Genomic DNA, 144,179 nt, shown 5'->3' with positions numbered 1-144,179 from the left:
GGGCTATGGGCGCGTGCACGAAAAAAAAAAAGTGTGTGTGCGCCAGATCGTCCGTCTGGTCTGTTGGAGTGTACAAAGGATGCAGAGCGACTCACGGTACGTTTGAGTGACTCTGCTCGGTTCATCTCTCCGTGAATGTTTTTTTTTTTTATTACAGGTTTAATTTTCTGTGCTGTCTGCAGAGTCCCCTGGCAAGCAAGCAACAAAAAAAACAAAACAGAAACAGAAACAAACACAGACAGCAATTAAATCTGCTACCTTCCCAGCCTCTTTACATCAATGTTCCTGCAGGAGAAACAAGTGGCTTTAACCCTTCCCATGCACACCTCAGCTGTTATCTTTTTATAGCCTGAGTTAAAACTAGAGGTTATTTCACAGGAGAAGATGTCGGTATTTGTTTCCTCTGAGCTTTTCTCACGTTCTCGCTGTACAGGGGAGAAAAAAAAGTAAAAATAAAAAACACCAACAAGAATTTAACAACAAAAGAAACAACCTGAATCTGGTGGCAGCTGTTAGATTGTTTGGTTACCAGGGAAACACCACGGTCAATTAAAAACCAATCAAACTCATGCCCACACAATCTTACATAAGCGTTCGACAACATTTTACTTATCAACAATTTCATCTGTTAGTGAGAAGTAGCGCGCTGTAAGGCCCTGGCCTCAAGATGAAGCCAGAAAAAGTTGACTCTAACTAGCGCTAAATACAGCGCTAACGTCCAGAGTAGCTACGGTAACTGTTACATGAAAAACTGAACGAACACTGAATTCAAATTAAACTTGAGATGAGCTCATGATTACAATTATTACTAGAACACTGCTGCTAGGCAACTGTTGCCATGTAGAAGCCACTAGAAGAGGCTAACAGTTTAGCAAGCTAGCAATCGTCGAACTTAAACGCAAACACAAAACCAAATGGACAGGTCGTTGGGAATATCAACGTTTTCCAAAGTTAACTTTAGACCTAATTATCGGATCATCCAACCTCAGAGTCGGAAAAATATTCAGCCATGTTCCAAAAAACTATCAGTAGCAGATTACAGCTAAACAGGTAAAGAGATGGCATCATCCAGGTCAGAGGTTAGTAGGTCAATCTACAGACCCCAGATGATGATAACAGGTAACTCCGGACTCAACGGGGAATAGCACTAGCGTATGATAACAAAATATTGGTGAAATGAACGAGTTTCACGGCAGATAATGTGTTATTTAGAGGCTGTGTTTCGGTGCCCCAGTCACTCCCACTATATGGATATACGCTGATGACACCAAAGTTATATGGGTGAGTAAACGATCGTATTGTATGCCAGAAATAAGGTCCAGGTCGTAAAAAAACGGTAATTCTCCCTGAAAGCTCTGTAGCATAGACCAAACCTGCAAGGACGGGCTTTGTTTTTTACTTTTTTTATTTTTGTTTCATGTTGCCGGCTGGTGTGTGCGGGCGGGAGTGTGGGCCACATAAAACTTAAGTTCAATTTAAAGGTGCTACCTGCAATTTTCTGCTTATTAGAACTGTTTGAGTAGTATTTCCTACAGAGAGCTACAATTAAACTACAATTTTTTTCTATTATATTGTTTCTTGCACGCAGATATTTACTTTTGTTTACTTACTTTGTGTTTGTAATGATGTTTCAATGGGTATATTTAAGAATATGTCTTACTAAATTACTATCCTACTGGTGCAGGGTACACAACACAAATAGCACTTGACCTAAAAATAATATCTCAACATTTAGAGTTCAGTACAGTATGAACCTTATGGTGGTTTTTATTTGGTCAAACTTCAAGGTTCAAAAATAAAAGCAAAGCTACGTCACATTGGCAAAACAACATGGATTCTTTTATTAGAGGGAGGCTCTAATTCCCACGTACAGTACAAACATGGCGACGGGATGTCAACATGCTCACAGGCGCAAAGACCAACGTCTCCACAGACTCTAGTCTCAATAGACTTGAGTGAACGACAGGTTGTGTTTTGATTTATGAGTCTGACTTTCATTATAATCCCAAACGCTGAATTGAAGCGCAGCTGTCCTCCACGACAGCGGAAAAGAATCTGAGAAACAGCAGAAAATGCTGCAGCAGACAAGCCAAGCTGAAAGAAAATTCAGAGAAAGCGGGTTTTTCTTTCGCACAAACAAAGGCCCTCTCGAGACGTCAGCCGTTCAGTCGAAGGGGGGACGGATCAGCGTTAGAAATGGATTTAATATTCCACCCAGAGGTCAGACGCTTCCACCTGTTTAATTACATTAATGAGGTGAGAGAGAGCGAAGGTCGCGTGGAGGATAATGTGATGCTGCCGGACGTCAGCGCTTCCAATTACAGAGGCTGCCCGGCACACATTTCTGCACACAGTCAGCGAGCAGGAGACACAACTGTTTATCCACCACATCCTTTTGTCAGAGGGGGGGCAATCCGTTACTTCCTTCCTCTCGAATGCAACTATAACACTTCAGCTGGAATGTGTGTGTTTTTTATATATATTTAAGTGAGTTTTGATTGAGATTGCTCCTGAAATGCTCGGGGTATTTTTCAGTGATTCACTGGCCTCCCACGAGCAATTAAGTAACACCAATTACCAGGAGAGCTTTTCACCCGGGGGGTTTGTTGATTTTTTTTTTTCTCTCTCTACGACTCTCTCTGCGCGCTTCTGAACATCTGCAGTCAGAACCCCCAAGTGTATGTGGAGTAAACCGCCCGACATCAGTGCTCAGCCACAAAATCTAATTACACCTCCTGTGGTATTACTGTTTGCATTTCAACAAATCTGAGCGAACGAGCGAGCGAGCGTCGCTTCGGCGTGTCACAATTACACGGATTTCTTTGGAGTTCAACACGGATTGGTGCAGTTGTTGGTTTTTCTTTTTTTTTTTTTTTGTGAAGCAGACCTTTGTTAGCTGCAGCTGAGTGCCTTTTCTGACAAGGTGGAAGATGAACAGCACTCCTGGTTCAGGGCTGATGCTGCTGCAGTGTGCAGGTCTTAGAAGCAGCGCTAAACAGAAACGGCGGGTCAGAGATCTTACAGAAAAGAATAGGTTTACGCTTTAGAAACTCATCGTATATGCATACTTCTAACTTAAACGACAGATTCACATTAGTCCAAGTCTATCCAAACACAATGCTAGCACCAACACACTCTCTCCATTAACCCCATAAGCCAGAGGTGTCAAACTCATTTTAGTTCGTGGGCCACATGCAGGCCAATTTGATCTCAAGTGATCCAGACTGGTAAGATAACAGCAAAAGTAACAACTCCAGAGTTTTTCCATTTGTTTTAGTGCAAAGAAGAACAGTTAAATTAGGAGAACGTTTACATTTAATAAAAAATCTTAAGAAAAATAAGTGTAATTTGGGCACGTTGCTGTCTGCTGTTTAGTCCCGAGTCTCAGTGTTGTGTTCTGTTCACTTCTCTGATTAAAACAGTGGACAAATTAGAGATAGCAACTATTTTCATTCAAAAATTTTGCAAATTCATGCTGCGGGCCAGATTGGACCATCTGGCGGGCCGCTTTTTGGCCCGCGGGCCGTATGTTTGACACCCGTGCCGTGAGCCCTTGGCTGTTATTGTTATATCCTCCTGACTAACAGGAAACAAATATATAATGTTCCCTAATGTTTTAAGGGAACTAGAATAATGAAAAGTTTTTATTTTTAAGATATAACATAACTGATGGACGACATTTTCCTTAATGAGAAAGAGAAAGGTACCAAAGCCCCACCCCTTTACATTTGATATCATGGAAAAGCCCTAAATGTCCTCTGTAGATAGCAAAAGGAGTCAATTCAGTAGTATGCAGTGGGTGGGTCCTCCACAGAGGACAAATTTGAACTACTGCTATTCATGAGGATAAGTCCACTTGAGCGAAATTGAACCATTCAAGTGCCTCAGCCTGCAGAGGACGAAGAGGAGAGATGTCAGCATTTAACCTCGGCCCAATCAAAACTGTGCATCAATGACCGATCCTCATCTGCAGCTCTGCTAGATTTCATGCAAACAGCAAAAACAAAGCGCAACAACGCTGCACCCGGTTTAAGAAACAGCAGTGAGTAGTTTTCTAGCATTTTATTAACAGATACAGCTGAGGTTTTGTGTTTCCTGATCCGTTTCCATTAAAGAGAGATGGTGGACTAAACCCTGTTTATGACTGCAGGTTAATATCTAGCTGCAGTTCAAGTTTCCCCTCCTCGTGTTTGTTGACAGTGGATGGATAAGACAAGACAACGAGGGAAGTTTAAAAAGACCTTGACATGAGAAAACTCACAACCCACTCTTTTATTTGAACGAGGAAGCTTTGGCTCAGCAGCATCTGGTGAACCTGCTGCTGTGAGTCAGATTCATGCAAGCTCACTCTGCTGGAGATCACTTTGAGCGCTCTGTTTCTACCCTTTCTCTCACAACCGTCGCAAAACAAAAGGTAAAAATAATTGGCACCGGGAAAGCTTTGCAGAGTCAGAAAACACCGTCTCGGAGTTTTAGAGAACTCACACTGATCAGTGTTTCGGTATCTGATAAGCCTCCAGTCTCATGGATCTGCTAGAAAGGTCTCATAAATCCTCATATTTAGATTTATAATGCATATCTGTAGTTTCTGATTTTGTGGATTGTTATAGTGGATTGTGAGGATCTTTGTTTTTCTTGAATGAAAATAAAAGGACAATTAAAGCAAATCTCTCATGTCAACTTTGGAGTTTTAAGGGTAAAGACAGCAGGATAAGCTGTTAGAAATTCAAAAATCATTAAAGCTTCCGATCACAGGACACCACTGTCAGGGATTTCCGAGTCCTTCCCTCTAGTCCCGTCCATAAATTCAGCTGAGCACCTCTAAATCCTCCTCAGCCCCTGACAGATGCGAGCAGGATTCACGCGTGGGACTGGAGCCTCCTCTCAAACTGATCGATCCGTACAACTTGGCCGCGTGTTTGGAATAGGCGAAGGCTTTCCTCCTCATCATCTCCCCCTTCCACATGGAGACCATGAGCAGCGTGGAGAGCAGCACGCCCCCGAGGGTGAGCAGGCACAGTCCCGCTATGACACAGCGGTCCAGATGGGCGCCCACTCTGGCTTTCTCCCTCTCCAGACGCTCCATCTCCCGGGCGGACACGGTGTCCGGGTCCACGCGGACGTCCCTGGGGACCGTGTAGGATATGGCGACGAGGGAGATGCCGGTGACCAGGCAGGTCACGGCGATGATGAAGCCGTAATCCACGGACTTCCCCGAGCCGTCGGAGGAGGAGAGATCGTCGTCGGACAGCAAGTAAAGTTCCGGCATGTCCTCCTCTTCCTCCATCACCTCCTCCTCCTCCTCCTCTTCATACAGTTCACTGGAGGAGCTCTGACTCAGCCGGTAGGCGTGCGTCCCTATCAGCTGGACATCATCATCATCATCATCATCTCCCCTGTCTTCATCGTGTTGCTTCCCGCAGGTGAAAGACGTTTCTGTTTCCTCCTCCGGCCGCGCACCTCTCCGGGTCTCTGTCCGCGGTGCTGGAGCGTCTCCCCCGCTGGGACCGGTTGACTTTCCGCCGCCGCCGCTTCCGCCGCCTCCGCCTCCGCTCTCGGGGACACTTTGACCCCCATCTAAAAGCAGGGAGGCGCCTCTGGGATCGGACTGATGATCAAAGTGAAACAGTTCGAGATCAGCCATCTGAGCATGGGCTGGGTCCCCCGTGTAGTCAAGCCCATGCGCCCTTCTCTGCCAGCGGAGCAGCGCACAAAGCAGAAACAGTCACTGAGAGGACAAGTTTAATTCTTGTGGTCTGCACGAGCTCCTCTCTCCTGGGTGCACTGTAAGCATTTAAAAGTGAAGCCCCGGCAAGTCATGACTCATATAATAATAATAATAAAAAAAAGGAGAATATTTCCACTGCTCAGCAACACTTTTGTTTCCCCGGCGTCTGCGAGCTCTCAAACAACAAAACACTTAGTAACCATGCGACACGCTAATAAATCTAATTTCCCATAATGTGTTCCAGTAATAGGCTATGAAGTAACTACATGCGGTTTCTCTGAGTACCTCTCTCTCTCTCTCTCTCCGTCTGTGGCTGCTCGCTTCCCCGACTGCTTCTGCTCCCCCGGTCAATTAGAGGGAAAAGGTTTGGCAAGACCCCTCCCACAGACCGGGCTCCGGCGGACCGCCTCGCAACGCTCATTAACCGAGCCCAGCTCCAGTGTTTCCCCGGCTCATGCTCAGTAATCAGGCGAGAGGCGGGAGGCTGCTGCTGCTGCGGCGACGGCGAGAGAGAGAGAGAGAGAGAGAGAGAGAGAAAGGGGGGGGACGTTTCATATTAAGGCACCGCTTTCTCGTAAGGGGTTTCTCATTAAAGTTATTACGGTTGTTCCTCCGGGGAGCAGGAATGCAACCGGGAGCGAGTTAAAGCGTCCGAACTGTCGTCAGCTGGCGAAAAAACACACGTGTCAAGATAAGGTGGCGCAAGAGAGGGGAGTGGGTAGGGTTCATCCGCAGGGGATCATGAATGGTTGCACCGCATTTAATTCTAATCCGTTCAATTTAAACATTCTTGCGCAATATATTTAATTTTGAGTGCAAATTGGAGAGTTTTTTTGTGTGTGTGTGCACGGATCAGCCACAACATTATGACCACTGACAGGAGAAGTAAATAACATTGACCATCTTGTGACAATTCAATGTTCTGCTGGGAAACTTTTGGACCTGGCATTGGTGTGGATGTTACTTAGACATGTAGCACCCACCTAGACCAGACCAGACACCCCCACCCCATAGCAATGACACTCCTTGGTGGCAGCAGCCATCCCCAGCACGATGCAGCCTGACACAGGCACACATACAAAAACGCTTTAGGAACAACTAAAAAAAAAACATGAAGAACAGCACAAGGTGTTGACCTGGCCTCTAAATTCACAAGAAACTGATCATGTATCTGTGGGATGATCCACCAGGACACCCTCAGAAGGTCCATGTCCATTCTCTGATGAGTCCCAACTGTTTTGGAGGCACAAGAGAGACCTACACAATTTTTGGAAGGGTGGTCATAATGTTATGCCTGATTGGTGTATGTGTGTTGAAGCAACTGGTCCATCTACACCAGAAGGACGAGAAACACTCCCTTGTGGACACGTTTTGGTCCAGAGAAGATGGATGGTTTGAGAGAGAGGTAAAGGAAACTCCTCTCTGAACATGACGAGGTCACCATTAGCGACTCAGGATGCAATCATTCCCCCAAAACAGTTTCACACATTGAACGTGGATAGTTTCTTGAAAATAATTTGTTCAACAACTACTTATTGTGGAAAAAAAGAGGACACCAGCCAGGTTCATCTGAACAACTTCCTCCAGTTACAGGTGAGTATCTTGCCCTAGCTAGGGGAGTTTTAAGTGGACACCAGCCACAGATGTTCCTCATAAAAACCTAAACTATCGCAGCAGTCAGTTAGGAAGGAAGACTTGGATGAAATATCCAAAGACAAAGCTGAAAGCCGCAGGGCAGATGGACTTGTTGGGTTTCTTGAAGAGGTTTCATCTGAATAGCTTCTTCAGTTCTAAACAACTGGTGATTAGTTTACGTGGAGAAGACCTTCTAGATCTCCAAGGGGAAATTCAGTGGTTACATATACCATGACCTGGATGACCACAGACACACAAACCACAAATTATTGATACTTGGCTTTAAAGGCCATTCATCAGATCTGCAGTAAACTGATTGCGGTTCAGATGCCCTGTAGATATATTCCATGAGGTCGGAGGTCAAACAGAGCAATGGAAGGATCCATTAAAGAGCTCTGCTGGAGAATGAAGCAAACTCTGAATTAGCTGCTAATGATGGCTCGTGACGGATTTGAGGGGAGGGGCCTCTGTGGATCATCCCACAGATACTTGATCAGTTTGGGATCTCGTGAATTTGGAGGCCAGGTCAACACCTTGTGCTGTTTTTCGTGTTTTTTTAGTTGTTCCTAAAGCGTTTTTGTGTGTGTGTCTGTGTCAGGCTGCATCCTGCTGGGGATGACTGCTGCCATCAAGGAGTGTCATTGCTATGGGGTGGGGGGGTGCCTGGTCTGGTCTGGTCCAGGTCCAAAAATTTCCCAGCAAAACGTTGAATTGTCACAAGATGGTATTAACCCTTCCTGTCAGTGGTTTTAATGTTGCGGCTGATCGGTGTATAGCACAGAAGTCACTCCACCCCAGTTTACTCTATCCGAATACTTTAAATTAAGATAAATACTTCCTATGACGTGATCTCCGTGTCCTCTGTGGTAGCTACAGTCGGCCTCATTAATCTCTGCAGCGTCCCTCCTCCTGGGAACGTAACATCATTATCTGTATAATATGCATTCACACAATATGACTGTGACAAAGAGACGCGATGTATGTGAGCCGGAGTGATTTTTATCCTTTCAAATGAGCACTGTGCAAATCACCTCCCCGACTGTCTCCCTTTTCAGAGGAGGAGCGACATGCAGCCGGAAAGAAAACCTGACTTTGATATTTAATCTAAAGTCAAATCCCTTCCAGTCAACGCCAGCTCAGGAGCTTTTCAGGAACCAGCAGAAAGCACGAGCTACACCACCACGTCCAACCCACCATCTCTCAGCTGCATTTAAAAGACTAAAGACGGCCACATTATTCAGGAATGAGCATATTCTGCTGTGGGAGTCTCTTATAGAAATCCTCCTGGAAGCACCGCAGGGTTTTCTGTGTCTGTGCAGAGTGCTGGAGCATATGTAGGCTGTACTATAGGTAGCCAAAGGTCGCGATTAGAAAACGCTCCAGTGAAGTTGATTTCTTCTGTTTACCAAGATCAAGCACACGGATGCTCGTGGGCTCTCAACGCATGCAGCACGCTCCGCTCGCTGTACATTTAGCGGTCAAGACCTTCATCATAGGAATGGAAGCGAAAGCGACATGCTTCGGGCTGGGCTTAACATTTCTGACATAGAAAGGGAGACGCATTTAAAGCGAGCAATTTCACGGTTACACAACGAGGCGTGTATATAGAGAGAGAGAGAGAGAGACGAAGCATTCATGAGGCTCGGCGTCTGAATTTTCTTTTTTATCTTTAACTGCCGCTGGTTGCCTTGCTTGACTGATCGCTCAATCGACTAAATTACTGTGACACTTTTAATCTTCAATTCCCTTTCAAATGTTTGCTTTCAAGCAAACATCACAGAGGCATCAAACGGACTCATCAGCGGCTAAAACGTGCACACCTCGAAACAAACTAACGGGAAATGATAGAAAGTCATCTCACAAATAACAAACAGGCAGAAAATATTATGAGGAATTAACTGCGACGGTTCGTATTTGCTCATCGGAAAGTTGCAGCTACATGAAATAGACCTCGTGGTTCTTTACACTGAAGAAAAAATCTAAAATCTAAAAAACTTTTCTGCAGCGCTAACAGTGAGAACGAGCAGAAAGGCCCAAAATGACAGAGGAATATTAATAAAACGACTTTAGCAAAGCAAAATTAACTATGGAGAAAAGTACACCTGTTCATATACACCGATCAGCCACAACATTAAAACCACTGACAGAAGATGTAAACAACATTGACCATTTTGTGACAATTCAATGTTCTGCTGGGAAACTTTTGGACCTGGCATTCATTCATCAGTGTGGATATTACTTAGCCATGTAGCACCCACCTAGACCAGACCAGGCACCCCCACCCCATAGCAATGACACTCCTTGATGGCAGCAGCCATCCCCAGCAGGATGCAGCCTGACACAGACACAAGAAGAACAGCACAAGGTGTTGACCTGGCCTCCAAATTCACTAGATCCCAAACTGATCAAGTATCTGTGGGATGATCCACAGAGGCCCCTCCCCTCAAATCCCCTCCTACACCCCCCCCCCCCCCCAACCAGACACCACAGGACACCCTCAGAAGGCCCATGTCCATTCTCTGATGAGTCACAACTGTTTTGGAGGCACAGGGGAGACTTAGACCTGTGTATACGTAAGGCTGTTTTTCATGCTTCGTGCCATAACAGTCTCTAAAGGTAACCCTTAATGCTACAGAAGTTAATTCATGCTGACTAGGCTGTTATAGTTCCATATTAATCCAGTGTTGCATTAATTTTTCACCTAGATCTTCTGTTTCACCTAGAACTCTGTGGTGGCCAATCCATGTGTGAAAATGATGTCTCATGATCCCTGAACCACTCTTTCACAATTTGAGCCTCATGAATCCTGGTATTGTAATCTTGGAATATGCCCGTGAACATCAGGAAGGCCCATGTCCATTCTCTGATGTTTTGGAGGCACAAGGGAGACCTACACTTGTGTATACGTGAGGCTGTTTTCATGCTTCGTGCCATAAGAGTCTCTAAAGGTAACCCTTAATGCTACAGAAGTTAATTCATGCTGACAGCCGTGGTTTAGATACCAGACGTTCAGCAATCACACGGGCGTAATCTTCACGTGTCCACATACTTTTGATCATGGTTAGAAAGTGACATTTACTCAAGTTCTGCTCTTAAATTCATTTTTCTACTTTGATTTGCAATGCATGCTGTGGAGAAAGAAAAGGAGAAAGTTTCCCCTTCAAACTCCAGAGGCAGTTTCATTTAAGTAGCTCTTCAACATTCAGACCACTCTAATGTTTTAGGGAAAAGCAGCGATTGTGGAAAAGTCAATTACAGGACGTTAAATGATCTCGTGACCTCCCGGCTTTATCTCGTGACACTTTAATGGGATTTACGCAGCGCAGTCACAAATTGCAGGTCTTCATCCGCTGCCATATTTGCTACGGGTCCTTTCAGCGTGCCGGTAGGTGGGGGAGTGTACGATCACAGCTGCCCCTTGCATTCGTGCCTCTTCAGCGGGACAGGGGCGACGACTGCTGCTAACTATTTTCTGATACTGTTAAAGTTTCTCTCTGTCCTCCACAAGCACCCCACTGTCCAGTCAGTCTTTGCATCTTTTGTGTTTTTGTACAGCAAAAACAGTTTTGTGTGTTTGTGTCTTGAGGGCAGGAAAGTTTTCTGCATACAGAAAAGAGTACTGCAATGCTGAAAGTGTGAAGTACATAAATATAATTTTGTTGCACATGCACTGTCATGGTGTTGCGTTTCGTATATTTTCCGCCACCCTGTTTGCTTTTTTCTTGTCTTTTTATATAATCCTACTTTTCCCTTTATCCTTCTTCGAGTCGTCTGTGTTATCCCTGTTGTTGTTTCCTGGTGCTTCCCTGTGTCCTGAGTCTTGTCTAGCTTTTGGTTTTTGGTTTTCCCTTTCTGCCCTGCAGCGCTTCTTGTTCCAGATTTAGTAAGTTTTCATTAAACTTATTTTGCTTCCCTGCTCCTGCCATCTTAAAGGGGAACTACCGTTTTTTACAACTTGGACCTTATTTCTGGCATAAAATATGATCGTTTACTCACCCATATAACTTTGGTGTCATTTGGAGTCGTTCGGAAGTTATTTAGATCCAGTGGAGAGCCGCGTATATCCATATAGTGGAAGTGAATGGGGCACCGAAACGCAGCCTCTAAATAACGCATTATCTGCGAAACTCGTTCATTTCACCAGTTTTTTGTTATGATACGCTAGTACTATTCCACGTTGAGTCCGGAGTTACCTGTTATCATCATCCGGGGTCTGACCCCTGACCTGGATGATGTCATCTCTAAGCGCCGCGCGCACCCGCAACAGTCGGCTTGTTTACCTGTAATTTGCTACTGCTAGTTTTTTGCAACATGGCTGAATATTTTTCCGATTCTGAGGCTGTGGACAACGACTTTGTTTATGATGGACGTCCTTACCGTTATGAGCCAGAGTATACGGGTGAGGAGCTCGTTGAAAGGAGGATGCGGAGGCAGAGAGAGGAACAGCTGGCCAAAGAACAACAAACTGCCGCACCTCCACGAATAGATAACAGGTAACTCCGGACTCAACGGGGAATAGCACTAGTGTATCATAACAAAATATTGGTGAAATGAATGAGTTTCGCGGCAGATAATGCGTTATTTAGAGGCTGCGTTTCGGTGCCCCATTCACTCCCACTATATGCATATACACGGATCTAAATATCATCCGAACGACTCCAAATGACACCAAAGTTATATGGGTGAGTAAACGATCGTATTTTATGCCAGAAATAAGGTCCAGGTTGTAAAAAAATGCTAATTTCCCTTTAACATACACTGCCTGGCCAAAAAAAAGTCAGTTTCTTTGGCCAGGCAGTGTATGAGCTCATCTTAGATATCTTTTAAACTTATTTTGTATCATTTGTTGCTTTGTTTATTGTATAAAGAGTAATATTCAGTCATTCATTCATTAATTTTCTGTAACTGCCCCAGTCGATCATAATGGATTAGAAGCCAGAACCTTCTAACTGTGAGGCATCATTGCTAACCACCACACCACTGTGCCGCCCTAAAGAGTACTATATGTATTCTAACTACTGTTCGGCGATGCCCATCAAGGGAATGATTTTGGAAATTAGCTTTGGTTATGAACACATAAACAGTACCCTGGATATCCTCAGTGTCTTTCTCTATTTATTGCTTATGAACAAATTAAAAATGCATCAGTTCTAAATTATTTGGTCGTTTGACTGTCCTTATCTTCCCTCACTGTCACGAAGGGGGTGTTAACGCAGCTTACACACAAATATATATATTACAGGTCTACAAGAACAACACAATGCTGCAACATTAATGCTCTCTACGGCGTCTCCTCCTGACCTGCCTGCAGCGGCCTGGAACACATCACCATGACTGCGCCGTGTCAGGAGGAGTCACGCACACTTTCATAACCAACGCGGGGAACCGAGAGGGAGGCTGGCGTCGGGCCAGAGAACACAGCACGGTCCACATCAGCTCTCTGGTCTGTGCAAGATTTTAGAAAGGAGATTTACATTTCTTCTTCTTCTTCTTCAGAATTTGCATATATTTATGCAGCGTTCAGAAGAAGACGAACAGGAAGTGAATCTGGAACTCCGACGCCTCTTCCTCCACCTGCGACGCCATCAGCGCCTTTAAACACAGCACCAAGCAGACACTTGCTCGGCTGCAGACTCTCGTTTTAGCCCCAGAGGTTTTAGTGTGTCTAACCTCATCTCCCCCTGCGACCGCATCCCCTCGGCGGTAAACAAAAGGAAAGGCCAGATTCATCCGTCTAACCGCGGCTTGAAGTGGAGCGCCACGGACGAAATTAACGCCAACCGCCGCGAGACGTATTGAGATGAGGCCCTGCAACCGTCCGGCTCGGCCTCAGTCGCAGAGAAAACCACCAGACCGCTCCCGTCACAGATTTCTCTGGCACCGCCGCTGCTCTGTTGTTTATGATCTGAAGTGATTTGTCATTTCCTCCAGAGATGCTCCCGACCGGCAGGCCCCCCATTTTATTTACGCCATCCGGTGAAGTGTGGCATTTTACGCTGACGGATCTGCTGTGAGGCCAGAGCGTAAGCACAGCTAAGAATAGCTGATGGGAAGCAAGCGGCGGAGAAGAGGCAAAGACGGCGGTTCCAAGGTTAGACTAGGACACGGGGAAGCAGGGGGAGACGGGCAGGACTGAGTCAGGCGGCCTTGCGGCGGGGCAGAGAGGACGGCTTGGACCGGACACACATACTGTATGTGCTGGAGGAGGAGAGCTGAGTCAAGCTGCGATTTAAAGCTGAGCTCTCTCTCTCTCTCTCTCTCTCTCTGCTCGCACTCAGCACTACTTCAATTATATTCTGGACGAGGTTCAAAGAGGTAAATCATCATAATAACCAAAAATAAATAAATCCCACAGATGTCGAGCCAGCATTCGCCCTGAGATCAGGAACGCAGCTGAACTGAAGGAAGCAGCGCACGAGCAAAGACTGACAGCCTCTTTTCATCTAGTCGTCCTCTCATCCCTTCTTCCTTTACAGACTGATCAACAAACAAAGTGTTTACATGTCCGTTAGTGGTCATCTGAGTGAAGGAGGGAGCAGAAAACAGTGAATTGAAAAGGGAAAATAGAGAGGAAGGAAAGGAGGGAGGAAGGAAGAGAGAACAGAAGAGAAGAATGAAGAGAGGAAGAGAGAGAGGAAAGAGAGGAAGAGCAAAAGGAAGGAAGAAAAGGAGGAAGGAAATAAGAGAAAAGAAAAGGGAACAGAATGAAGGAAGAGATAAAGGAATCAAGGAAGGAAGAGACAAAGAAAGAGAAAGGAAGGAAGAAAGGACGGCAGGAAGGAAGGAAGGAAGAAGAGATAAAGAAAGGAAGGAAGGAGAGAAAGACAGAGAAGAGAGGAAGAAAGAGGGAAAGAGGGGACATAAGAAAGGAAGGAAAGAATGGAAGAACACAAAAAGAAAGGGGAAGGGAGAAAGGAAGGAAAAGAGAAATGAGTGAAGGAAGAAAGAAAGAGAGGAAGAGCAAAAGGAAGGAAGAAAAGGAGGAGGGAAATAAGAGAAAAGGAAGGGGAACAGAAGGAAGGAAGGGAGGAAGGAAGGAAGGAAAGAACAAAGAAATTAATCAAGGAAGGAAGAGATAAAGAAAGAGAACAGGAGGCAAAAAGGTAGGAAGAAAGGAAAGAAGGAGAGAAAGGAACAGAGATAGAGAAGAGAGGAAGAAAGAGGGAAAAGAGAGGACATAAGAAAGGAAGGAAAGAATGGAAGTACACAAAAAGAAAGGGGAAGGAAGGAAGGGGAGACAAATGGGTGAAGGAAGAAAGGGAATGGAAGAGAAAAGAGAGAAAGAGAGAGAGGAAAGAGAGGAAGAGCAAAAGGAAGGACGAAAAGGAGGAAGGAAATAGGAGAAAAGAAAGGGGAAGAGAAGGAAGGAAGAGATAAAGAAAGGAAGGAAGGAAGAAAAGAAGACAGGAAGGAAGGAGAAAAAGGAAGAGAGAAGGACAGGGAGAAGAGAGGACGAAATGGGAAAAAGAGAGGACATAAGACAGGAAGGAAAGAATGGAAGAACACAAAAACAAAGGGGAAGGAAGGAAGGGGAGATAAAGAAAGATAGAAAGGAAGACAGTGATACAGATGAAAGAGAGGAAGAAAGAGCAGATAGAAGAAAGGAAGGAAGGAGGGAAGGACACCACCAAGAGAGAATGAAAGAATAGAAAAAGAAAAGGGAGATAAGGAAGGAAGGAAGGAAGGAAGGAAAAGGAAGAGATAAGGAAAGAAGGATGGGATAAAGACAGAGAGAAGAGAGGGAGAAAGAGCAAGGAAGAAAGGAAGAGAAAAGGAAAGAGGAAGGAAGGAAGAGATAAAGAGAAAGAAGAGAGGAAGAAAGAGGAAAGAAGATAGGAAGGAAGGAATGGAAGAACACAAGAAGAAAGGGGAATGAAAACTTTTCTGAGTGAACATAGAAACTAGATCCTCTGAGCTGAGGGACAGTAATAAAATATGAGTCAAACTCTCTTTACACTAAGATTCATCTCGACTCTGACGTCATGATCAATGATAAGAAACAAGTCGTCACCAGAGACAGAAAATGTTTCAGAGCTGAGATTATAAACCAAGCAGGACCAGAAGGACTCTGGAAGCTCAGAAGATACTAAATGAACCTTTACAGACGTCAGCCATGAGTTCTCTACCACGTACAGTAGCTCACTAATTACTGAAGACACAAGAAGATGAATGGCTGGGATCTGTCCTCCTCCCCAGAGAGTCAAACAGTCTGTTTGCTAAAAGTTAAATCAGAGGAAATCTGTTTCCCTCTGGTTCTGTTTCTCCTTCAGGACGAAGGAACACAACAAAACACACACTGAAGATGTGGGAGGCATTCAGTCAGCTGGTGATTAATTATCAGATTAAAATATATAAAGAAGAAGAAGAAGAAGAAGAGTCTGCAGGCAGAAGAAGTGATGCACCCATCATGCCTAGTGTCTACTGTACAAGCCTGTGGGGGCAGTGCTATGATCTGGGGTTGCTGCAGTTGCTCAGGTCTAGGTTCAGCAACATTATGTTGCCCAAAGAATGAGGTCAGCTGACTACCTGAATATACTGAAAGACCAGGTTATTCCACCAATGGATCATATTCCAAGATGACAATGTCAGGATTCATGGGGCTCAGATTGTGAAAGAGTGGTTCAGGGAGCATGAGACATCATTGTCACACATGGATTGTCCACCACAGAGTCCAGACCTTAACCCCATTGAGAATCTTTGGGTTGTGCTGGAGAAGGCTTTGTGCAGTGGTCAGACTCTCCCATCATCAATACAAGATCTTGGTGAAAGATTAACGCAACACTGGATGGAAATAAATCTTGAGACACTGAAGAAGCTTCTTGAAGCAACGCCACCTTTTTCCCCCTTTTTCTGTGGCGACTATGGAGCATCAGTAAGTTTTGGAAGACAAAATATGGCAACCAGTGAAGTTACCAGGATACATCATTTGGTTGCCATGGTTATCTAGCTGGAAATCAGTTTAAAATATTCAATCTTTGTGAAAGACTTCTCTCCAGGATGTGTCCATGAACTTTAAAACTGCACTTAAAACATTATTATTATTTTTTATTTTTTTACGACCTTGAGTTACATTTCAATTCTGGAATTATGATTTGTATTTTGTTTTGTTTTCCACACCCACTGTCGAGCCTCGCCCCGTATTCACGACCTCCGCCGGGCCTCCCTGATACGCCGCAGCTGTACACGGGACCCTACAGTCTTAGCGTTGATGGGGAGGTGGGGGGGGGGGGGGGGGGTGTCAGGGTCGGAGCAGGGAGCAGTGTTTATGACTAACCTCCAGTTAACGGCTCCACCGTAGAGGTCTGAGCCTCCTGGGACTGATTCCCTTTTCAAACGACCTGCCGCCGCCGCCGCCGCCGCCGCCTCTGTAAATCAGGAGAGGTCAAAGGTCGTTTTTTTTTTTTTTTTTTTTTTTAAAGCTCTGTTATGGCTCTCGGTCGATTTCTGTGCGCTGTGAATCGCTATAGCAACCATTCATTCCACCAGTTGTATTTTCTTTCTTTATTTACTGTACTCTATAGGGCCGAGCTCAGACGCAGCGGCTGCTACATAACTCAGGAGGGAATTGCCTCGTTTTCCGGTTTATGGCTCTTTGAGGAACAGATCCGGTGAGATACTACAGCAGATGAACAGTCAGACGCCACAGTAAAACATCAACAGACTCCCTTCATCCATATTCATAAGGAACCTGCAGAGGAACATAATCTTTCTCCCCTGGCGTCTTTCATGGTGTTTTTGTCAGAGCTAAGAGAAGCACACAGGAAGTAACGTGGAAGCTACTGGTTTGGTGGCTCAGACACCACCACCACCTCCACCACCTCCACCTCCACCTCCATCATCTAGTTCCTCCAGCTCAGATTAATCTGTTGAGTTCCTTCAGATTTGTCTCCTTTTGGCTTTCTAAATATAAATCCGACTGAAACTAAAGGAGCTTCCACCTTTTCCTCCTGTTCTCTCACGGCTCTAACAACCTACAGCCAGAGAAACCATGACTCTCTGCTTTACTCGTCTCAACGTTTCAAGATCGTTTTTGCTCGTCTTCATTTTGGCGTGGAAGAGATTCAAGAGAAAACAGTTTCACGTCGGAGTATGAACTTCATTTAAATGAAATGTTTTAAGGAGTGTTGCTCTTTATTTAATAATGAGGCTCAGTGTCTTAATAAAGTGTTGAGTACCTCTTTAAAACGGTTGATTTCCTTCTTTCCATCTTTATTTCCTTCTCTCCCTCCTTCACCCCTTCAGTTGTTTCTTTAATTTTTCCTTCTTTCCATCATCCATCCTTCCTTCCTCTACTCCTTCCTTCTATCCGTTCTTTCCTTATTTCCTTCCTCATCTCTCCTTTTCTATCTTTCTTTGTCCTCAACTCCTTTCCTTGATTTCTTTCTTTCCATCCTTCCTTCCTCTTCTCTCTTCCATAATTCTTTCCATCCTCCCTTCATTCCATCCCTTCTTTCTTATTTTGATCCTCATTTCCTTCATCCCTTTTTCTCAATTACTTCCTTCCTTCCTTCACACCTTCTTTAAATCCTTTTTCTTTTATTCTATCTTTCTTTCCCTCCTCCAGTCTTTTCATTTCTTTCTTGATTTCCTTCCTTCCTTCCTCCTTCCATTAATTCCATACTTTCTTTTCCTTTATTCTTTCTTTCATTCCTTCCTTCACTCCTTTTCATCATCATCATTTCTTTCCATCCTCCTTTCCTCGATTCCTTCCTTCCATCTGTCCTTCCTTTACTCCTTCTTCTCATCATTTCTTTCATTCTTTCTCATTTCCATCTTTCCTTCCTTCCTTCCTTTATCAAATATTTTATAGTTCGTTCTTTTCCTGGCTCCAACATCCATCCACAGATGTTCCAAATAATTTTTCCTTCTTTCCATCATCCATCCTTTCTTCATTCTCTCCATCCTTTCTTCCTTCCTCTACTCCTTCGTTCTATCCTTTCTTTATTTGTTTCCTTCCTCATCTCTCCTTTTCTCAGTTCCCTCCATCCTTCCATCTTTCTTTCTGTCTTCCACTCCTTTCAGTTTTTCCTTGATCTCTTTCTTTCTTTCTTTCCATCCTTCCTTCCTCTTCTCTGTTCCATAATTCTTCCCATCCTCCCTTCATTCCATCCTTTTTCTTTATTTTGATCCTCATTTCCTTCATCCCTTTTTTTGTTCTCAGTTACTTCCATCCTTCCTTTAGTCCCTATTTCTTTCCTTCCTTCACACCTTCTTTAAATCCTTTCTTTTTTATCCTATCTTTCTTTCCCTCCTCCAGTCATTTCATTTCTTTCTTGATTTCTCTTCCTTCTTTCTTCCTTTCCTTCCATACCGATGTCCTTTCCTTCTTTCATTCCTTTTTTCTTTCCGTTACTTCCATACTTCCTTCCTTCCTTTATTCTCTTTCATTCCTTCCTTCACTCCTTTTCATCATCATCATCATCATTTATTTCCATCCTCCTTTCCTCCGATTCCTTCCTTCACACCTTCTTTAAATCCTTTCTTTTTTATCCTCTTTCTTTCCCTCTTCCAGTCATTTCATTTCTTTCTTGATTTCCCTTCCTTCCTTCTTTCTTTACTTCCATGCCGATGTCCTTTCCTTCTTTCATCCCCTTTTCCTTTCCGTTACTTCCATACTTCCTTCCTTCCTTTATTCCATCTTTCATTCCTTCCTTCACTCATTGTTTTCATCATTTCTTTCCATCCTCCTTTCCTCCGATTCCTTCCTTCACACCTTCTTTAAATCCTTTCTTCTTTTTATTCTTTCTTTCCCTCCTCCAGTCCTTTCATTTCTTTCTTGATTTCCCTTCCTTCCTTCCTTCTTTACCTCCATGCCAATGTCCTTTCCTTCTTTCACTCCCTTTTTCCTTTTTTCCTTCTGTTACTTCCATACTTCCTTCTTTCCTTCCTTTAATTACTTCCTTCACTCCTTCTTTTCATCATCATCATCATCATCATTTATTTCCATCCTCCTTTCCTCGATTCCTTCCTTCCATCTGTCCTTCCTTTACTCCTTCTTCTCATCATTTCTTTCATTCTTTTTTAGTTCCATCTTTATTTCCTTCCTTTCTTTATCAAATCAAAAATCAAAAGTTCTTTTCCACTTGAATTAAATGTCTTCCAAATATAAAACTCTAGCAGCAGCAGCAGCGTATCATATATTAATTCCCCAAATTACCACATAACTGTTCTAATCAAATCTCAGTCACTGAAGCTTGAATGAAACGATCACTATTTGATTCAAGAGCTGAGATTCAACAGCTGATCACACAGCAGAAACACTGTAAACTGTGATCAACCGTTTCCTCTCGTCTCACGGTTGGTGCTGGTCAGATTTGTCCTTTAGGTGGCAGTAAGACTCTTCTCTACCAAATCATCCTCCTGCCTCCGGCTGCAGGGATCTGAATAATGTAATCAAGTGAAGACGCTTGAACAGGAACAGGACGCAGGACAATAACGTCTCCGTGACGATTAGCACTGATTTAACTATGAATATGGAAATACGGAGTTTGGAGCTGCTTGAGGGCCGTGGCACTGAGTGACACAAGGCTGTTTGTTTGACACTGCTTCACTGGTTGCCTCGTAGTTTTTAAAACCAAATTTGAATCTTTACAACCGACATGTTTCTGTCACTGAACAGCAGATTTACACCCACTACTGTCACACAAAAACAGATTCAAGAAACTGAGCTGAAATCAGGCGTTTCTCCACGGAGAGAAGGGGGGGGGGGCGTCGTCTTTACGTAATTCCCTGCCGTTCAGCTCCACCTGTTGCTCAGGATGGACGGCTGGCGGCCTCCGGGGGCCCCGAAAGCACAATGCATAAAGCGAGGGTTGGCGCGTTCGTCGCCGCTCTCAGCTCGGCGCCTGGAGAATATAGCACAGTTGGTGTGGAGGAGAGTTTCCCACCTCCACAGTGTTTGTGCGTGGAGAGAACAGGCAGCCACAGATTCCCATGTTGTCGTTGTTGGACAGCACGGCAGCTAGTGCAGGTCACTGCAGATCTGTGTTTTTGTGCATCTCACGCGTTGGCTTTACTGTACAGCACAAGTCCCTCATGCAATAATATTTACTGCATCAGCGAAAAAAACATCATGAGGTTGATGAATCACAAGGATTAGTCAAAAATAATGATACAGTTTCATGAATACACGTTTCAGCAGCAGATTTAACTGAATGTTAACAGCATATCTGGGTAGTTGTGTCATAAACAGTTAACTTAAATTGTGTTTTATCCACAAAAGAGCAAGTATGTTCTGCTAAAATTAATGAATCAGGTTGAAATTGGACAATAAACTGCTTAAATGGTGACACAAAGGACAGGATCTGTTTGTCAGACTTGAGAGATGATACTACTAGGCAAAGCAGGAAAGAAAAAGTCTTCCTTCGTTGTTGGGTTTATGTGTGTAAATAAAAAAAGAGAGAGATCTTGTTTCAATGGAGGGACAATCGAGAAAAACAGGCGAGGAAACAGCAGCAGCACGAGATCAATGAACACACAAAGAACATAACTCAATTCATAGAGCGGCACAGAGGGAGAGTTACGCAACAGAAACCACCCATAAGTTCAGACAATAAGAAAGCTACGGGATCAAATTAGCAAACGGAGGTGCAGAAGGACAGGGCGAGCGTCTAGATCTGATAAAAATGGATTATTCACGCGGCAGGGTAACGATCCTGAGCCCACAGGCGGCCCCGCTGAAAGAGTATTTCGCCTAAGAGGAAATCAAAGCGCTAGAGGAACCCTCCCAGTGTCCCCAAAGAGCACGGCTGTGATGGGGAGAACATTTTGGTGCGATAATGGCGGTGAAGCAGAAAGGGAAGGGGAGCAGCTTGGTGTATCTGGTGACGATGCCCTCTGGGGGCACGGCCAGCTGAGAGGAGACCTGGGGTCGACCCAGAATATGCGCCTGGCCTGGAATGTGCTGCTTTGAAGGGGAGGGGAGGGGAGAGGGGGGCGTCTGCTGCCACTGTGACCCGACCTCGGATTATCGGACGTAAATGGTTTAAATGGATGGAGGGAAACACTGTCAAACATGTCATAGAGATAAAGAGTGGAAAGCTAAACAGTAGAATATTAGAACTGGGATGTTTAGTGGAGCCACTGTCGAGCGTCTAAATACTTTTGGGCCTTTTATAATCAACATCTTGACAAATCTACACATGGAAAACCTCAATGTATAGCAGGTATTTCATTTTAAAGAATGATTCCTGTATTCTAGGCTCTTTTGAGCACTTTTCGAGCCAACTGAATTTTGTCCCGTCAAAGCAACCATTAGACCTCGGTGGAAGAATTAAAGTTTAAGAAAAATATAAATGTTTTTGACTCAAAGGAATGATCAGATGAAGGTTGGGAGAGCACTGGAGCTTGTTTTCTCAAAGGTTAGTCTTCCCTTGATCTGAGCAATTTGAGCAATGTCTAATAAATACACATTTGCATTTAACTATGTAGTTAAAGATGAATCAATATCACTTCTTTCTCCTAACGTATCAGGGGCAGTGTTTTTTCAGTGGCATCCTCCAAAAAGCTCTTCTTCTAAGTTAAATTAGCTGACTTTACATTTTGACTTGTCACAGTATGGAAAGTATTGATGGTGCCTCAGTTCCATTAAGTGTCCCACAACTAAGACACTGGTGAAAAGGGTCTGCCCCAAATGGAAACCGCACAATGCCCGGCTCCACCTAAAAGCGCGCAGCCATCGATCAGCCTCCATCTCACTGCTCATTCCATTATGCGGTCTTCCTTATCGAAGTGGCAGCCTGTTGAGCCGAGCTCGAACAGCACCTGAGAGCGCGCCTCCGCGTTTAGCTCGTCCCCACAGGCAGCAGCCCGTTTTGTCAGCGCCAGAATCTCAGAGCGAGAGAAACGCGATTGCGATGTTACATTCTGGCGCTCGACCAGCTGATTCCGTTGTTGACGGGGGTGGAGGTCCGCTTTCAGAAAATGTAATGATGGGCTAATCCTCTCGCATGCGTATGAGAGCTCTTGCCAAAGGGAAGGCTCAAAACCAAAGCGCCATCTGTCCGGGAGACACAGTTTGTTCTGACGAGAACAAGGCAGCGCCTCGACTTTTACGCACAGCGCGAACGCGGCTTTACACCGGAGTCCGAACTGCTCTTCGTCTCTTCGCGATGGTTTAATGTGCAGCACACGCCCGTGTTGCTTCTTTTTTTAGGTATTTAAGATCTGTAAAGACTTTTCTAAACCTGTTACGTTGCTAGACTTCTCGCTTTTGTCGCGCGTAAAATCCGCTTTTGGTGCGCTTGGATGAAAAACCACGCTAACCTGTTCTCATTCCTCGGATAACATCTGAGCTGATTAAAACAAGATGGAAAACTTCACATCGGCCCCTGAGCTGAACCAAACTTTGGGCCCTTGGCTGGACTACAGCATTCAGTACAAAGTGATAAGTAGTTTGCTGCTGTTTGTGATCTGCGCCACGGGGATCGTTGGCAACGTGATGGTGATCCTGGTGGTGCTCACCACCAAACACATGAGGACTCCCACCAACTGCTATCTGGTGAGTTTGGCCGTGGCTGATCTCATGGTGCTGACAGCTGCTGGCGTGCCGACTATCACGGACAGTATCTTTGCGTCCTGGGTGTTTGGCCACTACGGGTGCCTCTGCATCACCTACTTCCAGTACCTCGGGATCAACGCCTCCTCCTGCTCCATAACAGCCTTCACCATAGAGAGATACATCGCCATCTGCCACCCGATTAAAGCCCAGTTTCTGTGCACTTTGTCCAGAGCAAAGAAGATCATTTTGTTCGTTTGGGCTTTTACTTCTATTTACTGCTTGATGTGGTTCTACCTGTCGGACATCCAGGAGCTGGTCTACGACAACATCACCATCATCTCCTGCGGCTACAGAGTTTCCAGGAAGTTTTATTTACCCATTTACTTTTTCGACTTCGGCGTCTTCTTCGTGCTGCCGCTGCTGATCTCCGCCGTCGTGTACGGACTCATCGCCCGGATCCTGTTCCTCAACCCGCTGCCCTCCGACCCTAAAGACAAGAAGAAGAACGGACACAACAACCACGCGGTCAACAAGAGCACCAGCTGCAAGAACTCCCGGCACTCCAGCTCCACCGCGACCTCCCGCAGACAGGTGGGTGGGTGGGTGGAAGGGTGAACCAGGAGGGGACGACAACCAGGACGCATCTAGCTGCTCTAAATAATTAAAACCACATCATTTCTCTCTTTTGCAAGAGAATTAAACGGAGCTGGAATAAGCTTTAGAAATAAAGATTTTACACACAAAACATATAAATCCACTTTAGAATTAATTACCACTAGATTTCCATACAACTAAAATTTCCCAACTCCACGTGAATGCATCACAGAATAGCCAAAATATCTCTGTCGGTGCTTTTACATTTCTCTGATTTTAATTAAATTAAATTAAAAATAAAATAAATGATTGTACTTTACTCAAACAACAACTTCAATGTCAAAGGATTTCAATACTAAAGTTAAAAACTAACTAAATAAATATATGTGAAATGTTTTAAGAGAGAACAATTAAACCAAAAAGTAAAAAAAAAAAAAAAAAAAAAAAAAGATTTTAAAATCTCGAGTATTTTCCCACTAGTCTTAATTTAAATGAATATTTTGAGCTGAATTTCTCTACATAAGCACAAACTCCTGAAGTGATTTCCTTGAAAAAACTTATTCCTGGAAAATTTGTCTCTAACTGGCGGCTAGAGATTGTAAGGAAAAAAAAGTGATTAAGATTGTGTTTTAATACATGAATAATACATTTAAATAAAATGTATTATTCAGACAGCTGTCCAAAACCCAGAGATAGACTGGTAGTTAAATATATAACTGAATATTAAACAATAAATAAGATGAAATTGTCAAAATATTAATTGATTATCAAAATTGTTGTAGATGAATTTTCTGCCAATCAATTAGTAAATGAATAAATCTGATTTTCCACACTGAACGTTTTTAACGTGGACAAATTAAACTCCATGTGTTTGCTAGATACAGTACTTTCATCATTTAGGTGACCTGATCCTTAACTAGTGGCCAGAACTTTTGTCAGTGCCCTCGTTAAACCATCTCCACATCTTTGTTCCTCAGTGATGTAGCTGTTTTTATTTACTCAGTGGTGTTGACTTCTCCGATCCAGCTTCTCCTGAGAGCTGGATCAGAGAAATTGACGCAGAAGCTACGGTGTCGGCCCAGACCCCTATGTAGACCCTAACGCCGTAGCTGACGTGCACCTCCCCAGAAATTTAACTACAGGTCACGGCGACACAGACCACATGAACTGTGATTGGTCCGCTTGGTAGTAGTGTGTTTCCACTTTAGTATATCCAGCTGCTTCTCCATCGCCACAATTTTTGAATTGATTGTTTTGGATCAATTAAGATAGAAGTCATTGAGGAAAGGTTAACTGAGGGGGTTCGGAGGTATGAACATTTGTATGACTTGTATTCGGCGAAATTTTGGCTAAAGTTTCAGTTGCCATTGTTGAAAGTGAAGCAGGAAGTAAAACAAAAAGGAACCCGACTGGCAAAAAAGACACAGCGTCGACTAGCGCCTGCGTTTTTACAGAGTGGTCCAGACTGACGAGTGCACGAATATAAATGTCTCATACTAGCGTAGGCTACGTACGTATCTTACGGAGCCTTAAACATCAGTCCTCATATCACTCCTTGTTGCCCCCTGCAGGTGACCAAGATGCTGGCAGTGGTGGTGATCCTCTTCGCCGTGCTCTGGATGCCGTACCGCACCCTGGTGGTGGTCAACTCCTTCCTGGACCAGGCCTACCTGGACAACTGGTTCCTGCTCTTCTGCCGGGTCTGCATCTACCTCAACAGCGCCATCAACCCGGTCATCTACAACGCCATGTCGCAGAAGTTTCGCGCCGCCTTCCGGAAGATCTGCCGCTGCGGGAGGAAGGGCTCGGACAAACCCGCCACCTACAGCGTGGCCCTCACCTACAGCGCCGTGAAGGACACGTCCATGGTGGAGAGCACCGATCACTTCACAACGGAGCTGGAGGAGCTCACCGTCACGGACGACCTGCTGTCGGATCAGAAAATGATGTACCCAGACCCCTGCGTGTACAGGAAAGTGAACTACAGCGACGCCTGAGGGTTCTACGAGGCCGGCGAGACGGACCTGTGGGTCAATCAAGGATTAAAGACTTTGAAAATGTCACTTAATGGAGTCTGTTAAGTGGGAATATTCGTTTCCCGAGTGCCTGGTGACCTTTTCAAAGCCGGACTGCTGTAGCCAGAGATGTAAACACAGATCACAACCACTGATGCGTAATGACAGTCATTGAGGCGCACAGGGCAAACACGCTCTTCTCCACAGAGCGATCCTGGACCCTCTGAAACATCGACAGATCAGGACTCTCACATCTCGCAGCTCTTATCTCGGATCGTCCCACATCGTATGAGGTTTTATGAGTCAACAAAACACGAATGTGAACCATTTAAAACGGACTCATTTTTGATGTTTTAAAGCTGCAGCGTGGCACGTTGGCGGCTCCGAATGGCACCTAGAGGCAACTGAAACAACACAAACTGCCCTCAACACATTCACGTTTACCCACACGGTATACCAAAGACTCAACAGCACCAAAAAGATTACTGATATCAACTCTGGCTAAAAAATTATCTGATTCCCCGTTTTTTTTACATGTGTGGACTGATTTACTGCACTGTTTTTTCCTCAGCTTCATCCAGACTTTTGGGGCCAGGCCAAGAAGAAATGTGCATTTTCACACTTGAAATTGAAAAAAAATAAAACATAAAAATCCCCGCCCTTTGCAGCTTTAACGGCTGCACGCCGTCCTGCTTCCCTGATGCGTCCAGGGCAGGCGGTTCATTACGGAGTGAGTGAGTCACACAAGCGGACCTTCGGTGGCAGAACAGAAACTCTATTTTTTGCCGCGAAGGACGCGCGCGCGGCCTCGAATGAGGAAAACAACAAAGAAAAAAACCAAGACAGACTGAGCCGAGAGCGTTCTGGAGGCCAGGGTTACATCTCCACTGGCGAGGACGGACAGAGGGGCAACAGACGAACATGAAGCTTCTAAAAGTGCCATAATGAAGTTCATCGTGTGTTAACCTGTTTCCAATGAGACATAATTTATAAGGGTTTAAAGTGGTCTCTAGGCTGGTGTGTATACATCGAGGGGACATCTTGGCTATGCTATATTCTAAGCAGTTTTAGCTGATTTCCTCCTGCACAGATAGATCCCTGTAATTTTATCTCATCGTTATCACCCTGGGCCAATCAGAGCTTGGGATGTAGCACCAGAATGTGTGGAGAGAAGGAAGAAGAGGCCAACGTTGACTGATCTGAGAACTAAAATTAACATAAAGCCCCTCCGATGAGAAGCTCAACTAGTTTCCGTCCGGAAAATACATGCAACTTGCAACCAGACCAAGTGTTGCACCCCTACCTGCACCAACTTCGACGTCACGTTGCACCAACTCACCCTAAAGTGCACTGTTACGTCACAGAGACAAAGGTAAACCACTGGAGGTTGCCATGTTCCTGTTTTAAAGAAAGCAGTGCACCTTTATTTGTGAGTTTTTAATCTATTTTCAAGTCTCATTATTGTTAAGGAACCAGCTTTAGTTTCAACTCATAACCCCTTTCTAAATTATGCCTAATTAAACGCTCTTAAAGTATTATCCTACGATTTTTATCTTATTCTTTGAGCAGCAGCTGTGGTCGTGAAGCTCGTACGTGTAGCGTTGCAGAGATTTTTAGTGTGACATTTATTAGTGCGCTGATACAGCTCCGTCAGTGTTGGTGATTTCAAGCCGAGGCAAAGTAAATGTGGTGTTTGTTTTTTTTGTTTGTTTTTTTTTTTTGTTTCGTATCGTGTGAACAGTGGGTTTTAACAAACCACGGCTTCGCTCGTCTTGCTCTTTAGCTGTGAAAGCCGAGGCCCGGGCAAACAAGCGGACGGACAGACGGACGTGTGATGTTCGCTGCAGATGCGCCAATGCTGCGCGGCGCTCTCTGCCAGATCAGTGACTGTTTGGATGCATTTCTGAGCAGACTCTGCCACACCGGGGGGAAATATAATTGGTCTGCGACTCAGCGGAGGAAGATTTCTCTGAAACGGTTTCATTCATGGGGGAGATAACGGCTTGATTTTGCTTAATTGTACCAATAGTGCACATGCCTTGGAGTATCAGTGGATTCATGCGTTCCTGTGTTTATGTCCCCTGTGTAATCTCAAGTGGTTGTTATTTATGGTTTGTTTGTCTGGTGGAAAACAGAAATCACGCCTGCTTATTTGATTATTGCACATTAAAGACATTATTTCTGTGGTGTACTAATTGGAAGCTGCTGCTTTGGTCTGGCTTCTTAGATTGACGTGATCCTGTGAGTGTTTGATGGCTATCTATCTAGAAATCGTTTGTATATTTTGTGCTTATGTTGAAAATAAAGTTATTTCTTGAATTAGAGTAGGTGTATTCTTCTTTTTGAGCAGAGCAACATTTCTGTGTTTCATTATTTTTATTAATAATAATAATAATAATAAAAAAAAAAATCTTCCCTTTCTATCCAGTACACAACTCCTCGATAACCACCCACACTCTGCAGCACTGCGCTTTAGTCAGAGAGCCGGAAGGACAGTGTTCAAAAGGAAACACTTAATTACATCCTGAAACTTGAATGTGTGTTGTAGCAGCCGCCAAGGCCTTCTCCTTATGCTGCGTTCAATAAAGCAACTCAGAATTACATAATTTTCAACCCGACTGATGCGCAAGAGGAAAAAAAGACCAAATCTGTCTTCACGCTTGGTTTTCTCTATATGAACAACAAAAAAACGTATCATGTAGTTCACTTCACTGAAGAAACAAAAGAGTGAAAAGGAGAAAAAGGCACGGTGTCAAAGGTGTCGTAGGAAGAAGAAACATCTAATGGGTGGTTGAGAAACCTTACCGGAGTACTGGAGAGTTAGAAATCTGACTTCCAGTGCTGTTCTCTTTGATATTTCTAAGCAACAGCTGTCTTGTTTCTACGGAAGACCTAAAGTGAAGGAGAAAGCAGAAAGATAAAAGACTCATCTCAAGCTCTCGCTGTCCCCTCTTCATGAATATTATCTGTAAAAGTAAGATCTTCAAATGATAATGTTGAATTCATAAGAAATAAAACACAGCCTTGGTGTGTTATACCCTATACCACAGGTGTCAAACATATGGCCCGTGGGCCAAAAGCGGCCCGCCAGAGGGACCAATCTGGCCCGCGGGAAGAATTTGCAAAGTACATTGAAGACATTATCTACAATTTTCCAATAAAAGTAGCTGCTATTCCTAGGGTTCACACAGTTTTAGTAAGAGTCATGGACATAACACAGCATTTTATATTGTTAGCATAATTGCCTAAGTCATATTTTATATAATGTTTTCAGAAAACAATTTTTAGCAAGCACATTGGAATTTTTTATTAATATTGTGACCGTGGCCAAAAAATGACTTAGGCAATTATGCTATGAGGCTAATTATCTGTAATGTAAACATTTTTATGACATACTTGTACTTCTTTGCGCTAAAACAAAGAGTAACATTTGGAGTTGCCGTTATTTATAGGTTAATACGCTATTGTGTCACTGGTCCGGGCCCCCTTGAGATCAAACCGGGCTGTACGTGGCCCCTGAACTAAAATGACTTTGACATCCCTGCCCTACACCGCTACAGTGGCTAGTGTTAGCTGAAGAGCTTTCATCAAGTAGTGTTACTTGTGCCACCAGTGGCTGATGTTTTATATTAACAATACCTTAAACCGTTGAATGACTACCTCTGGTATGAAAAAGGACAGAAAATGAACACTTTCTCATCTGCTCCACGTCTTTTTTCCAAGTGCGTGGTGAACGTAAAGGTTTACGTAGCAGTTTAAGAGTCAAGCATGCTTTAGGAATTGGTGGAGACCAAATAAGAGATGTGATAATGGATGTATGTTCACAAGATGGCCGGAAAAACGACAAATCAAATGAATGCTAGGGTCGTTCATGGCATGAATTAATTCTACATTTTTAAAGTAATTTCTTGGATAGTCAACAGTGATGACAGACAGGAAGTAATGGGGCACAGACGACGTGGTCTTCGGCATGCTTCTGTAATTGTAGGCCCCTATATCCCACTCATTAGCACCAGTCTAAGTTGAATTTGGAGCAAGCAGAGCAACTTCCTGTTTGCTCTCTGGGCACAGGAATGAATTTAAACGTCACTGGACCAAAAACTTCAAATATTGATCCTGAGATATTTAGCAGATTTGTAACGTTTGACCTGTTCTTAGCGGTGAACATGTTAGTCTTAGTAATTTATTAAAATGTTGATCTGCACTGCCCCCCAGTGGCCACAAATCTCCTAATACTGCTTTAAAGAAAAATAAATATCTATTTTATTCATCAGCCTCTCTAGTGTAGCACTGGAGACTGTGAACATTTGCGTAATTCACTCTTTACAGATTTCATTGAGGCAGTAAATCATATTTATGTTTCGTTTTATATTCACAGATGGTTTCTCACTTAAACAAAACGAACATCTGCTGCTGATATGTGGACGTATCAAACCCCGGCTCGTACCCAATCCATCTCTGTACAGACATCATGGCAACACACCCACATTTGCATTTACATTGACGCCATTCCTACATGTGATTGACGTGAATAGCCTTCATGAGAGCATAAAACACAGCGTGCTTCTCCAAATAAATGTCAATTCTGACATAATACAGACCATCGCTTCATATAAAATGTCTGGGAGCAGTTTCCCTTAACTGATCATTTACCACCATCGCCAGGGATAAACTGCATGAGTGGAGTTTCTAAAAAGGCTCCATACAATTTCTCTGGAGTGTGAATAATGTTTTGACGAGAGCCCTTCCCTCCCGTGTGAAGAGGATCCGAATTAGCCAGCGGCTCCAGGCTCCGAGGTGAGAATGGCTATAAAACACCTTGGAAAGAAGAAGACAGACAATCCACAGAGAGATATTAACCCTTGGACAGCTCCTTCATGCCGATCTGTTACACAACCATGACATCATAATGAATGTGACCTCTGGTTACCTCTGTACATGTAGTGTCTCATTCATTAAAGAATAACTTTAGTCCATGCTGAGTCATTTAAAGGATTTGTTCACACAAATTACAATTAGTATCGGCCTACAGGTCCATCAGGGTTTCCCATAAAAAGTTAATACTACGGCAGCCTGGCATGGTCTCTTAACGAATTGGAAATATTTTTGCACGTTACTGCCACTTTTTAAAACCCTATTCTTCTAAACCTGTGATTTTTAAAGAGAGTAGGTCAAGACCCGAAGGAAACACCTCTAGACGTAACGTGAGCTAGCTAAACTTTACGAGCGCTAGCTGGTAAAGTTCGATTGAAAGTCAGCTACAAATTAGATTTATTCCCTGATTCTTTCTTTAATCTTCTGTACATTTCCCATCGAATACCATGTCTCAGCGGCATTTTGTTTAGTGTTCATGTAGATGAACTGCACAGACTTCTGCTATTTGTTGCTAAATCCAATATCCGCGTTACTATGGTAATTTAAAGACAGACTGATACAAAACTCATAATCATAAATTGCATCCCCTCCTTATAACCAACACTCTCTGTCCTACCGTCAAGTGTTTTAGTTTTGACGTACTGACACACTAAATGTTCCTTTAGAAAGGTTTTACTGTACTGGATTGCAGTTATTTGTAGCTAATTTCTAATATTAGCATGCTAACATGCTTGAGCAGGAATGCTAGTATGGATTAACACGGCGATGGTAAAAGTTAAGTTCTTGTAGCTTCCCATATTAGCTTATACCACATCAGCTTGTTAACTTGTAGCCCCATGATGGCGTACTTCACTGCTACATGCTAACATACTAAATATGCTACCAGCCCTGTGAGGTAGTAGCTACTTGACTGGGCATTTGACCTAAATGCTAACATCAGCAAGCTAACATACCCACAGCGGCAATACTAACATGCTACTATTAGCACTGATAGCGAGGGTGGAGTTTATCATGCTGACTGTTTAGTTCCGCATATTAGCTCATACCCTTGCAAATGGTTGCTAACATTTGCTAACTGTCACTAATAATATGCCTCATTTAAAGGGGCAATAACAGATATCATACTTACCGTTTAGCTCTGGTAGTACACAGTATGACAAAACAACATTCTGTGTTGATGATGACATGAGGGAAATAGGTCAGGGTGTCATTAAAGTTTTTATAATTTCTCCTCTGAGGATCTTGAATATCGGAAGCCAATTTGATCTAAAATATTTCACTTCACTCCAAAAATATCAACCTCATAATCAAGGGGGGAAAAAAACAATAGAGGCAATACAGTTGTGGACAGCAGTGACCTAAATGCTAATGGCACCATTAGCATTGCAGTTGCATTCAATTTAGCATATTAGCTCATATCCTATAATGGTTGCTGCCATGTGCTAACTGTCAATAAAGTTTGGCTGTAACAACAGCAACATTCTGTTCATCCTTCATTTAAAGAATCAGTTCACTCAAAAAAGAAAAAAAAATACACATTATATAGTTAACGTTAAACTTTGTCCTGATGATAGCGTGAGGTAAAAGGTCAGAGCATCATTAAAGAATTTCTCTTCTGGGGTATATCTGAACACTTACCATAAAGTTTGTTTGCTAAGGATTAGTTTATAGTCGAGCGTCACTTTATGGCGTAGGTAGGGCGCAGACAATGGCGTGCACCTTCCCATGAATATAACTACGTATGTCGGCAACGCTAACAGCAACAGCTATGACTGACCTGAAATGCATTTTCTCGTTCACGTGTCTCAGCGGCCAGACGAGCACAGAATGTTCTCCCTTGTTCAGCCTCCTACACGCCGTCTAATTTCAACTCCAACATGAGGCGCTCAGTTCCACTTCGCCGCTGTGGGAAGTACAGAGTGAACCTCAACGCCGCCTGGTCTTTTAGTGATGTAAATTACAGAACAGTGACGACACAGCAGCGCACAGGTAGAAATGCTTTCACTGGACCTTCAAGGACAGAACTGCAGGACATGAATAAGCTCCTGTGTGTGCAGACGTCAACTGAACTCAGAAAACTGAATTCAGCTTCAAACCCTCTCACCTCAGCTGCTGCACATCTGGAATCACTGACAGTGTGTTTTTCGAGCAGCTGTAACGCCACCTGTAATGATCTGACATGTTTTATGGGTCCGTGGCATCGATCAGCATCCTGAGTGGGGTTGAGAGAATCAGATTTCAATAGATTTTCTGAACAATGCATTAAAAAACAAAGGTTACTTAAAGGGGAATTACCGTTTTTTACAACCTGGACCTTATTTTCTGGCATAAAATACGATTGTTTACTCACCCATGTAACTTTGGTGTCATTTGGAGTTGTTCGGATGATATTTAGATCCAGTGGAGTGCCGTGTATATCCATATAGTGGGAGTGACTGGGGCACCGAAACGCAGCCTCTAAATAACGCATTATCTGCCGCGAAACTCGTTCATTTCACCAATATTTTATGCCAGAAATAAGGTAATTCCCCTTTAAGATTTACTTTTCTGAACCGATTCAGAAACAATCTCCCCTCAGAAGAAGAAAGAACGGAAGAAATGGACACCTGACTGAGCGCATACAGGTAAAATACCTTATGTTCTGCACTAAAACGACTACTGTAGAATTAATTTTCCTGACAAAGGTAAGAAGAGTATCTGAGCACCGCTCACATCTCTGTTTAGTGGTCTTGGCACACTAAGCCGCCGTCGGTGAGCATCTGTTGTCCTAGTTTTGCAGACGTGTCCCACACAGCTGGACTTCTGTCAGAGGCTTTTCAGACACATTCAGCGTGTTGAGTCGGCGGCAGAGTGAGAGATCTCTCTGACTGGCCAATGAGCTTATAAGAGAACCAAGCGCATAAGATATTCACGAGAAACAGAATAGACAAACCTTTGGGTCCTATGGGTTGAGGGGAGGGATCTAATCTGTGGATCATCCCACAGATACTTGATCAGTTTGGGATCTAGTGAATTTGGAGGCCAGGTCAACACCTTGTGCCGTTCTTCATGTTTTTTTGAGTTGTTCCCAAAGCATTTTGTTGGATGGTTGCTGCCATCAAGGAGTGTCAATTCTATGGGGTGGGGGTGTCTGGTCTGGTCTAGGTGGGTGCTGCATGTCTAAGTAACATCCACACCAATGAATGCCAGGTCCAAAAGTTTCCCAGCAGGACATTGTATTGTCACAAGATGGTCAATGTTATTTACTTCTCCTGTCAGTGGTCATAATGTTGTGGCTGATCGGTGTAGATCCATGCCATATGTAGCTCCATACCCTACGCTGCAGCCTGGCGTACACCTCCCTACACACCATGTTGACGCAGACCATTAACAGCTGTGACTGTCCACAAATACATTTCCCTTTTCCACGTCTATCAGCGGCCGGACAAGCGCAGAAAAAATAAATAAATAAATAATAAAAAAATTCTCCCTCCTTCTGCCTCCTACACAGCATCTACTCTGATGTCTTCTCTTTGCTCTGAATCGCAGTGAGCTCAGTAAAATCGGCTGCTAATCGACATTTATTTGCTCCGATGTGACGCTGTTTGGTTCCAGGCGCCGTTGTTTGAGGGAGAGAGAAACTGGTGGAAGAATAAACTGAACCTTTTAGTCGTGATGAGAGTTTAGAGTTTATTTTTGATTACTTCCACACAGGTTAAAAGACCAACAGAGGCAGGGATATAAGGGCATCTAAACCATCTTGTGTTTCATTCAGATGTGTGCTGAAGGTCATCCTCCACATTTCCTGTCCACCTCTCTGCTGCACCACTGTAGAGTAAAGGCAGAGATGTACATTCTTTTTTTATTTATATCCACGCCTGAGCTCTTTCAGTGAGTGCAGGTACGACCAATATTATAAATATGACAAAGAACGTGCTTAAATTCATGCAGGAACCAGTCATTTAATCATATCTGAGTTCAAATACAGGTTTTTATCATTACCCGGTGCAGCGGTGGCACATACGGGTGTTACTGTATCATCATAACTGAGGAGTGGCCTTGAGGAACACAACAACAATCGGTTTGTGATTAAATCCCAGCTCCTCGTGAGCAGACGGCTCCTCTGCGCAGGTGTAATTGACACCTTTTAAATGATTAAACAATTAAAGCAAACAAACCCACATGTTCCTCCGGTGGGTCCGTAGCGCGGGTAAATCGTTACCGAGCTGATTGCACATTCTTCGGTAATGAATAGCACTCGTCCCCCGACGTGAGCAGCACACCGAGGGGAAAGCAATTAGACAGTTGTGGATGTCATACCTGCACGGCAGCGTCTGGGCCCGGCCGAGGATGCCAACGACAAAGAGGGAAGCGTAGACGACGTGAAACGAGACAGATTGCTTTGTTTTTTACGGTGATTTTCATTGACGGACTTCTATTGTTTTTAGCGTTTACAGAAAACAAGGACGCCCCGGTCAGTTGAGAGAAAGTTTGCAACACATTAATGCTGAGTAGCTTTTTAGTTTTGCATAAAAGGAAAGCACAACTTGTCATTTTTGTACTTTCTACGCCTTGTTTTCTTGCACGAATTAGACAAACCCGTTACGGTGTCTGTTCTTAGCCTAGCACAGAGCCAGATTAGCTTTGTGCTAAGCTAGCGTCACATTTCACAAATATCATGGCTATTTTGACCTCTTGTCATCTAACTTTTGGCCAGTAAGCTTATTTACCAAAATGTAAAAGTGATCCTTTAAACTTTCGCTGAAAGAAAACAAAAAAACTTGTTTTAGAAAATCTGCTTTGACAGAAAGAAGCAGAAATGTGGTGAACTAGTCACTAAATAAAGTTAACTTACTTATTGACACGAGGAGCAATTTGTAGCTGCGGACCAGCCACAACATTATGACCACTGACAGGAGAAGTAAATAATATTGACCATCTTGTGACAATCCAACGTTCTGCTGGGGAACTTTTAGACCTGGCATTGATTCATGTGGATGTTACTTAGACATGTAGCACCCACCTAGACCAGACCAGGCACCCCCACCCCATAGCAATGACACTCCTTGATGGCAGCAGCCATCCCCAGCAGGATGCAGCTGGAACAACTTAAAAAAAACCTGAAGAACAGCACAAGGTGTTGACCTGGCCTCCAAATTCACGAGATCCCAAACTGATCAAGCATCTGTGGGATGATCCACAGAGGCCCCTCCCCTCAAAGGCCCCCCGATTAACAACATCCTGTTACCAGACACCACAGGACACCCTCAGAAGGCCCATGTCCATTCTCTGATGAGTCACAACTGTTTTGGAGGCACAAGGGAGACCTAGACAATATTAGGAAGGTGGTCATAATGTTATGCCTGATTGCTGTATGTGTCTGTTTAGTTGCTAAATGCTCCACTGTGTTCACCAACTGTAACTAAATGATGCTCTAAAAGCCCTGCAGACCTGAAAGTGGTAATTCTCTTTTAATTGTTAATATGAATTATTCAATAGCTAGACATGTCCTAATCCTACAAAGAGACAAAAAATAAATAAAAAACAGAAAAATGCAATAACAACTCCTGTCAACCCAAAGCCCTACAACCTAATACTTCAGCAGTTTATCCCTAGAAAAACCTGGAATTGTATTATTTTTATTTTGTTTGTTTATTTTGTTGGGGATTATTTTTATGCCGGTGGATTAACCTACATCTGAGACTGTGTCGCCTCAAAAAAGTGTCCATGTTCGTCGTGATACAGGTCGCTGTGTGTGGTTTCTCTGGCGCGGCGTATAAAAAAATCCAGACAGCCCCGGGTAAACCTGCAGGTTTTTGTGCTGTAACAAAAAAAAAAAAAAAGGAAAACAGAAATAAATCACGTCAGAACTTTTGTACCTTTATTTTACGTACGTTAAGGTTTGGATCAACTAATTGCAGATTCTTGTGAGACACTTCCAGACTTGTCCTTGAATAATTGCTGAAATAGTGTGATTCAGAAACTGTGATTTATTTATTTTTTGTCAGTCACTGTATGAAAAAAAGAAAAAAGAAAAAAGTGACTTCTCTCTGAACGCCCACTCGGCACACTGTGTTTTCTTTTCCACGTGTGATAATTATTCATAAAAGCTGAGGCTGCTCGATTGAAGCAGGAGAGCTGCAATTACGCCACCCCTTGTCTTTGTTGCGCTCTCCGTCCAGGGGTGTTATAATGGACGTTAGAGTCCCATTATCGTAGAACAACCTCTTTTTATTGTGCTGGAGCACGTTCACTTCAGAGTTAATGAGCCGGAAAGTTTCTCATCTCTGCATCCTCCTGCACCGAGCACGCGTCGTTTCATTTCATCCGACAGTGGCACGCCCCTCTTTGACTGTATTTCCAGTCTCCTTACTCTCCCTTCATTCATCGCTGCTTTGCACCTTTTGCCTGTTTTGACACCTGATTAAGTTAAATCCAGGCTGTGCACAGGTATTTAACCTAGCAGAGGGGCCAATGTGATTCTTCTAATTCACCGCCTGCATCCTGCTGGCTGTCTCATAATTATAGCCTGTCACACTAGGAAGATCATTTAAAGTGGTAATCTGCACTTTTTACTTTACTTTATCGTTGTTGCTAATGGATAATTGGCCCTCGGCTGCTCTGATCTGAAGCTCGCAGAAATCTGTCATCTGGTTTGCAAAATAGTTTCGGTGCCACTTTTTAAGGTAAAGTTAAGAACTCAAATATGACGCAATGTTGGCGTTATTATTGCAGCAATGTAAAGTATGAAAAAAAAGAGGCTAATACACCGATCAGCCACAACATTATGACCAAGAAGTGAATAACATTGACCATCTTGTGATGTTCTGCTGGGAAACTTCTGGACCTGGCATTCATTCATGTGGATGTTACTTAGACATGTAGCACCCACCTAGACCAGACCAGGCACCCCCACCCCATAGCAATGACACTCCTTGATGGCAGCAGGCACACACACAAAAATGCTTTAGGAACAACTAAAAAAAAACATGAAGAACAGCACAAGGTGTTGACCTGGCCTCCAAATTCACTAGATCCCAAACTGATCAAGTATCTGTGGGATGATCCACAGAGGCCCCTCCCCTCAAAGGCCCCCCCACTAACAACATCCTGTTACCAGACACATCAGGACACCCTCAGAAGGCCCATGTCCATTCTCTGATGAGTCCCAACTGTTTTGGACGCACAAGGGAGACCTACACAATGGCTGCTGCCATCATGGAGTGTCATTGCTATGGGGTGGGGGTGCCTGGTCTGGTCTAGGTGGGTGCTACATGTCTAAGTAACATCCACACCAATGAATGCCAGGTCCAAAAGTTTCCCAGCAGAACAATGAATTGTCACAAGATGGTCAATGTTATTCACTTCTCCTGTCAGTGGTTTTAATGTTGTGGCTGATCGGTGTGTACTGTTCTGAATGGTGCGTAGTCATTGTAATATTTGCCTATTTTGTCTCATCCATCCAAACTGCTCACATCAATTTAACGTGAAACTAAACCCAGAGAATCTGCTTTTAGTTTTGCATTATCTAGAACAACCTTCAGATCCACAAATCTCTCACAGCTCTGGTCTTTATAAATCTTCATTTCGAACATTTTAAAACACTCTGTCTTCACGGCTTGTTGTCAGATTTCTGTCTCTTGCTTCATCCTGCTGCTGAAAGGTGGTACCTGAATAGAGATGCAGCGGTGCGTATTGTCTTGCCGCTCTGTCCTTGGACTGTCGTCGTGACGTGGTGGCGCAGTGAACGTCTCAGTCACACATGGTTAAAAAAAAAAATGCTCTCTGCTTGCACGAACTCCTGATGAGAACAGCACTTCTGCACAGCTCCCTAAAAAGTCATTAATTCAACAAAACCTATTAAAGACTGCGATATGACCGAGCTGCATAATCTCTCATCTTTATTGTCTTTCTTAATTGATTAAGATTCATTAGTAGAAGTACTTGGATGTCTTTCTCTGACTATATGAGGCTGGATGTGAACCTGTACTGCAGTGCATCTGACAAAACAGACTCCTGTGGAGAAACATGAGCCAGCTGCATGATTTTAATTTAGAGCCCGATCCAGCTTCCTGACCTTGCAGCTAATAAAATTCTTCATTCAAGATGAGCCGATTAGATTTTCCTGCAGCTTCCGTTCTTGAAAACTTCTTATATATTTTTTACCTGAAAGCAGCCAATATGAAGGTTTGGGGAAATGCAGACGGAGAGGAGCGACTATTTTTCATTATCCAATCCTCCGCGGCCAGACGGCTTGACAGCATGTTGTTTTGTTTCTTTATTTTCTCCTCCTTTGTGTCTGAGTAAACACAGAACCCGTCCTCGGAGATATTAGCAGCTTTGACAGGCTGCCTTCAAGTAATCTAGGGAGGCTGGCGCAGCTAATAAAAACAAGCGGTGCGCTCTAATGCAATTGCACACCAGTAATTAAATAAGAACAGGATTTTCCTCGGTAAAAAGAAAGAAAAGAAGAAGAAGGGCCATTACCCGCAGCCCATTGAGGGGCTTAGCAGAGCAAAGAGAAACGAAAGCGGCGGGACTCTGGGGAGACGGGGACACAAATTGCTGATAGTCTTCACGAAATTGGCCGTTCCGATGAGGAGAACCGTGAGACTGTGTTATTTCGAACACCGTCAATTTCAAGCTTCATTAATAAATTGGTGCGAAAACCTGTGATTCCCGAGTATCTGCGAGTTTCACCGGACGGCAAACATTGTGTTTAAGGCTCTTGTCTTTTCTGGATTTAATCCCAGAGTCTTGTCTCTCTCTCTCTCTCTCTCTGTTTTTTCTTCTGTTACAATCAAAGAAGTGATCCGTCCCTTTTTCCTTTTACAGAAAAAGTCCATTAGTGTCTCCTCTGAGGAGGCTTCTTGAAATGGAAAAAGAAAAATGTCACTGCTGGGCAACAGAGGAAGAAATACTTGTTTACTGGCAAGATACAGGCCTTCGGTGTATCCTGGGATTGAAAGTCAACAAGTGAACTTCATTATCCGTCTCAAGTGTCTTACATACTCAAATGTTCCTCAGCAATAAAGAAAAAAAAAAGCAAAAGATATATGATTGAATTCTCCGTCTCAGATTTTTAGACCCTCCAAGACTCTGAGGCTGATGAGACAGAAGCCAGCGTGATGTGTGCAACCTGTTCATGGAAATTTATGGAAATGAGCCTGTTTCACATTTCCACGGAGATGATTGTAAAACGAGCCACGGAGAGGGAATCCCTGAGTGTGTCCACCTCCCCGCTGACCGTCCGACTCCACCGCCCGGACGTCAATTAATGAGTTATTCATAAAGATATGGTTACATACGGTTTCATTCATGCTTTGAGTGTAGTGTGTCGGTAATAATGCGGGGAATATGTGTGAGGTTCTTCAGGTGGGAAATACAGGAACAATACAGGCTGCTGTTAATCGTTTACGTCTTTGGAATGAATTTAGCGAGAAAATAAAATCGATTCCAGGAAACATTTATTTTCAGAATCAGTCTTTCTTAACATGGTTCTTCACTTCTTGATCATATAGACGTTTGAGGAGGGTTTCAACACAGACAGGTGAAGCACTACAGAAGCTCTTCAGTTTTAGCAGATCTTCAGTTTGGAATGACGTCGCTCTTGGAGAGAACTAACAAAGTCCCAAATCTAATTATTATTGACCTTTAGAACAAAGAGATTGCTGGAGGTCAGGATGTACAGTCTCTCATTGGTCGCTCTGAAGCCCAGGATCGGTTTATCCGAGTCCAGGCTCGCCACCTGTTGCTTGGCAACCTGTCCTACCTGACGGCCCTGCTTCCTGTTGAAGAGGACGGTCTCCACCGGCGACGGCTGCCGGTAAATGAACGCGCGGCGGAGGCACTCGCACAGCGAGGCGTAGGAGAAGTTAGGGGCGCAGGTGGCAAACTTCTTGTCCCGCTTGGACGCCTGGACATAACCTGTGGAAACAGAGGGACACATCAGAGACACGGGGACGATCTGGGACATTTACCGTTTCACTAAGAGGAGGCAATGAAACAGTTATTATTACAAGGAGTCATAACACAGGTAGAGGTGATGATCACTCCAGTACAGAGGCTGTTGAGCTCATGAAAACGGTCAAAACTATTCTCTCTGAGAGTCTTTGTGAGCTCGCCAACATCTGTAGCAGCTGTAATTCTTCACTGTTTGACGGCAGATTCAGTCTTCAGAGGGTTAAATTGACCTTCTAAAATAATTTTAGACCTGACAACCTCGAAAAGACACGTTAAACCTACTAACTTTAAAGGTATAAAGAACACATAATGTAACAGTCTGTTCTGTATGTGCACACATGATTACAATCTATAGATACCAAGCGAAAAAAAGATAGAGTAGGTTAGTAAATAGATAATATATTACATGTACCAACGCCTAGCTGGCACAGCAACTGGATTGTACCCTGCAGGTCACCACTGCTCCATATAAAGAACCGACTGAGCCAAGTGTGCAACAGGTTTGCATACATTTCCTGCACTAGGCCTCACACCTCAGGCATCTCTACTCAAAGCAGAAGAGATACCAACAGGATGCTTTCTCTCGCCTCAGGCACACGAGGAGAAAAGCAGTGAAAAGTTACCAAGGAGTAGCAGCGACAAACTATAAAAAAAACAAGGAACTACACAGGGAATCACAGCAAGTAAATTCCATAGACTGTATATAAAGATGGACCAAAACACTAAAGTACATGTTGAATATTTTTTTTCAAGGATACCCCCCCTAAGGCCGGACGGTTTGCCAGAACCTCTTCAGAGCTTCACCGAACTCCACCCATGTCAGACTTTTTGCCTCAGTGACTGCCCTGGTTGCGGACCACCTAGCCATCCGGTACCGGTCAGCTCGCTAGTGATGGGCAGTTCGGCTCGTTTCTGAGAGTCGACTCTTTTGCCACAGCTCCAAAAGAAGAGCCAGCTCTTTCGGCTCCCGAATGTCTCTTTACGTCTTTTATAGCCTAATATTTTAGCCCAGCACAACAAATACATATGGTTTGCGTGTCAATAGGCCCTTTTGCATTCGATGTTTTCTATGAGCAGCCTAATGATCGTCTCATTTTGAGCAGTTATTCTGTTACAAAAGCCTCCTTACTTTTGTTTAATATTTCAATGAAACTTTAATTGTGCAAACAAATGAAAGAAATGCTGCAATCAAATCCACACAAGCAAAAACAGAACCAAACTTGGTAAACAAACGTTATAAATGTCCTTGTGCAGTTTTGTGATGGAACCTGCTCCTAATATTATTTTCATTTCGAGACACTCTGCTCTGCCATCGCCAGCGTCTTTAAATTTCAGCCAGATGCTGCTTCGATTACGGGTGTCTCCCTCACCGCTGTCTGCTGTAACTCAGTCAGCCACAGCATCTGTCCTCCTCTCTGCTTCCACATAATGGTATGAGTTTAAGTCACCACGTGTGATTGGCCACATGGCGTGCCCATCAAAACAAAGTTCTACCCCGTCCTGACACGGGCAGAGATGAACGTGTGGGGAACCGGCTCTTACTCGATGGGAATCGGATCTTCTTATTCACTACCAGGCATCAGCTCTTTGCCCATGACACATCACTAATGCTCGGTGCTTGGACCACATGCCGAAGCGTCCTTGAGCTCCCAGCGCTTGGCACTGGTGTGTAGATGGGCCAGATGACCTGAGCTTTCAGACGTTGAGATTTCCCATCTGACAGCAAGGTGTTTCAAAAACAAAAGATGGTTTAACGTTTCTCGCAGCTCAACAACCTGGACTTGACTGTGATATATCATTTCCACAAAAAAAAAAAAACATTGTCGACTCTGATTTGATTTATTTGTTTCTTCGGTGCAGATTTATTTGCTCTATGAGATGCTGAAACATCCACTCAACACTAACGGCTGCTTTGGCTCAGTGATTTCTTGTGAATCTTAACAAGGTTGCCTTTGATGCTCAAACTTCTCATTTCTCACTTTGAGTTAATTTTCTCGCCTCGTCTTGATTCATTGGAGTAGTTTCTGTAAAAAAAACAAAAAAATTAAATCGCCAGGGATCCGTCTCTCAAATTGGATGATATATTCCAAACAGAAACGGGCAGACTGGTAAAACTCTGCCGCGTTAACCAGAGACAAATGAAGATGTCACCGCTGTCAGAGCGGAAAATTGAAATGAAACTTGCTCCAGATGCCGCCGCTGAGAAGACAGATATGAGGAGATAAATGAAATAAAGTAAGAGGCTGAAGGAGATGCGGCAGGGGAAATAGGTGACTCGCATATGAGCTAAGATTTATTCTCCAGAACTATTTCAATTGTTTACACGCAGAGCAGGGGATCGCTCCGTTAATGCTGATGTTTATTCACTGTTCGCATGTTTTTATTTTTTATTTTACTGCAGCCATAGAAAGCGTCTATCGACTGGAGGCGCAGCGGCAGCATGACGGCGGATGTAAACACAGTTTAAGAATGAATAATTCAGCTTAAGACGGCATGATTCATCAACAATAGACATAAAGATCGACTTCCACCGAGACGCAACTGTTTCCCCCGTAGAGCGACTAATAATTCACGCATCTAAAGAGGAACGCCAAACATTTTTCACAGTTTCTTGCTGGCATAAGGTGAGAAACATAGTGTGCTTAAAAACCTTTATTTGAAAAAAAAAGTACCTTCCATGTCCCTATCTCTATCCACCCTCGCCCTCTTCTCCCCTTCTGTCTCAACCAGATGGGTCGCCCCACATGAGCTGCTCACAGTTTCTTGCTGTTAAAAGAGATTTTTTTTTTTTCACGCCTTTCGTCACATTACATGTTCAACTCGGGCTACTTGGTCAGTTTTGATCCTTACTGATGCTATACTATACACACCGATCAGGCATAACATTATGACCACCTTTCTAATATTGTGTAGGTCTCCCTTGTGCCTCCAAAACAATCGTTAGTGGGGGGGCTTTCGGTCCTATGGGTGGAGGGGAGGGGCTTCTGTGGATCATCCATAGACTGTATGGAAGTGCAATGTATGGAGGGCAGAACTACTCTTTAAAAGTGAAGCCAAAACCAAGCAGAGCTCCCCCTGGTGTCTGGCTGCAGTATAGGTCATAAGCTCCACCTCCTCCATTTCAGTGGATGGGCCAAACTAAAACACTAAAAGCAGAGTACAGTATTAATTAAACAAAAACACGAGTTAGTCTGTGGTCTGAAGTGTGGGCGGGTCATCTATATCGTGGCTCCACGTGGCTCCGCTCTCGGATCGTACTGCCTAGACTCTGGCTCCAAAGTTGCAAGACGGTGCCGCCAGTATACTCGGGAAAATAGCGTCAGTTCGGTCAATGCAAGGAAGTGCATTAGTCCATTGTAACATCCCACAGATACTTGATCACTTTGGGGTCTAGCGAATTTATAGGCCAGGTCAACACCTTGTGCTGTTCTTTATGATTTTTTTTTTAGTTGTTCCTAAAGTGTTTTTGTGTGTGTGTCTGTGTCAGGCTGCATCCTGCTGGGGATGGCTGCTGTCATCAAGGAGTGTCATTGCTATGGGGTGGGGGTGCCTGGTCTGGTCTAGGTGGGTGCTACATGTCTAAATAACATCCACACCAATGAATGCCAGGTCGAACACCTCGCTAATACCAGGTCAGGCCTCCCTCTGTCCCTAAACAACCTCAGTTGTCAGTGTCACGGATTTCACAAGACACTGGAAACGCTCCTCTGAGATTCTGCTCCATGTTGACATGATTCATCATTTCTGCAGCTTTGTCAGATGCTCGCTCATGCAGCCAATCTCCGGTTCCACCGCGTCCCAAATATGTTCTATCTGATTCAGATCCAGTGATGGGCGGGAGGCCGATTAACTAATTGTCGGGGGAACCTGTTTGAGACGACACTTGCTTTGTGACGTGCTAGAAGCAGCCATCTATTGATGCACACGGTCAGCAGTAATAGGTGGATGGGATATAGAAGTAAAACCATGGCTGAATTCAGTTCTTGGCTGCAAATGCTACCATAACCTTCTGCTGTTATGGTCCATCCACCTCAACATTTCTGCTCACCACAGTCGCAAAGAGTTTTCATCTAAGTCACCACAGCTTTTCTATCAGCCTGACTATTTTCCTCTAATCTCTGTCATCAACAAAACATTTCTGTCTGCAAAACCACCTCTCATTGGATGTTTTATTTATTTTTTTCTTCTTGTCACCCTGAGTAAACTTGAGACTCTTGAAGTGAAAATCCCAGGAGATCAACAATCACACCGGTCTGTCTGCCACCGACATGTTTCCCCCCCCAGTTCTGATGTTTGATACAAACAGAAGAGTGAAACTTTTAAGATTTGTTTGATTGAAGCAGTTTCAGTTTGAGCTCTCACCCAAGGCGTTAAACGTGGCGACGTGCTCCCACATGTTCCCGGGTTGGTCGGGACGTGGCTGCCACACCAGAGCGTCCACATCGTGTCGGAGGCAGAGGCACGGCATTTGGGACGGGTCCACGTCGACTGTGAACAGGTACTGATGGCTCCCAAGATTCACCTGGAGAGAAAAACAAGAGGGAGGGAATCCGGTATGAGTCAGGAGTTGTACCGAGCAGCTGACTTCACTGCTGCGCCGTGACGCTTTGAGCAGGAAGTCGACTAGTCGCCTATCACGTGACAATAACAACACGGACGCCTCCGAGAAGACGGGTGAGGAGCCCGGTGGGTCGTTGCAGCAAACTAGCAGCGGTTCATCAAGTGTGTGGAAATACTTCACTAAAGATGAAGCCCATACTACCGTGACATGTCAGTCCTGAAATACAACAAAAGTACTACTGCAATACACACTCATCTGAAAAGGCATTCGCTAACGCTAGCAGAGGAATCTGTGGACAGCAGTCAATTGTGAATTTCTTTGCCTAAAGTTATGAGACCTTTAAATGCTTCGGACATATACCGTATTTTTTTTTTTTATCCCGGTGATGTCGTTGTACGAGTCGCCGTCGCCACTTTCACCACGTATTAGTCGACTTTAATAAATCAGAAGTGGTGCAACAACTAGTATGAATTAAGTCCAAGCAAATCTGTGTTTGATGCATAGATGTGAGGAAGTGTTGGCTGGTAGAGGGTAAGACAACAACAGTGATGGGCAATTTTGAATTTAAAACCTTTGACTTTACCTTTGACTTAAACTGAGATGGATTATAATCAATCAGTTGCTTGAAGGGGAACTACTGTTTTTTACAACCGACTGTTTTTTACAACCTGGACCTTATTTCTGGCATAAAATACGATCGTTGACTCACCCATAACTTTTGTGTAATTTGTAGTCCTTCGGAAGATAGTTAGATCCGCGTATATCCATATAGTGGGAGTGACTGGGGCACCGAAACTCAGCCTCTAAATAACACATTATCTGCTGCGAAATTCGTTCATTTCACCAATATTTTGTTATGCTACGCTAGTGCCATTCTCCGTTGAGTCCGGAGTTACCTGTTATCATCATCCAGGATGATGTCATCTCTGAACGCCGCATGAACCTGCGACAGTCGGCTAGTTTACCTGTAATTTGCTACTGCTAGTTTTCTGCAACATGGCTGAATTTTTTTTCCGATTCTGAGGTTGTGGATGAACCATAGCAGATAATAACAACAAAATATTGGTGAAATGAACGAGTTTCACGGCAGATAATGCGTTATTTAGAGGGTGCGTTTCGGTGCCCCAGTCACTCCCACTATATGGATATACGCAGATCTAAATACCTCCCGAAGGAATACAAATTACACAAAAGTTATATGGGTGAGTAAACGATCGTATTTTATGCCAGAAATAAGGTCCCGGTTGTAAAAAACAGAAGTTCCCCTTTAAAGACTGACTGGTCATACCATCATCCATTTTCCATCAATTTATGGATCGTATTTTATGCCAGAAATAAGGTCCAGGTTGTAAAAAAAACAGTAGTTCCCCTTTAAAGACTGACTGGTCATACCATCATCCATTTTCCATCGATTTATATATTTTATTTACTTACTTTCAAAGCAATGCATGACATTTTTACTGAACCATTGTTTGTTTCACATTATAAACACCACTAAAATTGAGCCTAAATAAAAATTTTCTCAGGCATTTTATTCCCATACTTGTGTTTCTTTTGTTGATGGCTTTAAAACATGTTCCTTCTCTGAGACATTAACAATATTGTGTATGGCAGATCTCCATCTTGAAATCAATCATGGGCCTTGTTGTAGCTGAATAGCATGTGATCTCCATAAAAGTCCACTTATTTGTCTTGCATTCACCTCCGTCTGATGAATGAATGTGCTTGACGTAATCCTCCGTGTGTGTGTTTTGCTGCTATTCTAGTCTGACTCCATTTGTTTTGGAAGCAAAGTGACCGTTGCTGTGATATAATCGCTCCTCGACATCTGACCACTCACACCGATCCCCCAGCTCGGGAGTCAACCCACATCCCCGAGGATGCGACTGCCAGCGCGTCTCGGAGGCTGTCAGGCGGCAACGTCCTCCGCATCTCAACACGCGTTTGACAGGCATTGAAGATTCAGCAGAAGACGAGCCCATTTGTTGGTGGCTGATGCGAAATGACAAGCCATTTAGCAAGCCATCAGTCCTCCTCTCTAAAACTCATTTTCTTGCCACTTGTGTTTGAATTGGAGAGCACGGCAGACTTTCACTCAGGCTTCAGTCGAGGCTGTGGTGCGCCGGTTGACTGACAATGATGCCACTGACCGCACGGATCAGGACTAAAAAAGACAAGGCAATGAAAATAACAACAAGGATGAACTAAATTACACTGACATACACCGATCAGCCACAACATTAAAAACACTGACAGGAGCAGTGAATAACATTGACCATCTTGTGACAATTCAATGTTCTGCTGGGAAACTTTTGGACCTGGCATTCATTCATTGGTGTGGATGCTACTTAGACATGTAACACCCACCTAGACCAGACCAGGCACCCCCACCCCATAGCAATGACACTCCTTGATGACAGCAGCCATCCCCAGCAGGATGCAGCCTGACACAGGCACACACACAAAAAGTGCTTTAGGAACAACAAAATAAAAACATGAAGAACAGCACAAGGTGTTGACCTGGCCTCCAAATTCACTAGATCCCAAACTGATCAAATATCTGTGGGATGATCCACAGAAGCCCCTCCCCTCAAAGACCCCCCACTAACAACATTCTGGTGCCAGACACCACAGGACACCCTCAGAAGGTCCATTTCCATTCTCTGATGAGTCACAACTGTTTTGGAGGCACAATGGAGACCTACACAATATTAGGAAGGTGGTCATAATGTTATGCCTGATCAGTGTAAATAAGAAGGCGGCCAAGGGATTAAACTCACAAAATTTCACAGATCAGTTGACCCTCTATTACGTGCTAACCAATCAGTGAAATCACCTGCTCCCTTGAATATTAAAACTCAACTTTTCTAATCGTCCTAAAGGCAAAAATGTTCTTGACAAAAGTTTAATATAAAAGCTTTCAGCTGCTTCAGATAAAGGCTGACAGAAGTCACGGTCAACTGTGTTTTCACGGGTGGAAAGTTCCAGTAAAATTTAAACTAAGTAAGAACTGGCAGAATAAAGTAAACTCTATGAGGTTGTAAGACATCTTCAGAACCAGAACCCTTTATTCCTACTCTGGGGGACCAGATAATGTTTCAAAACCTGATAATTCAATTAGCAGTAAAAGTAAAGTAAAAGTAAAGTGCTTTATTTTGTCATTATACAACATTGCATGGTCAGATGGAGGGTTAGTCCTGAGCCACTGCGACCACGCGCACCGCCACTGTGAGCCAACCTGACCCGGGCATCTAGCACCCATGTTTTGGGGATGGGAGGAAACCGGAGTGCCCGGAAAAAACCCATGCAAACACAGGGAGAACATGCAAACTCCACAAGAAAGGCCCTAAGAATCAAACCCTCTCCACCCCGGGGATTTGAACCGAGGACCTTCATGCTGTGAGGCATCAGCGCTACCCACTGTTCCACCGTGCCAAATTAAAGCGTTAACGCGGATTAATCCATCATCATGATTGATCTGACTCAAAATTTTAACACAATTAACCCATCTGCAGCGCAGAATGACTCATCTCTGGCAACGCATTTGGGGCAGTTTGTCCAAGTAGAGTTACCGTCGCGCATGCGCAAATGCGAAGTTGATCCGGTAGTGACGGGCAGCAGAACCAACCGATAAAGATGGAAGATGCTAAACAGCACGTCATTCTACAAGTTAATTTTGACAGCCCTAAATTCAATAAAATTCAAAAAAAGTGGTTTAATGACTTTACGCCAAGCGAAGGTAACGGTAACAACAACTGCAGTTCCTCAAATGACCACTTGAGGCTGGCTCCAAATGTGATTCAATTTACTACTTTAAATAACAGCCTGGTAGAAGAAACTGTCTCTCCATTCACGACAACTGTACAGGAGATAATTCCTTATATAACTGACCTGTTTACATTATATCAGGGCTTTCAGCTATACGTAAATAAGGGCAGGGCCACTTTGAGTGACAGGTGGGTGCCCTCATATGTCTCCCTCTGCATCTCCTGTTTGTCCCACTCATTCTCCACCTCTTAGACCATTTTTTGAAACAGCTACGTGGAGTCAGGCGCCGTCAACGTGCTGTTCAAACAGAGGCACCCTGTCCTTCTTGATACAGTACACACTGAGGATGTGTAGGGCTCAATTCGATTGGTTGCTGTTGCACATTATCATTACAGTTAAATAAAATAATATATGGACTGGAACCTAATCATTTAAATCATTAAATCAATTTCTGTGCCACCTTAGCTAATAATTACATAGGCTGGAAAAATAGAAACGGCTTCTGAAACACACCTGAGGCTTTAGATTTTCTTCTCACAGCCAGTGACTAAGCACTGTGTGACTAATATGTGGTTACACACGGGTCTCGTTGAGGTTTTCATAAGATGAAACCAGTAAAACAAACAACAACAAATCCTTTTATCTCATTATTTTTTACAGCAAAGCCTTTTTCCAGCTGACCTGCCTGTTGTGTTTGATTTGCACTGCGGGGGGGAGGTTCAGGTCTTACCTCGCACAACAAGCTGTGGCATTTAAAGCAGATATACAATATACACAAGAGAAATCACTGTTGTGCTTTGGTTTCCTCACAAAGCCGTTATTGAATGACGAGGATTTAAATGCCAGCAGCAGAGCAGAGCACTGGGTTATCCTTTTGAATCCAGAATCTAAATTCCTGCTAATTCCCGAGTTACCTGCAACACTAAGATATACGGCTTAGCCGAAACGTGTGGAAGGTGGGTTCAGTTCTGATGGGACAGAAGAAGTTTTTGTGGATGTCCTGTCTTTCAGTAGGAAGTATTCTACTATATATTTCAATACTTTAAAACCTATTTAATGCAACAACTGTATAAACTGTATATGGCATATTAAAGGGTTTAAATAAACCATTTAAACCATCAATATCACTGGAAGCTAATCAATTTGTTGTTGTGTGGCTGGGTAGGTGGGGGGGGTGTTTGTTTTATTTTGTGGTTTTCTGACCAGTGAAGTGGGCGGGGCTCCGTTTATAAAAAAAGAAAAGGGTGATGTCATGTATGTGAACCAATCAAGATCAAAAGAATGAGAACTTTTTTTTTTAACGAATTACAGCTAGGTAGGAATTTTCTGACCATCAAAAATCTGACTTCTGCTGAAAGACTTCTAAGTTGGACTAGTTGCAGTTCTGATTGCCAGTTAGTAAATTCTATTGTTCAATCTGGACGTCTCAACAAAGCGTCCAACACATAGACTGTATATAAATATGGACAAAGCGTCGCCACTTCCTTGCATTAGCCAAACTGACGTTATTTTCACTATTTTCGTATTTTTGACATTATCTTGCGAGTTACGTGTGTTTTAGTGTTTTAGTTCGGCCCAAGTCCCATCCACTAACATGGAGGGGGCGGAGCTTATGACATACACTGCAGCCAGTCACCAGGGGGAGCTCTACTTGCTTTGGCTTCACTTTTGAGGACCACGGGTACATTCATCTTTATGTACCCGTGGTCCGGCATCACATTACCCCAACGATACACTTTTCGTCTTCTCTCGTATTATGCGTTTCTAGTAGCTGTAGATCAACATTAACCAGCTGCAACTCCGACATAAGTTCAGTCGCCACTCTTCGAAGAGCACAGAGAAACTCCACACTGAGACTAGCAATCGTAATTACAGAACAATGCCAACACCACCAGCGGACGTCTATAAACGCTTTACAGTGGTGTAGCCAACTCTTGTGGAATATGACGCAGAAAAATAAAGTTTCAGGTATCTTCTCCTCTCTTGTGTTTATATGGCACCGTCACATCAGACGTAACAGTCTAGACTGCCTCCACTCTTTCCCCTTGTACCTTTCTCTAACTGGACCTTCAGTGTTGCTCAGGGTTTATTGTTTGTTGTAGCTCAACACTCATCTTTCCTCTCTAATCTCACCTTCACCCAACCTGAGTCTCCCGCTCACCCAGTTTTCACCCAGTTTTCACCCAGACTGTGGAGTACTGTGAAAATCTCAAGGGACAACTGTTAGGTTTCTTTCTCTTTAATATTCTCAGCTCAAATGTCCTGAGATGATATATTTGTCGCCTTAAAGACTTGACTTGATGAAAACATGTCTTTGAATCGGATCATGTTCACAGTGTCGCATGAGTAGAGTAACACATATCCCTCAAACATTTATTTTCTAAAACATTGTCGGACTCTAGACTCTAGACAAATAAACCCATCTGATAACAATATCCTCTTTCATTGATCAGATTTTCTCTTCTGTGGTCTTTCGCGACCTTCACTAAATAATTATTTTTTTACTGCACTGCCCTGTTAGCGGTGCACACTTGAAACTGAAAAATAAAATAAAATTACTACAAAATAAATGGTAAAAGTGAAGATCCCAATCTGAATAGAGATCAAATACAGCACTCTTTTGTTTTTATTCTTATAAGTTGATTAAAAACTCTCTTTTTACCAACTGGTTTATTTAATTATATAATTTTAAGACAGAAAATCGATCTCTCTTCATCTATTTGCCTAGCTTAAAAAAAACAAATGACAGTGGAAAGCAATTACGAGGTCTGAAAGCATGTTAAAAATATCCATTTAAAAACCTTGGAAATATCTCCAACTTCAGACTTCATCCAACTTAACGGGACAAATACACGTTTTTATAAGGCTGTTTTGCACACAGCAGCTTTGATAAAACAGTATAAATAATCTATATTGTCCTGAAGATCCTTTGTTGACCTTGAAAACAGCGGCTTGACAAAAAAACTGCAGCCTCAAAAGCTTCCAGCTACATCCCTGAGTTCAGTCGTCTGCTGTGACAATTGACGAAGGTCATGGGATGTGGTTGAAAGCCTCAAACAAGTCAGTCTCACCATACGTGGAGTTTTTTTATTCATCCAGATGCTTTACACTGTGTCGCATTGTTGTAGGTAGCTGCATAATTATCACAAACAGGAGGGGCTACAATGGCCGTCTGTACAGAAGAGTGTTCAATTACTTGTACCTGCTCTCTGTTTGAGAAAAAGCTTTTCAGTGAATATTCTTTTCTCTTTTTATCAAAGGGCTCACAGGCTTTGTAGACGGAGACAGGAAGTGAGAGGCTGGCGTTACGAAAGCAAAAACAAATGCATCTGTACACAGGGGCCAGATGTCTGTAATAACAGCTGAAATGCCAACTCTCTGTCATCATCGCTGCCGTCATGTTCCTGCAAACCTGCTGCCTTCCAGACGGAGGATGAAGCGTCGCTGGTTTAGTCTTTCCTGTCTGAGATGCGCGATTTCGTCTTTTAGAAAAGTGTTTTGTTTGTAAAGAAACAGCTGACAAACATAAAGGCCTTCGGTCTGCCTCTGTTCTTTAGTTCAAAGGGTAGAAAACTACATCACACTGACATTGAGATCTGACATCCTCTCTGCGCTGTGCTGTTGGCTGGCTTGTGAAATCACACCTGTCGTGTTTGAAAGTGCCAACACCTGAGAGGAAGCCAGTTTCACACCATGTTTGTGTCTTCACACACTCAAATCAACAGCAGCAGCACTATCACTGAGGCCGATTCAAACAGACATCTTTGCTGCATTTCAAGCATTTTATCAGTTACTTTACTAACAGAACTAAGGCTGGGATCAGACCAGCAGAGTTTTTGAATCCTACGCAGTTTTGAAATCAGCTTCTAAAGCAAAATAAATATCTGTAGCAATTTCACTGCAATAGCTTTTCATTCATATTTTTGTAGAATTTTCATTTTGGTAATAATTTAATCTATCATTTATAACGTGCATTGCTCAAATAATTCTGTTAAGTTTCTACGTGCAAAGAACCGACCGGTGTTCGGAGTGGAGGATAACCGGTCAGTGTCCGTCTCTGTTGATGTCAGCTATGTTTTTTTTAATCTTATTTGAATTTAGTAAAAAGTTGATTGTTTTTACGTTAGCTGTCATTCTTGAATGTTAGCTAAATAATGTTAATGATGCTTCTCGTGCAGTTTGCGAGTAAATTATACTACTACCCCCAGAGAGGATCAATAAAGGTACATCATATCATATCGCATCTTATCGCATCATATTGCATCATATTGCATCATATTGCATCGCATCATGTTGCATCACATCGTATCACATCTTATCGCATCTTATCACATCGTACTACATCTTATAGCATCACATCTTATAGCATCACATCGTAGCATACCGCATCGCATCACATTTTATTGCATCGTATCGTATCGTATCGCATCGCATCGCATCATATCTTATGGTATTGTATCGTGTCGTATCTTATCATGTCGTATCTTATCACATCGTATCGCATTGCATCGTTCCACATCTTATAGCATCGCATCGTATCGTATTGCATCTTATCGCATCATATCGTATCTTATTACATCATATCGTATCTTATACATCGTAGCGCATCTTAGTGCATCATATCGCACCGTATCGTATCGTATCGTATCGGATTTGTTAGTGACACTTAATTTCATTCTTGGCAAGCAGCTATTGTGGCTATAATTTCCAGAAAAAAATTATACTAAAAAAATCCTTTTTAAAATGATGAGCTCATCATCTCATATTAAGTTACAGCTTATTTTATAATTTAATTGTCAAAACACATTTGAAATGTTTTACATAAAAATACATATGTACATTTTCCAATAATCCCACACTTTCAAGTAACATCTTCAATTGGTGGTTTCCAATATAAAAACCCTCTATTATTAAATTGATTATTATATATTTTATATTGTGCTACCAATAAATAAATAACTCTTCTAAAGTTAACTAAATCTTTTTTTCTAAGGAAAGTGTGGATATCCAAACCCTCTTTACAGTTAGCCAATGTTCAGATATACTCCATTGTAAGAGGTATTACAGATACAACTAGTGGATATGACTCACAGCCTCCCCCCGGGGGAAAGAAAAAAGAAAAACATACGAAACCCATTTCTTTTCATCCGAGATTAGAACCAAAAGAGAAGTACGTCAACAAAGGTGTTAAATTAATAGGAGGAGCCAACATTTGGAGCTGAAAGGTTTTATAAAAAGGGTCAGCGTATATATATCCTAGTGGGCAGGCGAGCTCCTGGAGCATTAAGGTGCACACAATACGGGCTGGGAGGTGAACAATAGAAAGTTAAAGCTTCCTGGATGAGATGCCGCACATATGAGGACTGGTAAACCTCACATACACACACACTTCTGCACACTCACATGTTCACGCACATGTGCAACAAACAAACCCAACCGTCTTTCTAAAAGGCTGATGGACTGGGTAGAACTACAATCCACCTTATTTAAAGGGAGCAGCTTGCTTTGCTGCACTATTTACAGAGTAAATGGAGGGAGAAACATTAAAAGGCTTCTATTCACATTAAGCCCTTCATCAGAGCCTGGACAGAAACACTGTACTGTATATTCAATACTTATTATTAGCCTTTCATAGCATAAAGAAAGGGTTCATTTATGACGGTCATTTGAGTTTTTGTGAAGGAAAATTCTTCACTATAAACACAGAAAGTATTTTGTGCAAATGAGAAAAACTGAGAGAAATGGATGCATGCTAATGTTCTTAAATGAATAGAGCGTTGGCAATCTGCTATGTTTCCTGGTTTCGCTTATTATTCAGAACGTCCAAAATACAGAGGCGAGGTTGAAACGGTTTATAAATTTACTTACGTCATCGAGTTTATTAACTGGATTTTTCAGAGTATACCTGTCACATCCTTGAAAATGCAAATGGAAAACAAATATATAAATCATCATTTTCCTCGTCTTTATATCCTGTCCCCCCCCCAACCAAAAATAGATTTTCAAGAGAAATATGCATTACGTGACGTTTTATTTAACCTTGAGGCAATAATCGAAGAGAAGGACGCAGCAGCCAGTTTATTCCCCCCACCCCACATATCTCCCTTGAAAATAAATTGAAACGTGATAAATAACACAGAGCTGCATTCCAGACTAGATGTTTGCAAATCACCTTCACACTACTGTATTCGCTGGAGGCTACATCTGTAAATAACCATGAATGTTTATTATTCCAGTTTACATTCCCGTCATTTAATATGAAGAGTAAAGTCTCTACTTGGAGGATGCATCCCCATCTATAAAACTACAAAAAATAAAAGATTCTTCTTTAGATGTTTTGTACATTTTAGACTTGAATATTTCGACTACTCCTGAATGAATTGCCATGAACCTTCAACAAATACCTACAATGACCACAGAATGAAAGTTACTGACATTGATGATCCCTCTCACTTTCCTTGAGAGCCACGAGTTTATTGTTTGGGATTTGGATTGAATTTTAAGCTTTTACATTGGCCGTTATGAAATTTAAACATTCATTCCTGTCAAGAGGATGTATGCTGATCCCTTAACCTTTATATCAAACACCATAATGTGGGCGAAAATCTGGATCTGTCCAGTTGATAAAATGTGAATTTGTGAATTTCTTATCTAAAATATTGGGTTATCCAACAACCCTCTTCGTGTTTCATTATCGCGGCAAAGCACAACAACTTTAGGTACAGACACGCCAAACCGACAGCAATGAACTACTGGCATCCCAACTGTGCATCCCACAGATACTTGATCAGTTTGGGATCTAGTGAATTTGGAGGCCAGGTCAACACCTTGTGCTGTTCTTCATGTTTTTTTTTTTAGTTGTTCCTAAAGCGTTTTTGTGCGTGTGCCTGTGTCAGGCTGTATCCTGCTGGAGATGGCTGCTGCCATCAAGGAGTGTCATTGCTATACCAATACACCAATGTATTGGTCCCCCCAATGAATGTGTGTGGTCCAAGATGGTCAATGTTATTCACTTCTCCTGTCAGTTTTAATGTTGATGACTCATCGGGGTACAACTCTTCTGGGAAACTGGAAGTGCTACTATTTGCTGGGAGCCTAGGAAGCAAGGAAGAGCTACAAACTCTCATATAGAGCCGGCCTCTCCTGAATCATGCTCATGGTCTACAGTTTATTCATTCTAGACATTCCTGTATTTGAATTTTCAGAGGAGACGAAGATATAAAACAAGAAGAGTCTTGTTCTTTTGTTTACTATCATCACTTGACGTCTATAAGATCTGTCCAATGTTTCTCTAAGCCACCGGTTCAACAAGCTGAATCGCCTGAAAAGCCAGCGACAAAGGTCCAGGTAGTGCTAATGGTGCAGGACAATACACCATATAAATATGGACGCTGAACTGCTCCTCTAAAGTGAAGCCAGAGCAAGTAGAGCTCCCCCTGGTGTCTGGCTGCAGTATAGGTCATAAGCTCCGCCCCCTCCATGTTAGTGGATGGGACTTGAGCCAAACAAATTTTTTTTCAAGGATGGTTTCTGTCATTTTAGGTAGTTAACATAATCTTGATGAGTGTTCAAGTGTCAATTGTTTGGATAAGTTTCGTTTGAGTTAGTTATTTGACACTATCCAAGCAGGATCACGTCGTTCATATTTATATACAGTCTATGTGCAGGACACACTGCAAAAACTCGGGCCACAGATGTTCACTGACGCCCAAGCATCAAAGAAGTGCCGACCGTTGGCTTGGTGTGTCACGGCCTTTAGCATTTATGTAAAATCACTATTGTAAAGCTACTCTAAATGTAGCTTAGAGTTAACAAATCCTGTGACTTTTTACTTAACATTCTGGTGCCTTCTACAGCCAAATCATAAATTCCAGAGACCAGTCGTTTTCATTTCAAGCAGTTTCAAAGGTGCCATATTGACGAAGGCCATTTTTTATTCAGTGGAGAGATGCTATCAATCTTTTCTTCCACGCCTTCCTCCGCACAAAAGGAAAACGTCGATAAGATTCTGACTCGCACAGCATTCACAAAACGTGGATCAGCATGAAACACGGAGGCAAAGAGCACGGACCCGGACGTCAGAAAGCAAATCTGCACGTTGAATGCGTCATATGAGATCTGACCTGCAGCTTTTTCAATGATGTAGCGCCACTGCAGCCACTTGACCGCCCCGCCAAGCGGCAGGTAGCTCCTTTATGAATATATTCTCAGCATGGCCATTTATAAAAATAGCTGTCAGCTACGCCGCTACAGCTTCTTACAATTCAAGTCACGAGGACCGGTGATGAAGTAGCCTGTTCTTCTTTACTGGGCCTTTGCGGGGGCTCTCTGGTCAAGTGGCTTGTTAAAGGCCAATGACAGCACTGGCTTATCCACTGGGGGGCAAGGCTGAATAAAAATGCGCTCCTGTAGTGGTAGCAAGCGCCAGGTAGCCAACACTGTTCTCGGAGGGGATTACAAAGTGATAGAAAAGGAGTGAAAACGTTAAACATGAAGGCGCACACCTGAAGGGTTGGAGAATCAAAGTGTTTACCAGTGAAGGAGAGAGGTGTTACTCACCACCTGAGTGGGCTTAAGTGATTCTTCATCAAAGTGAGTGAGGCTGGAGCTGTCTTCTGGAAACCCATCACAGTCCTCCAGCTCCTGAGAGTTACAAGGGGGCTTGTCTCTGTCAGCGTTTCCATTCTGGACAGAAAAGGAGGAGCAGGAGAACACGACAGAGGCCACGGTTACACTTGTTTTGCATCTATTAACATGTAAAAAGGCTCGATCGGCACCGAGGGCCTCAAGTGGGCCCAGATGATACTAATGAAGGGTGAGGGAGGAAGTGGCTAAAAATGCTGGCAAACATGAGCCTGAGAGCGACGATGGTGTACAGGGGTGTAGAGGAGGAGGAGGAGGAGGAGGAGGAAGGCTCAGAGCAGCTGGAGAGAAACGACGGGAGAGGCCTCAGAGGAGGGAGAGATGCTGAAAGCTTGATGAGGTGTGACTTAAATAAGAAATGTATGCGAGGTCGTGAGAAAACCTCAGGAAAAACAAACAAGTGTAAGTTGTGTTTCGTGTTTTATGGCCGTGTAATATTTTCAAACACGTACTGTTGAGTGATTTAACACCAGAGTGATTCAGGCTGATGTTTGATAAGAGGATCTGGGCCATGTGATAATATACACCATGAAAGATTCATATTTTCACCCGTATTATTTGAATATATGAAATGTTTGTGGGTTCCTAGTGACAGGATTTGGTAACATTTAAATCCCAGAGTATAGAATTAAATAAGTTTGTACTAATTATCTGGAAAAGTGTTCACAGATTTTTAATATTGTGCAGGTCTCCCTTGTGCCTCCAAAACAGTTGTGACTCATCAGAGAATGGACATGGACCTTCAGAGAGTGTCCTGTGGTGTCTGGCAACTTTGGGTCCTACGGGTTTAGGGGAGGGGCCTCTGTGGATCATCCCACAGATGCTTGATCAGTTTGGGATCTAGTGAATTCGGAGGCGAGGTCAACACCTTGTTCTTCGTGTTGTTTTTAGTTGCTGCTGCCATCAAGGAGTATCATTGTTATGGGGTGGGGGTGTCTGGTCTGGTCTAGGTGGGTGGGACATGTCTAAGTAACATCCACACCAATGAATGCCAGGTCCTAGAGTTTCCCAGCAGAACACTGGATTGTCACAAGATGGTTACTGTTATTTACTTCTCTTGTCAGTGGTTTTAATGTTGTGGCTGATCGGTGTATGTAAATAATATGCCTCCTGGAGCTGGGTTTTGCTCAAGGTTTCTTCCTTTTAAAAATTAGTTAGCTTAGTGTTTACTCTGGGGGTCAGGTCCTGTGAAGCGTCTTGAGACACTTTATATTGTTACTGATGTTACATAAATAAAATTCAATTGAAAACTTAAACCTGTACAGTCTAATGTAAATACTACAATGATTCCATAAATTCCACTTTCTCAATGCCTAATAATGTAATAACGGTTTTTCATACTGCAGTTTAAATTTCCAATAATTCAAGTGCATGTTTTAGTATCGAGGTTATGGATTACTTATATTGAGATGTGTGTTTTATGTTAAGCCCTACTCGAATACAGAAAACAGGAAGGTCAACCATGATGATGTTGTTTCTGGAGTAATGTCATAAGGTCTGAAGGAGGAGTGAAGGAGAGACGCAAGAAAAGGGAAGAGCATGGAAATTTGATAAAGGGTTCATTGGATGTAAATTAAGTACACGCCCCTGAATGCAGTACTCTAAAACTCTAAAAATACTTCTGTCGTTGTTGGTTAAGTGTGGCACAAAGCAAATCATATGAAACAATGAATTTGATTTCATGGGCATAATTTAAATAATTAAAAACAAAAAATAAAAAGTAAAAAAATTATCTTTTTCAGTCTGTAAGAAAATGTACAGAAATTACTGTAAAAACATGATAAATGTGTTTTTAAAACACAAAATCCAAAGGAAAAATAATCCTAAAGGGGAACTACTGTTTTTTACAACCTGGACCTTATTTCTGGCATAAAATACGATCGTTTACTCACCCATATAACTTTGGTGTCATTTTTAGTCAGTCGGGAGATAATTAGATCAGCGTATATCCATATAGTGGGAGTGACTGGGGCACCGAAACGCAGCCTCTAAATAACGCATTATCTGCCTCGAAACTCTTGCTACTGCTGTGGTTCGTCTACAACCTGAGAATTGGAAAAATATTCTGCCATGTTGCAAAAAACCAGCAGTAGCAAATTACAGGTAAGCAAGCCGACCGTCGCAGGTGCGCGCAATGCTCGGAGACGACATCATCCAGGTCAGAAGACATCATTCGGGGTCTGTAGGTCAATCTACAGATCCCGGATGATGATAACAGGTAACTCCGGACTCAACGGGGAATAGCACTAGCGTACGATAACAAAATATTGGTGAAATGAACGGCTGCGTTTCGGTGCCCCAGTCACTCCCACTATATGGATATACGCAGATCTAAATATCTCCCAAACGAGATTCGGGAATGCAAATTACACAAAAGTTATATGGGTGAGTAAATGATCGTATTTTATGCCAGAAATAAGGTCCAGGTTGTAAAAAACAGTAGTTCCCCTTTAAGATAATGAAACTCTTAACTTTGTTAATATTCCCACAAATCCAATATGTAATCTACCTCAAGATACTGTGCCAGCAAACAGGAAATTAATTACCATCTTCCAATTGAAATTTGCTGCTGAAATATACCATTAATTCTATTTCTGAACTCTGCACAGAGTGTGACTTCTCCCTCTGGATATTAGTGGTAGAGATAAGAGACTGTCCATTACGTTTATTATTGGAGTTATTCGTATAATGTAAAGAGAAAGCCCTTACCAGGTCTTCAGAGGTGAGGTGGGTCAGTCTCTCATGGATGAGGGCAGCCTGCTCATCGTTCATCACGTATTCCCCTCTCCTGTCTCCCAACACCAGCTCCTGCCACATTGGTCCCTCGCTACGTTTCTGCAGGGTCACCTCCAGACTGAGGACACATTCACAAACAAACACATATACTTTCTCAGTCTGCTGATGGTGAAAGACTCATATATATGTTAATAATATCTCTTGAGTCGTGCAAAGATCACTCACTGGTTACATAAATTACACAAGTGGGGAGATGCTTCAAAGGCAAAAGCTTTGGTTCAACAATTTTCCGCCTGATTTTTTTGTGGCACTTAAGATGAGAATGATGCAATCAAGCCGTAAACATCCAATCAGGAGGAGTCTGGTGGGCTAAAATGCAGCCAGTGATGAGAGAGGTCAGAGGAGAACTTGAAGAGGCCGTGCAGGCTGGCAGAACTGGCGACAGTGTGTTTTCAACACAAATTATGTTCCTCAGCAGAAGCAGCGGCAATTGAGATGTGTTTGAAGATGTGTTGCGGAATAGATCGAGGAAGAAAGCGACAAAAAAGCAGAAATATTACCAGGTTGAATCTACGTATCTTACATACCTATAAGATCTATGGCACACCAAGCAGATGGTCGGCCAGTCCCCATGTGGGAGCGCCAGTGAGCGTCTGTCGAACTAGTTTTTAGTTTCCCGCACTAGTTAGACCCCTTTCATGGTCTTCCTACATTTCTGGGGAGGTGTACGTCCGTTACGCCGTTAGGGTCTACACAGGGTCTAGGCTGTAGTCATTGTAGCTATGACGTCAAATTGACGCAGAAGCCTAAACCGCCTACAAGGATGCAGGTGGGGACTAATGTTATTCAGACCGTCTACACTCATCTGGTCAACAGACGATACTTGAGGTTCACCATGAACTCAATATGACAGAACAGAAGGGCCTGTTTTTCTCTGTGTTGCTTTAAATGACGGTAATGAGGATGAGTCTTTATGAATGAATAAATCAGAATAAAATTACAATGGCATTATCTTCCTTGTTATACATACATTATGGATATGTGCATTTTTTCCCAGAGCGACGCAGTCTCACATTCTCTCATGGACGTCAGGGATGAAGCTCCACAGTCGCAGCTTTGTATTAGGCAAGGACACCAGGATGAATTATGTTGGTGTTTTGTCACGTTTCTTGGTACAGGATTCATAACGTGTTCTCTACTGCACTATGGTTCAGTGAATAGGGCTAAAAGGAGAACGCTCTAAATAGACCAGACCAGGCAAATAACAAATAGGCAGAAAATATTATAAGGAATAAAGTGGAAAGTTACCTGTTCCTCAAATTAGACCTCATGGTTCTTTACACTGAACAAAATTTCTAAAATATTATTTACATACACCTGATCAGCCACAACATTAAAACCACTGACAGGAGGAGTAAATAACATTGACCATCTTGTCTTTTGGACCTGGCATTCATTGGTGTGGATGTTACTTAGACATGTAGCACCCACCTAGACCAGACCAGGCACCCCCACCCCATAGCAATGACACTCCTTGATGGCAGCAGCCATCCCCAGCCAGGACACAAGCACATATACAAAAACGCTTTAGGAACAACTCAAAAAAGAACATGAAGAACAGCACAAGGTGTTGACCTGGCCTCCAAATTCACTAGATCCCAAACTGATCAAGTATCTGTGGGATGATCCACAGAGGCCCCTCCCCCCAAAGGCCCCCCCAATAACAACATCCTGTTGCCAGACACCACAGGACACCCTCAGAAGGCCCATGTCCATTCTCTAGTGAATGAAGGAACCAACCATTGTCTATTGGTAGGCTCCTTCACTCAGTGACATGGCATCAAAATGTGTCATTAGACATTAACAAACGATGATTGAAAAATAATTGCTTGTTTCAACCCTAGTATTGGCTCTAACCCTGGTCTGATCATAAATGAACATCATCAACATATTAGTCTCGGCACAAAAATAGTCACCCCCCTACGTCTGCTTTGAAATCTGCAGCTTTAACCTAAGCATTCAGACATCTCTCTTCAGAAGCCATTCTCCTGTTTTACTCCACTGACCAGATGGATGTTATAAAACGGCTCTATATTTGGGCATCGATGGTAAGATGTAAAAGACACACAAAGGGACAGCTTCTTAATTCACTTCCGGACACAGAGGAGCAGGATGATGCTCAGCTATGGGAAAAACATGTTGAGGACAAACAATGGGATTACAATGCTTTGCTTCAACCCCTCTCCTCTGTATTCACAATGTAAAAGGCCATCCAGATCCAGTCTGCAAACACACACAAATACAAACACACACGCTTTTTTACAAGCATAATGTGCTTTGTGCATCTATAGAAAAATACCCAGAAGAGAGGAGTGATTTCTGAGATATTTATACGACATAAAAGCACCCATAAAGACCAAGAGAAGACATCCCTGATGGTAGAACGCATCTCTGATAGATAAGGAGAAATCGGCTCAAAGAATAAAAACAGAAATACGCATGTCCACGTCACAGCTCTTCAATCAAAGCAATATTCAGACGCAGTAACACACAGAGAGGCAGGTACACTCAGGAAGCTTTAAACTTATAAAGGGTTATTAGGAAAAATATGGCTATGTAATATGTTTTTAAACTGAAAGGGGCATTGGAGGACTTGCATTCAGGGAACGGAAAGCAGAGAAGGAAACACAATATAAAGTGTCTTAAAGTGGAGGATGTGACTCAACTCATATTGACAACCAGATCAATAGATCCAGTGCTTATGAACAGTCTGTTAGTTTTATTATTGTTTTGAAATGCTGAATCACAGAGGATGTAGTTTGGTTTAGTCTAAAGAGGCTGAGACAGAATCTTTATTTCTCTTCCTGTAACTGGTGTCCAACGCTTTAAAAACGTCAACACGATGTAGAAATCTGTGTTTTTCCTCAAATCTAATCACTAATTATCCTCAGATATAATGTCACATCATATAACACTCAAAGAATAAAACATGATGTGAGAAGACTGTATTGATCCCAGGGCATGATTCAAAAAAACTATCCAGAACCTGTGAATGGGTCTCCATGATGTGTAGAAACCTCCTCCTGAATTTACACCCAAACTTTTATTAATATAATGACCAAGACAGACTCCATCATTCTCAAGGAGGAAAGAGGCAAAAGAAAGGCGTAGAGGAAACAAAAATCCTTAAAAACGCACCCCAACCAAATCACTGAGATTTCAGGATTAAGACTTTGCAAGGAGTTCCTCGGGTAATACTAGTCCTACGTGACTTTTAGGTTTAGTTCTGCTTAGTTTAGTTTAGTTTAGTTTAGTTTAAATGAATTCTAATTAGGTTAAATGAGATGACATGGGTTTACTAGTGTAGTTTCGTTGAACTCCTACATATCCAAATCGAATTTTTTTTGTTGAGTTGAGTTTAAAGTTGAGTTTAAAGTTGAGTTTAAAGTTGAATTTAGAGTTGAATTATAATTTAGAGTTGAGTTGATTAAATTCAGGATTAAGACACCACAATTATTACAAATTACTAGAGTTACCCAGGCTTTTTAGTTTAGTCCTGCTTAGTTTAGTTTAGTTTAAATCGGGTTGAATGAGATTACATGGGTTTACTAGTCTAGTCTCGTCTAGTTTAGTGAGAGTTTAGAGTATATAGGTTAGAGTTTAGTTTAGTTTAGGTTCATTTAAATTAGTTTAAATTGGGTTAAATGAGATTGCATGGGTTTACTAGTTTAGTTTAGTTTAGTTTAGTCTACTTTAATTTAGTTAAGAATGGGTTACTAGTGTAGTCTAGTTTAGTTTAGTGTAAGTTTATAGTTTATAGTTTTGTTTAGTTTAGGTTAGGTTAATTTAAATTAGTTTAAATTGGGTCGAATGAGATTACATGATTTTAGTCTAGTCTAGTCTAATATAGTTTAGTGATAGTTTATAGTTTATAGTTTGGTTTAGTTTAATTTAGATTGGGTTACTAGTCTAGTCTAGTCTAGTTTAGTCTAATTTATAGTTTAGTTAGTTCAGTAAATGGGGTTACTAGTCTAGTCTAGTCCGGTTCAATCTGCTAATAACCAGGACACTAGCACAAAGTTCCCCCACTGACTATATTTTGTAGGGTGAAAGTTGGGACCTGATTATGCTCCAGTAAAGATCAGCTGGGCCAGGCATCAACTTAGCGTGACTGAGTTAAGTTTGTTTATAACAAAATGACTCTGACTGGTTGGAGGGCTATTCAATTGCATGCAGAGGTGATTTTTCTTTGTATCGATGGAAACAAACCCCATGATGAAATCAAAAATGCTGTCACTACGGCACCAGGCTTATGAGCTACTGACAAAGTTGTATAAAGGAAGCCTGTAATGTAGCTTGAGTGATCTGATCTTATCTGAGGTGTGAGACTGTAGACCTCTTGATCTTTTGCATTGATTAGATCCTTTACAGTACTGTATTTTATATAATGCTGGCATGAAACTGGTCTTAACTGACCATCTTTACTCCCATTACTGACCAACAATGTCTTCATGAAGAAACAGCTGCAATTTCTCAAATGTGACTATTTTTTGCTATTTTTGCCTTTTGTGACATTAAATTAAATGAACAGTTTAAAGTGTTTCATCGTAAAGACAGTGTAAAGACATCAGGTGGTGTCTGGGAAACTGCAGCAGGCATTTCTCACCCTGTCCTGACATTTTAAGAACTACAAACTTCCAAAAATGAAAAATAAATCCCTGCAGGCCTTTACTGACCATGTCCACTGCTATTACCGACCTACAATGCCCCCATAGTCAAGCTGGGCAGTTTTCTTCACCAACTTAAAAGCATGAGCCAGAGTTATGTCCTGCACCAAAGCTCCTCTCACAAGCCTGGCAGCGGTAGTTTGTCCCGGCCTCCCTGTTCCGGTCGAGGGACCTCTCTCCCAGTGGTGTGGATTTATTTAATAACTAAGACTTCCTGAATCACTCCGGGTCTACCTCATTACCTGGCAGCAATTTGCCTTCAGCTACCGACCCCGACAACACTGCTACCAGGGTCGTAGAGACACACAATAACACAGTGAATTTCAGCAGAGCAGCGTCATAAAATCCCACGTAATGAGATTCTGTGTTGTAAAAGGAAAAAGAAATAATGGAAATATTCACCTCTGAAGGGAGGTGGATACGTTAATGGGAAATGAAGAAAACAACTCTATGCTATGAGATTATTTTCACCATGTGCAAAAAAAAAAGTTTCATTTCGTTCTTTGACACCTTTTCAAGGCCTGGATTTCTTCTCTATATATGAGAGCATGTTTGTCTTTAATGAAGAATATTCTCCACTACACTTAATACAATCATAAAAAGACCAAGGCTATTGGAACTAAAAATAATTACTTACTTGTGTATCTGACCCAAGATCCAAACTGTTTCGGAAATCTCTCTCATAGTCAATATACACCAATCAGGCATAACATTATGACCACCTTCCTAATATTGTGTAGGTCTCCCTTGTGCCTCCAAAACAGTTGCGACTCATCAGAGAATGGACATGGTGTCCTTCTGAGGGTGTCCTGTGGTGTCTGGCAACAGAATGATGTTAGTGGGGGGGTCTCTAAAGGGGAGGGGCCTCTGTAGATCATCCCACAGATACTTGATCAGTTTGGGATCTAGTGAATTTGGAGGCCAGGTCAACACCTTGTGCTGCTCTTCATGTTTTTTTTAGTTGTTCCTAAAGTGTTTTTGTGTGTGTGTGTGTGTCAGGCTGCATCCTGCTGGGGATGGCTGCTGCCATCAAGGAGTGTCATTGCTATGGGGTGGGGGTGCCTGGTCTGGTCTAGATGGGTGCTACATTGTCTAAGTAACATCCACACCAATGAATGCCAGGTCCAAAAGTTTCCCAGCAGAACACTGAACTGTCACAAGATGATCAATGTTATTAAATTCTCCTGTCAGTGGTTTTAATGTTGTGGCTGATTTGTGAATATGTTTAAAATGAGAATAAGAGGTTGGCAACTATATACAGTGTATGAGATGCAGTTCTGCTTTAAGAAAAGGCATTGCATGTTGAAACTGTTCTTTCCCGATCACCTCATTCAAAAGCAATATCCAATACAGCTTAAATATTCCTGCAAGGTTTTCTGAGTCACTACGGTCTCAGCTATGCACGTTGGAGAATGCAAACCTTTTATCATCCTTGATGATCCAGGCGCTGGCCTCCGGGTCTACAGACGCGTACAGCTGACCCCCCAGCAAGGGAGGGAAACCCTGAACTCCGATGGTCATGTTGTCCGCCGTCAGCCTGAACTGCACCTCCTCTTTGGTGAGACCCTCGGGCATGCGCACACACACCGTGATGTCCTCTGCCGTCTGCTGCCAAAAGTAAATGGGCTCTAAATTCAAAAAGAAGAAGAGATGTACGGTGCTGAAGTTAACGATAGCCCTGAGCCAGCTGCCGGAGTCATACATAAAACATCTGATGCTACAGTGAGGAGATGGAAGGGAATTACTGTTGAATATTCAGCGGCGCTGCAGATGGGAGACTATTAAAATAAATGAATGATCAAACCACAGGTGGGAACAACCAGGACAGAGCCGAGTGATAGGACTGTGGCAATTCTGTGTGGCACAATATAAATTCATTGAGTTTTTAAATCTGCATTGCTGTACAGAACTATCAGAAGGTTAAATTAACAATTAAAACACGATGTGGTCATTTTATAAACTAAACACCTGAGAGAAAACAAATCTGAAGGTGAACTGATGACAAAAATAATTGGTAGTTTCAGTGTGATCTGATCTCAAGTGACCATTTTGAAGCATAAGTGTGAACAGACCCGGGACACAATGAGGACACGTTTGAGATCTAATCATTCAGAACACATGTGGAGGTGATCTAGGCCATTTGTGACCTTATCCTGTAAGCAGCGTGAAAACACAACGTGTCCCGGCAGCATCGACTGACGTCCTCTTGCAGAGTTTTGTCTCGTTCGTTAAGAAAAAATACTCGATAATCAATGTGTTGTAGTCATATTTTCTTAGTAATTACAATAATTATAAACTAAACTCTCTAAAATAATTAACAGGAGGACGGAGATGAAGAATAAATAAATAATAAATGAACAAATATGAGAGTAGACCCCTCAATATGTTCCACAGTTTGTATCATACTTCCAAGTCGCACATAAAACAACAGGTTTATTGTCCCGAAACAGCCGTAGGTAGAGATCCATTAGAGACAGACAACAGCTGTTGCACAATATTCTACTGCGCTCTAAATGGTGTCAGTGTTTGTTTAGAAACAAAAGAGCAGGAAACTGAGATGAGGTCTGGAGGAGTGAATGGCAGGTGAGAGCACACCTACGTGAGGCCGGCCAGTTGTGATCACATCATCCACAAAATCCACACTTTAAGCGATGAAAGGTAAACATGTGTGAAGTCAAACCAGTTCTAATGAACCTCTATACAACAATCAGGCATAACATTATGACCACCTTCCTAACATTATGCAGGTCTCCCTTGTGACTCAACAGAGAATGGACATGGGCCTTCTGAGGGTGTCCTTAGGTGTCTGGTAACAGAATGTTGTTAGTGTGGGGGGTAGGAGGGGATTTGAGGGGAGGGGCCTCTGCGGATCATCCCACAGATACTTGGATCAGTTTGGGATCTAGTGAATTCGGAAGCCAGGTCAACAACGTGTTTTTTGAGTTGTTCCTAAAGCGCTTTTGTGCGTGCAAGGCTGCATCCTGCTGAGGAGTGTCATTGCTATTGGGTGGGGGTGCCTGGTCTGGTCTAGGTGGGTGCTACATTGTCTAAGTAACACCCACACCAATGAATGCCAGGTCCAAAAGTTTCCCAGCAGAACATTGAATTGTCACAAGACGGTCAGTGTTGTTAACTTCTCCTGTCAGTGGTCATAATGCTGTGGCTGATCGGTGTATGTGTTTCCTAATCCTTTGTGTGCCTGCATATAGATTTCAATTACATTTAGTGCCATGTGAGGATATGAGCCAAGGAACACGTCAGCTGTTTCTGATCCAAGCCAGGTGCTGATTCATCTTTTAGTTTTTATTTTTTTAAAGCAATATTGCTGTGGTCAAGAGGACTATTTTTAATGAACTGCTGCTCTTACTTTAATGAAAAACATACATCCCAAACTATATGAGAGGACTATGTGCTCTCTGAGAGATTACCGGTAACGAAAGTACGAGCTGCTTCCTTCACAGGAACATTTCTGCTGCTTCTTATCTTTTGTCTTGGAGCTTGTGACTAATGTCAAAACCTGTTCTGTGCGGTATGCTATAAAGAAACACAAAGTAAGTAAATACTGCCAGCAACGTCCAGGTGCATGTATTAACTGAACAGAGTGGAAGTCAACAGGCTACATTCGTTAAAAGCTTTGCTGGAGAATGAATGAACAGAAATCCTTGTGTCCTTCTTTAACTTCCCTCTAAAAGTGCACAGATGCCTGAGAACAGCGGCTGTTGCTGCCAAGCGCGTAATCATAAATGAAACAAAAGGATCTCATCGCGAGCCTCGTCCCACACAGTTTTGCAGCCTCGCGCTTGAAATCGCGTTTTTCGGGGAGCGTGTCGGAGGTTGTTCTGATAAATATTTCTAAAATAAAGTCCCTCTGTGTCTGTCTTTCATCAGCACAGTCCTTTTCATCTGTCGCCGATCTTAAGACAGATCCATACACCGTTTTCTTTCAGACTATTTTTTTTCCATCCTGTTTGTGTGTAGAACATAAATATATCAATGAACTAGTTGGCGTCTCTTGTTTCTGATGGATTTTTCGGTTCTCCTCACAGATCATAGAAAAGTACTGTATGTATGCAGGGATCAGCCACAACATTAAAACCACCTGTCTAACAGTGTAGGTCTCCCAAATCAGTTGTGACTCATCAGAGAATGGACATGGGCTTTCTGAGGGTGTCCTGTGGTGTCTGGCACCAGGTCGCTGATAGTGGGAGCCTTAGGGTCCCATGGGTTGAGGGGAAGGGCTTCTGTGGACCAGGAAAGGTTCAGTGCATCCCACAGATACTTGATGAGTTTGGGATCAGGGCGGTTTGAATCCGAGGTCAAGACTTTGGCTTACTTTCATGTTTTTTGAGATGTTCCTGAGAAGTTTTTGTGGTGTTGTGGCTATTTGGGTGGGGGTACCAGGTCAGTACCAACGTTTAGGTGGTCGGTACATGTCTAAGTAACAACAGGAAAGGTTCAGTGCATCCCACAGATACTTGATGAGTTTGGGATCTGGGCGGTTTGAATCCGAGGTCAACACTTTGGCTTACTTTCATGTTTTTTGAGATGTTCCTGAGAAGTCATCGTGGTGTTGTGGCTATTTGGGTTGGGGTACCTGGTCAGTAGCAACGTTTAGGTGGGTGCTACATGTCTAAGTAACATCCACATGAATGCCAGGACCAAATGTTTCCCAGCAGAACACTGAATTGTAAGCCAATAAATGTTGTTCACTCTGTGTGTGTAACATAAATATATCAATGCAGCCGTCACAGTGATCATCTACCTACACAACAATACTCGTTTGCATATTTACTTGGATTTAACGTGCAGGAAAACATACCACGTAGAGATAAGTGTGTGCCATAAATGTCGGACACAACTCTCTCTCTCTGAATATTCAGAGCTGAAGCTGTTCAACTCTGATGAGGGACGCGAGGAAGTAAGGCGTCTTCATTATCACCTTTTGTTGTCAACTGAATCAACAAAGGAACTAATGAGGAGGATGGAGCAGCCAAATCTTCCATTTCATTTCCAAATCTTCTCTTTACCTAAGTGTTGATCTCTCTCTAGTCAAAACTTTAAAATAGTGCGATTACGCAGAGTTATAAACGATCCGTAGCAACATCTCACTGCTTTTTGTGTCCGTATATTTTAAAGTGGAGAGTTTTGGTGCAATCTTTACGACTTTTCCAACTATTCATCTGTTCTCTATCTTCACCTGCATCTCTCCCACTTCCCTTTTTGTTTTGTTTTTTTGCATTTCCTCTCCCATCACTTACGAGCTCCTTTGAAGACGCCTCCTCTCTTGACACCTAATCCACTTCTTCCTCTCCGATAGGAGAAAGGCAGAGCGCTGATAAAAGGATCGACTGAAAAGCTGCCATTATTCTGTTCTGCGGCATCAACACGTGCTCAGTCTGGGTCATTGTGTGCGTTTCGGTAATCTTATTGAGGAAGAGAGGAGCTGTTAGTCTGCCTGTTTAGAGGTTGTCAGAAGAAATGAGTGTGAAGGACCAGTTGGATATGAATGTTCACAATTCAAGGAAAGATTTTGGTGGCATGAAAATTTAAGAAGTGTGAGTTTGCATCTTTCTAGAAGATTCAATTGATTAAAAATTTAACATATAAATAATACGGAAAATACAGTCTCTGTTCTAAGGATGTACTGCAATTTGTGGTTCCTACAAACACCGTAACCTACGTACGAAGCCAACGCCGGTGTGAGCCATTTATACTTGAGTCTGGCTCGCTCTGTAAGAACGCCACCCAAACACTAGTCAGCACTGTGTCGGGTTCATTTTTGTTTCTACTTCCTGCTTCACTTTCAACAACGGCGAATGAAACTTTCACCGAAATATTAGCAAAGATGAGTCCTACAAATGTTTGTATCTTCGGAACCTCCTCAGTTAACCTTTCCTCGACGGCGGAGATGGAAGTTCTAAAACGGAAACACGCTACTACTAAGTGGACCAATCGCAGCTCTTGCGGTCTGCGTCACCGTGACACGTGGTTACATTTCTGGGGAGGTGTACGTCAGGCTACTACGCTAGGGTCTGGGTTGACGCCGTAGCTACGGCATCAAATTGACGCATAAACCGCCTGTTAAGGTACGAACTGAATTGGGAAAGACAGCTTTTAGGTTTTGTGCTCCGGCTGCATGGAACAATCTACAGTCTTACCATCCCTGAGTTCTGTATGTCTGTGTGAAAATGTTATACCAGAGCATTTCTATGTTCTGCAACTCTTTGATCTGATGTTGTGTTTTTATGTTAAAGAACAATGTAAAAGAGATTGTTGATCTCAGTGGGACAAACCTGGTTCAATAAAATGTGTGAATGTGCTGCTTTTCACAGCCATATTTTTTTGATTATATAAAAACGTTACATGGGTAATATTGACTAAATGCAGGCCTTAGCCAGGCCATCCAAACATCTCACTTGACTTTTCCACAAAGTGAACAGCCGTATTGATCAAAGACCGTCTGTAAGAGAAGACAAGGACACTGTTTAACACAGTATCAGTACCAACAGGAATTAATGGCCTGGAAGCAACTCTGTGCACACAAATACAGATTACCAGATCCGTCAGAGGCCTCAGGCTGATTGGGAATATTCAGACGTTTCTATGGCGACTACCAAACTAGTCCGTTGATGCTTTCAACCTGCAGCTCTTAAAGCTTATCACCGAAAGAAGTCAACACTTGACAGGGGACCACGGATGGAAATCAGCTTTTAACCAAATCCGGCAAATTTACACAACGTCATGTATTTGTACCAAGTGTTCATTAATTTGTACGGCCCTCACCAGGAAAAAACAATAAAATAAAATAAAAAACACAGACACGCAACTATGCGACAAAACTGGAAACTATAAAGAGTCTTATCGCAATATTTCTGAGAAATGACAGGTGCAGTGATTTGACAGGTCTCCTGGTAAGAGACAACGGTGTAACTGAGACTTTCAGCTCAGTTTCAGACTGTAATCTTAAAGGGGAACTACTGTTTTTTACAACCTGGACCTTATTTCTGGCATAAAATACAATCGTTTACTCACCCATTTAACTTTTGTGTAATTTGCAGTCATTCGGGAGATAATTAGATCTGCGTATATTCATATAGTGGGAGTGAATGGGGCACCGAAAAGCAGCCTCTAAATAACACATTATCTGCCGCGAAACTCGTTAATTTCACCAATATTTTGTTATCATACACTAGTGCTATTCCCAGTTGAGTCCGGAGTTACCTGTTATCATCATCCGGGGTCTGTAGGTCAATCTACAGACCCCGGATGATGATAACTCCTTTTGTCTTCTGTCCTGGATGATGTCATCTCTGAGTGCGGCACGCACCCACGACAGTCGGCTTGTTGACCTGTAATTGTGCTATTTTTTTGCATATTTTTCCGATTCTGAGGCTGCGGGCGAACCATAGCAGTAGCAAATTACAGGTACCGGGCCTGGATGATGTCCAGGCCAGGTACCTGTAATTTGGGTACAGCGCGACACTCAGAGATGACATCATCCAGGTCAGAAGACATCATCCAGGGTATGTAGGTCAATCTACAGACCCCGGATGATGATAACAGGTAACTCCGGACTCAACGGGGAATAGCACTAGTGTATCATAACAAAATATTGGTGAAATAAACGAGTTTCGCGGCAGATAATGCGTTGATTAGAGGCTGCGTTTCGGTGCCCCATTCACTCCCACTGTATGGATATACACTGATCTAATTATCTCCCGACTGACTACAAATTACACCAAAGTTATATGGGTGAGTAAACGATCGTATTTTATGCCAGAAATAAGGTCCAGATTGTAAAAAACAGTAGTTCCCCTTCAACCAGACAAAAAACAATAAATAAAATAAAATACTTTCTCGCTATAAATGAGATCAAGGCCGAGCCATGTCAAAACCTCCTGTAGTGTTTTTCTCAGCGTCTGAAGTCGTCTGTGTCAAATCCTCTGATGGGACGTCACGACTCTAGCCTAAATGAGGTCTGCCAGTCGGCACAAATTTGTTAGACGCAGACTGTCAGGGTCTGAAATTAAGAGCGGGACTGAGCTGAATACCAAGAAACTGCAGCTGGATCTTTACAAAAGGGTTTGAAATATCCTCCATAATAACAGAAAAAAAGCAATTATAGCAATAAGTAGAAAGGTAAATCACGACTACTGAAGGGTTTGTGTGTGAAGACGGTGCAAAGAAGGCTCATATGAATATTTGTATAATATGCTATAATGTAAATTTGTATGTATTAAGGTTTACTTAGTCTTAATTCAGTCAAATATTAGAATTTGTTTCATGTTATCAGGCTTTTTGTCCGTATGTATTGTGAAACGGGCCCGGTGCGTTAGGAAAAGTCAGCTAAAGGTAACACAGCACAAAATAAAAGACCAAAAATAAACCCTCTGTTCATAAAGGTTATAATGTTTTTCTTGGAACTTTCTCTGAGGGAAATTCAACATCATAATCCCTTTTTTCTAAGGTGTAGTTTGTGGAGCTGTTGATTTGTGCCACCTCTCTTTTATTTATCCTACTCTCGGAGCTGTAACAGTAATAATGCGACACAGTGTTAACAGGACGACAAACCGCCTCCTGCCGAGCACTGGTGAAGAAAAATAAAGAAGAAAGAAGATCAGCTTGTAATAACCTTTTTTTTCTCTGAGGAGCCGGTGCAGAAACACGACTCTGGATGAGTTAATGCTGCTCTGGGCATATTATCTGTAAATAAGCAGCAGTTTGCCAACACAGTGCCCGTAATATCTTTATAAAGTAATAAGAAAGCTCATAAAGAATATGTGCATTTTAAAATAGCTTAATCTTAATCTGTTTGGAAAAGAAATCACAGGTGGTGATGGCTGACTGCTGTTTAATACTCACTCTGGTTTGTAGAATAGAAAACAACAAACATAAACGCTTAAACAAAATCCCTGAACGCCTCTGACCCACCTGTCTTCTCCACCTCCATGGGCTCGGGCTCGGGCTGCTCCACAGGCCGGCCGTCCACGTGCGTGAAGGCGAACGGCTTCTCCGAGGCCACCATCAGCCCCTTCCCTTGAGGTTCCACCGCCGCATAGTGAGGCACCGACTTCCCCCTTAGGACCCTCCTCTTCCTCACCTCGTACTTCTTCTCCTGACCTGTGTGTGGAAATGAATCAAGGGGACGCAATGATAAGAAAGTGAAGTAATCTTGGCTTCTATTAAACCCTAATGGAGACAGAGCTGTGCGTCTCATGTGAGAGCTACTGCATGTTATTTTACTAGACTCCCATTAGTGCTCAGGCAGGGATCTCAGAGCTCTTCCACCAGGGTAAAGGTTTTATATATACCGTCTGTCAGCTCTTTGGAAACAATAGCAGGTCTGCAGCCTCCTGTGAATGAGAGGGAACTATTACATGGTTTCCTTTTCTCATTCTTGCCTCATTTCATTTTTGTTTTCTGGTGATGAAGCCATCTTGTGCATAACATACACCGATCAGCCACAACATTATGACAGGAGAAGTAAATTCAGTGTTCTGCTGGGAAACTTTTGGACCTGGCATTCATTGGTGTGGATGTTACTTAGACATGTAGCACCCACCTAGACCAGACCAGACACCCCCACCCCATAGCAATGACACTCCTTGATGGCAGCAGCCATCCCCAGCAGGATGCAGCTTTAGGAACAACTAAAAAAAAAACATGAAGAACAGCACAAGGTGTTGACCTAGCCTCCAAATTCACTAGATCCCAAACTGATCATGTGTCTGTGGGATGATCCACAGAGGCCCCTCCCCTCAAAGGCCCCCACTAACAACATTCTGTTGCCAGACACCACAGGACACCCTCCGAAGGCCCATGTCCATTCTCTGATGAGTCACAACTGTTTTGGAGACACAAGGCAGACCTACACAAAAATAGGAAGGTGGTCATAATCTTATGCCTGATTGGTGTATGATTCTTGTTCATGAAGCTGTAAATCAACAACCGTCCCGTTAATCCTGCCTTCGTGACAGCGCAGCTTCATCCTCATTTCGTTCTTTTCTGTTTGTTCAATATATTTCAGTTCATACCACAGTGAGTTGTTTATTTTTCCCGTTATTAACTCTGTCATGCTGCAGTGAAGGTTGTAATTTTCACACGCCAATCAGCCATAATATTATGATGGGTGAAACCAATAACACTGATTATTATTATGTCCTGAAAGTTGGTGTTAGAAAGTGGAAGGATTTGAGCAAACTTGACAAACTGCGACGGCCAGATGACTGGGTCAGAGCATCTTAAAACCTGCAGCTCTTACGGGACGTCCCTGGTCTGCAGGCTTTCTCGTGTGGTCCAATCCAACAGAAGAGCTACCGTAGCTCTAATTGCTGCAGAAGCTAGTTCTGCTAGAAAGGAGTCAGACCAGTCAGGACACATGTCCTTGCTAACGTCTGTGCCCAAAACGAGTTCATGAGCATCAGAGCAGGAGAACGTGGCCAGGTCTGATGAACGCCACGTGGGTGTTTACCTTGGGAACACATGACGCAAGGATGTAAGGCTAGTCGGAGGAAGTGGACAATGTTATGCAGGGAGACCTTGGGTCCTGCAATTCACGTGGATGTTACTTTGACGCGTAGCACCACCCTAAGCATCGTTGAAAACCATCTACACCCTTTTGTGGAAACTGTATTCCCTGAGGCCTCTTACAGCAGGATAATACACCAAGTATTATAAGGGGGTAATTTCCTCCCCTGGATCAATAGCATCAAAAATATATTTTTTTATCATCCATTAGAATTTGCAAAGTAACTAAAGCTGTCAAGGAGTGTAAAATGTCCTCTGAGTTCGATTATCCCGTGTGAATGCGCCGCATGAAACACAAAGTCACATGACGTCCCCAGGTAAAACTAATCCCGTGCAAATAGGGCTTCAAGCTGTCAAACTGTTCAGTGGCATAAAAGGTTTAATATTAACTCTAACATGTAGTGGAGTAGAAGCAGAAAGCGGCATCACAACCAGGGATATCGTCAGTAAATTTGAATAAAACACAGAGTTTACTTATCCTGTGCAAATCACATCTTGTCCCCAGGTAAACCTAATCTGCAAATACTTCATAAGAAAGAGAGAAGCCACTGATTTCAGAGTGAAGCATGTTTTTGTTTCTCTTGCAGTTATTAAAGTTGTCTTTTAACAGCACCCCATGCAGGCACATGGACGTTAATGATAATCAAACTCTGATAAAATTAAAAGACTAATCAGTCCAGCTGATTTGCATTATCAAAACGTGGTTTTAGTCGAGACACCAAACAAACCAGAGACAAGATTAAGCTGCGGCGAGCAGATATCAAAGGGGCTGCATCTTTAAATCCAACTAAATGAGGAAGGGACTCTCAAAAGGCTGCTGCTGCTGTTGTTTTGTCCTCCCAATATTTGAATCGTTAGTCGGAGCTTTCTTTCTCAGCAAGAGCCAAGAACTTTAATGAAAAACCTTCTTGCCAGTGTTTGCTTCAGTGCACGCTAATCTCATCTGTGGCGTAATAATTAAACACCATTAAAGGAAGACTATGACGAGCATCCTTCTATGGTTTAATTAACATTGGATTCAGACGTCTACACGGGACATGAAGACGGCTAAAAAAAAAAAAAAGATAATTATGTGTGACACAGTTCTCTTATCATACTTCATGCTCAATTAGCAAACTAGAAACCGTGTTAGCGAACCACCCACCGGGTCCTGCAGTGTTGGCGACTGTGATCCACTCCAGAGACACAGAGTATCCGCTCCCTTTGGTCTCCTGCGGGTCCTTCTGGATGCGGAGCAGCAGGACCTCCATGTTGTGGACGCCGCCCTGGACGTGGGAGTTGCTGTGGAGGACGGTGAAAGGCTCCCCCATGTCTTCAGAGAACAGAGGCTACGGGCACAGAATCAGAATCAACAGAGCATTCGACTATTATTTATTAAATACACCGATCAGGCATAATATTATGACCACCTTCCTAATATTGTGTAGGTCTGACTCATCAGAGAATGGACATGGGCCTTCTGAGGGCGTCCTGTGATGTCTGGCAGCAGAATGTTGTTAGTGGGGGGGCCGATGGGTTGAGGGGAGGGGCCTCTGTGGATCATCCCACAGATACTTGATCAGTTTCTAGTGAACTTGTGCTGTTCTTCATGTTTTTTTTTAGTTGTTCCTAAAGCGTTTTTGTGTGTGTGTCTGTGTCAGGCTGCATCCTGCTGGGGATGTCTGCTGCCATCAAGGAGTGTCATTGCTATGGGGTGGGGGTGCCTGGTCTGGTCTAGGTGGGTGCTACATGTCTAAGTAACATCCACACTGATGAATGAATGCCAGGTCCAGAAGTTTCCCAGCAGAACATTGGATTGTCACAAGATGGTCAATGTTATTTACTTCTCCTGTCAGTGGTCATAATGTTGTGGCTGACCTATGTTTGTAATCCACATAATTACATCCAAGCATCGTGAACAAAGGTTTACATTTAGCTTAAACTAATAAGAAGTAATTTATTAGAGAGTGCATGTGTTCATATTCCTTTACCCAAGTGTCATCAAAATCCCTTTTTTTATCCGTTAGATTTCTTTTATTTACATATTTTTTTCTCTTCTTTTTTCTCTTACATCTGCTTTACATCATCTACTGACTGGTTCTTATCCCTCTGTGTCAGACACTGCAAATATTTGTCTCCTACATTTTTAAGTTATTTCCACTCTGGCAACACTTGCCCGTCATTTTTAATAATTTAACTTTAAAGGTTTAGAGGAAATGTCGCTGCATCTTCTTGTGAAGCGGTTAAACTGATTAAAGTGTGCAGAGAGTTATTCCTGCACACTTTAAATGGTAAACAAATGCAAAAAAAACTAATGGTTATACAGATAAAAGGCTGCAACCAAACAAATGCGGCTGAAAAAGCTGCTTTAATGAAGGCTGGTAGCATTAAATGTTGCTAAATGGCTTTAAATGGTTTACAGTGTCCTCTGAGATGAAGGCGTTTGTCTTAATTCTCCCAATAAAATGCAAATTCAAACGATTATTTCTAGATCAGTTGTCAGGGGAAGGTGATGTGATGCTGAGACTTTAATGCGACTGCATTAACTATGTCTGGCTTTTAACTCGGACTAAGTGAGAGACGTATTACGGCTCAGGTGTGATCTCCCCCCTCCCCGAGTGCCGAAAGTTAAAATTACAACATCGGACCTTAGTCCGTCCGACTCGAGGGCTTGAATCTTCATTACAAATTCCACTCTTGAACTTTGCTTTTAGAATTACTCTCGTTTGTAGCCAATCCCAATTGCACGCCTGTTAACAAGATAAAGTGAACAAAGACTCATCACAGACTTCATTCCTTACCGGTAAGAGTCAATTTCCAAAAGCTGCCGGAGCTTTTTTAAACACAGAAATTGGCTCTGAAGCTTGACTTTTCAGAATAGTTAAAAAAATAAAAAATCTTCTTTTGAGAAGACGGCGTGATGAATAACAAGTCAGCTCATAATGCGAGAATGCGTTCATGCTGCAGGCTGCTCTCCTGTAAGAGAACAACGATCATCACTGGCATCGTTTTCTGCCTCAGTGCTTAAGATTTTCCACTACGGATACTTTGAATGCTGGCTCCATTCATCCTTTTAATCCACTATCAATCTCCCATGTATCATGCATCACCTATAAGTATAGCATGCTCTTGTTTATATCCTGTATATAGCATACACCGATCAGCCACAACATTATGACCGCTGACAGGAGAAGTAAATGACATTGACCGCCTTGTGACAATTCATTATTCTGCTGGGAAACTTTTGGACCTGGCATTCATTGGTGTGGATGTTACTTAGACATGTAGCACCCACCTAGACCAGACCAGACACCCCCACCCCATAGCACTGATACTCCTTGATGGTCACAATGTTGTGGCTGATCTGTGTATTTGGACACTCCGTTTCTGGACATTGAAAATATCTCCATTCTCCATTCCTGATCTTGCCGAAATTTGCAAAAGTTGTGAACACACCAGTGAGCTAGAGATTAGCATTACAGAAGTGTCAGATACAAAACAAAGTGTTAAGTTAAAAAAAAAAAAAAAGCAGATGACAAAGCAACACACTGTTAATACAGTAACACACAGTGTGAAGCCGTTATCGTCAGTCCAATCAAGGGTGTTGCACATCCTCCCAGAGGTCGATAAAAAGGTCACAAAGGATGAATCTGACTTCACACAGACTGGTGAACTACAATGCAGTGCCTGTTAGCAGCATGCACAGCTGTTACACTTACTTCCCACTTCACATGGGCGCTGTCTCCCCTCTTGCCGGTGCGCAGGAGGTGCAGCCGGCCGCTGCCGTCCGACAGAGCTGCCCAGGTCGCTGAGGTGAGGCTGAGGGAGGCGCAAAGACGGTCCTCGCGCTGGCTGGACTCTGTGTTTATACGGTAGACCTCTCTCGGCTTCCCCAGGGCCGTGTCCTGAATTAACAACACAACACAACAGACCCGTCAGTCAGTACGTTGTCTGTACACCAAGTTTCCTGTGAGTCATTTGAATCTGTAGAGAAATTTTGGATGTGTTAATGGAGAAGGATGAAACCAAGTAATGGTTAAAAACTGGAAAAAAAAACAGTGACTGCACTTCCTGAGGAGGCTGAGGAAGTTCGGCATGTCGCCTAAGATCCTCAGCAACTTTTACAATTTCATCTTGACCGGCTGCATCACCGTGTGGTACGGCAGCACCAGGGCCTTTCTTGGCCTTTCCATGGACCGCAAGCAGAGAGTGGTGAAGACTGCTGAGAGGATCACCAGGACTCCACTGCCCTCTCTGCAGAGCATGTTCACACTCCAACCCTCAGGCCAGAGTGTGAAATGCAGATGGCCCTCAAGACTGAAGAAGTCCATTTTCCCTGCTGCCACCAGACTCCTAAAGAGCTGACAGGACTCTATAGTCAGACAAACAGACTAAAACCGTGGACTACTTCATCTCATTCTTTTTTAGCTCATTGACAATTGCACTAGTTATTTTAGATGTTAGATGTTGATCTCTTTATATTCTATTTATAAGATTTATTTTATATTGTTCGCATTTGGGTGGACGGCAAAAGAAGAATTTCACTGTACAGGGAAACATGTTTCTACACTGTGCACATGACAGTAAACTCTTTGAATCTTGAATCTCCTCTAATTTCTTTTCTCTGGCACTGAGCTCCTGTCCTCTAATTTCTTTTCTCTGGCACCAAGTTTCTATCCTCTAATTTCTTTTCTTTGGCACCAAGCTCCTATCCTGATTTCTTTTCTCTGGCACTGAGCTCCTGTCCTCTGATTTCTTTTCTCTGGCACCAAGCTCCTATCCTCTAATTTCTTTTCTCTGGCACCAGCTCCTATCCTCTAATTTCTCTTTTCTGGCACCAAGCTGCTGTCCTCCGATTTCATTTATCTGGCACCAAGCTCCTATCCTCTGATTTCTTTTCTCTGGCACCAAGCTCCTATCCTCTAATTTCTTTTCTCTGGCACTGAGCTTTTGTCCTCTAATTTCTTTTCTCTGGCACTGAGCTCCTGTCCTCTAATTTCTTTTCTCTGGCACTGAGCTCCTGTCCTCTAATTTCTCTTGTCTGGCACTGAGCTCCTGTCCTCTAATTTCTTTTTTCTGGCACCGAGCTCCTGTCCTCTAATTTCTTATCTAATTTCTCCTCTATTACTACTCATGCAATACTTTATGTTAATTTACTTACCCCCTACCACCACGCCAACCTGAATGAACAATTCTCCAATCTGCCTATGATTCCTCTTATATTCTCGAACTGCAACATCTTCAGCTATATCTTGTATTTGTATCATCATCAGATTCCACATGTACGCTTTTAGTCAGATGTACGTATCTATGACAGATGTATGTTTATCTCATTCCTCCTATCCTCTCACTTCTCTCTCTTTTCTGTCTCTACCCGGCCGGCCTTAGGCACATGGGTCCCTCCTATATGAGCTTGAGGTTCTGCTCAGGTTTCTTCCTGTTAAGGGAGTTTTTCCTTGCCACCGTCGCTTAAAAGCTTCCTCTAGGTGTTTCAAGCCAGGTTTCAGACTGGACTTTGCAAAGCGTCTTGACAATTCGACAATTTGTATTGTTATTGACGCCATATAAATAAAATTTAATTGAATTGAAACTCCCGTCGAGAAAAGTGGCAGATATTCTCCTCTATGAGAATTTTGCTTATTTGATTATCAAGGAATCAATCAAAAAGTTAATTGCAGATCCATCTATTAGGATTGATATATATGCATGGTTGACTGCAACGGATGCCGATAACCAAATTTATAAGAGACTGTGAGCGGCCGTCTCAGAAAATGGAATTGGACCACCGCTGGCAGATGCCGCAATACCATACTGACGAGGTTAGTGCATGATGATTGTTTCAAATCAACTCCGTTTCACTCCTCTGATTATGAAGCAATCAATTATTAACCGAGGTTAACGGGAGCTCTCACGGTGGCAGAGCAGCATGGGTGCGGTGCAAAATGGATGTAGTTCATGGTTGCGGTTCAACACTAAGAAAAGACTGGAAAAGGAGTAAAATGTCGGCTTTTACTTCTACCAAACAATCAATCTCAGAGCCGTCGAGTCGTGAATCACAGAAACGTTTAATAAAAGACGGTGCTGACTGAAAAAAAAAAGAAAGGTCGATGCTTCCTTCTTAAATTTCAGTAACAGTAAAAGTCTCTGATTGTTAAAAGACGTCAACACAAAACCTGAATGAAAGAAAACAACATGCAGCTCCGTCACGCTGCCATGTGGGCGCCCATGTGACTTGACTTCACGTGTGATTCAACGATCCAAGAACATCATTAGTAATAAATAGATATGCAAGGAACAGCGTTTCAAAAGGCCTATGCAGCAGATGCCCCTGTTGTTGCCATGGAGCGTGACACTGCGCATTATATTGCTACCTAATGTATGATTCGCCTTTGAGATCATTCTCTCCGACATCCACTCCGTTAATGCCCTGAACCGGGCGCGGACCGCCTATGTGCTCCCCTGGAAATGTACACAAAAGAGGCTGCCAAGGACGATAATTATCATGTGATCATTGTAATTAGAATTTGAGCAACATCATGTAATGATGCCACTGAAAGCCAGAAATACTGTCTCACAAGATTATAGGCTGATGATCATCATTCAGGCCAGTTTAGACATTTAAAAAAAAAAAAAGAAAGAAAAACTACAATGCGAAGGCAATTATCTCAAATTACGGTCAATGATGTCTTAGACATAAAAGAAGTCTCTGCTGAAAAGGTCATCTGGATGATTTTGCTCCTCGTCTCGACATCTTGGTATCGGGTAACAAACCTGGATCGGAACCTAAAGTCAATCATGTAATCAGTCCTGTGATTAACCGCATACACACGAGGACTCAAACAAAACCTGGTCTGCTGCTGTGAGTCACACAACGGACAAAAGACTGAAAAGACAGTTTTTTCCCTGAATATTGAGACTCTCACTCTTTGTAACTGTCTCTAATTTAGCACTGGAAACAAAGCAAGTTGGGGACATTGTAATACTCCACATTAATGTATATGTTAACAATAATATATTATTATTATTATTATTATTACTATTATTATTACAATATAGCTTTTATTGTGGATTGTTTTCTGGACCTCACCCGCAAAAAAATGCATCATGGGCTGATGCTGCTTTTGCACCAGTATTTGGTCACCACCTACTGGTGTGTCAGGTGCATCAAAATAAATCCACGTGAATCAGAAACACAGATCTTTAATTTAATAAACACAACATATTTATACGTATAGGTTTATGGTGTGCGTTAAAGCAGCACGGAAATGTTGCACTACCCATCAGGTTCGGTGAGGTAACAGAGAAATAAGGCGAGATTTAAAAACTTACCAGAGTGACGGTGAGGTTGAGAACCCGTCCTTTGCAGTCCACAAACAAAACGCTGTCCTCGTACCAAGGGTCTAGGTGCAGGTAATTGTACATGCCAAAAGCGCGCACGTGTTCCAAGGTGTACTGCGTATCCTTCAGTTTAACCTCCTCCACAGCTGCAGCAGACATGGCAATAAAAAGAAATCAGAATGAGAGATTAGACAATGTATTTCAAGAGAGAAATGTACAATTACGCTTCATGTGTGTCCTAATATCAACTTTAAATATTGATATTAGTCCAACATAATTTTTAATTGTCAATTTTTAGACTTTTCTCTAAATGTGCTACTTAATACAGTCAAAGATCTTGCCATGCAGCTGCTTTACGATATGCATGACTTAGAAAATGTATTTATGCATGTACTGTGGCCAGCACTGATGTGAAAGTGGTGGATGCTGGCTTCTCTCTGTGCACATTTTAAATTCATGATCTGATCTCATGATCTGCATTCATCTTTTATGCAACTTTGCTGTTTGTTTGTTTCGTGTGCAACGCGTGTGGAGGCTTCAGAGACGAGCTAGTTGCCACCGCAAATGTGAAATTAGACCCAAATCTCACTACCAACCTTAGCCTTAACATCCATATACTGATTTTTTTATCAGGTGTGCGATGAACCCAAAACACATTTGTACATTGTCTGTACTCATCATGACATTTCTGGGCAGTATTTATTTTTAAGAGCACTACTTGTCAAACATATGGCCCGTGGGCCAAAACTGGACCGTCAGAGGGTCTAATCACGCCCAGCAGGATGAGATGAAAAGACATTAACTGCAATTTTTCAATAATATTGGCACTTATTTCTAATTTGTCCACTTGCAGTCGAGCTGTTTTGTTAAGAGTTGTAGACATAACACAACACAACACCCTGAACTAAACAGCAGATGGCAGCAAATGCGCCAAAATTGCACTTTGCTTCCTTTAAATATGTGAGGTCGTTCATAAAATGTTTTGTCAAAGGATAGTTACGGTGGCTGGGAGGTGCAAACGTCACTAGATCGATGTCCATCTTGGGTCACCATGAACTCGTATTGGCCACTCCCATTATCACTTCCTGTTCAACCCCGGAGTTGGTACATTCTCTTTCCGGTTGATGGTTGATGGTTGATATTTGTAAATTTGTAAAAGTGGTGGGCGAGGCGAGGTGGTTAGCACTGATGCCTCACAGCAAGAAGGTCACCAGTTCGAATCCATGGGCCGGCTGGCCTTTCTGTGTGGAGTTTGCATGTTCTCCCTGTGTCTGCGTGGGTTCTCTCCAGGTACTCCAGCTTCCTCCCACCGTCCAAAGACATGCTGGTTAGGTTCACTGGTGATTCTAAATTGGCCGTAGGTGTGAGTGTGAGTGTGAATGGTTGTCTGTGTCTCTGTGTTTCCTCTGTGTTTCCTGTCCTAAATTATGGAACGATCTCCCCCTACACATCAGACAAGCCCCTTCGCTGTCCATTTTTAAAACACATCTTAAGACCCATTTTTATTCTTTGGCCTTTAACACAGCATGAGACCCTGTTTTCTGTTCTGTTTTATTATTATTTTAATACTGTTTATCATTTATTATTGTTTTTATATTGTTTTTATTGCTTTTATATTGTCTATGTTTGATGTCTTATATTTTAGGTTGTATTTTATGTATAGCACTTTGTGTCAGCCACAGCTGTTTTAAAGGGCTTTATAAATAAAGTTGAGTTGAGTTGAGTTGTGTTAGCCCTGCGATGGACTGGCGACCTGTCCAGGGTGTACCCCTGCCTCTCGCCCGATGACAGCTGGGATAGGCTCCAGCAGACCCCCGCGACCCTTAACAGGAATAACCGGGTATAGAAGATGAATGAATAAAAGTGGTTCGCCACCTGTACATTTGTTTTGGCGTTTGTAAAAGTGTTTCACATTTTGTAATGTTGGTTTGCACCTCTCGGCCACCGTAGATAGTTTATTAAATGTTCAGAGACATTTTCATAATGTACTTTTTTTGCACTAAAACAAAGGGATTTTATTCATTTATTTGTCGTTACTCATGAATGTGTTCATGAACGCCCCTATATACACTCAGTCTCCCTCACTTCGACCTGTTCTTTTTCTCTTACTTCACTTTGGTTGGGTTCTCTTAGCTGTGCTTTATTTGTCATCATACAATTGTACAACGAAACTACATGGTTGGAGGGAGAATTAGTCATGAGCCGCTGCGACCTGCTGCTGCCACTGTGGGGCAACATGACCCGGCTCCTAGCACCCAGGTTTTTTTGACGATGGTGGGAGGAAACCGGAGTGCCCGGAGGAAAACCACGCAAACACGTGGAGAACATGCAAACTCCACACAGAAAGGCCCTGAGAATCTAATCCTCTTTGGCCTGGGGATTCGAACCGAGAACCTTCCTGCTGTGAGGCACCAGCACTAACCGCTGTTATCTAATGCATATTTTTTTGCCTTGTCCTGCAGCTATAACACCTAAATTTCCCCTCAAGGATCAATAAAGTTTGATCTTACATTGTGGACCGCACAAAATCCTCACAAACACTGCTTTCAGTAGACAGTTACATTAGTATGTTATACATTTTCTATCACCTGTATCATTAACATATCCAGTACTGAACCCCACACAGCTTTAAGTAGAGGACTTTAAACCTAACTTATTGGGCTAAAACTAGAGCTACTTCAGTGTTAACAGCATAACCAAAATAATCCAAATTTAAAATTTTTATGTATCAGCAATGAATCAGCTTTTTGTCTTAAATTTAAATAACCCAGCTTGTCATTCTTGTTTACTATAAGGAGTGACATTAGTTGTAATACTACAGCTCTATCAGTGCTAGGCTAGCATGCTAGCTAACTGCACTGTAAGTTAGTTTCTCTCACCTGCATCCAGCTCAACGTTGTACGTCGGTATGGCGTCCAGAGATAACCTGTAACTTTCAAAGTTGGGGTCCAGGAGGTTTCTGTTGACCTTCAGCGAGTAATTAGACGCAGCCATTGTTTTCCAGTGTGACTGTCTTATTCACAAGTTGATGACAGCCTGTGTAGCAGCAGCAGGACAAGGAGGACAAGGAGGAGGAGGAGGATGGTGAAGAAGTCCAGCAGCACAGACACACGTTTCCTGTTTTGTTCCACACGGAGCCATTTCACGGCGGACATGAACTCCTCGCGCGCTCACGGGAAGTTGAGTTTTTGTTCCGTTTTATATTAAAGACAGTTTAATTTAGTCTTCACAGAGTAAAATAATTCACTAAAATATATTTGTTTTGTAAACAGACGATTTTCTTGAACACAAATGTTACGTTAGTCGGTGATTGTTGAAGAATTAAACGCTCCGACGTCGGAACCTTTACGCCTTTGATGTTTCCGACGGGACTGTTTAGTAAAGGGACCGTGTGTTCCCCAGCTGATCCTTCTCGACAAAAGGTAGCGCCTGTGTGATTGCTAGCTGATTTAAACGCATTTTAAATACATTTCCCTGTTTCCGCTGCGTGCAGGCTGACGCTGTCCTTTGATTTCAGGCAGATCATGAGCAAAGACTCACAAATGAGGGCTGCAATAAACCAGAAGCTGATAGAAATGGGGGAACGGGAGCGGTAAGTGAGCTTTTCTCTGCAGTGATTTGTCGGTGAATGTTTTTTTGTTTGTTTTTTTCTCCAACATCCACATCCGTTTACATTAACGTCAACTAAATGTGTGGCCGCAGGTTGAAAGAGTTGCTCAGGGCAAAGCTGGTGGAGTGTGGGTGGAAGGATCAGCTGAAAGCACACTGCAAAGGTACGGTGTGTGTTTCTGTGATGTTGTTTTGATCATTTTTGCGCGGTGTGATTAAAGTGAATAACCGCTGTGTCCAGATGTGATCAGAGAAAAGGGTCTGGAGCATGTCACAGTGGAGGACCTGGTCACAGAAGTCACACCGAAAGGCAGAGGTACAGTACAGGTGTTCATATGCAAACACAACAGCAGGGGGTGGAAGAAGGACAGAAATGATACTCATACACAAACACTCATTCAGGTTGGGAGTAAAAATTCAAAACACGTCTGCAATCTCGGTCAGTATAAACCCCTGCTTCACGGTGAAGCTTTGGTTAAACCTTCATAACTTCATTTTCTATATTCAGCCCAATATCGCAGATTTAGTTCAAACAAGTCTTTTAATCTGCTCGGCATTTCCCTGCGTCCTATTTTGGTTCGGATCTTGATTCATGTGATTCACTCTCAAAAAAAGCAAATAAATAACACACCACACAGTACGTACAGAACAAGACACAAGTGTTTAAAGTGAGTATACTATATCCAGTAATAGTAAAAATGCAAATAAGAAGATTGAATCTGAGTAAAACACACATATCAAATAAATAAAATTGATTTTATCAGCTGAAACTGAGTTTGCAGCCATAATCTCTTAATTCCAAAGTGTGGGAACCAGATAAATTATAGTTTAAAGACCCCAGGGTTATCACAGTACAAGAGAAACTATCATTATTCAGGCTGCAGCTCCTCTAACCAGGGTAAAGTATATCAAGTTAACAACAAATAGTATAGGATTCAAATAATTGTTAAATCCTCTAATTTCATTCCACCTCCATTGTCGAATCAAATCAGAGAGGCTGCCTTCTCATACATCATATACAAGTCCTTCTTCTAAGGGTGTACTTCCTCTTCAAACAAAAGTACAAGATGGTTTCAACTGAGGAGCCAAACTCAGACAGGTGGACATAGTGTTTTTTCATACGTCCACGTGCATAAGCCTACTTGCAATGCTAAGCAACCATTACTGGAGGAATAAATTGGTGCAACACTACTATTTTAGATCTCACGAAATCCTGAAGTTCAGCACAACAAGATGACAAACGGTGTCAACAACTGCTGACAATTATAGCCCTGTTCTGTTTGTTCAGTAGTCACTGATTCACTGTTTCTCTCCTGTGCAGCTCTGGTACCGGACAGCGTGAAGAAAGAGCTGCTGCAGAGAATCCGAGCTTTTCTAGCTCAACACGCAACCTTGTGAATGAGGCGATTCCTGTCCAGTCGTTTTTTTTTTTTGTTGTTGTTGTTGTTTTTTTTTTTACTCACTGTAGATCCACGATTAAGATCCAGACTGATGTTTGTTCTCATTGTGAGCAATGCTGAAGTGTTAATTTTATTTTGTATTGTGTGTTTTCATATTGATTTTAGTTTGTTATGCTGCAGTTTTGGAAAAAATAAATAAAGTCATGCCTATTTTGGTCACCAAGGGTCCTGAAGGTTTTTTTTTTTTTATTATTATTGTAATTGCTATTTGTCAGATTGAGTCATACCTAAAAATACAGACGGATTTGACGTCTTTTTCTCGACAGACAGGGTGATGAATGTGTTGTGCTAAAAATAAGACGGGAGACAGAATGACAAAAATGCTGTCTCTGTCTCTGTCACATGCTTAGTTTGCTGCACTGTAGATATTTAGGATGCTGCATTATATTTACTACTAAGATCTTAATAATCACATTATTTTGTCCTGTTACTGATAAAAGCATTTATATATATTTTAGGAACATTTATGATCCAGCAAACAGGTTATATATGCTCCACATTTTAAGTAAACGTCATGTTCTAGTGGACGTAAAGTCCATTGTTGTGGTCAAAATTGTATAAGCAGTGAGCTCATGCTGCTGCTGCAGTTTTGCAATGTTCCCTTCCAGGAACTGTGTTTTTTGGTGTTTTCTGTGGTATAGCGCAGAGGAAGCCAGATGCACTCCTCCTTTCACATCTTTCGTCACTTTCCAAACTGGCTGGACAGCATATCTGCTCTTGTTCCCCTTTTTTTTTTTTTTTGTCTGTTGTTTTAATGATTTCAGACTTGCTGGAAAGAGTTTGTCAGTCCATCGTGCAGGTTTTAAATAACACAGTGACAGGGGGTAGTTATGCTCTAAGGATTAAATTTGATGCATGGGCTGAGTGAGAGCTTGTGCGTGGGTTGTGTGTAGATGCCTTCCAGCAGATATCAACTACAAAATCAGACACAAGTCGCAAGCATTCATCTTTAACACCCGTGTTACTCCCATCTTTAATTAAACTCATTGTTACTGTCCTTATACCTAAGCTTAAAGCAATCCTTGAATGTTTTTTTTCCCCAGTTAGTTAAAGGACATTTTCAGAGATACACATGGCTTTTATTTATTTTTATTATTTTGCAAAGAGTTACATGTGAAGATTGATTTAGCCAGTATGCTAATTATGGCGCTAAACCTGGGAGTTGTCTTAGGTTAGCACGCAGGCAGGAGAAAACACTCCACATTAAACTACAACTTGATTTTTACATTTCTTTTATATTCACTTAAAGCAAATATCTTATAATATGTTAATAATTGAGTGGTGGTGTTGTTGATTGCTAGACAAGACTTAAATGAGACGACTGAAATCAACTCAAGTATGCTAATAATGTCGCTAAAACCGGTAGCTATCTTAGGTTAGGACGCAGGCAGAAGAAAATACTCCACATTAATTAGTAATCTACAACTTGACCATTTTACCCTTCTTTTTGTGCAGTTTAAACAGAAATCGTATCATACGTTGATAATTGAGCGATATTGCTGCTGATCGAAAGCCAAGACTTAAAAGAGAAGACTGAAATCAACTCAAGTATGCTAATGATGACTGGCAGCTATTTTAGGTTAGCATGCAGGCAGAAGAAAATACTCCACATTAAACTTAATTTTTTTTAAATATAAAGCAAAATAAATCTAAAGGAAATATGTTCATAGTTTAGTGTTCCTGGTGGGTGATAACTAGCCGCTAGCTGTAGTATTAGCATATGGCTAGAGTCATCAGTCTTCTTCTGTCTAATAATTTCTTTAAAATAATGTTCTGTTTCACATAACCTTAATGCTAATTTTTTATTGCCGTAATAATAATATTGTATCTCACAGTTTCCTTTACAAAGATATACAAATGTAGTTACATGTGACATGTCAGTGTTTTATTTTAGTAGGTATAGTTTAGTAATAAGTTAATTTTAGTTGGCTGGACCATACCTTGTGTCCAGACGTCAAACAAAACCACTGTTGTAATTTTCCATAATGCATTTCAGACATTATTGTATCTACATTTCTAAAATATTTGCACTTCTTCACAATCTTTTCTGAGTTACTGCTTGTTGTTTGTTCTTTAATTTTCTTTTTTTTTTTTTTTTTTTAAATATAAGATAAGATCATTCTTTAATTTTTCCCACAGGTCATTTTCTTTCATCATCTCCCACTTTGGTCTTTTCAGGTTAAACAACATGGCTATCTAGAGCTAAAAATAACAGCGAAGAATGACAGGACTACCATTATCTTCTCTGCCTTTTGTTCTCATGGACGTTATGTAAAAAGGCACAACATTTCAATGGGCAATCATGTTTTTCCTACCTGGAGGCCCCTGTGAGAAAATACGACACGATTAACTGATACTGTGTATATAAAGCTGAGAAAGAGGTTCTCTAAAAGACTCAGGCAGGCTAAAATGTTGAATTTTGTTCAGCTGTTTACATTTCAGGGACAATATCATTGATTGTATTGGCAGCTAGAATGAATCTAACCCCTTTACATTGCCTTGAAACTAATAAATGCATAGTTAAAACATTAGCTAATAAGGCCAAATGAAGATAGTTAACTATTATTACAGAACATTATATCTGGATGGGTTGCACTGATGCCTCACAGCAATAAGGTTCTTGGTTCGAAACCATCGTCCTGACTGTGTGGAGTTTGCATTTTCTCCCTGTGTCTGCTTGGGTTCTCTCCAGGTACTCCAGCTTCCTCCCACCATCCAAAGACGTGCTGGTTAGGTTCATTGGTGATTCTAAATTGGCTCAAATTGGCTAAATCTCTGTGTTAGGCCTGCGATAGACTGGAGACCTGTCCAGGGTGTACCCGCCTCTTGCCCAATGCCAGAGGTTACAGAAAATGAATGACTGTACAACTTGACAACATGGGACAGCAAACGTTGCAAATTCGTCCTCCCACTGCTTGCCTCATTTAAATAACTATTTCACAGTCTCAGATCAGAGTTCCACAGATTTCCAGAGAGGGAACCCAAAATGCTTTTCCACAGAATGTTAACTGAGAATACATTTCCCAGTGCTTTGTCCTCTTGTTAAGAGACAACGGGCCGGTCATTGAAATCTTAGATATAATATGTTGTGATAAAGGGAAATGATGTTATTATTTTTCCTTTTTCCTTTGCGGATGTGTTGGAGAAAGGAAATGAATACAGAAACAAAGCATACTGAATGTGAAAAGGAACACTTTTACTGTAACAATGTGATTTCTGTGTCATCAGCATGTCATCACTTCAAACTAATAATATATTGAATCTATTTTAGATTCAGCATGCCAAGTGATTGTTGTGAAATTTAAGTGTCGTAATCATGTGGCTGTAAATATCCCTAAGCTGCCGTGTAGTTTGCCAGCTGCAGCAATGATTCATATTATTTTAAACTCCCTGGATCTCTACTGACAATAAGTACATTTTACTCCACTGTTGATAGGAGAAAAAGGTAAAGAGTTTGTTGTAAAGTTCAAAGCGCTGGTTGTGTTAGGTTAACATGCAAACAGAAACCACATGAAACCACATGAAATTTAGCCTTGCTGCTGCTGCTGCTGCTGCTGCTACTGATGGGTGTTATCCTGAAGACACATCAGGGCATTTCAATGCATTTTTACCACAAAATACTCTTAAAGTAGTCTGCTATTAATGTTAAAATGACATTTCTCTTCATTGTCTTCATGATTTCAGCATTTTATTTATTGTTTTGAAACCGTATCCATGTGTAAATGTCCTTATGTATGGTAGTATTAATACAGGTATGTATGCTTTATGAAATGAGAGATGTTGGGACACAGCAACACTTAACTACTAGTCATGCAATTCTGCGCTATTACTGTATGTTAACTGCTGTGTGTCCCTCCCCTCCTCCTCCATCTTCTTGTGAGTGTCTCTGTCCTGGAGTTGTGTGTTTCCTGTGGAGCTCCATACTACATCTGTTGTCGTGGTCTCATCAGGATGCCCAGTCTTCATGGAATCCTGCAGTTATCCACTCCTACCTGAAATAACAATTCTCCAACCTGCCTATGATTCCTCTTACATTTTCAAACTGTCATGTAACATCATCAGTTTGTATCAGAAGATTCCACATGTACTCTTTAGTCAGATATGTGTATCTATGACAGATGTATGTTTATCTTGCTGTTCTCTTCTCTCTTTCTTCTGTCTGTATCCGGCTGGCCTTGGGCAGATAGGTCCCTCCATATGAGCTGGGTTCTGCTCAAGGCTCTCACTCAGACACTTTTTATCTGATTACTTTCCTCTCCTTTCTCTGAATGGGTTGAGTCTCCAGTCCGTGGAGCTGTTACTCATCGCTCCGCTGACCCAGTTCCACTCCTCTGCATTGTCTTAATATTGGGAAATATAAGTGGGGTTGATTTCAACAACAGATTTAGACTTGAGCAGGGATTCCCGATCACTGCAGTCTCCTCCCAGTTTCAGGTGAGAGGCGGAACACTGAGCACCTTATAAAGACTCAGTGCGCATTTGTGGACACAGACAGAGGCTCTCTGACTTTATCAGCTCTATCTTTTGCACCTGACAACAGGTGGGACTTTTCATTAGAAAATCACACTTAAATCGCGGGTTCAATTGCATTTATGCGAGACTGTTGCATATTTTAGCTTAGATCATTTTATGCGTAAAATTCAAATTAAACGGTTTTAGACGAATTTTCAGAAATGTTCTCTTGGATCCGATTTATTATTTTCTTTAAACTATTTTAATATGACCAAACCAGTTTAATGTGAATTGAAAATAAATAATTTTATTATTATTATTATTTATTTTTTTATTTTTTTAACTTTTGTGGTTCGTCATTTTTCCCAGTTAACCTGAACGCAGCTCGCAGGTGATTGATCTGGATCTCTCTCCAGGATGGAGTCCCTGAGGAAGCCTGCAGCTCTCCTCCTCCTCCTCCTCCTCGCCCTCTGGTGTTGTTGCAGTAAGTAAACGAATAAGTTTCTGCCAAGTTTCATGTGTGTGAGTCAAACTTTAATCGATTTCCTTGCTTGTAGTCGTAACTCTGTGCCTTTTTAAATGCGTAAAATCATCCCAGCTAGTCCACTGCTAAAAAGAAAAAAATCTCTCTCTCTCTCTCTCTCTCTCTCTCTCTCTCTCTCTCTCTCTCTCTCTATTTAATTTAATTTATTTTAGGTGCTCAGCGCATCCAATACGTATCTCCACATAGAGGAAGCACCAATGGAGCAACACGACTCACCATTTCAGGAGATGGTACGAGATCCAAAATATTCATGTCTCAATGTTGTTACGTCTTTGTTACTTTTTCCAGAATTAAAAGTATTGCAAAGAGTGGCAGCTGTATTGATTATAGTATTATAGTATTTATAATTGTAGGTTGTTGTTTTCAGTTGTCCTAAAAGTCCTAATCTATCTCTGATTGTTGACTCTTTTGCCTTTTTCTATTTGCCTTTTTTTTCCTCCAGGTTTTGCCCAGGAGAAACAGTTCCAGCTGAACCCCCAAGACGACACGTTTGGAAACCGCGTGACCCTGGTGTCCGACACCCTGTCGGTGCCCTGTGATGTGGAGAGGGACTCCACGCACGGCAACCAGATCCTGTGTTACACCAGGTAGAGTCGCACGCCGGCCGGGGAAACTCTTCAAGAGCCTCTCTTCCTCTACATCTAAACTGATCATTTTGTCCACGACAGGGCCATGCCAGGCGGTCAATATGTGGTCCACGTCAGCGTGGATGGCGTTCCCATTCCTGACAGCAAGATCTGCAACGGTGCATACAAACCCTACCACTGCAGCTTTTACGTAAGTTTGAAGCAGATTGGTTTAATTCTTTTCGGATTTGCCTCTCTGGCTGCTTTGTAACAGCCTTTTCTTGTCCTCAGACCGTCTGGTATCGCACGCCTGTCATCCAGTCTTTGAGTCCGTTCACTGGTCCCCCAGGTACGGTGTCTGAAGCGCGCAGGGATTTTTCTGAGTCCGTTTTGAACTTAATATTAAACCCACTTCTAAAACCACTGCAGGCACAGAGGTGACAATGCGAGGTCGGATGTACAGCGATGTGTACGGGAGCAACACAGACAAGAGCTCAAACGGCCTCAATGTCAGATTTCTGAGGTATAAAGATAGAACACACAGGACTCATTAACTTATGGTACAAGCTGGTTTGACTTAGAAAACTCTGTTTGCACCGAAGACAGGTTATGTGTTTTATCTTTTTAAAGAATATGCAAGATCCGGACTTAAGGTGAAACAATTTTTATTTAAATCCGTGAATCATTCTGTTGTTGTTCGTTGCAGAGCCTACATGGGAGGAATGCCGTGCGAGCTGCTGAAACCGAATTCAGATGAGCTGTAAGTAGTTTGAAAGACGAATCCCTCAAGGGTTCCGTCCAAATCAATGCAAAGCAACATTTATCAAACTATTTGCATGGTACTAAAAGGCGCCCAAATGTTTCTGAAGGTACAAACTGCAACTGGATTCTGAAAGCTCTCACTGGGGATACATGACCTGCAAAATGACGGGGACGTATGTTGGTGAGCTGGTTTTTCCCTTTCCAGTTAAATGACATATTAATTAACCATTAAACTGCACAAGCTGCACTTTAATCACTATGTTTTCGACAGGTCATCACAACTTGAGTTACATTCTCGATTCGGACTTTGGAAGGTAAAGCACTGTCTGGAAAATCCTCTTATCTCGTTCTCTAGTTTGAGAAAATCAGTTCAAACCCTTTGAGCTCAGATTGCCGAAGTCAAAAACTATTTTATTCAGATAGTTTTGTTAATTGTCTTTAGGAGTTTACCAGAGAAGAAGGTGTACAGGGTTTCATCTGTGGGCAAACTCTCCATGTTCCAGACGTACGCAGGTACGTTAGGAAGAAATCTGCTCTCGAGAAATCTGGTCTCATTAAATGATTCTCTGTTGTGTTTATTTATGGTTTTTGTGTCATCTCTCTCTCCCAGAGGTGACCGGAGTCTCTCCATCGAAGGGCAGCATCATGGGCGGCACGCTGGTGACCGTGCACGGTCGCTACTTTGACCAAACTGACGAACCGGCGCGCGTTCTCGTCGGAGGTAATCGCCAAAAACAAAAAGCTCACCGGCTATAATTACCACCTGCTAATACCATGACAACTTTACTATTGTTGTTTTCGCACGGTACAAGATGTTCAGCGCGACTAGATGAATGTTGCCACAAAACAAAAAGTCGTGGCATTGTCGGGGCCTCGAGTCACGCAGCGGTGATAATCCTGTTCAGCACAACAGAATGTGTGCATACTTTGAGACAAAGGAAAACCACACAGTTGTCACAGAGAGGAGAAAACAATCTTTCAGAAGCTTAGAGACACAGCAGACCATGACAAGCGATCCGGCCCCGCTGTTTCATGAGTCACTTAGCGCTCTGACGACATTTAGTCACAGTACAGATGTGACAACAAAGCAAGTCTATAGAGAGATATGGAGAGAGAGTCACTGGTTTAAGGCAGAATCGGCGTGAGAAAAATAAAAATAAAAAGTTAATAACAGCTTGGATAAATTTGACTTATTACCCTAAGTTACCTTTTTATAATTACTATCATTTAAATGTTTGATTATCTGTACACCTGAATATTAAAGGGGAACTACTATTTTTTACAACATGGACCTTATTTCTGGCATAAAATACGATCGTTTACTCACCCTTATAACTTTTGTGTAATTTGCAGTCAGTCGGGAGATATTTAGATCAGCGTATATCCATATAGTGGGAGTGACTGGGGCACCGAAACACAGCCTCTAAATAACGCATTATCTGCCGCGAAACTCGTTCATTCACCAATATCGGTAGGTCAATCTACAGACCCCAGATGATGATAACAGGTAACTCTGGACTCAACATGGAATAGCACTAGCGAGTTTCGTGGCAGATAATGTGCTATTTAGAGGCTGCGTTTCGGTGCCCCAGTCACTCCCACTATATGGATATACACTGATCTAAATATCTCCCAACTGACTGCAAATTACACAAAAGTTATATGGGTGAGTAAACGATCGTATTTTATGCCAGAAATAAGGTCCAGGTTGTATAAAACAGTAGTTCCCCTTTAAAGGTGTTTTATTAAAAATTTTCATTAATTGATATTTTATTCCACACACAAGAACAAATAAAGACACTTTCTGCAGAGCTTCACTAATTGAATACAGGTTATACTATAGATTTAGTGACCCTAATAAAAAAAAAAAAAACTAAATAATATTGATGCTGTTAACGCACAGATTAGTAAAGTAGTAGTGGCTATAAAATTAAATAACACAGATTTCCATTACGTGGGTGTAATCAACCTTTGCAGATAAATAAATAATTAAATTTAAAGTTAAATCATGCTCAACACTGCCTATATAATAAATGATGTGATTCTTTATTACAACTGAATAAATCTGACGAGTAGTATCAACAGGTAAAAAGTTAAAGGCTGGAACGGGTTCTTCGTATGTATAATTTAAATTATGCGATAAATTTCAGAATAAAAGTTTGAAAGATTAACAGGAAAAGTTCTATTATTTTTATTTTTATCATTATTTATTATTAATTATTTATTTTACTCAGAAAATAATTAATACATTTTTCTAGCAGCTTTAGTAAAATGTACATTAATTCATAAAACATTACAAGTGTAGTGTTAAATCTAGTGTGAAAAAAAATATATCATAAGAAAAATATACAGGCTCCATGAATATTGTATTATTACTTTACAGGAGTAGCAGTTTTTCTTGTTATAATGTTAATTTCAGCTACAGTTTGATAATTTATTACCAATGTTTGATATGTCCATTTCTAAAAAACAATCATCAGTGTTAACTAATGCTTTCAGATTAATGCAATCTGTTGTTGTTGTTGTTGTTGTTGTTGTGTAAATGTGCTACGTGCTTTCAGTTGCTGACATGTGACGTTTCTCTTCAGGCCTGCCTTGTGAAATCCAGAGTGTGGCCGATGACAGGATCATATGCAAGACTGCCAAACTGATGAACCGCCACGACAACCAGACGGTCTACCCAGGTGAGAACAGACCGCAGCCTGCTCCTCCTGCTGCTGTTGCCGCTCCGTGTCATTACCTGAGCGAGGCATGGACGACAGCTGAGCTTTCTGAGGAATTTAAAGCATCTGTCTTCTTGCTTATCTACAAAGTCGTTGTCTTGTTGATGATTTCGTCCCGTCGCCTGCAGCGCTCCGTCACTGTACTTTGATGTGCTGTGTACTGGAACCATGCACTCTGTTATCTGATTGTGTCAAAACGCACGAATGATACGAGCGAGTTCTCACAAGGCTGGCGTCATCAGCCGTTACGGACACTAGATTTTAATGGTTCTTAATTTCGTCCACTTTCTGTATCGTGTTTCGTGTGCATCCCTGGCCAGAGGCATTTCATTCAGGACTGAACAATAATACGGTGTCCAATAAGGCGCCTATAAATAAAATGTATTATTAATAAGAGAAATGTGAGAGTCTTTGGAGATTACACCCAGTCACGACAGTTATATTTGAGGAGGAGCGGGTGAGGCCATGCTTAGTGCAGGAAACTACACTGATCAGGCGTAACATTATGACCACCTTCCTAATATTGTTGTGCCTCCAAAACGGTTGTGACTCATCAGAGAATGGACAAGGGCCTTCTGAGGGTGTCCTGTGGTGTCTGGTAACAGGATGTTGTTAATGGGGGGGGCCTTTTGAGGGGAGGGTCCTCTGTGGATCATCCCACAGATACTTGATCAGTTTGGGATCTAGTGAATTTGGAGACCAGGTCAACACCTTGTGCTGCTCTTCATGTTTCTTTTTTAGTTGTTCCTGAAGAGTTTTTGTGTGTGTGTCTGTGTCAGGCTGCATCCTACTGGGGATGGCTGCTGCCATCAAGGAGTGTCATTGCTATGGGGTGGGGGTGCCTGGTCTGGTCTAGGTGGGTGCCAGGTCCAAAAGTTAGCCAGAAGAACACTGAATTGTCACAAGATGGTCAACGTTATTCACTTCTCCTGTCAGTGGTTTTAATCTTGTGGCTGATCGGTGTACCTCGGCCTATTCAGTGCCGGTTGAAATGAGAAGATATGTTTTTTGGGTGATTACTCAAGAACTCATGGGCTAAATATGACAACATATAGGACCAAGAATAGAAACATCTGGGCTGTAACCTTGTTCAGAATAAGAGGGAATATTTTTGTTCCATTTTGCCAAACAACCTGTTGCTTTGATTGCTAACTTTGCATCTGTTTGGCTAACACCTTACACATTGATAGTGATGTTTATTAATGTGCATTGTCCCTAAAAAAAATAAGTTAAATATTAAATTCTGACTAAGGCTGCTGTTGGGCTAATGATCATTTTTATTCATGAATGCTGTTTTGATCTCAGCTGACCGATTAACACACTGTTAAAAAAGAGTATAATTAGACCAAAAATAGCAAATGAATAGTAAAATACATTATCTGTTAGTTGCATTTTTAAGTTTAAGTTTTAAGTTTAGCTGCTTTGTCATGTCTAGGTGGCCGAGGCTTGAAGTTAGAGGTGTGGAACGACACGAGGCCCCGCTACCTGACCGACATCTGGGGCTACAACGAGAACACAACCGGATACTGGTGGCAGTGGATCGACTCCATGGAGCACCAATTCCCTCACGAAGCAAATTACTTCAGCACTCGGACCACAGGCTTCTTTGTGCCTCCAACTAGCGGCAACTTCGTCATGTACCTCAACTGTGACGACCGGTGTGAGCTCTACCTCAGCAACTCCAGCCGCCTGGAGCATAAGGTACAAAGAGGGAGCTCACATAGTAAATAACACATGTTGCTGGTAACTGACTGTGCAGAATCGGCGGTGCCGCAGGCAAGATTTGACATGCTTCTCTTATTCAGGTTAAAGTTGCGTATCAGCCGCGTTACGTCTCAGACTTCACAAAACTGCCATCGCAAAAGTCGGAAGTGATGGTTCTAGAGAAAGGAAAACCGTAAGTAGCTTCGAATCATTTATTCCTTCTGCTGCACAACAGAAGCATGAAACATACTGAAAATATTTATAAATTGTTTTGATCTTTAGCTACTACCTGGAGATCCTGCATCAAGAGTATGGCGGCTCAGCTATGCTCAACCTGGCCTTGTTCCAGGAGGAGAGTTCTTTCACAGAAGACCAGACGAACGACGCGGTCAACGAAGTCCAGCACATCCTGGCTGATTATGACGTGTTTGATGAGGAACAGGTACAGTGTGTGGATTTATGATGCTAAACACAATGCACCCCAGATTATCTGCCCCTCCCCCTCCTCCCTAGCTTTAAGCAGGGGGGGAGGGGGATGTAACATACTCCGCGAGCAGCTTGTTCTCGACACATCAACCGGTCAGAACCTTTTTCTTGTGTGGTGTCCGGTTACCCAGATGCTAATATTCGCAGTGTGACCGCTAATCTCTCCTGGGTAGAGATTGGCATGAATGATCGTTGTGATCCGATGGACGCGGTCGTCAAAGCGACTGGCCGACATCCGAAAATAATAAGAAAAGTGCCTTTCGTCGTCTGTCTCCCACAATGCCAGAACAAGAAATTTGTTCTTGTTCTTGCACTTTGCAAATTCATGCCGTGGGGCAGATTAGACTCTCTTTTGGGCCGTAGGTTTGACACCCGTGCCAGAACGCAGTCATAGCCTCCATGCTTACGTTAGTTTCTTCTCCTTCTGGTAAAAAAAATCACTTTTCTGTCAGCTGATTTTTTTATACTGTTACCCAGGTGGTCACCTTTGACACGTGGCCCACCGGTGTCGCTGCGGTCAAAGAGGTCCAGAAGGTGAGCGTCAGCAGCAGCTGTGCCAGCTATCTCTGTGGAAGCACCTTCTTCAGCCTCGGCTACGGAGATGCCAAGACCGGTAATGAAGATGATACTGAAACTGACTTTTTTTGGCGAGTGCGGGGCCATAAGGAGAATTAAATAGTAAAATAACTTTTGATTTTTCACAATCTCCTTTAGGACCAATTCCCGTCACCGCTTCAGCAGACGTGGTGGAAGCAGCCTTGAACAACCTGTGGTCCATCAAACCCAACACGGTCCAGGTCACCAAACAGGAGGACGGTCAAGTGTGTCACTACACGGTCACGTTCAACTCTGACAGAGGTAAGAAGAGGCAAAAAAAAAAAAAAAAAAAAGTCGCTTTCAAGTGGTGCAACAGACATGGTTGTCACTGGACCTGACTTTAGATTTGACTTATTAAGCAGCCAAAATGCATTTAATTTAATTCAATTCTTTTGTTCCATGTGCTTGTAGGTGACTTCAGACCTCTTCACTATGAGGTTTTTGCAGCGGACACCAACGTCACTGTTGCCGAGGTTACCAAGGGGAGGGGCAACATGGAGACCTTCACGCTGCTCTGGGGGGGAATCCCTACAAAGCCCATCGCCTTCAACGCAACAGAGTCTGAGGTCAGTAACGTTGAAAAGTCTAAACTGTCCGATATCTGAGTTATCACATTCTCATATTTTAGTATCTCCCAAAAAATAATGACACAGTTTTTCCAAACAAATTTTTAGTTTTTTACGCCCCTAATATGACGCTATCCCGCCGATTAAAAACTATTTATACAGTGTAAGGCAAGAGTATATGACCTTTCCATCAGCCGTCTTTAAATTACGGTAATAACGCGGATATTGGCTTTAGCAACAAATAGCAGCAGCCTGTTCAATTCATGTACTTTAATACTAAACATAATACTGTTCAGACGTGGCATTCTATGGATACATGTGTGTAAGATTAAATAAAGTATCAGTGAATAAATCTAATTTATGGCAAGCAGTTTACTTTTCAAGCAAACTTTGCTAGCTAGCTCTAAGCTAGTTCACGTTAAGTCCGGAGTCTCTTCCTCCGGGTGTTGACCAACTCTCTATAAATAATTTTAATGCTTTCGGGGAGCAGTAGGTAAAACGTTGTTTGAAGACCATGGCGTATAAATTAATATGTTAAATACAAACAATACTGACGTCTGGCTTGTGTGGACTGTGGACAGGTCCAGGAAGCTCTGGAGGACATGATGAAGGCCGAGTGTCCCGGTGAGATCCAGACCACCGAGGGCACCGACGTGAAATACTTCAAGGACTTTGAAGGCGACAACTCTCAGGTCAGCTAAATTTGTTGTTGCTTTTCCGAGACCTTAACATCTTTGTAGAATTAGATTTTGGGTTCTCACTGTTTTCTGATTTCATGCAGTTTGATAGCGCTACGAAAGGGACTCCTTTCGGTCACTCTGGTTTCTGTGGAACGTGGTCGCTGAAGAACGCTGAGATTCTTTTCATGGAAGGCTACACCAAAGAGTCCGGAGGCACCTATGGACCTGTTTCACTGGACCAACACCCCATGGTAAAACAAAAAATGACAAAAATTCTTTAATCGTTGCTGTGGATTTTGTTCTCCTGATTTTACTGGAAGAGGATTTATAAGAAATGAACCCGGTTTGTCTTTATCTTTAAACCTTCTGAAACATTTTCCGTTCATATGTTTTCCAGCTGTGCTTCGCATACAAGGGAGCGCTGAAGGACGAAGTAGGAATGAAGTTCACTTACCGCAACACCCAGGGCCAAACCTTGACAGTGACCGCAAAGATCAGCACTATCTTCACTAAAGGCCCCATGTCAGTAAAATTCTTCGAAATATTGAGATTTATCCGATATGTGCAAACTCACTGACAGTTATTTCTTCACAGGTGGAGTTACAAATGTTTGGACATGGCGAGTCTTCTGCAGACTGATTACGTCGGGAGCAGATACAGCCTGCTGGAGTTTTACCTCTACAAAGACGTCTCTGGGGAGGATTTCTACGTGGACGCCGTTCACATCGGAAAGAGACCCACCACGAATGATGAAAACGGTACAGATCCTCCGAGTGCAATCAGACAGCAACAATCAAACACTTTTTCTACATATTAAATCAGATGTGTGCACTTGTTTTATACTTCAAGCAACTTATTTTTACTTTCTCACAGCTGTTGCCCACAAGAGGAGGCCCCCTCCTTTCGAGATGGCCGGTCAGTCGTTCGAGTCGATCGCCGTTAGCAAAGACGCTTCGACCGCGTCGCAGATCAGCTACGAGATAAGAGCCACGCCCGTGGATTGCGCGTTTGGGTTCCCACTGATAGACGTCGCCTTCCTTCAGGTAATTCGTTCGTGTATTTGTAAGGTCATATCGAAGACGAGGGATTTCACCTCCAGCTTTGGAGTCATACAGTAGATTGCAGAAAAAGCTCCAGTTTCTCCTCTAGTATTAGTTTATTAAGAGCTAGGAACTCCAAATTTGGGCAAATGGGTGGAGTGTGGAGTGGAGTGTGGGTGAAGCTGATGTGAAATAAGCTATTGGGAACATTGGTTCGTCTTCCTTGAGCCTCAGTATTTTCTTTATGGACAAAATATTTGGAAATATTTTAGTATTTTAGGTTAGTAAAAGAGAGAGAATGTTTTTTTTTCCATTGAGCGTATGTGGAACCAACCATACGAGTCTCTAATCTGCTTTGTCTTTGTGTGTGTTGGGAAATAAAAGTCTGGGGAGAGAAATGCCACCCTATCGTATAGTGTTGCCTCAGCAGCATGACTCATAAAAATACAGGAAATGTTCATTACCCCACAGCCGTGTGATATAACTTACGGTACAGAGAGGCGCCTGAGTGATCCTGTACGCCTTTCGTGTCTGGACACGCTGCACGGTTGTCATTTGCCTAACAGATTATTGCAGAAGCAGAGGCAGACTGGCACGGAAACTATTTTTAAATGCACCAACAGTTATTAAATCAAAGTTTAATATAGATGATGCTTAATTTCTTTCTTATTTGGACCATTAGCGCCGCAAGTGTGGAATAAATTGAGCATATTATCTAATGAAAAACATAAGCTCTTTATTTAAAAGATCCTTTGAGTCAAATAAAAAGTCTTTTATAAGTGAAACGCTCTGCTAATTGTCCGTTCAAAGGTGTCCAACAACAGCGAGGACGCCGCCGAGTTCAGGGAGGGAGCAGCCACCGTAACCGTCACTCGCCCTCACAGAGCCACCCCTCCACTCAACGGCACTTTCGATGTGGAGATTTACGGAGGCCGGGCCAAAGGTAGACAGACACGAGTAGTATTTGCATGGTTCTACTGATAGGATCATCCAAAAGGTTATGTAGCGCATGACTGACCACTGACACGAATGTTCCTGCATCGTTGACTGTGTTTGGATGGTTACTAAGACCTAGTGTGAAAACTTAATGTACACAAGATGAAGAAAGACTGAGCTGGAGCAGCAACTCAGGCAATTTTGCCTCTGATTTAAAGGGGAACTACTGTTTTTTACAACCTGGACCTTATTTCTGGCATAAAATATGATTGTTTACTCACCAATATAACTTTTGGGAAATTTGTAGTCAGTCGGGAGATAATTAGATCAGCGTATATCCATATAGTGGGAGTGAGTGGGGCACCGAAATGCAGCCTCTAAATAACGCATTCTGCTGCGAAATGCGTTCATTTCACCAATATTTTGTTATCGTACGCTAGTGCTATTCCCCGTTGAGTCCAGAGTTAGCTGTTATCATCATCCGGGTCTGTAGATTGACCTACAGACCCTGGATGATGTCTTCTGACCTGGATGATGTCATCTCTGAGCGCCGCGTGCACCTGCTACGTTCGGCCCGTTTACCTGTAATTTGCTACTGCTATGGTTCATCCAGAAAATATTCAGCCATGTTGCAAAAAACTAGCAGATAATGCGTTATTTTGAGGCTGTGTTTCGGTGCCCCAGTCACTCCCACTATATTGATATACGCTGATCAGATTTCTACCTTGAAATTATATTTAAACCAACAACTGAAACACAAATAGTCCATATTCCGCATTTTAAAGCAACCACATTATGTCTAAAATTCCATTTTTGTGTTTAGAAAAATTTATTTATTATATATGTTTCCCAGAGAAAACATTAGGTCACACTTTAAGAGACAAATTCAAGGACAAACACGCATGAGTTGAGGGGTCTTACATGACGGGTCGTTCTCAGGTCTACCTGTGGACATCAGTGAGGAGGACCTGAAGTACGCTCTGGAGGGAATCGAAGGCATGGGCCGAGTCAAGGTGTCTCAGCGGGGGACCTGCAGACGCCCCAAGTGGAGAGTGGAGTGGGTCTCAAAGCCCGGAGACCAGCCTCTGATCCAGGTCTGAATCAATAAATTTTCACAATGTACTTCTTTGCACTAAAACAGAGCAAAAAGAATTAGGAGTTGTCTTTATTTATAGGTTATTATGTTGTTGTGTTACTGGTCCGGCCCCCCTTGGGATCAAATCTTTCTGTATGTGGCCCCCTGAACTAAAATGACTTTGCCATCCCTGCCTCATCGTGACCTCCTCTCATTGCAGGTCGACTACTCGTCAGTCGTTGGCGACAACGCCGTCGTTTCAGCCCGTGAGAGCACAAAGGGAGGACTGTTGTACAAGAGTCTGTCGGGCGATTTCTTCCGCTACTTGAAAGACAAACCACAGGTACAGGTGTAACTCAAAAAGCTTCCAGCGTACACGGCTTCAAGTTTCAGCATTATCCTGCAGAGCGAGTCCTATTTTTGTCTGTTGTATTTGTGTATTCTGTGGCTGCAGGACACGGGATTCACGGTTGACTGACTGACTGACAGCGATCCTCCATGATGCTTTGTAGTCCTAAGTTTTTCTGTGTTTTTGATGATGGCTTTTGCGGTGCTGTTCACAGGTGGAGGTCCTCATCAACGGCATTCCCTCAAACTGCTCCGGTAACTGTGACTTTGAGTGGCTAGAGGAGAAAACTCCAGTGGTGACTGGAATCAGCCCGTCTCAAGGTGCGCTCCTAAAACCTCAGAGGTTCATTCAACATTGCTGAGTAACAGGCGGTTTATGCTTCTGCTTCAATTTGAAGGCGACACAGACCTCAAGAGCTGTGATTGGTCCGCTTGGTAGTAGCGTGTTTCCACTTCAGTATTTCCGGCTGCTTCTCCATCGCCACACTTTTCAAATTGATTGTTTTGGATCAATAAAGATGGAACAAATGGAGGAAAGATTAACTGAGGAGGTTCAAACATTTAGATCACGTCATTTTTGCGAAAGTTTCAGTCGCCATTGTTGAAAATGAAGCAGGAAGTAGAAACAAAAATGAGCCCGACTGACAAAAAAGACAGTGAAGACTAGAGTTTGGGTGTTTTTTTTAACGGAGTGAGCCAGACCGACGAGCGCACGAGCATAAATGGCTTGCACCGTAGGCTACGTATGTAGGTTACGGCATCTCGTCCCGCAGAGGCATAAACCGCATCTTACTGTTACCTGTCTTCTAAATCAACAGTCCAATACCAGCTGTACTATACTATAAAAAGTCTTATTAAAACAAATCTGGAAAGAGACCTTGTGGTCATGTTAAACTATAATAATGACCTCCTCAGGATCTAACGGCCTGGGAACTCTTCTGACTATAACTGGAACCGGCTTCGGCAATGAAAACGCTTCCATCCTGGTGGGAAAGGCCCGGTGCCATGTTGAAAGCTTCACAGGTATGTAAAACACTTCTTTGGGAACATTTCCCTCTAGTTTGTTGCTAAAATAACATAATTGTCTTCATGAGATCAACCGGATTCTGTGTACTCCAGCTACCTCTCAGGTGTGCAGACTGGGCAGCGCCAGTGCTGGCACCTACCCAGTGTCCGTCAGCTTCCCCTCTCTGGGCGACTCGCGCTACGCGGGCGGAGACGTCCTCCTCTTCACCTACCAGCTCATTGTTTCCTCTTTCTCACCGCTGTCTGGAAGCACCGCAGGTAGGACAAATAAAAGCTATGTAAGTTCTTATTGCAAATGTATTAATTTTATAAGAAATTTTAACAGCGATCTTCTTTTATTTCTTTTATTCTCAGGAGGCACCTTGCTGACAGCGAGAGGCTTCGGCTTCGGCCACAACACCACGGTTACCGTCGGCGGTGAGGATTGTACCGTGGTCCAAGCCACCGACACGGAGCTGAAATGCAGGACGCCAGCAGTAAGAGCACAAAGAACAAAGCACATCTAATAAAAAACAATTATGTCCAATATTCACAGTTAAATCTCATGGGGACATTAAGTGTGTCCATTGTCCTTCAGCTGTGTCAGATGTAAAGGCTGCTACATACTCTGCGAGAAGCAAGAAGTTTGTTCTTCTTTGGGAGTTCTCGCAGCTTGCTCTCGACACACCGACCGGGCAGAACTTTTTTCTTGTGTGGTGTCCGGGTACTGTTCTGTGATTGGTCAGAAGGTGGAAGTGGGCGTGGTTAATGCGGAAAAGCGGAAATGTTAGCGGCCACTCTGTGAGCTCCCAGATGCTAATGTTAGCGGTGTGAGCGCTAATCTCTACTGCGTAGATATCGGCATAATGTGTGTGGGTGCATGCCCCCACGCCCACTTCCATTTTCTGACCTATCACATAATACTTGTCGGACACGTTACAAGAAAAAAGTTCTGCCTGGTTGATGTGTCGAGAACAAAATTACGTTCTTTTGTTCTCGCAGCCCGCTGAACAGTCTTGAGGATGTAGCAGCGAAACAAAGATCTTGTAATCTCCTCTACTCACTTTGCCTAGTGGTTGCCTTCTTTTCTTTATCACCCACTTATGAATATTTTTATATATTACTTGTTTCAGGGAGCTGCAGGATCCGAGGCCGTCACAGTGATGATGGGAAACATGAGTCAGACGGCCGGCAGCTCCTTCACCTACGACAATAACCTTACACCCCAGATCTCAGGCCTGAGCCCCCAGAAGACCACCGTGACCGGTAAGAGCAGAGCCATCGTTTATCACGCCATCGCTCTAAATCGTCTTCCTGGATCTAATACCCATTGTGCCACCAAAGGGGCTTGGCATATGATGCTCTCTGGTGCATTTACATGAAGAATCAAGTTCAATGAGGCAGCTGGACTTTGTTGATAAACGTTAATAGCAACCCTATCTGTGTGCTGAATGAACGCAGCAGGGACAGTATACAGTCTGCTTTAACTCTTTGTTTGTGAGAAGAATAGGATTCACTGTTTACCCTTTCTGTTTGAAAGCCTCGTATTATTTCTATCTCACAAAGCAAAACTCTTAGATGCATAAAAGCATATGTCATTAGAGAATTCTATAAAAAAATATACAAGGCTTTTGTGTGCTTTCGTCACAGAACTGAATTCTAGAAGTTAAAAGAGACACTCCTCCCATTATTGTTCCCGTCACGAAAACTTAAATCAAGTTTGGAACAGAATGTGGACATCTGTGTTTTATCTGAGCTGTCCGTGCGACTCCGCCGTCACCAGGAGCTTAGAGGAGTGCGTGGAAACCTTTTGTTGCCGCTCATTAGTTTTGTTCTTGAGCTGTGTAATGTCGACTTGCAGGTCTGTTCTGATCTTACTAATCCCAGAGAATCTGAGCAGAGTCATTGTGTTTGGAGTAAACAATGCCGAAGCATCCACAGCTGCAGACGCCTCCCGATTATCTTGACACTTGAGTGACAGAGTGTCCTTCAAAAGACAGGGATCACAGTGTTTGTCCTCTCTCGTGTAGGACGTCGGGTTCTCACCGTCCAGGGTTCGAACCTCGGAGGCCAAAGCAATGGCAGTGGCGTGTTCGTGGGAACGAAGGAGTGCGTCACGGTGGAGTGGACGCCGACGAACATCACCTGCCTCCTCCCCGTGCTGCCGCCCGCCGTCTACAAGGTGGACGTGCAGGTTGGGAACAGCGGCTACCCGCGGACCAGGTACAGCTGCTGAGTGATCGTTGGAAAATACTTTCACAAGCATCAGTTACCTTCAAGATGAAGTAGTGCTGATGGAGTCGCCAGCTCCAGCAGGAGTTCAGACTTGTTCTCCAACATGGGTCAAATGAGCACATGTTGGAGAACACAGTGACCCATATCTAATAAAGGCAACAAATCAAACTAAAAACTAAATAATACAATAAATGAATTAGAAAATAGATACACTTGCTGTATAATTAAAAAATACCGCAATGTAAAAAATTGTATTATCTGGTAAGTTTACTTAAGTGATCAACAACCTCTGGGTAGGAGGTAATGGTGGTTAGGACCCAGATGCAGAACTTAGAGGGTTGAGGCAGAAGTAGGCAAAAAGGTATTTAATGAAAAAAAGACAAAGCTGACAAAACCAAAGGCGCTGCAGACAAGGCAGGATATCCAAAAATCAAAATGAAGACATGAACAAGACATGAAAAACTATGACCTGAAAAGACACGAACATGGCAAAGAAACAGAACGACACGACAAGGAACAAACGGGAAGGCAGGGCTATATATACACACGGGGAACAGAGGGGAGACGAGACACAGGTGAAACTAATCAAGACAGCACAAGGAGAGAGCAATGACCTAATCAGAAGGGAGGAACACAGGGAGGAACACATGACAGGAAAACAAGAACTTAACAAAATAAAACAGGAAACAGAAAAACTGAACACTAAACCGTGACTGTAAAAAAACAAGAAGTTAACAAAATACAATAAACAGAAACCCAGGAAAACTAATCATAAACATGACACAGACCCTTTTTTTGCATGTTTATCTTTTTTTTTCTAGAAATATTAATAATTTAATTTGAAAATGCATTTAAAATGAAACCATGTGAGAAGTTTGGAGGAAGATGGGCGAACATATTGAAATAAATTTTATTGATTTTCAGTAGGAACATACAAAACACATTGACACATACCACACTAGCTGCACAATGAAATGCGAGCAGATGTCACTGCCTAGAAAAAAATATATAGATATATACATACACATATACGCACACACACATAGTTATATATATACATAAAATAATAACGAAAAAGAACATTGTCCCACTCAGCAGCCTTACAGATAAGTGTGATCTATTGTTGCCCGAGAAAGCCCATTAATGGTGCCCATACCTTTTCAAATTCTTCCACTTTACCACTAATGACATAGGTTAACTTTTCTAATTGCCATCTCTCTAATATCCGTAACATCTTTAATATCAGTGCAATAACTTATCTTTACATATCTTTATTCTCTTATGTGCAGTATCCATAAACATATGCATACTTTTTCATCTCCTGTGTCTTTAAACTGTCCACTGCTGCAACACTGCAACTGTTTATTTGTGATTAATTATAGTTAAACCTGAAACTTCATCCCTAAATCAAGCCTGTAGCATTTATTTAAAGTTCCCCACCTGTTGCAGAAAGGTTTCTCCAGGCGGACATTTACTGTGCATGAAATCACACATATCACACAATGCATATATGCAGTGTATTTTGAATGCCTAGTGCCTTATTAATATTAGGCGGGTCAAACTTTCATTTAACTCATGGTTATTTATGTTAAAATACTACTAGTAATATACTTTAAAATAAACTCTGTCTTCTTGTTTCGTAGCAACGGTACGAACGCGACCATTGAATACATCCTGGAGGTCTACGGCGTCTCCCCGTCCTTCGGCTCCTTGTTGGGAGGAACCAGGCTGACGGTTTCTGGCTCCGGTTTCAGCTACGACGCGTCGGACAACAAAGTGTCCGTTGGTAAGTAAGAAACGGAGACGATCTGAGCGTTTTACCAACAAAATCGGCTTTTTGAGTTGATACGAAAAAACTATTCATTGTGTGACAGGAGGCGCCGAGTGCGAAGTGACGGCCGCCTCGGAGAACGAGCTGCAGTGTGTCGTGCAGTCGGAGGAGGAGACGCACGTCGTCACTAACCAGGGATCGGACCCGAGTGAGTTTACGGCACGAATTGTTTGTGCAGATGTCAAACTGAATCAGAGTAGGCCAGGATTAAAAAAAAACAGGAAGAGGAATAACTCCAGGAGAAAAACCTTACTGGATGTCTAATCTTTGTTAATTTAAATGAAGCCAGGTGATAAATTTAGATTACATGCTCTTGAAATCTCTAACAACACACTGATGTCTGAAATGCACAATTCAAACTCTTTATAAAGCCTAAAACTCCTACGTAATTGTTCTTCTGATTACGTAATTTTGTTATAAGTCTGCTCAGTGAAAGGGGTTTGGTTTAGTTTTGCTCATTTATCTCAAATGACAAAAAAAATAAGTGAAACCATCACAGGAGAGCAGCTCTGATACGTCCTTCACACAACGCAGGGAACAGACCGCAGGAGGTTTGCATTTCAATCTTTTGTGCAGGTGTCAAACCAAATGTGAATGAAGCACAACAGTGAAGAGGATTACTTTACGGAAAACTGCTTCGAGCAAGGAAGCTGTCACCCGTGGCTTAAATGTGAAGCTGTCCCTGGAAACTGTAAAAGAAAGATCTCAAAACCAGTTCCTCCGTAATTAGCCACACTTAGAAGGATTAAAAGGATTTGCAGCTATTTAAATTACATGTGTGAACGTCTGCCTTGTTTGTGTTTTCAGTTTCTGTGTTTGTGTGTGAACTCATGTGAACTTTGTATCCCAGCTTATGGTGAGGGGTACGCGTGGAGTCTTGCCACGCTAACAGTGTATGTCGGCGACACAGTCACGTGGCGCTGGGAGGCGCCGGCCTTCCAGAGCGTCGGGTACCAGGTGTTCAGCGTGTCCAGCCCGAGCGGCACCACGTACGAGGGGGGACCGTTGAACAGCGGAGGGACCAAGACGGCCAAAGGTAGAAGTCCACCTTTAACTTTGCCTGCATCGTCTGTTTGAGATGTCAGGGTCCAATTTGGTCATACAGATTTGTATTTTGTATTCGGGCAAAGAAAAACAGTCACATACAGGTGCAATAGAGTTTAATTGGATTATCTGCATAAAACAATCTTTTGTTCTGTTGTAGGTTCCAAAAATGAAAATAGAAATATTAAAGCCATAATTATTGCTCATACTTTCTTGCATTGCTCTTAATAGTCTTTGTAGATTTGTCTTTTCGGGATTTACTTTGACTACATTCGATCATGAGAATAATAAAAACCTAGGGTCCAAACATAAAGCGTTTACTTTCAGTATTTAGTATTTGGCTCATGTCTCCTCTCTCCGGCTCCCCTTCAGGGTTTTTCGGCTACCGTTTCACCGTGCCTGGTGAGTACTACTACAGCAGCGGCTACATAGACGACAACGTCCGGAAGCTGCAGGGAGTCGTGAAGGTCAAGAGTCGGGAGGAGAAGAGCGGCGAGGTCCTCGTCAGCGTGGGAGGCGTTCAGGCCAGACTCGTGGCTGGAGGTAAATGTGAAGAGGTGGAGGCTCGTAGGCTTTGTCAACCAAACCGAGAACATAAACAAGAAAACGTCCAAAATGAATAATGGAATAAAATTGGACTGTCTCTCCTGCAGGTCCGCACCGTGTCTCCAGAGAAGCGCAGCAGTGCGTTGCCTCGTCACCGTGCCAGCAGACCAACGAGACTTCAGACGGGCTTTCCTTCACCTCCTCCGCCTGCTCCACCTCCACAGTCCACTCCATCTCCCCCAACCAGGGCTCATACCACCAAGTGATCCACATCCAGGGCGAAGGCTTCAGCGACGTCGCCTGTGCCAACGAGGTTAACGCAGTTTCATGAATTACAGCTATTCTAAGCACACTAAGGGCTTTCTTCTGATACTGAAGAATCCTGCTGCCTTATTGCATTTGTGGAATACGCTTGATTTTTGGTGACCGACTCCTTTTTGTGAAAAACAAATTGATTGTCTTTGTTTTACAAAATTCCCAGATAATTTGGGTAATAATTTTACTTTTATTGAGAAAAGTAGCACGACATTAAAGGGGAATTACCGTTTTTTACAACCTGGACCTTATTTCTGACATAAAATACGATCATTTACTCACCCATGGTGTCATTTGGAGTCGTTCGGAAGATATTTAGATCCAGCGGAGCGTCTTGTATATCCATATAGTGGGAGTGACTGGGGCACCAAAACGCAGCCTCTAAATAACGCATTATCTGCCGCGAAACTCGTTCAAAGAACTCCAACAAGGCCAAAGAGCAACAAACCGTTCAACGGAGAATAGCACCAGCGTATCATAACAAAATATTGGTGAAATGAACGAGTTTCGCATCAGATAATGCGTTATTTAGAGGCTGAGTTTCGGTGCCCCATTCACTCCCACTATATGGATATACGCAGATCTTAATATCTCCCAAACGACTCCAAATGACACCAAATTTATATGGGTGAGTAAACGATCGTATTTTATGCCAGCAATAAGGTCCAGGTTGTAAAAAACGGTAGTTCCCCTTTAAGGAAAATAATAAAAGATTTATATGCAGCTTATGAGTTGCAAGAATAACGTTTTTTAAATGTCTGTAACCGAAGGCATTAACATGTCTTAACGTGTCCTGTAGGTGACGGTGGGGGATCAGCCCTGTCAGGTGATCAACAGCTCCCAGTCTGAGATCAGATGTCAGCTCCACCCCAGCATCGTCCTTCCCGTCGCCGTCGCTCTCCCCGTGGCCGTCAGCGTCAAAAACCTCGGCAGCGGCGTCGTCGCCATCCAGAACGAGCTTGACCGCCGCTTCGTGGTGCTGCCCGTGGTCGACTCGGTCTCGCCGCCTATCGGCAGCCCCACCGGCCACACCAGGCTCCTGGTTCACGGTTCCGGTTTCTCCGAGGGACACGTGACTGTGGCCGGCGAGCCCTGCCACGTCCTCTCGGTCAATTACACTTGCATCGTCTGCGACACCTCTCCCTCTCAGCCGCACACCGGAGACGTTGTCTTTCACATGGGTCATATCCAGAGCTCCTGCCACTCAAACTGCTCCTTCATGTACTCCTCCTCCGTCACTCCCGCAGTCACCAGCATCTCCCCCGACAGCATTGACGACCTCACCCTTGTAACCATCTCTGGCTTAGGGTTTGGCAGCCGCGTGGATGATGTGGCCGTTTTCGCCGGCGCCACAGAGCTGGAAGTCACCGCTGTTACAGATGGCAACATCACGGTGAGAGTCGTCGCCCTGCCCGCGGGCGACCACCCAGTCAAAGTGATCGTGAGGAGCAAAGGCCTTGCGTCCGGCCTCGTCACCCTGAACAGCCGAGCTCAAGCCTCCCTCAGCCCCGACGTGGGCAGTCTGGCCGGAGGAACGCCGCTTGTCTTCACGGGAAACGGCTTCGCTCCAGGGAACACGAGCGTGATGGTTGGCGGCAGCCCGTGCGAGATTCAGGAGGTGACGCCGGGTCTTCTTCGCTGCCTGACGCCTCATCACAGCGAGGGGCTGGTGGCCGCCATCATCCGGGTCTTCTCTGTGGAGTATCCTCCCCTCAACTTCACCTACTCTGCAGCCCACACTCCTGTCGTCAGCTCCATCAGCCCTACTACTGGTAATTATGACTGTTTACATCCTGTAGTCATAGCAACGCAGTAGGTTCTTATCACTCATACATCAGTCGCTGTGTGTCCATCACATCCTCCGTCTCTTCTGTCCATCTCCCACAGGGCCGAGCGGGTCCGTCATCACCTTGACAGGTTCAGGGTTCGGCAACCACTCTCACCTTGTCTCCGTCACCATTAACAACGTCCCCTGCAACGTGTCCGCGGCCTCGGACACGCTGGTCACGTGCACTGCGGGGGACAACCCGGGGGGAACCTACCCGGTCACGGTGCACCACAGGGTCAAAGGTCGCGCCCGGTCCGACCTCGTGTTCACGTACGAGCTGACTCTCAGCGGCGTGCAGCCCAGCGAGGGTAAGCAGAGACAAACACGTGATCATTATTAGCTGGTGAAAGGTGTGTGTGCGGCAGGATGCCTTTCCACGTTCATCACAGCTGCTTGTCATCCTCAGCAGGAAATCAGTGCAGAACACTGAGACGTCCCTCTTCCTTCTTCTTTATTCACATATTCTGTGTGGTCTTGGTTGCTGTAATCCTCCACGGTTCTTTCGTTTTATCAACCTGAGTTCTCCATCCTCCTCCTCAGGTAGCTTTGGTGGCGGCGCCCTGCTGTCCGTCCAAGGCTCCGGGTTCGACCCGCACAACTCCACTGTGCTGATCTGCGGCGAGGAGTGTGAGGTGGACAGGGAGATGTCGACATCTAGCCGTCTGTACTGCGAGTCTCCGTTCAACAACGGTACGGGAGGCGATTCAAGTCTTTATAATGTTGTTAACAAATCCATCGACAAGAAATTACAGCCTTTTTACTCTCTCTAAATTGTGCCAGCCACTAAAATCCAGAGAAGAAGAGTACAGCAAAGGTTGATGATTAACAGTTTCATTTGTCCGTGTGAAACTTCTGCAACATTTATCTGAATTTCTCAGGCTACATACTGTCACCAAGATTAAAAGGTGGTGATTTAAGGTGGAATTACACCTTAATTCACTAACAAGACCACACCTCAGTAGGTACAAAGAAGTTTATTTTGACCAGGTTAGGGGGAGGGAAAGGTAGGGGATGGGATGCAGGACGACGGGATTAGGATGGAAGGGATGAGAGGGGATGGGATGAAGGGGTCAGGGGGATGGGAAGAAGGGGTCAAGGGGAAGAAATGAGAGGGGCTGGGGGGATGGGATTGGGGGTGGGAAGAAGAGGTCAAGGGGATGAAATGAGAGGGTTGAGGGGATGGGATGCAGGACGAAGGGATTAGGATGGAAGGTATGAGAGGGGATGGGATGAAGGGGTCAGCGGGATGGGAAGAAGGGGTCAAGGGGATGAAATGAGAGGGGTCGAGGAGATGGGATGAGAGGGGTTGAGGGGATGGGAAGAAGGGGTCAAGGCAATTGGATGAGGGGTCAAGGGTCCGATGTTCGGATGGAGGAACCCAGGGAGTGAGATTCAGAGTGGGGGCATATCTCTTTGGCTCCGTGACCCCCCTGGTTCCCCCGGTTCCTTCTTTACAATGAGGTTGGGGGGGAGTGGTGACTGATGCTTGAGGCGTGGACTTGTTCCTGAACCTACGTTATATAACTTCATATCGTGAGCAGCAAGTTATTTGTGAGATTTTTTTGCCCCAGGTTCTGCCTCCAGGCTACGCACAAGTTAAGTTAAAAGCTATTATTCTTCTGGAGAAAAGGTGTCAGTCAAAGTTAGAATGTGCATTATAATATATAATAATCAGATAATTTAGTAGGACATTAACAACATAGAGGTTATTTTTTATAATATTACCCAACACAGTAACTAGTTCTGACCCTGCAGCTGTGCTCATCCTTAAAACCAGATTTTTTACCAGATAAAAGTGTTTTTAAAAATAAAAGGAGCTCATTATTGTCATTATCTTTGACACGTTTTCCTGCAGAAAGAATGTGTTCCTGCTGGTTTCTGATATTTTTGGTTGTCCTCTCATTGTGACAAACCAGTCCCTAACGGAGACAGACTGTGTCCACGAGGAATGTCGGCAGAAAACAAACGTGTCAGATGAGACAATAACCCGTCGTCACGGATGGTTAAACTTCTTAGGCGGCTTTTATCTCAAAGTACGCATCTTAACTCCTTTTGTACTTTTTTTTTGAACGTGTCCTTCTTGTCCCGTCTGCTTTCAGGCACGCAGTCAGAGGTGAGCTGCGTCGTCGTCGTCATCAACCCGTCCGATGTCGTCAACATGTCAGGCGGCTTCACCTACAAATCTCTGCTGACTCCTGAGATCGCTGAGGTTTCTCCGCGCCGGGGAGGCACGGCCGGAGGCACCCGGCTCACAATCACCGGCTCCGGTTTCAGGTGCAGTAAAGGAGGAGAGTCTGCTGTAAACTGACACGCCCACTCAGATTACACATTAGTGTCTCTGTCATGGGAAGTCTGTCAGTGAGAACATTATGCACACGCCGATTCCACACATAAAAAAAACACATATAAAACTAAGTCTAAAACACTTTCTGTTGAGTGAAGGAGAAGAAGAAGAAGAAGAAGAAGAAGCTCCTGCAGTTTTACATACAAAATAAAAACACAAGTCATTTTGACAGTTAACAACAAAGAGAACGACATGGTAATGTTGGAGGAAATGTCACATTTCAGCTGTTATTATGCAAAATGACTGTGACCAGATCAGATACTAATGCAATAAGTTTAATAAGCATCAGGGGGGGGCAACACGTTCTTGTGGGCTTTTTTGCTCCAAGTTCTGACTCTCAGGCAACTTACAAGTTTAATTAAAAACTATTTTTCTCCTGAAAACAAAGGGTCAGTCTAAGTTATAATGTACATTATAATATATAATAATCACATAATGGTGCATGCATTATTTCATATACACATTTAAACACATATGTATATATTATTGTTTTTTTTACACAATATATCTAGAGATCTATTCTGTTTCTGATATATTATATTATTTTATAGTAATAAACCAATAACTAATTAACATATTGATAAATATTATAGTACTTGGACACAGATTCCTTTATTTTATGTAAGTTAATCATGAATATTTTGTGTAATGTACTATATTCAATTATATTTAATTACAAGATTTTTTTTTATTCTTAAAACATGTTCTTATGGATATCTTCACGCATATGGTATATATATATAGTTTATATATTTATTTAAAATACATTTAAAATAGATGTAAGATACTGCAACAAACCTCATCTGGGCACAGATTCATACAATTTTATATAACAGCATGCAAGATAACAATTTATATGCTATTGCACCATGATAATTTAATATTATTGTTATTTAGTGGCAGCAGTAATTCATATTTTATAGTATATTATAGTATATGTCTCTTATTTAACAGTTCCATGGTACATTATAGTCTAATAATATGTTATTGACCTTGTGTCTTTAATTGATACCTATGACATTGTATTGTATGATGTACACTGCACATATAATATATAATATACTGTATACGTATATATGTGTGTGTGATTTAAGATTTTATTCATTCTATGTTCATCTGTCTGATTCTACATCAGTTAGTTAATCTGTCCATTCATTCCCTCTTGTCCACTCCCTCTCTCCTCACAGCACTAACATGAACGAAGTCAACGTGACGATCGCTGGGTCCGTGTGTGACGTCAAGTCCGCCAACAACACACACATCATCTGCGTGACAAACGCTCAGAGACGGTCTCAGGAAACCAAAGTCAGAGTCAGCATCGGAGACCGAGGCATCGCCAAGATGGTACGAGGGGAGAAGGAGTCGTGTTCTTGTTTCGTTTAATGGATCAGAAATCCAAATACATCATGATTTATTATTTTTTATCCATTTTGTGTCTCCCTGTAGGATAATGCAGACTTCTTCTACATCGACGTGTGGTCGTCCAGGTTCACGTGGGGAGGGCTGTCTCCGCCTGAGAAGGGCTCATTCGCCGTCATCACTGAAGGCCAGACCATCCTGCTCGACACCAGCACCCCTGTGCTCAAAATGCTCCTCATTCAAGGTGCAGACCTGACTTTTAACATTCACGCATAAAAATCCTCAAGAAGTGAAATATATTTTATGTACAATTATTGTGGTGCAAAGAGAATACATTTAATAAAACTTCCAGAGGAATCCATGCCTTCTTTTAAAGCCGCTAACGTTCACTCTGCAATCTGCCGTTTCTTTGTGCTCAGGAGGGACGTTGGTGTTTGACGAAGCGGACATCGAGCTGCAGGCTGAAAACATCCTGATCACAGACGGCGGGCGGCTCCAGATCGGCCAGGAGGGGGCGCCGTTCCAGCACAAGGCCATCATCACGCTTCATGGACACCTGCGCTCACCTGAACTTCCTGTTTATGGAACCAAGACGCTGGCTGTCAGAGAGGGAGTACTGGACCTGCACGGTACAAACACACACAGTTATATTTGCACACGCAATATACGCAGAAAGCTTAACTTTGCTTAGCTTAGCTTAGCTTTGGTCAAAGGTATTTTAATGTTGAAGTGTTAAAAAGTGAGATTCAGAGGTGGTAGGATGATTTTTATTTTACTTTTAGACATTACCAAGCTAGCTGTTTCACCCGTTTTCAGTCTTTATGCTAAGCTACGCTAAGCTAAGTGTCTCCTAACTTTAGCTTCCAAACGTGCAGACGTCTCCCCATCCAACTCCAATATAAGTGAATAATTATATTCTCCAAATCTTACACTATTCCTTTAAATTCTTCCTTTCTGTAAGATTTAATTTAGTGCAGGTTATAAGATTCAGTATAAGTAATTGAATTAAGCTCCAACAGCTACGGCAAAACGCCGCCGCCTCTTGTGTACTAATACTTGGATCATGTTTTAAAAGCAGCCCTTGTATTCCAATATCTATTTAAGTAAAGTACTGGCCTTTTAATTACAGTTGTCTCCTGCAAACCCAGAAATAATAGTGACTAAGCAACAGACAACTGAAATAGTCTTGACCCTAATAAAACCCTCGTCACATGCCGTCATGTCATGTAATTGTAGGCTGACAGAGTAATAGGAGTTCTTCGTCCTGCAGGGGTGTTATTATGAGTGACACCTACACCTGGCCTCCTCGGGCACCAGTCATTGTTGACGACCTGTTTCTCCAGGTATTCCTGTTCCTGTCCCCTGGACGCATTTGGCCCAGACAGCGACCAACGGCTCGTCCACGCTGACATTGATGAAGGAGGTGACGTGGAAGGTCGGGGATGAGATTGTCATCGCCTCCACGGGCCACAGGTGCAAACGCAATCCTTGTTTATGATTAAAATAGTTTAAAATTATGTATTTTGTAGACAACCAGACATTTTGGCATCTACTTTACCCTATGAAAATTATTAAAAGTGAGTAGTTTTTATTTAAAAAAATAATAAAAAAAAAAACTAGCTGGTGAGATAGCTTGGCATGAAGCTAATTTACACCGTTTTTCCTTTTGTTTTTACAAAGTATATTTATTGCTCAGACATTTGATGAATTGGGTTTCATTTACATATAAATCAGTTGCTAAATGAAGTTATCGTGGAGAAAGAAAGATAAACTAACTAAAACTAAACTAGTTCTGCTATTAAGCTAACTGGCCTAGCGTAGCAGAGTAGCGCTAACAGCGACATCTGAAGTGTGTGCGGTCATTTTTTTTTTTTTTTTTGATTTATTTCTGTTTATTATTTAAAATTAAGTGGAATATTAACCCATTATTAATCCAGAAGGACAAATAAGCTAAAGAAGCATATTTTTTCTGCACCTTTTCTCTTTTTTTCTAAATTGTTTCAGTGGATAATGCTTTCTGCTGTTGTAAAGCAGAGGTGATCCTGAGTAATTACAATAAGACCTGGAGGCTGATTTCTGTGTGACAGGTTGTTTCATAACAGGGTCATAACAAAGAGGAGATGTCAAATTATACCTGACGTTTACTGAGTCCACTAAAAATATGTCGCAGCACAAAAATCATGCCTGAAGGGGAGTGTAGGAAGAAAAAACTACCTTGTGCACATATAATTTCTCTTTGGGTGCATGTATTAGCATGACTTTATTTTATTTAATGCTATTAGTTTGATTAATTAGTCCTATGCCACGAGGTAAGCACCTGTGTGCCCCTTTTTTCTTTTCTAGACACAGTCAGAAAGAGAACGAGGTGAGGACGATCGCCGCCGTGTCAGCAGACGGACGGACTCTCACCCTGAACAAACCGCTCGAGTACACCCACCTTGGGGTGACGGTCACACTTCCCGACGGTACGGTGTTTGAAGGCAGAGCCGAAGTGGGTCTCCTCACCAGGAACATCGTGGTACGAGGTTCCCAAAACCAAGAATGGAACGATGAGATCGAAGCCTGCCCCGCCGGCTTTAACACAGGTACTGAGTTTATTAACTGACACTAAACTGATTCTCTGTCATCACATGTATTAAAAAAATGCTCCGTGTGCTCCAGGTGAATTTGCCACCCAGACCTGTTTCCAGGGGCGGTTTGGAGAGGAGGTTGGCAGCGACCAGTTCGGAGGCTGCATCATGTTCCACGCACCCAGGCCCAATGAAAATCTTGCAATCGGCCGACTGGAATATGTTGAGGTGAAGTCTTATGAAATATATTTCTGGTGCACAGTAGATTCTGGGTTCTGGCTTCGAATCCATGGGTCCACTTTCTGAGTTTGCATGTTCTCCCTGTGTCTGCATGGGTTCTCTCTAGGTACTCCAGCTTCCTCCCACCGTCCAAAGACATGCTGGTTAGGTTCATTGGTGATTCTAAATTGGCCGTAGGTGTGAGTGTGAATGGTTGTCTGTCTCTCTGTGTTAGCCCTGAGATAGACTGGAGACCTGTCCAGGGTGGACCCCGCCTCTCGCCCAATCACAGCTGGGATAGGCTCCTTAAAACGTTTTAATAAACAGGTGGACGTCTTTCTGCTGTTGTTCCACAGATCTTCCATGCAGGACAGGCCTTCAGGCTGGGACGCTACCCCATCCACTGGCATCTGATGGGAGACGTCAACTACAAGTCGTACGTGAGGGGCTGCGCGATCCACCAGACGTTCAACAGGGCCGTAACCATCCACAACACCCACAGGCTGCTGGTGGAGTCGAACGTCATCTACGACATCATGGGCGGCGCCTTCTTCATAGAGGACGGCATCGAGACGGAGAACATACTGCAGTACAACCTGGCTGTGTTCGTCAAACAGAGCACCAGCCTGCTGAACGACGACGTCACCCCCGCCGCCTACTGGGTCACCAATCCAAACAACATCGTCCGCCACAATGTCGCCGCGGGGGGCACCCACTTCGGCTTCTGGTACCGCATGCATGACAACCCCGACGGTCCGTCCTACGACCCAAACATCTGCCAGAAGAGAGTTCCCCTGGGGGAGTTTTCCAACAACACCGTGCACTCCCAGGGCTGGTTCGGGCTTTGGATCTTCCAAGACTTTTTCCCCATGAAGGACGGAGGCTGCCGCTCCAAGATCCCAGAGCCCGCCGTCTTCCATTCCCTCACCACGTGGAACTGCGAGAAGGGCGCCGAGTGGGTCAACGTGGGTGCCGTGCAGTTTAATGGCTTCATCATGGTCAACAATGAGAAGGCCGGCGTAGAAGGCAAGCGCATCTTCCAGTGGGCCGTGAGCGGGTTCGGAGAGGACGGCGGGGCGACGGTGTCCAACAGCACAATCGTGGGCCACGTGGACGAGCTCGGACTCGGGAGCAGCTACTGCACGCGCCGGGGCGTCATCGCGCCGTTTGACGACGGCATGAGCGTCCTCAACACCAAGTTCATCAACTTCGACCGCAGCTCCTGCACGGCCATCGGGGTAACCGCAATCGACGGGACGTGTGTGGACCGCTGCGGAGGCTGGGCTGTCAGGTTTAGTGGCATCCAGTACATGAACTCACCTAATAAAGCCGGCTTCAGGTGGGAACACGAAGTGCAGCTGGTGGACATGGACGGCTCCCTCACAGGTACTCAGCTCACTTCAGAGTCATTTAAAAGTGCTCTGTTCTGCATCAAATCAAATCAAATCAAGCTGTTTTGTCATTCTGACATCAATGCAACAATAATGCAGACAGAATGAAATGTCATTTCTCTCTGGGATCTGTGCGGACTTAGGTAAATAAGCTAAATAAGTAAAAGAGAATAAATATAGGTTGAGGCCAAAAGTCAAAGAGGTTTTCATTGTTATTTCAACCATGTATAGCAGGTGCACTACATAGTGAAATGAGAGGACGTTCCTCCAGGACCATGGAGCCACAAGAAGACATAGGAATAAGTGCAATGCAAGGGACTGAGCCTAACGCAAACGGTGCAGACAGCAGTGCAAGAACGAGAGATAGTGCAAAGACAAAACACTTGGAAGACAATGCACCTAAAACAAGACATTGCATAGAACAGAGAGCAGCGCCGATTAATAAGCAGACTAACAGGTGGTTTAAGCTTTTGCCTCAATTTGACAGAGCAGACCCTAAAGCTGTAGCCTGACGTGCACCTCTCCAGAAATGTAACTACGTTCAACGTCATGGCAACGCAGAGCGCAAGAGCTGTGATTGGTGCTTCTCCATCTCCGCAATTTTCAAATTGATTGTTTTGGATCCATTAAGATGGAACACATTGAGGAAAGGTTAACAGAGCATTTGTTAACATTTGAATGACGCGTCTTCAATGAAATTTCAGCAAAAGTTTCAGTCGCCATTGTTGAAAGTGAAGCAGGTAGAAGGTAGAAACAAAAATGAACCCAACTGACAAATAAAGACACAGACAGACTAGTATTTGGGTGCCATTGTTACAGAGCGAGCCGGACTGACTGACACCACGCCTTAAATGGGCCTTAACAGAGTTATAAGTTAAGCTGGTAGTAAACATTTGACTGATAATGTGTGCTTAGTAAAATCCACGGTGCACATCCCGGATCAGATTTAATTCTTTTTTTTTTTTCTTGTTTTCAGGAAACATCGACCACAAAGTTGTGCCCGTGAGCGCCCTGCTGGACCCTGCTCACTGTACCCAGAGCGCAGAGTGGAGCGTGGGCTTCCCCGGCGCTGTGTGCGATCATACCGTCAACTTCCACCGCCTGGCTTTCAACAATCCCACACCGGCTTCTCTGAAAGCCAAAGATGTCATCTTAACCAACTCACATGGTAAAATAAAAAACTCTATTACTGTTAAATCTGCTGTAGAAAATTCTTTTATTGACCTCTACTGGTGACTGATGGGAAGTGCAGCCATTGGTTTTATGGCGGCATTAATAAGCCCTTGTTTGCTCATGTCAGAAATTAAACATTTCCAGAGGGTTTTCTTTAAAGTAAGACTGTCTTATGTGTTGTTTCAAACTTAGGGAGCAGCGTCATCCCCTATCTGAAGAAGAGGATGACTCATAAGTTGGGCTGGATGGCCTTGCTGCCCTCTGGACAGACGTACAACTGGTACTTTGATAACATGGATCACATCACCAACATCACTTATGACGCAAAGTTCTACGGCTTCAAGGTAAAACAATAAAATAAAATAAAAGATCCTTTGCATGATATGAGCAGATGATGCTACGTGTTCATAATACAAAAAACACTGATGTTTTTTGTTTTGTCTTCCGTCGTGCAGACAGATCAGTACGTCATCATCAACCACAACTTCACCCAGAGCCCGGACAGCTTCCGCATCGTTGACGTCAGGAACGGCTCGACGGCGCCGCTCAGCTTCAGCAGCAACAGGAACGGAGACTGGTTCTTCGACGAGGCCACCAACGACCTCTACTACATGAGTCAGTCGGACTTTAATACGGATTCAGTAGATGGATGCAGCGCTCGTTTTGGTTGTCGATTAGTCTTTTAATGACGTTAACCAACTCACTGAGCGATTTAAGTGTTGCCTCTGGTTACTAATTTAATAAAAAATAGTGTAAATGAGTAAAGTTTTAGCTGCTGAATTTGTAAATAGTTAAAAAGTAAAATATAATTTGAATTTAAAGCTTTTAATATGTGGTTATATTTGTTTTTCTTAAACTTAGACACAAAAAGCCTCGGAGATCCCAAGCAGCAAGAGAATTTCATTTTTGTGACATTTTATGGACTAAACAAATAAGAATTTAATTTTTTATCGACTTAATTATACCACCTAATAGATCTTTAAATAAGGTTTTCTTTATAGAGATGAAACTGAGATTTTTCGTCTGCAGCACTTTCAAAAATAGCTTGTATTTGATTTTATATTGTTTAAAAATTAGCATTAAGACCAGTTAGACCTGACTTGTTATTATTATTTCATTTGTAATGTTATGATCACATAGAGTCGTATCTTCAAAAGCTATGAGCATCAGGATTTTTGTGTCTTTTTGCATGAGCATTCGGTGACCGTCTTCACTCACATCCTTTTCTTTCCTCAGTGTCTGGAGTGGCGGGGGTGACGAGCCAGCGCAGGCGCCGCAACAGCGTCGACCGCTCCATGAGCGACGTGCCGATAAACTTCGCCGTCTACCGCTGTTTCTTCCCCAAATGCATCCCTCCGCCCCCGGCCACGCTCGCCCCGCTACCCAGCCGCCGGCCCGACAACTTCATGTACGTTTAGCGCCGACCTGCAACACAAGATCCCGAGACACGTGTTACCTGGCTCTGGTTTGATCCTTCTGACTCTGCTTGTTTTTTTCTAGTCGGTGGTCTGACGCTTCTTTCTGGGAAAGCTCAGCTGAAAACAACTTCACTGCACCAACAGAGGGCGCTGACGTGGTCATTCCATCAGGTAACGTGGAGCTAAAAACATTTTAAATTAAAACTTTTGCTTTTTGAATCTAATCTGAATCCACATGACGGGATTTCCTTCACTGTAAGATCTCTGGTGACGTGACTAGATGACTAGTTTAGAAGAACGACTGATGCTTTGTTAATTTAAAAGCTAGTTTACGATAATGTCAGTGTACTTTGACTCAAACGTCTCTGGATCCAAACTGCAGGTCAATGGGTGGTTTTGGACAGTGACACGCCTCCTCTCAACAAACTGACCGTCATCGGCGTCCTGGAGATTCCCGACACCATGAACAGCTCTTCCACCAGACAGGCCCGGTCCGCGCCCGAGTACAGCACAGTGGTGATCGACGCCGTGTACATCTCCATTCAGGTGATTTAACCTCATTCTCTGGATTTGTGGAGGACGACGGCAGCGTCTCTTTTAAAAGCTAAATTCGGGTTTTTAAATGTCTCCTTCGGTTTCAGGGCGGCAGGCTGATTGCAGGATGGGACGACGAGCCGTTCAGGGGTCAGCTGCACATCAAGCTGAGAGGGAACCACCGCACTCCTGACTGGCCTGTGCCAGGTGGACCCAACCAGGGATCCAAGGTCCTGGGTAAGAAAATAGTGTCAGCTTCCAGCCTGGAGTAGCCAGACTCAGCTCATATCAGAATATAAAGAGCCATTATGTGGTATAATAAAGTCAATAAAGCACAAAATTCTTATTTGTTTAGTTCATAGAGACTCCAGACCAAGTTTCTGCCACAAAATATTTGTGTGCAAGGGGTATATTAAAGGCTCGTCTTATCTTATTATCTTCTAACAGGTGTGTTTGGTACGCTGGAGCTCTACGGACTGCCTCACAACGTCTACCACACCAAGCTCGCCGCTACCTCTGCGGCTGGATCCACGACTCTGACCCTGAGGAAGTCCGTCGACTGGCAGGTCTGCGTCTGATTCCTCACCGTAACGTCGATCGCTTCTCTGTTTTTCCACGAACGCAGTTAACCCCAAAGACTTCTGCGTTTCTCGTGTGTGCAGGTCGGGGACCAGGTCGTCATCTCCACCTCTAGCTACGATGCGCGGGAGACAGAAAAACGCCAGATCGCCGCCGTGTCAGCGGACGGCCTCGTCCTGACCCTGGACCAGCCTCTGGCCTACACTCACATCGGTCAGTTCTGCCTCTGGAGAGTTTAAAATCTGGATTCGTGCCGTTAGCGTGAAATCATTTTATGTGACTCAGTAGTTGATGAAATCATTTTTTTAGGATGGATCAAAGTGGAACATTTTAAAAACCCAAATTCTGGTTGTGAAACAGATTTTAAGAAGATTAGTATAACCTCAACAATCCAAACTGTCGTCTCAGCCTAAACCTTTTTTCCCGTGTCCTCAGGTGAGACTCACTCTGTGCCAGGTACGTCTCTCTCCTACACGCTGGCCGCTGATGTTGGCCTCCTGACCAGAAACATCAAGATCACGGGTGAGGAGTATCCAGATATGATGGCGGAGTCGTTCGGAGCCAGGCTGCTGGTCGGCGCCTACTCCTGGGCAGGAATCGACTACAAAGGTGAGTGTAGCTTCTTTAACTGAGCGACTTTAACGTGATTTCATGAGCTGCTTTTAACATTTGGGACGTTTTATTTTGAAAGCCCACCTTTGTTCAGTCTATACTTAGTGTAAGTAGTCATGGGCTTTTATTTTGAAAATACAGCATACTTGAACACATCCATTGACCCTCCCTTTGGTCTCTGATGGGACCTTTATGGAAACTATTGTCTCTGCCCCATTGATTGTAATGGCTTAGCAATTTGGTGCTTTTATTTTGAAAAGTTGGCGAAAAGTTGGTCTGTTTCACTCAATGAGGCATTGGCACATACAATAAGATGACACACAATCCTCAGGCTCAGTGGAAGACGTATTTACACCAGTCATGATGACGTCTCTGAGACTTTCCTTCGTCATAGTTTGATGTTTTCTCCCTGAAGGCAAAGCTCAGATCAGGAACGTGGAGTTCTTCCACTCTGGTCAGGAGGGATGGACCGACTCCACCGACCCACGCTACTCTGTGGCCTTCGTCAACCTGGGACAGGTACGGCAACACACACACATACACGTTAAAAACCTAAAGATTACAAGTCTGCATGAACATTAAAGCAAACTGGGATGTTTAATCCATGGCCACTTAAAATGTATTCACACAAACTGTTTTGGATTATAACTAAAATTATATGTTGGAATATGAAATTAAATACGTGAATATTCAGTGTGTGATGGTGCACGTAATACAAGAGCTTTGACTCACACATTAATATATTTTTTTATAGATTTCTACAGAAATTACATCACAAAGCAAAAACATGTTGACATAATTTTCTTTTTCGGGATTAAACTAAATTAAAGAAAATGTCAGTAATCCTGTGAGTAGCTCCTGTCTAGGCTTGTCTCTCTGTTAAATATTTAATATATAAAACTAATATTGTTTTGTTCCTGTTGAAAGGTCTCAGAGGAGGAGTCCTACCTCCAGGGCTGCGCTTTCCACGACGGCTTCTCTCCGGCCATCGGCGTGTTCGGGACCGAAGGACTGAACGTTGACGACAACATCGTGCACCACACTGTGGGAGAAGGTAAACGCTGCGTCGACGAGTTCACTGCATGTTACAAAAAAAAAGAAAATACAATTTTTTTGACCAAGTGCGCGTGTGTTTGCAGGGATCCGGATCTGGGGCGATAAGATAACGGTGAGGAGGAACCTGGTGATGATGACGCTGTGGCCGGGATCGTACCAGGACAGAGAGGAGTCCTTCAACTACGACTGGAACGCTGCCATCGAGGTTTGTCTTCTTAAAATACACAATAAAGCTTAAATATGTGTGTGTTCAGACATTTATGACCTAGGCTGTGTGTGTTAGGTCAACGAGGGGACAAATGTCGTGCTGCAGCACAACATCGTGGCCGGATATGAGAGAGTGGCGTATCGTATCGACGGTGAACCGTGCCCAGGTAACGTGAATATAAAATATAAAGTCTGTCTAGCTGCAGGTCACATACAGGTGGAACAGTTTTAAGCAATTTTCCATCGTCGTGCAACCTCTGCTCATGCAGGTGCTTTGAATGAAAATGAGGCGTGGACTGAGAACGAGGCTCACGGCGGTCTGTACGGCGTCTACATGAACAAAGACGGTCTGCCCGGCTGCAGCTTCATCCGGGGTTTCTTCATCTGGAGGAACTTTGACTACGCCATCTACTTCCAGGTGTGAAAACCAAACTGCTTCTGTTTATGGCACCTTGATTTATGCCCTTAAGACTTAGACTTAAGACTTTATTGATCCACAGGGAACAGTGCTTGGTCACAGTATCTCAGTTGCACAAAAAAAAACACTCTTGAGAAACGTGAGAAATAGGTGAAGATAAAAGATAAAGATAAAAATAAAATAATGAAATTAAATGAAATTGAATATGTAAAAATCTAGTAAAATAAAATAAAATAAAATTTAAAAAATTGTAAAATAAAATAATAGTAAAAATTTAGTAAAATAAAATATAAGTACAAATCTAGTAAAATAAAATGAAATAAAAGAAAAGTAAAACTTTAGTAAAATGAAATAAAATAAAAGTAAAAATTTAGTAAAATAAAATAAAATATAAGTACAAATCTAGTAAAATAAAATAAAATAAAATATAAATACAAATCTAGTAAAACAAAATGAAATAAAATAAAGTAAAAATTTAGTGAAATAAAATAAAATATAAGTAAAAATCTAGTGAAATAAAATAAAATAGTATAAGCAAAAAATGTACAAAACTGGCATATGTGCAAATGTACAAATGTGCAAATTTATATTATATGCATAGGAAGGATTAAAATGGTGCAAAATGTGCATTACAATAAAATAAATAACATGGAGTTATCTGTTAAAGCTGGGTCGTTGTACACCTTGACTGAGAACAGTATAAATATCGACTCTAAGACACTAGCAAGAAACTTTTTTAATCAGATTTAAACAATGAGATCATTTGTCTTTAGTTATTTTAACATTTATGTAATAAAATCAACAACTAAACTTTTATGAAATGGGTCTCCGGATTACTTAAATGAAGCAACTAAAGTTTAATCATATTCCACTCTTAACTGAGACAGATTGTTGAGAAAATAAAGACCTAATATTATGTGCGTTATTCAAATCTTTGCTTTCCGTCACAGACCGTCATGAGAATCATTGTTTCCAACGTGACTCTGGTGGATAACGGGATGGGCATCATGCCGCTCATCTACGCTCCTCCCTCTGTCACCCACGCGTACGCCGATAAAACTCTAGAATTTGAGGTGAGATGGTTTATTTGGATTCTAGTTGCTGTTCAATAAGGTTATTTTTTTATTATTTATATTTATATTTTTATCATAATCCTCCTCTTTTTCCCAGAATGCCTTGATTGTTGGCAGCAGCCCCAACTTCAACTGTTCAGACACGCTGCCCAAAAGTGACTTCAACATGGCCATCAGCTCCAGTCATAGAGCTCCCAGACCTCGCAACGGTGACGTTCAGCTTCTCTGATAAACCTGAAGATTTAACTTGTTTTTGGATTTGATTTAAGACAAATAACTGGCTCTGTTTTCACTCTGTACAGGAGGCAGATCTGGAATCTCCTGGCCAAACTTTGCATCTGGACACAACACCGCTCCGATGAAGCCCCATCATCTGAACATGAACTACAATGCCATCAAAGGGCTGATGAAAGTCACAGGTGGGCTCAGACTTTCTGGGACCAAAAAAAATGTTATTTTCGATCTCTGCCGACGTGTTTTCTTAGTCCTCGGTTCTCTTGCTCCCTTTCTAGACACGACATTCGTCAACTTCCAAGACGTCTGCTCTGGGGAGACCAACTTCATGTTCATCACCAACCCGCTGAACGAGGACCTGCACCACCCTCTGCAGGTGTCAGGAATAAAGATGGTTGACAGCACAGAGGCGGCTAAAGTTTTCATTCACAGGGCCGATGTGGGGTAGGTTGAGTCTGGAGAACCTGTGATTGCATTCTATTTGCATCAGACATTTCTAGAGCAAAATAGATGTTAGCATTAAAAGTTTGCTGCCCCTGCACGTGTATTTTTATGCATGGACTGTATATAAATATGGACAATGCGTCCCCACTTCCTTGCATTGGCCAAACTGACGCTATTTTCGTCTAGTTAATACTTTGTTCTGCTCTACCTCCACCAGGTACAAGGAAATGTACCTGGTGCATCCTTAAAAAATTTTATTTGTTGTGTGCTTTCGTGTTTTGATTTTGCCCAAGTCCCACCCACTAACATGGAGGGGGTGGAGCTTATGACCTATACTGCGACCAGCCACCAGGGGGAGCTCTACTTGCTTTGGCTTCAGCCTTCCACAGTCTTTGAACTTTATTGTGTTTGCGCCTCAGTAAAGCGAACCCATCTGACTGTGTGGACATGGACTGCGATGGCAAGAAGAAGACCATGCTGAAGGACCTGGACGGGTCGTTCCTGGGTGCGGTGGGAGCTGTGGTGCCGCAGTCCGAGTACGAGTGGGGAGGAGATGCCAGGAGGGGGGTTGGCGACTATCGCATCCCCAAAGTCATGCTCACCGCCCTCAATGGGAGCAGAATCCCCGTGAACCAGATCGCTCCACACAAAGGTAACCACACCAAAAATTAACGTAGCTGTCGAAAGGGCAGAAATATGAATGATTTTAGGTCTGCATCCTTAATCCTTTTATTAGATTAATTTAGAAAACTTATTTTTCTTCTAATGTAGGCTCGAGTGATTTAGTATATCAGTAAACTGATTTCCTTAAATGCTGCGTTCAGGTGTGATCAGGAAAAACTGCACCTACGTGAGTTCCTGGCAGAGCTACAAGTGCTTCGATCTGAACTACAGGATGCTGGTGATCGAGAGTCTGGACTCCGACACTGAGACCAGACGTCTGTCCCCCGTCACTGTGCTCGGAGACGGCTTTGTGGATCTGATCAACGGTAGAGGACGAGATTATTGTTTTGCTCTGAGCTTTCAGTTAAAACAAAAATGAGCAATTAGTAATTATTCAGTTGCGCGTCTCTGTGTCCAGGTCCTCAGGATCACGGCTGGTGCGCTGGCTACACATGCCAGAAGAGAGTGTCCCTCTTCCACAGCATCGTGGCCACCGGTCACTCCTTCGACGTCTACTTCTCCAGCGTCAGCCCGCAGAAACTTCGCCTCATGATGCTCAATGCTGCACCATCTGAGGTCGGTGCATAGTTTAAAAAAAAAACACACCTTGTTGTTTTTAATGACATAAACGTGATGAATTGCTGGTTCAGGATGTCTTTTACTTCCCAAAACCTTCTAAATAAAATAGTGCTAAGCTATCGTATATTTTTGTCACGTGCTCAAAAAGCTTGGATATATATTCAATGAGGCTTAGCATGATGCAGTTGACTTCTTGTTAATGCACTCTAAAGTGGTTAAATCACTGGCCCACCTTGGACACGATAAGCTGGGCTAGTCACTAGCATCCCCAGACTAGTGGCTAGCGTTGCTAGGCTAAGCATGTCTTCGTATTGCATCATTATTTTAACATTTAGGTGCGGTAACCTACGTACGTAGCCTACGTAGGTGTGAGCCATTGAAAATTGCAGAAAAAGAAAAAACCAAAGGCGAAGAAGAAGAAGAAGAAGAAAAATCAATAGGGATCCTGCAACTTCATTTGCATGGACCCCTAAAAATCAAAACCTTCAAAAAAAAACTCAAGAACATAACAGGACAAGACTAGAGCTTGAAAACACAGGGAACACAGAGAAACAGTAGAAAACAGTATGACACGACAGAGGACAAAGGGAAAGGCAGGACTATATATATACACAAGGGCAGAGGAGACACAGGTGAAAACAATCAGGGCGGGGCAGACAATTACACAGGTGGGAAATCACAGGACAGGAAGAAGGCAAGACAGGAAACAAGGAAAAACTTAACAAAATAAAACAGGAAACTCAAAAACATGAAACATGAACGAAGCTCAAACTTTTTAATTAAGCATCTTCTTGTTTTGAATCTCTGCAGGGCGTCGTGGTGTCAGTGTTTTACTCCAAGCCTCAGCGGCTGGACGTGTACGTTGACAACACCCTGATCCCTCCGACGAATGCCGAGTGGAACGCCGATCGAACCGACTACACCCTGAAGAAGCCGCTGTATGCAGGTAATAAGGGTGCAACGTCTGAATCATCATGTGATTGAGTGAGGATCGTTGTCCCACTTTTCACAGTAGTAGTAGTTTTGTCCATATGCAGTATAAGAAGCAATAAGTTCCTTACAATTATATTGTTATCCCATGCATTTTTGAGATATTTATCATTTATTTTAGTCATTTAAAATGCGTCCTGTGCTTTTGTTTCTAGTCTTTATGCTCTTTATAAAGCTAAAGACACAAGAGTAGATCAGTCTCCACATCCAACTGAGAAAAAGATGTTAAAATATTCTTTTAATGGTTTTATATATGATAATAATAATGTTTATTTCTGTATTTCTTGGATCCAGTGTATCACGTCATATTTCCTGTTTCCCAGGTCAGTACGTGCCTCGGCCGAACGCCACCGACGGCACCAACTTCTTCGACCAGGACTACAAGATGCTGAACGTCGTGGTGAGAGGCTCCCAGCCGGTGGAGATCCGAACCGCCCCGGTTCTCATCATCGCCTTCGACATGCCCGCCATGACCGAGGACGAGTTCTTTGGCGAGAACCTGATCCAGAACCTCGCCACGTTCCTCAAAGTTCCCCCCGAGATGATCCGCATCACCAAGATCGTCAGGGAGGACGGAGGCGCGCGGCGCAGGAGGAGGTCCACGGGCATGACGGTGGAGGTGGAGATCAAGAAGCCTCCGGTTCAGCAAACCACCAACAGCACCAGCAGTGAGTGCGGAGAGGATGAGGCTGAGACGTTGCTGTAAATGTCAGATAACCAATCCTCTGTCTTTTCAGATGAGGAGGACTTTGAGTTGTTGCAGAACATCGCTGATGATCTGGGTCAGGCTGCTGTCTCTGGAAACCTCAGCCAGTCCATCGGCTTTAACGTCTCCTCCATGGGCATCATCCCGCCTCCCCCTTCGGCCTCAGACCCCAGCTGGAAGGAGGTGAGCCGGAGCTGTTTTTAAACGACGGTAAAAGAAGAAGAAGAAGGGCTCGGCTGAATTTACACTATTTCTGCTTTAAATTGCAGTCTGCGACGGAGGAAGTGACGAGAGAGGAACCCGAGCCGAACTACGTGTCCAGCGTGGCCAGAATTGTGCTGATGGTGGAGCCGATAGCCGGGGAGTACGTGGGTCCTCTCTACCAGCAGCCAAGTCTGATGGCTGTGGACGAACAGGTGAGGCAGCGATACGTCTCCAAATGCAACTACTGATTGGTTTTAGGGACAGTTAGGACACATTTGGGGTGAAATTAGTGGATTATTGGATAACCTTGCTTCCAAAACAGTTCACTAATGCTTTTATGCTTTTATTCTGAAGGATTTTTACACTACAGGCCTATATTACTACTACTACTACTATAATTTATTTATCTAGTATATGTTTTTTGCTTTTTTAAAAGAGGTCTAATTGAACTTTACTGCACTTCACTTGTATTTCTTGATTTATCTGTGCTGTTTTTATGCTTTTAATGATGAACTTTTAATTGTATGTGTTGCAATATACCTGAATTTCTTTGTTGGTTGTCATTGTGCATAGACTACTGTGAGTATTTTGCAGTCTGGAAAGAAAGTTTTCTAATCTTTAAGAAATCAAAATATTCTTCTTTTTGTTTTTTAATTTCTCTTCACCCTGTAGGCATATCTCGTTCTCAACTAAACTATTATTCATGCAGAAGTTTGTTTGCATTTTAGAGTTAACGTAGAGTGGTTTAGAGCAAAAGCAGGAAGAATTAAAGTGTTGAAAAGTAAAAGGCACAGTGTGGAAAGCAGGTGCAGCGTTAGATGATTTTCCATTGAACAGAGCGGTGGATCAGATACGGTGGCAGTCTGGTTTAAGACCACAGATTCACTTTAAGATGCATGGCTGCTTTCTATATTTACCCCAATAAAAGAGTTAAAACACTCTTGAAACGGGCCGAATGTGAGGTTATGTGAGTTTGCGCTGTTTATTAACTGTGCTGTGGGTCTGCAGGGCAACTGCGTCTCGGTGGGAGTGACGACTCTCACGGTCACGGCCAGTCTGAAGGACTCCAGTGGAAGCGCCGTCGGTGGACTGGATGGAAACACCACCATCCGCTTCAGCTCCTGCTGGGCCAACTTCACCAGCCTGTCTCTTCTCAACAGCGGTACGGCCTCGTTTCATTCACCAGCACTTAAAAACTAAGCCACGGCCCTCTCTCTCCCTCTCATTACCTTCCTGTCTCTACCTTCTACTAAATAACAGATAAACAACCATAAACTCAACAGGTCTTGTAGCGTCCCTCCTCAATAACTCCTCCTCCTCTTCCTCTTCCTGCAGGCGAGAACCTGACGATGGTCTTCGCTCTGAACGACTGGGGCGCCGAGTCGAGGGCCTTCTCCGTCAAGAACGCTCCCACCCTCTCGCCCACGACGGCCAACGCCACCGAGCCGATAACCCCGACCCCGACCCCCACCTCCGACGACAGCATCTTCAGCTCCGGCAGCGCGGTGTCTGCTGGCAGCCTGTGCGTGGTCAGCGTCATCTACGCCGTGGCGTGCTGCTCGGAGAGCGTCCCCATATGTTAGAGCGGATACCTCAGCTACACGGGCTTTATGAAGGATACCTCAGCTTATATTAGCTTTGACTTGAAAAGCCAAAACATAGAAGTTTTGGAATGTTTTAAGCACACGTTTTTCTTTTTTTCTGGGTCTTTTTTTGTTTTTTTGGTGGCAGATCCACATACAGACTCCGTCCATATTTAACAGGTGCAATAGTGAGTGAGCTTCAATCTGAAGGAAAAGCTGATGAATGAATGAAGTTTGGTTATTGTTATGAAATGAAAAACACTTTAATTATAGTTTGAAACTGGGTTCTCTTCTTTTTCACAGGTTTAACACATCTTTAATGTCTAAGGTGGAGTAAAAGCAACTTATATTCACTTTTGAAGAACTCTGCAAAGAAAAACAATGAAGTCTTGAATGTTTTAAACACGGGATGGGTTTTTTCTGTTTCTTTACGTGATGACAGATATTTAACGGTGAGCTGAAACTGAATTCTCTTTTCAATAAATTCTATTTTTCACGGTTGAACGCGCCTCTACTGTGTCCGTGTGCTTCTTCATTAATCCAATTATTTTCCCAATCACAGTCTGAGGCTCTGTCCGTGGTGCTGAAGGACGCTGATTGGCTGCGTCCTTCATCTTGCGCATGCGTCTGTGCGTCACTAGAGGGCGTGAGAGTCCGCGGCAGCTCCACGGACGCACAGTTAGATTTAAACTCACTCTTTAAACACATTAAAACTTAGAAGAGTGTCTAAAGAATCTGTTTTTATTGTGTATGAGTATTTCTTTTTTGGGGGGGACAGAAAAAAAGAGCGTCATTGATTGCGCCAGAAGTTGACGCGCATCTTTTCACCTCACATCTGCCTCCCCCAGGAGGAGGGGAGGTGACAACCGACAGAAGAACAATTAGTTTTACAGCCTTAATTTGCGCCCTCCATTTAGCCTTTACGATAACAGTACAATGTGGGCGTGTCCTCGGGCCCCCCCTTCTTCTTTCTTTCTTTCTTTTCTTTTTTCTGTTTTTTTTACTTTGCACCGCCTGTCCTCCCTCAGCTGTGCGCACTTTGCGGAGCAGCCACTTGCTGCAGAGTGGATGCAGAGTTCAGCTCCGGCTCCCCCCGCTCCCCCTCCTTCCCCTCCACGGCCGCAGCTCAGACTCCGACTCCGAGAGCAGCAGAGGATGGATTTCTGTCACTTCGCTCTCCTGTGCGGGGCTCTTGCGTTTGTTTGGGAAATACCCGCTTTTCACGCTCTCGCTATTTTCCCTCCGGCTGCGCCCAAGGGCAGCGGCAAGGTGGCGAAGATTTACGACGGGCGAGAGGCGTCAAAGTACTTTAAGGAGTTTTACGCGCCACCCTCGCTGGACAGAATCATGAAAGCCACATCCAAAGACTCAGTGGAGCCTCATGACTACATGCTGTCTATTTATAAGACCTTCTCCACGGCAGAGAAGCTGGGACTCAACGCCAGTTTCTTTCGCTCTTCAAAAGCCGCAAACACTATTGCAAGTTTTGTGGACAATGGGCAAGGTACGTTGTTTGTGTGTGAGTGTGTGTGTAGGTATGACTAATTGAAGGCTCATGCTTTGTCTCCCGCATTAATTCATTGCAGACACTAGTGGATTTTTCCTGTCAGATTCCACATCTCTGTGGTATGTACATCATCTCCGTGAGAATGCCTCTGACCCCGCCGTTTCTTAATGCTTTCCACAGATGACCTCCCACTCTCCCCTCTGAAGAGACAGCAGTATCTGTTCGACGTCTCAACCCTCTCCGAAAAAGCGGAGGTGCTGGGAGCCGAGCTCAGGATATACACCAAAGTGTCTGGGAATTTCAGGATATCGGAAACAGAGCCCGTCGACATTCAGCTCCTCTCCTGCCACGACCGGCAGCTGCTCGACTCCAAGACACTGGACCTGCAGGATTCCCACAGGCCGAAGTGGGAGGTGTTGGACGTGTGGGAAATATTCAAAGAGCGCCAGCACCTGAGCCAAGGGAAGCACTTCTGCCTGGAGCTCAGGGCCATGCTGGACAACCCCGAGAGGGAGCTGGACCTGCACCTCCTGGGCCTGCACCGGCACGGCAGGCCTCAGCAGAAGAAAGCCATCTTAGTAGTGTTCACCAGATCTAAGAAGAGGCAGACGCTCTTCAGCGAGAGGAGAGAGGGGAGAGCGTTGCTGGGCCTTGAGAGGAAGGCCAAAGAGAGGGGCCCTGGCGCCAAAGCCAGCAGGAGACGCAGGACGGCCGCATCCAAAACCCGCCACGGGAAGAGACACGGCAAAAAGTCCAAATCTAGGTGCAGCAAGAAGCCGCTGCACGTCAACTTCAGAGATCTGGGCTGGGACGACTGGATCATCGCCCCTCTGGACTACGAGGCGTACCACTGCGAGGGCGTGTGCGACTTCCCCCTGCGCTCCCACCTGGAGCCCACCAACCACGCCATCATCCAGACTCTGATGAATTCAATGAACCCCAGCAACATGCCGCCCAGCTGCTGCGCCCCGTCCAAGCTCAGCCCCATCAGCATCCTCTACATCGACTCAGGAAACAATGTGGTCTACAAACAGTACGAGGACATGGTGGTGGAGTCCTGCGGCTGCAGGTAGTGGACCTACCTGACCTCTCCTCCACCGGCCTCTCCGGTCAGCTGGGATCGAACTGTGTCACAGTCTGTGTGGTGACAAGGAGAACTTTAAATAGCAGGATGGAGACTTAAAAATCATTCATGCGTAATACCTCAAACATTTGTTATTTTTATTATTTTCTCTGTTGCTTTCCGTCTCGAGGGAAATCCGCCTTAAAATCTACACTCATGAACGTCACCTGTAAATCTCTTCTACGTCAAAAATTCTCCGAAGAATAGCTGAGGGTTTTCTTACCACACATGCTAAAATTTGAAGCAGCAGCCAGTTAGCATAGCTTAGCATAAAGACTGGAAAGAAGGAGGAAAGAGCTAGCCTAGGTCTCTGCATCTATAACCACACAAGTACCACACAAACTCTCGCTGGATTAAACCAACGATTCACCATTTAACTTATTAGTAAGCGTCGCGTGAACGCCAAAGGTCACAAGATATTCAAAACAAGCTAAAAACAAGGTCAACTGGGCTCGTAGAGTTTCCTGAAGAAGCCGCTTGGATGAAACGTCTTCGAGACAGTTCAGTTGACCTCGTTTCAGCCTTTTTTTAATATTTATATATATATATATATAAATGATAACCTGGGAGACTGAGAACCTTCTCAAACCAAACCAAACAACGAAGCAACGAACCAAACCATCTAAATAGTTGGAAGTGTTGCTCAATCGCTTGTTGTCATTCTATTTAAATCATGTGAAATAAACACATATGACTGGATGATAGATAGATAGATAGATAGATAGATAGATAGATAGATAGATAGATAAAATAATTGAATATTAAAAATTAAACTGCAATGAAATGAAATGAATTCACAATCAAACAACCATGTGCAAAATGTGGCAGTAACAATAAATCCAGTCCGGTGTCACCTCTCACACACAGATGAGGAGTTGCACAGACTGATGGCTTGAGGCAGGAAAGATTTCCTATAGCTTCCCTTGAGGCAACAAAGTTGTCTGAGCCTTTTTGGAGAAGTTGCTCCGGTTGCTCTGTGTCTATTATCCGGTGGAGAGGTCGGTCAGGGTTATCCGGGACTGATGACAGTTTGTTCGGTGTCCTCCTCTCCACCACTGTCTCCTCTCTGCAGCCAGAGAGCTTTCATTTGTAGCTGCACCAACCCGTCAATCTGTAGCTTGATATCGCTTCAAAATGAACCTGACTTGTTGCTAGTTAGTAGAAAAACAAAGCTAAGACAAACGCAACCGGACTGTCTGAGGTTTCCTGAAAGTTCCCTTTGCTTTAGTTTGTTCTTTAGACGCTTTACGATGACCCGACAACTCAAAATCATCAGACATTTTGTTTTAGCAACAAGCCATTATCAATAGTTTAATAGTTTGTGACACGCTATAAATCAAAGTTGAGCTGGCATCAACTTTCTCCTGTGACACGGTGGAACACCAACCGGTCATATGTGTTTCACGCTTATTTAACTTTTAAAAACAATGACAACGTCCAACAATCACAACGAGCCCTTGAGCAACACTTCGACGCCTTCTCGCTGACTAGTGGAGCTGAACACACTTGTTTTGTCTGGCGCTTAGTTTGTGAACACATCATTAGAGCGGCTGGTGGACTGTTTCCCTGCTTTGGCCTTAGCTAGGTTAGCTGTGTGCACTGTTTCCAGTGTGTCATGCTAAACTTGCTGCCTGCATCCTGTGTTCTTAATCAACTGTACAGACGGCTATCCTCCTCATCTAACTGAGATACTCCCCAATATCAGAGCAAAAAAATGACAGAATCATTTTCATCTTAACCTTTTGCCACCAGCTGTTCTTCTCATGGGACACGAACGCAGTGCACGACGTTTGATGGATGGCTCGTACTAAGAATAAATACGTGCAATCCAGGCCTCTCTCTGCTTCTAAATCAGTCTGGCAGTCCGGCCGTGTGATAATATGTAAGAAAACGATTTCCAGTTTCAACGCAACAATCAAAGCGGGTCTGGTTGTTTTATTTTAGAACATTCCTCGACCCAACCAGAAGGATTGATTGCACCGTCTCGTTCGGCCTGTTTCTTCTATAAACCAAATCATTAACTTCAGGTAAACATTTCCCCCCCCACCATTACAGAAACTTAAGCTTACAGCGCTTGACATGGCCTATGACTCAGGGAAAGTCTTCGAGTGCTGGAGAGAAAGTTACGACTGCAGATTAAACCATTTCCACCAAAAAACGCTGACCGGCTTTACGTCCGTTTGACGACACACACACACACACACACACACGGTAATTTAGTCTGTAATGCACTGATGTTCAGAGGTACCACGTGTAAATATTTGATGTGGAAATAATAATTTATGTTATGTGAATAAGTTATTGCATTTATATTGTCCGCTTTGTTCTCTTACAACTTCCAGACGGCATGAGTCACACATCTGGATGTTCAGGTTTAAATAAACACACATGGGTCATGTTTTTGTAAAGAAATGTGACGGCCATGTTCTGCTCACAGACTGTGAAATATTAGATTACTATCAGTGCTCTTGATGTATGTATATATAAATATATATAAATAGGAAATAATTATCCACCAAAGAAAAGAAAACATTAGTTTTTGCTTGGTGAATTTATCTTCGGGCCGTTGTTTCAAAGATTAGCCGCACATTTTAACCTCTCATACGTTATGTTTTGCATTATTTACCTGAGTCCCTAAAATAATATATTATGTCGACTGATTCAGAGAGACGGAGGAATAATTCAGCGTCACGATACGTTTTATTTCTCTGGTATCCACATTATGAAGCAGCAGAAAATTAACGGATGATGTATTTTTCAGCGTAGAATAATCATTTTTATTTAACCGAATGACTCTATTCTTATAAAATGTACGAATGTGTAGAATAAGAGACGAATTAAAGTGTCTTTAGCTTATGTTACCTTGCTGGAGTGTGGAATTTTTTTTATCACTACTTTGACATTTTATTGGTATCATATATCTTTATTCTGTAGTCGGCCAGTAACAGCATCTATAAGGTGAATTTTAGGAGATTTCGATGCTTTAATTTATCAAAATGCTCAGTTAACAAACAGTCATCAAAAAAAAATAAAAATAAATAGAAAGAAAAGCCACAAAAAAGACATTTTTGTGGCTTTGTGTGATTTATTTAGCATTTCATCAAATAAACCTAACATGTCCAAGCTGCCAGTACCTTCAAAATTAAACCATTACAAACATATGTTATTAATATCATAAGACTTATTTAATAAATATTGAATTATTCAATTATAGTTATAACAATTAATACTGTAAACAAGTAGCAGTATAAGCAAAAATACATAAAAATCAGTAAAACCGAAAAGCTAAGGCAGGATTTGTCTTGATGCTAACTACTCAAAAAAATAACACATTCTACATTTGTAAAGAAACAGCTCATACTGTTTACATTTTAGAGGAAATATGCTTATTGTCCTTTGTAATGGAAGTAAGATATATTAGAAATATTGAGGCTACAGTCCTCACTGGCCATTAAATGTGAAGCTACAGCCAGCAGCTGGTTAGCCTAGCTTAGCCTAGCATAAAGACAGGGAACGAGGGGTTAGCTTTGCTAACCTGCTGCAAGTTTGAAACTAAAACACACTAAATAACATCACCAAATCTTTTCTCTTTTTTTATGTAAATACAAAAACTAAACAACAAAAAAGCAGCAATTATATGTCAAGTTAGTAGAGAACCAGAGGAGTGTACAGGAAGTTGTTTTAGCTATCCCAGCTAAAACAAAAAGAAACAGACACAAACTGACAGACAAGTAAAACAACAGCCATTTTTATATTTCTATTTTTCTTTTATTTAAACAAACAATACATAATTTATTCATCCATGAGAGATGCTCTAATATTTTTGTACACATTTCCCAGGTTTCCTGTGTAGATGCTAAGCTAATAATATATAAATTAGCTTGGCATCATCAGTGCAGGGGGGTAGTCTTGTATTTACTGCTCACACAAATACAAATATATGAAACTATTTATTTAAGAGAAGGTAAGAAATAACAGTGCTTGTATTATGCCATCTCAAAGTGTTCATCAATAATCCTGACGGTAAGTTTTAACACTTTTTCTAATGGTTTCAGTTTAGTAATTTCAAAATTTATCGCAAACATTTCTGTCTGGGACAACAAAATATATCAGAGGATTTATTTACCAACATAAATGTTTGCAGAGAAAAAAAAAACTTTGAAGTGAAGTGAAATGATTATTTGATTAGACAACAGACATATTATCAGCTGGAAATAGCTGATGATAATAACTGATAATTATTTGTGTAGTTTTTAGAGTTAGTTTACCCGTTTTCTTTTATCGCACGCTTTACATATTATTTTTCTTATTTTTTACTGTTGGTCAGATTTTTTTTTTATTTTTTTTATATTTTCTGATATATTTTCTACATTAAAATTAAACAGTTACTAAATTAATTGTCAGATGTATTAATAATGAAAATAATTTCAGTTTCAACCATATCATTTTTTTATGACAGATTGTTTAATGGGTGTTAACTAATGAACGAGTTAGGGGGAAATAAAAACAAAAAATTAATTTTACAACAGATGTTTAGTTTGCAGTATAAACTTTTAGATTTTGGATCCGGCCCCAAGATGGAGGACCTGTCAGAGTTAATGATCTCCTTCAGGGGCGTAAGCGTACGACAAATTTGCAAATAATCAGATATGTAAACACGGAGCTTTTGGGGCAGTTGCCGGTTTTTGTGTGGTTGATTGTCCAACTTTGGATCCAGATGAGGAAGCGGAGCTGTACCTGCTGCCGATCAGGAACTTTGAGCAGATTGAGTGACAGCGTTGAAGGGTGAAAACAGGGTCAGCAGACAAGTGGAAAGAGCGCCATCTTCCATGGGTGGGCTGTGTCTCTGTGTGTGCTGGAGGTCAGTGTGTGACAAACAAATTGGCGTGCAGATGCAGTGACTGACCCTCCTTTAGTCTCGAGCCACACTAGGTCCCCTGCCTCTCAGACAATGGCGGTGGAGGATCTCAACATCAGATTAAGACTGGCTTTTCCTCGTGGGGTCAAAGGTCAAGTGGCCTATTGTCTCTGGAAGCTGCGGACATTAAACAACGTACACGTCCCCTTAGAAAAGGGCAGCAATCAAGAGGGGAGGCGGGAGGGTGAGGGGGAGGAATGTGTGCGATGCTCTCCGAGGGCCTCGCTGTCACTCCGCAAACAACAAGGTGAGATATAAAAAAGGGGCGGCGGGCTTGAAGCAGCTGCTCTGAGCAGCCAGACTGAACAAAAGGCTGGAATGTAGCGTCTCTATAGTTGCGTTCGGAGGCGTTTCTGCACTGTGTCTCGCTGTGGCAGATTTGCTGCGAGATGGAGCAAAATATTTGCCGGGAACACAAAGACGGGTGTAAATCGAGTGCAGGACTCAGCTGTTGTTATCAGGCGAGGGGGGGATAAGTGAGAACTCATGTTTTTCTGTTTTCTTGCTGCCTTTTCTGTGATGTTAAATGTTTCACACATGTCCAGAGTGCAGTCAAGAGGAAAAGAGAGCAAAGAAGGGATAAAGAGGACCGAGATCAGGAATAAGATCTTTCCTTAAAGTACAGAAAACAAGCATGTGTCGGAGTCCAAGAAATCTCAGACAATCAAAGCAGATGAAATGCTTTCCTCTGAAGTGTTTGCTTGATATTATTCCAACACGTGTCGACTTGTTTGCTTTTAGTCTAAAGCAAAAGTGATATCCAGTCACCTTGACCCCCGTGTTTGCTCTGGTAAATGCAGCCTGTTAGAGGCTTTAGAGTGGAAATCCTGTCTGTGGAGTCAGATGGCAGCGGACTTAAAGCCCTGACACATGAGGGAAGTGACTTCTGTTGGTTAAGTAAACTTCACTGATGTTTATTGGTCTTTGCTGCAGGTTTTCCTCTGATCCCAGCAGGCCTTGCTAGCAGCTCCATTATATCAAATCAATGCCTCAAGAGCATTTAAATTACTATACCTCAACCTAAATCATATCTTAACAGTAATATGTTGATAAGTTTTCATATAAATGCTGCTGAACTATCCAGAAATAACAGAATTTTATGTTGTTGGATTTAGATAGAAGTCTTAACTGACACAAACAACAGCAACATGCCAATTTCACATTAGATGGCATTTGTTGTTGTTGTTGTTTTGGTACTTTTTGCACTTGAAACATGTCCCTTCATGCATCTTTGCAGCAGCCCACGTATAATATATTGTGCATACCTCTAAATGTTCAATAATGTTCTTTTTGAATCGCGTCCACAAATGTTTAAAGCATGTCTTAACTGTATATGATGATATATTTTCATTTAAATACGTCTGAAATGTGTTTATAAAGTCCAGAAGAATCTGTTCTTTGTGTGGCTGGTTGTAGGTGTAATCTTACTTCACTGTCTTTACGGTAATCCTCATGAGATTTAAAGAGTGTTTCCCAATTTCCAGTTACAACATCTTTATTTAAAGCTTTTGGCAAAGACGTTGTATTATCTTCGAGTGTGTGTTGCAGATATTTTAAACACATATTTTAAATAAAACAATTACGTGTGTCTAAATGTAATCCCAGTTTGGCAGATCCAGAAACATTACATTTCTGTGGAGAACATGAAACGTGCAACAAAAAATACGACAAATACTCAGATAAGAGTGAAGTTTAAGAGAGGTCAGGTGACCTTTCAGACTCAGCGAAGAGGGATTATACAGGTGAGTGAGAAAACAAAGTGATGCAGGAGTAGGTAAGAGCAGCTCATTCCTACAGATTGGTGTCTTCTACGGGTCAGTGCTGCTGTTAAACAGTGTCTTCTCAAAAAAAAGAGACAGCCACTCAAGGTTTAAAAATATGGCAACACCTATAACAAACATACAGGATTTTGTTTAAATACAATGACAATACGATACAGCGCCATATGTTAGATTAAAATACAATATGATAAGATATGGCACAATGCAGTACCATACCATACCATACCATTATACAATATGATTAAATAGGATAAGATACAATACATGAATAGATTATATACAATATGATACAATAGAAAAAATACTGTGAGACGAGACACGATACGATTAGACATGATACAATATGATGCGATACAATACGATACGTCAGGTTAAAACCTGATAAAATAGGATAAGATACAATACTATGAATAAATTAGATACAATATGATACAATAGATAAGATACTGTGAGATGAAACATGATTCGATACCATACCATACGATACGATTATGCATGATACGATGCGGTGCGATACGATACGATTAGACATGATGCGATATGATACGATACGATACAATTAGACACGATATGATACGATACGATACAATACAATACGATACAATACGATACAATTAGATACGATACGATACATTACAATTAGACATGATACGATACAATACAATTAGACATGATACGATACAATTACATACGATACGATACGATACAATTAGACATGATACGATACAATTAGATACGATACGATACAATTAGACATGATACGTTACAATACGATACAATGCAATACATTATGAGATACGATACCATTAGACATGGTATGATACAATACGATACGAGATAAGATACAATGCGATTACCAAAAATGAGACAAGATAAGAAAAGATGGGATATAATGCAAAATATGTCCTCTTGTTGACCCCCCCAGTTGTTCTAATGGGAAATTGAAAAACAAATAGTTGTGCAAGTGGCCATCGGTCTCACTGCCATGCTGATGTTTACCAGGAAAAATGTCCCTACAGCTGGTTCGCACCTCCGTCCACAATCTGCTGTAATCTGCCTCAGCTGTGAGGAGTTACTCAGTCTCTGCTGTTTGCAGCATTTCTGGGACAACATCATCCATCAACACCACAATAAAGAATCTGATGATTTCTGTTTGGACGCCGGTGAATGCAAGTGTAATGAAATGTTTGCTATTTTGCAGCATGAAGAAACTGAAGACTCAGTTTTCACAGAGTGCACCTCCCATCAGCAGGAGGACTAACACCTGCGCTGAGATTTATCAGCTAGTGGAATCAATCAGTCCACCGCTTCCCTTGAGTGCGCCTGATCGTTTGCTTTAGAGTTTGTACTCACACATTTCTCCCTCACTAAAAATGTTGCTATGTTTATACTTGTATTTCCTTTGTGTTCAGTGCTGATTTAGTTAAAACTGTTCTCATCAGTATCAGGGGGATACTGATAACAAGATGACAATTACACATGAGATACGGCTACAGTACTTGAACAAAAATCCAGTTAAAATGTGTGATAATGATGAAATCTTATTTTTAACATTACTGTTTACTATTTAAATAT

General features: G+C 42.8%; 6 protein-coding genes across 6 annotated transcripts; 4 read left to right on the top strand and 2 right to left on the bottom strand.

The window, feature by feature from the left end:
* Positions 1-4,807: 4,807 nt before the first annotated feature.
* On the bottom strand, positions 4,808-5,682 carry LOC311501063 (uncharacterized protein; the record flags this gene model as incomplete). Its single annotated transcript, XM_084562720.1, is given in 2 exon segments — positions 4,808-5,652; positions 5,655-5,682. Coding segments are annotated over 2 exon segments (873 nt in total).
* Positions 5,683-22,397: 16,715 nt separating this feature from the next.
* Positions 22,398-25,923, top strand: trhrb (thyrotropin-releasing hormone receptor b). Its single transcript, XM_084563905.1, has 2 exons — positions 22,398-23,453; positions 25,028-25,923. Exons 1-2 carry the CDS (start codon positions 22,671-22,673, stop codon positions 25,451-25,453), a joined length of 1,209 nt encoding a protein of 402 aa, XP_084420031.1. The 5' UTR covers positions 22,398-22,670; the 3' UTR covers positions 25,454-25,923.
* Positions 25,924-39,784: 13,861 nt separating this feature from the next.
* nudcd1 (NudC domain containing 1) lies at positions 39,785-85,631 on the bottom strand. The gene is made up of 10 exons (XM_084563936.1): positions 85,447-85,631; positions 82,559-82,713; positions 78,949-79,134; positions 76,395-76,578; positions 73,655-73,843; positions 66,144-66,351; positions 59,970-60,114; positions 57,177-57,302; positions 44,651-44,810; positions 39,785-40,252 (listed from the first exon to the last, which is right to left on the bottom strand). The coding sequence occupies exons 1-10, from the start codon at positions 85,559-85,561 to the stop codon at positions 39,963-39,965; spliced, it is 1,758 nt and encodes a 585-aa protein (XP_084420062.1). The 5' UTR covers positions 85,562-85,631; the 3' UTR covers positions 39,785-39,962.
* A 325-nt stretch (positions 85,632-85,956) lies between these two features.
* On the top strand, positions 85,957-87,795 carry LOC311501254 (transcription and mRNA export factor ENY2-2-like). The gene is made up of 5 exons (XM_084562973.1): positions 85,957-85,989; positions 86,085-86,159; positions 86,270-86,340; positions 86,418-86,492; positions 87,498-87,795. Exons 2-5 carry the CDS (start codon positions 86,092-86,094, stop codon positions 87,572-87,574), a joined length of 291 nt encoding a protein of 96 aa, XP_084419099.1. The 5' UTR covers positions 85,957-85,989; positions 86,085-86,091; the 3' UTR covers positions 87,575-87,795.
* A 4,710-nt stretch (positions 87,796-92,505) lies between these two features.
* pkhd1l1.1 (PKHD1 like 1, tandem duplicate 1) lies at positions 92,506-133,713 on the top strand (the record flags this gene model as incomplete). The annotated part of the gene is made up of 76 exons (XM_084563433.1): positions 92,506-92,572; positions 92,785-92,862; positions 93,075-93,219; positions 93,301-93,409; positions 93,490-93,547; positions 93,628-93,721; positions 93,905-93,958; positions 94,068-94,141; positions 94,232-94,274; positions 94,403-94,473; positions 94,571-94,681; positions 96,549-96,644; positions 98,119-98,384; positions 98,489-98,580; positions 98,670-98,829; positions 99,351-99,486; positions 99,588-99,731; positions 99,882-100,036; positions 100,618-100,728; positions 100,818-100,967; positions 101,114-101,238; positions 101,311-101,474; positions 101,590-101,759; positions 102,567-102,699; positions 103,632-103,786; positions 103,988-104,110; positions 104,331-104,436; positions 105,031-105,138; positions 105,235-105,399; positions 105,496-105,617; positions 106,254-106,386; positions 107,151-107,343; positions 108,999-109,141; positions 109,230-109,334; positions 110,037-110,222; positions 110,603-110,773; positions 110,884-111,089; positions 111,891-112,863; positions 112,979-113,227; positions 113,460-113,609; positions 115,019-115,193; positions 116,451-116,607; positions 116,710-116,866; positions 117,042-117,251; positions 117,966-118,095; positions 118,966-119,207; positions 119,284-119,420; positions 119,768-120,797; positions 121,779-121,970; positions 122,168-122,319; positions 122,431-122,590; positions 123,221-123,383; positions 123,476-123,564; positions 123,776-123,939; positions 124,035-124,164; positions 124,375-124,493; positions 124,590-124,719; positions 124,942-125,115; positions 125,534-125,637; positions 126,046-126,172; positions 126,258-126,379; positions 126,458-126,548; positions 126,651-126,799; positions 127,750-127,872; positions 127,970-128,081; positions 128,175-128,291; positions 128,385-128,550; positions 128,970-129,202; positions 129,375-129,539; positions 129,632-129,789; positions 130,603-130,738; positions 131,106-131,450; positions 131,520-131,671; positions 131,758-131,904; positions 132,701-132,854; positions 133,028-133,713. 76 exons carry the CDS (start codon positions 92,506-92,508, stop codon positions 133,273-133,275), a joined length of 12,654 nt encoding a protein of 4,217 aa, XP_084419559.1. The 3' UTR covers positions 133,276-133,713.
* A 717-nt stretch (positions 133,714-134,430) lies between these two features.
* On the top strand, positions 134,431-135,855 carry gdf6b (growth differentiation factor 6b; the record flags this gene model as incomplete). Its single annotated transcript, XM_084564008.1, has 2 exons — positions 134,431-134,779; positions 134,963-135,855. The coding sequence occupies 2 exons, from the start codon at positions 134,431-134,433 to the stop codon at positions 135,853-135,855; spliced, it is 1,242 nt and encodes a 413-aa protein (XP_084420134.1).
* Between the last annotated feature and the right edge of the window lie 8,324 nt (positions 135,856-144,179).

The sequence above is a fragment of the Chelon labrosus genome (assembly GCF_963514085.1).
Source record: "Chelon labrosus genome assembly, chromosome: 16".
Classification (NCBI taxonomy): domain Eukaryota; kingdom Metazoa; phylum Chordata; class Actinopteri; order Mugiliformes; family Mugilidae; genus Chelon; species Chelon labrosus.
Note: the sequence above shows the minus strand (reverse complement) of the source record. Positions and strands in the feature narration are given on the sequence as shown.

Bases quoted from the DNA above. Each gene is read 5' to 3' on its own strand.
- trhrb (XM_084563905.1), top strand. From the start codon at position 22,671: ATGGAAAACTTCACATCGGCCCCTGAGCTGAACCAAACTTTGGGCCCT. The intron at 23,454-25,027 runs GTGGGTGGGTGG...TGCCCCCTGCAG, and splicing joins CCGCGACCTCCCGCAGACAG to GTGACCAAGATGCTGGCAGT.
- nudcd1 (XM_084563936.1), bottom strand. From the start codon at position 85,561: ATGGCTGCGTCTAATTACTCGCTGAAGGTCAACAGAAACCTCCTGGAC. The intron at 79,135-82,558 runs GTAAGTTTTTAA...TTGTTAATTCAG, and splicing joins TCAACCTCACCGTCACTCTG to GACACGGCCCTGGGGAAGCC. The intron at 57,303-59,969 runs GTAAGGGCTTTC...TTTTCTGTCCAG, and splicing joins ACCTCACCTCTGAAGACCTG to AATGGAAACGCTGACAGAGA.
- LOC311501254 (XM_084562973.1), top strand. From the start codon at position 86,092: ATGAGCAAAGACTCACAAATGAGGGCTGCAATAAACCAGAAGCTGATA. The intron at 86,160-86,269 runs GTAAGTGAGCTT...GTGTGGCCGCAG, and splicing joins GAAATGGGGGAACGGGAGCG to GTTGAAAGAGTTGCTCAGGG. The intron at 86,493-87,497 runs GTACAGTACAGG...TCTCCTGTGCAG, and splicing joins AGTCACACCGAAAGGCAGAG to CTCTGGTACCGGACAGCGTG.